Source organism: Labrus mixtus, chromosome 22, assembly GCF_963584025.1.
Source record: "Labrus mixtus chromosome 22, fLabMix1.1, whole genome shotgun sequence".
Taxonomy (NCBI): Eukaryota; Metazoa; Chordata; class Actinopteri; order Labriformes; family Labridae; genus Labrus; species Labrus mixtus.
This window is the reverse complement of record NC_083633.1, coordinates 4,433,482-4,577,660: the sequence shown is the minus strand read 5'-3', so window position 1 is coordinate 4,577,660 and position 144,179 is coordinate 4,433,482. Positions and strand designations below refer to the sequence as shown.

General features: G+C 40.8%; 4 protein-coding genes, 4 long non-coding RNA genes and 2 pseudogenes across 8 annotated transcripts; 5 read left to right on the top strand and 5 right to left on the bottom strand.

Annotated features, from left to right (window-relative positions):
* Nucleotides 1–1,826: 1,826 nt before the first annotated feature.
* LOC132956428 (NXPE family member 3-like) lies at nucleotides 1,827–10,935 on the top strand. Its single transcript, XM_061029893.1, has 8 exons — nucleotides 1,827–1,871; nucleotides 3,164–3,299; nucleotides 4,683–5,162; nucleotides 5,716–5,890; nucleotides 8,409–8,704; nucleotides 9,053–9,123; nucleotides 9,855–10,061; nucleotides 10,145–10,935. The coding sequence occupies exons 3-8, from the start codon at nucleotides 5,035–5,037 to the stop codon at nucleotides 10,687–10,689; spliced, it is 1,422 nt and encodes a 473-aa protein (XP_060885876.1). The 5' UTR covers nucleotides 1,827–1,871; nucleotides 3,164–3,299; nucleotides 4,683–5,034; the 3' UTR covers nucleotides 10,690–10,935.
* A 37,405-nt stretch (nucleotides 10,936–48,340) lies between these two features.
* On the top strand, nucleotides 48,341–67,121 carry LOC132956425 (NXPE family member 3-like). Its single transcript, XM_061029887.1, has 8 exons — nucleotides 48,341–48,379; nucleotides 49,591–49,726; nucleotides 51,101–51,592; nucleotides 54,785–55,080; nucleotides 55,430–55,500; nucleotides 56,231–56,437; nucleotides 56,521–56,856; nucleotides 66,954–67,121. Exons 2-8 carry the CDS (start codon nucleotides 49,610–49,612, stop codon nucleotides 66,974–66,976), a joined length of 1,542 nt encoding a protein of 513 aa, XP_060885870.1. The 5' UTR covers nucleotides 48,341–48,379; nucleotides 49,591–49,609; the 3' UTR covers nucleotides 66,977–67,121.
* LOC132956440 (uncharacterized) lies at nucleotides 59,974–62,625 on the bottom strand. Its single transcript, XR_009666028.1, has 3 exons — nucleotides 62,290–62,625; nucleotides 60,806–60,895; nucleotides 59,974–60,468 (listed from the first exon to the last, which is right to left on the bottom strand). It is a non-coding gene; the product is annotated as an uncharacterized LOC132956440 (long non-coding RNA).
* A 1,034-nt stretch (nucleotides 67,122–68,155) lies between the features above and the next one.
* Nucleotides 68,156–69,908, bottom strand: LOC132956780 (uncharacterized; annotated as a pseudogene).
* On the top strand, nucleotides 69,788–71,759 carry LOC132956433 (NXPE family member 3-like). Its single transcript, XM_061029898.1, has 2 exons — nucleotides 69,788–70,056; nucleotides 70,140–71,759. The coding sequence occupies exons 1-2, from the start codon at nucleotides 69,999–70,001 to the stop codon at nucleotides 70,682–70,684; spliced, it is 603 nt and encodes a 200-aa protein (XP_060885881.1). The 5' UTR covers nucleotides 69,788–69,998; the 3' UTR covers nucleotides 70,685–71,759.
* Nucleotides 71,760–72,432: 673 nt separating this feature from the next.
* On the bottom strand, nucleotides 72,433–107,725 carry LOC132956441 (uncharacterized). Its single transcript, XR_009666029.1, has 2 exons — nucleotides 107,681–107,725; nucleotides 72,433–74,043 (listed from the first exon to the last, which is right to left on the bottom strand). It is a non-coding gene; the product is annotated as an uncharacterized LOC132956441 (long non-coding RNA).
* Nucleotides 77,093–78,062, bottom strand: LOC132956658 (uncharacterized). The gene is made up of 2 exons (XR_009666059.1): nucleotides 78,032–78,062; nucleotides 77,093–78,000 (listed from the first exon to the last, which is right to left on the bottom strand). It is a non-coding gene; the product is annotated as an uncharacterized LOC132956658 (long non-coding RNA).
* On the bottom strand, nucleotides 81,230–84,546 carry LOC132956570 (NXPE family member 3-like). Its single transcript, XM_061030091.1, has 5 exons — nucleotides 84,082–84,546; nucleotides 82,929–83,224; nucleotides 82,594–82,664; nucleotides 82,134–82,340; nucleotides 81,230–82,052 (listed from the first exon to the last, which is right to left on the bottom strand). Exons 1-5 carry the CDS (start codon nucleotides 84,466–84,468, stop codon nucleotides 81,499–81,501), a joined length of 1,515 nt encoding a protein of 504 aa, XP_060886074.1. The 5' UTR covers nucleotides 84,469–84,546; the 3' UTR covers nucleotides 81,230–81,498.
* On the top strand, nucleotides 90,181–97,361 carry LOC132956443 (uncharacterized). Its single transcript, XR_009666030.1, has 5 exons — nucleotides 90,181–90,397; nucleotides 92,459–92,561; nucleotides 95,951–96,058; nucleotides 96,238–96,287; nucleotides 96,637–97,361. It is a non-coding gene; the product is annotated as an uncharacterized LOC132956443 (long non-coding RNA).
* Nucleotides 107,726–125,110: 17,385 nt separating the features above from the next.
* The window catches only part of LOC132956421 (NXPE family member 3-like), a 21,581-nt pseudogene continuing 2,512 nt past the window's right edge, over nucleotides 125,111–144,179 (top strand).

The window sequence follows — 144,179 nt, the reverse complement described above, 5'->3', positions numbered from 1 at the left end:
CTGAGCAGCCCAGGGGGGGAGGGGTGATGATCTGTATGCATCCTTGGTGTTTGCATACAGTAAGTCCAAAGTTTTATTGTCCCTGGTATGGCAGTCAACATACTGAGTGAAAGTAGGGAGAGTGGCAGACAGGGAAGCGTGGTTAAAGTCTCCTGAGATGAGAATAAGAGACTGGGGGTGTGATGTCTGTAGCTGAGACACTACACTGTGGATGAGTTCACAGGCTGCAGCAGCGTCTGCCGAGGGGGGGATGTAAACAGTCACCGCGATCACGTGTGAAAACTCCCTCGGCAGGTAATATGGCCGAATGCTTACAGCCAGCAGCTCCACATCCTTAGTGCAGCGCTGTTCTTTAACGGTGATGTGCCCAGAGTTACACCACCTCTCATTCACATACATCGCTATTCCCCCGCCTTTCTTCTTACCACTCTCCCTCACGCTCCGGTCTGCTCTGACGAGGTGAAAGCCGTCCAGAGTTACGAGCGCGTCCGGAGTGAGTTCATTCAGCCATGTCTCCGTGAACTGCATGATGCTACACTCTCGGTACTCCCTCTGAAGCCGGGTGAGCGCCGTCAGCTCCTCCATCTTATTAGGGAGAGATCTTACATTCCCCATAATTAAAGACGGCACAGATGGTTTGTACCATCTTTTCTTTTCCTGACACTTCACTCCGGCTCTGCATTCTCTACTCTTCCTCCGTAGTTCTGCAGGGATGTCCGGTCTTTCGGCTGGATGTATCTGAGGTTGGCACAGCGCAATCAGCTCTTCACGGGTGTAAACAATGGAGCCGTGACTGAATGGGTCTCCCGAGGAAGTTTTAAAGAGTCCACAGAGAAAGAAAAACAGCACCAATACTCCAAAAAGAAGAATATCCATGTTTGTTGTTTGGAGTTGGAGTTACTCGCGAAGTTACAGCAACAAAAAGTCAATATTAACAAAATAAACTAAAAAACAATAACGAGGGGGGTCAGAGCAGCCGTAACAAGCGCCCACCCAGAGCGGTGCCGGATACAGATGCACATTTAATTTCTCACAACACTTCCATTTACATGTACTGTGAACCTATTGCCTTTTTGTGTGCAAAACTTCATGAAACAAAGCTGCAGTGCAGTAACTGGGCAACAACATTGTCTATTTGCAGCAGTTCCTGCTAAACCGGTTTAGGATAGGATAGGATAGGATAGTACTTTATTGATCTCCAGAGGGGAAATTCGGGCAACTCGTTTCTGCTCTGCAACCGGGACTGCCCCGGGAATCTTTGATGCACTTGTGACTGATGTTACTTTCGTAGCTGATTACCCCTTTTGCAAAACAACTCTTACTATATGCAATAAAATACACAAAGACAAAAGACTTTGACTTGAGATCTTTTATTACCAACAGAAAAATCCACAACAAGGGAAGGGATGAGGAAGGAGGGTGAATGGATGAGAAGTAGGGAAGGGAGGGTGGGTAGAAGGATCTGAGACAAACGGGATGTGATGAGGTGACCAGGTGTAAATAGGCTGTCAGGTAATTACAGGTGTGGTTTTAGGCGTGATCCTGCTCCCGAACCTAAGTAAATACATTAACTCCAGTGAACACCTCTTAGTGAGCAAAGTTCCTTTTTGTTATCTGTTGTTTGAGCTGGCGTTTATATTCATTGACTTGACACATCACTGCATATCTAAACAATGGTTGAATGTAGGGAGGAAAGTCTTATGAAGGGTAGCCGTCATCTTCATAATTGCACCTTGATCACTTTATGAAGCTTCTTTATCACTTTTTTTAAGCTTCTTGTTATGACAGGTTGTCTTGTTTTCTGAGTAAAACAACCCACCCTAACCCAGAGATTTCACCACTGTGTTCACTCCAAATTAATGTCTTCTGAGGTAAGCCGTAATATTCTTTATTTTGTTTGGGTGTACCTTATGTTTAATTTTATAGACGCTGGGAAAACAACATGTTTCCATTAGTATCTACTTTGAAGGTATTTTTTTTTAACGTTTTCTGTATCTCTTTTATGCTGCATGCTTTAACCTTCTTGCGTCTGATTTTTGTTTTTAATTGAACCCCTGTATCACATTTACTTGTTTTGTTACTGGATACTTTAGGGATAGGAAATACTCTTCACTGTTTGAGTTCAAACTCTGATATAAAACCCCATGTCATATATCATACTTTATCAATCTATGATCCCATCAGTTTAAAAGAATATGTTCAGTTTGATGAATCTAGTTAAAAATAGTCCTCCATTTAGAGGTAGTACAGTGCCATCAAAATATATTTAAATGCCCAAAAATAAGTGTCGTCATTCGATAAGCATGAGCTATTTGAACAGTTTCAATTAAATTACTGCAGACATGGTATCATATATGCTGAAGCTGTGAGACACAGAGTTGATGAGCTTAATTTAATGTTGTCTAAAATTATACATCATGATTTTTAGAATCATTGATTTTTTAATCTACAAAGTAACAAGTGAAACTGAAGAAAAAACATTGAGGAATAAATGGAATAGAATTATAATCTGAAATGTAAATGTGTTAAAGTATAAAGTAACAAAATAGTACCAATTAAAATGTCTACTTAAAAACAATCTTTAGTTAGGTATTAAGGTCTTTTACCTGCTTTTTGTAAAGTGTGTCAAGATAACACTTGTTATGAGTTGTGGTTATACAAATAAGAATTGATTGATTGATTGATCGATTGATTGATTGATTGATTGATTGATTGATTGATTGATTGATTGATTGATTGATTGATTGATTGATTGATTAGGCTAAATGTACATGTTTCCTTCGTGCCTCCATTACTGTGTGCCTGCAGGGAAACTAACCCTACCTTAAGTCAACCTTTTGTCCTCAAGTGACGTCAGTACATTTCATAAGACCATGTAACCTTGGCACACCTGATAGTGAGAATTTGACCATCAGTATGAACATTGTAATTATGTTCCTGTCAACCCTCAAGCACCAAAAAGTTGTTTTGTTGTAAACGCCCTGTTTGGTAACATATAATTATCACATTCTCGATTGACTAGATTAGTTTGATGTTGGTAGTGAGACATGATGACACTATAAATATTCAGAGGTTTTTATGACTGAGTTAAGTGTCTTCAAGAAGAATTCACATTATAAACTTAACACAGAGTCTGTTTCCCCTTTTGGTTGTTTTAATCCAGTACCAGAGGAGGACTCACCATGTGGCTAAAAGGTTTTATAAGTAACCATGTCAACATGAAACTTCTGAAGACCTGTGTCATCCTTCTCCTTCTGACTGTGTTGTTCTTTGTACTAAGAAACATGGACCTGCTCGAGGTGAGAACTGGGATTATTGGTAACACTTTAAAGGTGGTCATTGAGTGTCTTTCAATGTACTAAAGTGGGGATTGGGCCCCCCTGGGGGCTCCTGAGACACTGAAAGGGGGGTCGCGAGATGCTTTCCATAAACAAATAAAAGTTTTAGGATTTGCAAAATGCATATTTCACCCATTATTGTGAAAATACATACAAAAAGTAGTTGAATTTAAAATACAACGATAGTTGTTAAGTAAGATTTATGCTGAAATGAAAGTGATATGTAAAAAAATCCATTAAATGTAAGTTTGTACAGAAGTGCAACAATGAAGGTGTTCATCTGCTCTCTACAAATAAAAACACACAGATATCAGCTGTCTACTTCATTATTACATTTTGTATGTCCACTCAGTCCTTAAGTTTATACATGGAGATTACTTGGGTTCTGCTTCTAGCCTTTCTTACAATGAATTACTAAAATATGGACAGTGGGGCGCCCCAGTCAGTGGGTGTTGTTAGATTGTTAGATTGTTGATAGATGTGACAAATATATAACATAGGCTTAGTCCATAACTATAGAAATAAAGTTATTACAACACAAGCTTAGTCAATTTTTAATTCATTTAGATATTTTAGTGTAAAGAACGTAATAAAATGTGACATATTGTACATTTCCTGTACACTCCTGGTTTGATAGAAAGATTTGCAGAATCACATAATTCACAGAGTGACATCTTGGTGGCACTCTGTTGTCTCAAGTGACTCACACATCTTCCTAGTTGTTGTCTCACTTAGAATGACAGTTACGTAGCAGTGCAATTGCTCATATAATGGAAAATGGAGTTGATGAAGGGGCAGAAGAAAGGATCCTTTGTTTTCTTGTTCCCTGACATCATCATATTAGATCCCGAGCAATTCTGTCCCAAAACACTTTTTTTTCCATGTTGAGATCATTGCAGTGGATATTACTTCAGTATTTTATAGAGTGGCCCTCAGTGTATCGGCCTGGTCTTATAAAATGTCTATAATCCGCCATTAAATTAATAATGCGCCAGATACAGAAACACCTAACTTTGAGAGGGAAAAGTAGACAATATATAATTGGAAAAAATTAAAACACAACTTTGATCATTGAAAAGAGTAAATAAGAGAACATTTGTAAATGAAATGTTCATAAGGGGAGAGCATGCTGTAAGATCAAGAAATGTAAACGACTATTGTCCTTAGGTCAAGTTAAGAATAATTCCAAAGTGACTTCCGGCAGATTAAAGTTTTAAAAATAAACAGTTATTAATAATACAAATGTATTTGGATAAATATTCCATCTTTTTTTTGTTTATTTTATTTTAGTAAATTTGTTCAATGCATCTTTGTCACCATCCTTCTTTTTCAACTCCTTGCCAGCTGAATTATAAAGAAAACTCTGCCATCATCAACAAGAAAGTGACCTCTACTCAGCCCACTGTTCCTCCCACTGCTCCTCCCACTGCTCCTCCAGTGCCTGACAACTTCTGCACCTTCAAGCCACTGTCTTCTGCAGATGCTGAGGAGGAACGTCTCATATTGCAGTCCATTGCTTGGCCTGAAACTCCTCCTCTGCCAGCTCCTTTTTCATTGAATCAGACAAGTAACGCCGCCCACAGCACCTTCACCATTCTCCCAGGGGGGGTTGGAGACGAGCGGCATGTAGGAGACCAGCTGGAAGTTATGATAAAAATGTACGACTTCCAAGGTAACCCCAAGAAGTCTGGAGGAGATGCAATTGTTACCCGATTGCACAACAGGGCACTTGAAGCAGGTGTGGCTGGACGAGTGGTGGATCTCCTTAATGGCTCCTACTCTGCTGTATTCTCTTTACTCTGGGAAGGAAGTGCACAGGTTGAGGTAAAGTTCAAGGCTATATCTTTAAATTGTTAATGTACAATAAGTGATGACTAAATAATTACCTAATGCAATGTCCTGTAGGTCATTTAATTCATGAAATCTAAACCATTCCCCCTGACTTACTTTTGCAAACAAACAACAACATAAAAAGTAAGAAAAAAGAAAAGACATTGTGGAAGTTTTAAAAACTGCTGTTCCTCCAATTGCCTCTTCTGGCGGTCTCTTATGAGTCATTCACCTTTGATCCTGTTGCCCAACTTTACAACACAAATAAACATGTTTTTTTTATTTTTATTGAACCTTTATTTAACCAGATAAATAACTCATTGAGATCAGGATCTCTTTCACAAGGGTGACCTGGCCAAGAGGGCAGCAGCACACGTCATAAAAAGCATTACATGATAAAGAGACAGTTTACAAACAATAAGTTAGGAGAGAACAACAATTTACAATGTGAAAATTGATTTACAGATAAAGTGCAGAATCTTGATCACAGAGTACAATTCAGAAACACAGGCACTGTCCAATTGTCTCGCGTTTTTTATCTTTTAAGATCGAGCCAAAGGCTTCAAGAGCTCCGCCATTTTCAAGTCATTTTGGAGAAAGTTCCATGCGGTGGGAGCAGCAAAACTAAACGCTCTTTTCCCGAGCTCAGTGCAGACACGAGGCACAGACAGTTTAAAGACATCACAGGAACACAAGGCATAGTGGCTTCTGGTTCTTTGAAGGTATGAACATAGATAAGAAGGCACCAAACCAAGAAGAGTATGAAGGTAAATATGTTGCAAAATAGGAGAGCTTGTAGAATGTGATGTGAGAGCTTGTAGAATGAGATGTGAGAGCTTGTAGAATGTGATGTGAGCTTGTAGAATGTGATGTGAGAGCTTGTAGAATGTGATGTGAGAGCTTGTAGAATGTGATGTGAGCTTGTAGAATGAGATGTGAGAGCTTGTAGAATGTGATGTGAGAGCTTGTAGAATGAGATGTGAGAGCTTGTAGAATGTGATGTAAGAGCTTGTAGAATGAGATGTGAGAGCTTGTAGAATGTGATGTGAGAGCTTGTAGAATGTGATGTGAGCTTGTAGAATGAGATGTGAGAGCTTGTAGAATGTGATGTGAGCTTGTAGAATGTGATGTGAGAGCTTGTAGAATGTGATGTGAGAGCTTGTAGAATGTGATGTGAGCTTGTAGAATGAGATGTGAGAGCTTGTAGAATGTGATGTGAGAGCTTGTAGAATGAGATGTGAGAGCTTGAAAGAAATGTGAATCATCGGCCAATTCCTCCCACACGCAGACACACAGCGAGGGGAGGAGGGAGGGGGAGGGGGGCATTTCTAAAAGTAGAAATTTGTTTTGCTACAGACGTCTCGCAAAATGTTTTGAAACTCAAGCAGCGCAGATTCACGCGAGAAAAGTAGTTTGTGCAGTTGTAGTGGCAGATTTGAGAAGTTGTAACCGCAGAGTTGAGGTTGTGAAGGATAATAGGCACGAGTAATAAAAAAACATGTGAGTAAATGTTGGATTACAAGTTTGCAGCTGTCATTTTACTTGTGTAAATATCAGTCTACTAATTTGTGAATATTTTTTCTGTGACTTCACATTCAGATCACGGATGTGTGAATATTTTCTTTGGGTTCAAATTTTAACTCTACAGGTTCACATTTCTTTCAAGCTCTCACATCACATTCTACAAGCTCACATCACATTCTACAAGCTCTCACATCACATTCTACAAGCTCTCACATCACATTCTACAAGCTCTCACATCACATTCTACAAGCTCACATCACATTCTACAAGCTCTCCTATTTTGCAACATATCTACCTTCATAGAAGAGATTTATAAATAAGCTTCAGCTAGTGTATATGCCTGCGCACCTTCAAAGATGGCCAATCTGAGTTAGTGTACAGGTCACAGTGATGAGTGAAGCGTCTACAACCAGTCTTACAAAATGTTATTTTCTTCTGCTATTCTGGAAAACTTAACATTGAGGAAATGTATTTATCACAACGGTTAAACGTTATCAAGCCAGTAGCTTTTACCTGAAAAATAAAATATAGACTTTAGACAAAAGTAATGTTACTCAATCATCACGTGAGTGGGCCTCCATACATCTGTAGTGGTGACTGTGTCTCCAGACACCCTATCCTTTGCCTGCATTTTAATGTTTTGGTTTTCTGGGTGTGGAGTGGCTGTGCTTCCCCCTGCCAATGTCAGTGTGCAGGTGTGTTTAGGAGTGGATACAATTCAGTTATTGGTTGTGATTCAACCCCCGGCTAATAAGATTGATGTGGAAGTAGCGGCAATAACTTAAAATATAATCATAGTGAGGTGAGACAAAACGCTACACGGATAAACCTTGTTCAAAAACGAGGGTTGGCTCTCACTCATGGTTGCAGAATTGGCCTGCATTCTGTTGGACATGCAGATGTCTTACATCGGTGGTTAGCTTGTGCTACCATGCGATATTGCAGTGTATGTACAAGCAGGAAACTTACACACTACTCACCTGCAGTGAGTGTGCACTTCTGGGGACGGTGAGCCCAGGAGGAGGGGCCCAATTTGGATGTTGTGTTCACAAGCTGCAACAAACAATGCCACTGACTCTACCTTTACATAAGACATCAGTAGAACACTTTAATGAACCTTTTTGTTGAGTTGAATTACTGAACTAAAGAGGTTGGTGTTGTTGGATCCTTTTGGAGATATTTTCATGCAAATGTTAGTCATTTGATGTGACTGTATGTAAAAATGTTTCCTGTGGGCCAGAGAATGGTGTGAGGATTGTTGAATGCTTTACTCCACAGACAAGTGGAGGGTCTATAATTATAAGAAAACTAATTCTATGGAGGTTCCAATAGCCTAGTGGGTATGATGTGCACCCAATTTACATAGGGTATAGTCCCGTTTGCTGCGGTATGGGGTTCAAATCTGACCTTTGCCCTTTGCTTAATGTCATCCCCAACTCTCTTCTCCCAACATTTCCTGGTGTTGTCAGCTGTCCTATCCAATTAAGATGAGACAGGTCCAAAAATATACATGTTGAAGAAAACAAGTTCTACTGGCCAGCTAGTGGGGAGTTGACCATTTGCATCAATGTCTCTTAAGCTTTTAATTTAAAATAAATGAACAACTTCAGTCAGCTGACACCAAAAATACAACTTTGTTTTCTAATTATTCAATTAATAATTAGTAGGCATGACTTGTATGATATAACTTTAAACTCTTGTTCTTTGTTTTATCAGGTGACGCTTGTCCACTCAAGCAAGGCTATCACAGTCCTCCGTAGGCTAAACAGAGAACAGCCTGATAGGACTATCTTAAAGAGCCTCTTCCGCTCAGGTTCAATCTCTGAAACTACCATCTGTAATATTTGTCTACGTCAAACCAACCAGCCACAGTGCAACTACACTGACCTCCGTACTGGTGACCCGTGGTTCTGCTATAAGCCAAAGAAACTGAGCTGTGATACCAGGATGAACCACATGAATGGAGGAATGGGTATAAAACTCAAGGCTAATGAGGCGAAACTTTTCAAAAGGTGAGGGAGCATAGCAATAGAAATGATGCATCTACTTTTACATGTAATGACTATAAACAAAGTGTAAAGTATGTATCTCCTGGGGGGAAATGTTGTGTTTGTAACTACAGGAGGCAAAGATAAAATCTTAAGATGTTTATAGTGTAAGATGATACCTATCAAAACACTTAGTCTGAACAATTAAAGTCTCTCTCATCAACAAAACTATAAAGTGTATCTTTAGAGTCCAAATATGGAGGCAAAGTAATTTATGGTGACTAAAGTGCTACCTTTTGGTAAATCACATTTGACATTTACATATTGTAGTGTGTTAAGAGATTCTTAATCATGGGAGCTTTTCCCCCCCAGCAATGTCAACATGCAAGTCTTCATTCAGGCTTCAGGACCGGCCAATGTTACTGTGCTGCCTCAAAGGAAAGGTAAAGCACAACTTTTCTACTTTCAACTAAAAAATATCTCCATGTGACCTTGAAAATAAAAATGGTTTGGTAAAAATGTATAAAACCTAACTCTCTGTATTCAAACAGATATACATATAAGTCAAAAAAAAAAAAAAAAAACCCAGCTTCTATCTACAAAACTGAGGAAGAGCTGCAAGTGCTTATCTCATTAACTCAGTACCAGTGTACTAATAAAAAACTCAAACCACTTAACATCTGTAAATATTTTACTTTAAATAATTAACATTGTCAAATAAAAGGCATTTGGTAACATTTTCCTTAACCACAATAAACATGTGCATTCGAGACATACACTCACTATATTGTAGTAAAGCATAAACTTAATCTTTTGAAAAACATCAAAGAACTCTGTAGAAGCCATTTTAATCATGATCCATTTAATTTAAGAATTTTGATTTCAGTTCATGTTAGTAAAACACAACATTTAGATCATAAGAAATAAGAATATCATTTACAGTAAATATTTCAGAATTAAGAAACAGATTGGCTCCTACTAAGTGATAAAAACTGTTTATGAAAGTTGCCACTACAAATGCTTTTGTGACATGTGTATAATGTCCTCATTAGTGTAAAGTAAAATGAGTAAGGTAAAGCAGAGACCTTGTTTTGGCCTTTTTAGGGGATCGGTGGACAAATGATACAACAATGAGTTTAATAACCAAATGCTTATTTTGATAAACAATTCTCAGAGCAACCCATGGATAGTCAAGGCAGTGGGAAGTCTGGACTCTCTGGGTATTACTACCAGGGTGTGTGGCGATCACTAGGTGGCACCAAAGTCCACCAATTCAACAACTCCTCTGCCATCAGTCAGTGTCTGAAAGGAAAGGTGGTCCACCTGTATGGAGACTCCACCGTCAGGCAGTGGTTTGAGTACCTTGATGCTTCACTTCCAGGTAGTTGATTCACAGTGATTTCAGGCAACAGTTTAATTGTATTTATATCACAGCTTAATCTGCTCCTTTTTTCATACTTTCAGATGCTAAGGAGATAAACCGGAATAATCCGAAGAGATTAGGACCTTTCATGATATGGGACAATGCAAAAAACATCTTGGTGAAGTTCCGCTTCCACGGTCCTCCTCTTAGTATTTCCGTCCTTATCCCAACCAGTGAGCTGCGTTACATTGCCAATGAAATAGATGATGTAGTTGGTGGCACCAACACAGTTGTAATTTTTGGTATCTGGGCCCACCTCACTCCTTTCCCAATGCAATTCTACATCAGAAGGCTTTACGGCATCCGCAGGGCGGTGATTCGTCTGTTAAACAGGGCTCCAGACACGCTGGTGGTCATCAGGACTCCAAACCTCAGAGGTACAAACCCCTATATATTTGCCTTTAATGACTGGTATGCTATTCAACAGGACAAGGTGGTCAGAGCTGTGTTCAAAGGACTTAATGTTCAGCTGGTGGATGCCTGGGAGATGGTTCTGGCCCACCACCTGCCTCACTACGTTCACCCACCTCCTCCCATCATTAAGAATATGATTAACATTATATTGTCCCACATGTGCCCCCAATAGTGCATTTAATAATAATAATAACTTTATTTATATAGCACGTATCTAAACAAGGTTACAAAGTGCTTTACAGAACGCATTCAATCAAACATAATAAAACATACATGAAAAGTGCTTCACAAAAGAATCAGGATAAAACATTGGTGAGTTATAAAAATGTATTCAATTAATTAAAGCAGGCCATTAATTACTGATCAATCGTTAAAAAGGCCTTCTTATAAAAATGTGTTTGGAGCAAGGATTTCAAAATAGGAACAGTTTGCCAGCCTAATTTCTACGGGTAGGGTAACCCTTGGTAACCAGCCTAGATCTAGGAACGACTAATAATGGTGCTCTTGATGATCTAAGATTTGGCTCGGAGCATAAGGGGTTAAAAGTTCTTTAATGTAAGAGGGGGGGTTAAATCAACCCTGTAAGTAACGGGCAGCAAATGGAGGGAGGAAAGGATTGGGGTAATGTTTGACCTACAGTTTGCATTTGTTAAAGGGGTCATATGCTTTTTTTGGTTTTATATGCCCTTTAGTGTGTTTTCCATGTGTCCTGTACATGTTTAGGCACATCTATGTGCAAAAATTCAAAGTCCGCGGAAACGTAGCTTCTCCTACGTCCTCCTGTTAGCTTCAGCATCAGCTGCATGTAACGCTCGGTTCTAGCCCCCCTCGAAAAAAAACTTGCCAGTGTGACGTCTTGTCAGTGTGATATCACTGATCTAAGCCCATTGGCTCGTTGTGGCAAGCCCGGCAGCTCATGTTGCACGCCCATTAACTTCTGTAGCACGCCCACGATATGCCGCAGCCTGCGGTAGCACAGTAGTGCTAAGGTGCTAATGTTTTTGCTCCCTTCAGAGCCAAAGTGGCTGCATTCCCAATAAGGTAAAAGAGGCGGGACATTTCCGAGAACCGTGCAGAGCGACTGACCAATTACGCAAGAGCCAACAGGCCGACCAATCACATCAGACTTGGCACACATGGGGACTCTGAACGTGGGCACTTCAGAGCCTTAGAGAGAGAGTCAGAAGAGAGCCGGTGCATGGAGCGGCAGTACATGAAAACAGATACTTTTTTCAAACTTTAGCTATTGTGAACATACTTTAGTAGGTACATAGATTAAATATAAGAACCCCAAAAAGGGCATAATATGACCTCTTTAAAATCCGAGCAGCAGCATTCTGCACTTGCTGGAGGCTGGCCATTGAGGACTGACTAAGGCAAGTGAAAAGTGAGTTGCAGTCGCCCAAACGTGAAAAGACAAAGGCATGAATAAGCTTCTCTAGATCAGGGAAAGACAGAGTTGATTTAATTTACTAATGTTTGTTAGCTGGATTTAATTATTATTATTGATGTGCGGAAAGAAGTTAAGCTGTGAATCAAATGTAATACCGACATTTCTACCTGTAGATTTTATATTGGGTGTTAGAGGACCAAAGAGCGGCTTGAATTTGCTTGCTATATGATCGGGCCAAAGAAAATGACCTCTTGTCTTCCCTGTATTTAGCTGCAGACAATGACAGCTCATCCATTTCTCGATGGGGGCCATGCTCTCCACTAAATTGTTTAAGCGGCTGATATTGTCTGACTTGAAGGACAGGTATATTCACACATTATCAGCATAACAGTGATGGGAGACCCCCTCAAAGTGATTCATAATATTTCCTAGTGGGAGCATATGAAGGGAAAACAAGACTGGACCAAGAATTGAGCCCTGTGGCAGACCGTATGTCATGGGGGCCGAGGAAGAAACAAAATTACCAATTGAGACAGAAAATCCTCTATTTGACAGGTATGACCCAAACCATTTGAGTGCAGTTCCGGTGATGCCCACACACTGATTAAGTCTATTGGCTAGAATTTTATGATCAATAGTATCAAATGCTGCGCTTAGGTCCAACAGCAATATAACCAAACATTCCCCATTATAAGCGCTCATCAGCAAATCGTTTGTAGCCCTGATAAGAGCAGTTTTGGTACTGTGTCGTTGGAAGAACCCTGATTGAAACTTGTCACAGATGTCATTATTGTTTAAAACAGATGTGAGCTGGCAAAAAAAAAACACCTTTTCAACCTTTTCAAGAACCTTAGATATGAACGGGAGTTTGGAAATGGGTCTATAATTCTCTGAAAGTGATAGATCAAGGTTAGGCTTTTTGAGTAAGGGCTGGATGCTTGCTTGTTTAAAATGATTGGGAAAAGTTAATGATGTTAAGTAAGCTGGGGCCAATTGTACCAATAACCTCTTTCAGGAGTGAAGTGGGTAAGATATCAATAGGGCTTGAGGTGGTACGCATGTGAGACACAGTATCGATAAGCTCAGTAAGAGAAATTAATTGAAAATGGCTGAGCAGTTCAGAGCGGACAGGATAATCATAAATATGTGCAGTTGTTGTTGGTACAATATTAGACCTAACATTCATGATTTTTTTCAGGAAAAAAAATAAGAACTAGTGTTTGAGGAAGCTGACAGAGCTGGGGGGCAGGGTTAATAAAACCCTTTTCACACATACGGAAATCTCCTGAAAAAATCTGGGGATTAGGCTCCCCGAAGGGGCTTTAGGGTATATGTGAACACACACAGCCAAATTTTTTGTGCTGACTTTACCCGGAGTATCTCCAGCCAGACCCTTAGTATTTTTTAAGCAGAAAGTCCGATTGAGCTAATGTGAGAACTCTGCAGCAGAATTCACCTCGAGCCAATGGGAAGAGAATGACGTTTATACAGTGACTGCCGCACGGTGCATAAAGTGTCTGCACGTGACCACTACGATCTTGGTGCACGTAATTAAAAGGTTGCATTAAGTTTTCTGTTCATCAGCATATTGTTCTCTGCTCTTTTGTGGATGTTGTCATTCCATTGGACTACACATAGCATTGATTTAAAGTCAAATATTCTCATTATAGCATCGTGTAGCGGACTCTGTTGCTTCGGCCGCTACTTCTAAAGCTATTAACTAAGTCACCTAAGTCACTGTGTTGAGATAGTAAAGATGGAGTTTGTTTTAGTTGGCCAAGGGAAAAAGATTAAAGATATGTGAACAAATAGTACTGATGGGGTATTTTGGGGCAGTATTAAACACAGTGCTGAAGTAGACACTCAAATGATCTGAGATAAAAACGTTTTCCAAGGCCAAACCTAGAGTGAAATCTAAATCTAATGTGTGGCCCCTGTTGTGAGTTGGCCCAGATACATGCTGTACTAGGTTAAAAGACTCAGTGATTTTTAAAAACTCAGTTGAAAGACCATTAGAGGGATCATCAATATGGATATTAAAGTCACCAGCAATAATAAGTTTGTCAAAGCCAGCAAATTCATTAAAAAAGCTACCATTGGACCCGGAGTCCCTATGGCAATATTCAACGTCCTCGACAAACTGATAACCAAGTTTATATGTATATATATATATATATATTACTACCAAAGCAAAAGGGTGGGCTTAATTTACCTAACCTCAAATACTACCACTGGGCGGCACAACTGAGGACCTTAATAACATGGTTTAACTACTGTTAATCAGCTCTTTCAAGGGGAAGTATTGAAATCTTACGAACACCTCCAGAGAGAATTTGGTTTATTAGGGATGGATGTTTTAAGATTTCTCCAGTTACGACACTATCTACAGACGCATTAAGACTGGGAGCCGGTGTGTAAGTTACCATCGAGTTTAGAAAGAATCTTTATGTTGACTATGGAGGGAGTGTTGAAAAAGAATCTTATTTCCCATCTCTACAGATGGTTTCAGGGTAAGGACACAGGAGACACTTTACAAACGAAACAGAAATGGGCATTAGAAATGAATACTATTATTACTGATGAAATGTGGGAAAAGACATGCCAAGAGAGCAAGAGAGAGAGATGAGTATGGAGTTTCCCTCTATGTTCTAGTGTTTCTTAATTTTTCATTCTACAGTGTTTTCAGTGTTTCATGTATTTATTTTGTAGTTGTCCTCAGTGTTTCTTGTGTTCATTCCTTCCTCTGTGTGTTTCCCTCCAGTGTGATTGCCCTCATTCTCTTCACCTGTGTCATTAGTCTCACCTGTGTTTGATTACCACTGTGTCTATTTAGTCTCTGTGTTTCTTCCCTCCTGTGTCAGTTCATTGTTGTATGTCAGTTGTCAGTCTACTAGTGTCTCCTTGTTTTTTTGTTTTGGATTTTGATAGTAAGTTTTTGTTTGCCTTTTTTGATTGTTAAATACTTTTAGTTTATTCTGCACTTGGGTCCACCTCTCCTTGTTTTCCAACCATTCATGACAATTTGTATCTTGTTGTCAGAGCATCTAGGAGGGATGTTACAGCAACTACAACAACTACCAATCTAGTTGAAGGCTCTTTCCTCTTAACTGTGGATGGAGTTTGTTCTTTTTTCACATTCAGTGTGTCCAGTTTGGAAAATTCAGTTGAAACTCAACGTAGCAACCTGGGCGAGAACAACTTTAACCTTTTAGAGAACAAAAAATCCTGTAAAACTGTTTTGATTCAGGATACTGCCTGCAGGGTTTGAGAATGTATAGCTGGTGTATGTTCCTATCAGTAACTGTATCTTCCTGTTTTCTCTTTTAAAAAAAAAGGCAGTCACCAAAGACAATCATATAGAGGTTAGAATAAAGGGAGGCAACATTCTTGGCAGTGAAACCCTCCCTCTGAAAACCCAATGACTTTTTGTGTTGTCTTGATGCTTCTTGTTACGACAGGTTGTCTGTTATCTGTAAGTGAAGGATTCTATCATAGTACTAAAACTCAGAGAAATAAACTTCTTTTTATTATTTGATCACCATCACATTAAGAAGATTTCACCACTGTGTTCTCTCCATATTAATCTCTACTGAGGTAAGACATAATGTTCTTTATTTTGATTAAGGGTATAATTTTTATTTTTATTTTTTATTCATGTTGTGTAAACAACATGTTTCCATTTGGGTATTTTGTAGTTTTTCTAAACCCCTTTTATGCTGCTGAATAATTCTTTGCTTAAACCTTTTGGAGGATGTACTCCTGTGTCACATTTACTCTGTTACAGCATACTTTATCAATCTGTTAAATGATTACAAAAAAATCACATGACAAATTAAAAAACATGTTGTATAAAATAGTCCTCCATTTACAGTTTTTTATATCAAAGAAGTTCAACTTGTATTTAAATACCTCAATATGTTGAGTCATTTGGGAAGAATGAGCTATTTGACCAGTTTAAATTAAATTACTGTAGACATGGTATCACATGTTGAAGCTGGGAGACACAGAGTTGATGAGGTTGATTGAATGTTTAATATCTAAAATTGTACACCATGGTTATTAGAGTCACTGATTTTTGAATCTACAAAGTAACAAGTGAAACTGAAGAAAAAACTTTGAGGAATAAATGGAACAGAATTAGAATGTGAAATGTAATTGTGTTAAAGTATAAAGTAACAAAATGGTACCAATTAAAAAGTTAATTAAAAAATAATCTTTAGTTAGGCTAAATGTATGTTTCCTTCATGCAGGCATTACTGTGTGCCTGCAGGGAAACTAACCCGACCTTACTTACAACCTATTTTCCACAAATTACTTCACTACTTCATGAGATCAGATTTCCTCATCATGTAACATTAGCACACCTGACTGTGAAAATCTGACACTTAGTGTGAACTAAGTAAAACAATCGACAAATATTTTTGATGTAATATACAGTCAAGGACTCTGTGAATGGGGAACTAAACACAGATTTTTAGATGTACAATGCATCAAAGATGCACCTGCAGAGCAAACCGTGAAAAGGCTACATTTGTTTTGAAAACAACCTCTACACGTTGATGCAGATTCAGTTGCAGCCACATCTATAAATACATGCACCTTGTGGTACTGGTCATTTCACCCCTGAAACCATGAAAACATATACAACACAGGAAGCTTTGGAGCGAATGATGCTGGTCGTTGGCCTTTGCCAGGGTTGCCCCTTGTCACTGCTTCTGTTTGCAGTTTTCATGGACAGGATCTCAAGGTGCAGCCAAGGGGAAGAGGGTTTCCGAATGTGACCGTCAGAATAAGATCGCAGATTTATTTGATTCTGATTAAAAGACTGAAGTCACTTTGATTAGAAATTGCTAAAAGTATTTATTCATCTTTGGCAATTTTATTATTGTGTCAACTTTTTGGACATTGGGTGCTATGTGTCGCATTTTATCAAAATCTGACACTGCACAAAAAATAAAAATGCATTCAAATCAATATTTTTGGTGATCAATGACATGTCCCAGACTGTGGTATCCAGAAAATAATTGCTGGTCTAAAGTCAATAGTGCAGTGTTGTATTTTTAAAGCATACCTTGTTTGATAGAAAGATGCCCATACAGAATCACATTTGAAGAGTTGAATGTCCAACCAGGGCCTGGTTTATTTAAATGTCTTCCATCAAACTAGCAATGTGGCCAGAGGTAGACAAAAAAAAAAATTAAAACGTGTTATTTGGTTGTGCCACCATTATGCAATGGAACTTAGAAAAAGTGGAATGGAGCATGCCGTGTCAATCATGCACTTAAGATCAAGAAATGTAAACAACCATTGCCCTTAGGTATTGTTTTCCCTCAAAAATCCCTCATCTTTCTTCAGTTTATTTTATCTTAGGAAATTTGTTTGATGCCTCTCTGTCACCATCTCTCTTTTTCAACCCCTTGCCAGCTAAATTATGAAGAAAACTCTGCCATTGTCCTCAAGAAAGTGACCTCTGGTCCTCCCACTGTTCCTCGCCCTGCTCCTCACACTGACGACTTCTGCACCCTCGAGCTGCTGTCTTTGGCAGACGCTAAGGAGGAATGCATGTTATTAGACTCCATTGCTTGGCCTGAAACTCCTCCTCTGCCAGTTCCTTTTTTATTAAACCAGACAAGTGATCCTGCCAGTGGAAAGGAAGCGCACATGTTGAGGTAAAGTTCAAGGCTTTCTACTAAAATGATATTGTAAAACAAGTGATGGTAAAGGAATCACCTATTGCAATGTGATTGTCCTGTAGGTCATTTAATTTATGGAATCTAAACCATTTTCCCTGACTTACTTTTGCCAACAAACAACAACATAAAAAGTAAAAAAAAAGACATTGTGGAAGTTTTAAAAACTGCAGTTCCTCCAGTTACCTCTTGAGGCAGTCAGTTCAATTCAAATAGCTTTATTGGCATTACTGTGTAAAATATATTGCCAAAGCATAAAACAACACATAATACAATAACAATAATAATAATAATGAAAAGTAATAATAAGCAATGCAATTTTCAAATAATGAAAAAAAAGTGTAATTTATTATTTTATAGTGTTGCGTGCGTGTGTGTGTGTGCGAGTGCGTGTGCGTGCGTGCGTGCGTGCGTGCGTGCGTGCGTGTGTGCGTCTTCACACACTCTAATGACTTAATCCCCATTGATTCCAGTGTTAAAATGCCCATCTTTACAAACCAGTTTTGTACAAAATGGTATTCCCCATTTCTGGACGACTTTACATTGAGGAAATGTATTCACCATAAGAGTTACATGTATTAACTCCTCAAAGATAGTCTAGCTTTTTCCTAAAAAAATATATATATACTTGCCACCCATTCATCACTTATGGGCCGGCATACATGTGTGGTGGTGACTGTGTCTGCAGAGACCCTGTCCTTTGCCTGTATTTTAATGTTTTTTTTGGGGGGGGGTTTCTGGGCAGGGAGTGGATGTGTTTCCCAAAGTCAATGTCAGGGTGTAGGAATTAGGTGTTTAGGAATGGAAACAATTCAGTGATTGGACGCGATTTAAACAGGCAAACATGACGGACATGGACATAGTGACAAAGAAGAGAAATACTACCATAGTGAGGCGAAGCACTGAATGGATAAAGCTTGTTCCAAAATGATGGTGAACTTGGGGCTAGCTTTAACTCGCAGATCCAGAATTGGCACTTTGAAAAGGGTAAATATTCATGTCTTAGTTTGACACATACTGTCACTTTAGCATGCCTTCCTCAAACTATATATTTAATATTCATTTATTGTTTGTATCCCTGCTATCAGGTCTGTCAAAGAAATTGAATAAACTTGCACAGAACAAAGACTGCCAGGTGGTGAAGAAGTGGCTCCGTTCCATCAAGAACCACATTTACTGGAGCGCAACATCATCTACATCAGGACCAGAAAAGGTGGCCAAGTACATTTCCATGCTCAACCACATTCAGGATGTGCATGAGCATGAAAACTCTCTCTTTCCTGAGTGTACTCATCCAAAGAAGGTGACAAGGGATCCAAAGAAGTGGTTCCAACCAGGTATGCAAACAGCAATCATGTAAAATAAATGATATATTCTGAATTATGAATGGCCTATGTACAGTTTTATGGAACTTCATGTTTTTTTTTCTTCTAATTTAAATTTTGTGTTTTTACTCTAGGGTCAGTGGCTCTACATTGTGTAGAGAAACTGATGAATAACAAGAGGGTCTTGAAGGATGTGGAGAATCTGAGCCACCACTATCAAACCTCTGCACTTGAGTGCTACCACAACCTGCTGCTTCGTTTCACAACGAAGAATGTGGTCTTTCCATTCATGGGAATGTTGTGCAGGTATGCTGTAGAACTTTACAAATACATTTTTATTGTTAGGCCTGTTGAACCACCCTCTAACACAGGCATGGGCCATATACGGCCCGTTGGGCTTTTTAATCCGGCCCGCCGAACTTGTCCAAATTATATTATTATTAAATTAAATTTTATTATAATTAAACCTCGTTCGTTTTCCCCTGTAATGCCGGCGTTTCCCCAATAGATGGCGCACTTCAGAGTGTGGTGTATTATTCCCTTCTTCACTTTTTCACTTTGCCCTGTGAACCCGTATGAGCCCTTCTGTAAAAATGAGCGGATCAAAGGAAAGAAAAGTGGACAGTGAATGCCGAGTGTTTAATACAGAGTGGACAACTAAATATTTTTTCACTGAAGTCCGATCAAAGGCTGTATGCCTGATATGCCAAGAAACTGTCGCAGTTTTCAAAGAGTACAATATCAGCCGTCACTTTGCTACGAAGCATGCTAACTACGCTAGCAAGCAGTCCCCGCAAGAACGGGCGGCTGCGGCTCAGAGGTTGAAGGCTAATTTACAGACTCAGCAACATTTTTTTCACCAACAAACTGCAATTCAAGAGTCAACTACCAAGGCAAGTTTTTTGCTGGCATTCAAATTAGCAAAGGCTAGCAAGCCTTTCTCCGAAGGCGAGTTTTTAAAAGAATGCGTGGTAGAGACAGCAGGTCTCTTGTGTCCGGAGAGCCAAGGCCAGTTTGAAAAAATCAGTTTATCACACAGGACTGTGACTCACCGTGTGGAACTGATTGACGAAGATATAGCCAGCGAATTAAACAAAAAGGCTGATTCCTTTAAGTTATATTCACTAGCGCTGGATGAAAGTAATGACGTAAAAGACACTGCTCAGCTCCTCATTTTTATCCGAGGGATTAATGACAGTTTTGAGATAACGGAGGAGTTTTTGACCATGGAGTCTCTGAAAGGAAAAACGCGAGGAGAGGACTTGTATAAGCAGGTGTCTGCTGTCATCGAGAGAATGAAGCTACCTTGGAGTAAACTTGCCAATGTCACAACGGATGGATCGCCAAATTTAACTGGAAAACATGTTGGGCTGCTGAAAAGAATCCAGGATAAAGTGAAAGAGGAAAACCCTGACCAGGATGTTATTTTCCTTCACTGCATCATCCATCAGGAATCTCTGTGTAAGTCTGTATTGCAGCTTAATCATGTCGTGAATCCAGTTGTAAAACTTGTTAACTTTATACGAGCAAGGGGACTTCAGCATCGTCAGTTTATTATGTTCCTGGAGGAAACTGATGCGGATCATCAGGACTTACTGTACCACTCTCGTGTCCGCTGGTTAAGTTTGGGTAAAGTGTTTCAACGAGTGTGAGAGCTGAAAGAGGAGATCAGCGCATTTTTGGAGTTAATGGGGAAATCCGACAAATTTCCTGAGCAAAGCGACAAGAACTGGCTTTCTCCAGACTTTAATGCACTGGCAAAAAAGGGAGATCAACAACACTGTTCCCACTGAAACTGAACGTGAGTTTCTCTACTGTGTTTATTAAAATTTAAATTAATTAAATGAATGCATTTGGAAATCAATTTGTACAATGAGCCTTGCATATTCATGCTTTGCTACCTGTTAAAGGCCAAATCCTTTCATGTAATGGCTTTTACATGTCATTTATATTAGTTCACACAAACACTCCATCCATCTGTTCCTGGCCCGGCCCCTCTGTCAAATTTTAGAACCCATTGTGGCCCGCGAGTCAAAAAGTTTGCCCACCCCTGGCATAGACATACACGGGGGGAGAGAGAGGAGGGAGGGACGCACAGGTCTGAGGTGGGCAAAACCAAATCTCAGAGTGGGAGGGGGCGCAGACAAACGTCACTATTTTTTTACTGCTAAATTGAGAATTTATGCGGCTGTGGTGGTGGTAACGAATAAACAAAGTGGAATTAAAGACGTGTGGTTCTTACCGATCACCTGCAGCGAGTTCTACACAATAAGATTCAGCATAGTTAAGCAGGAAAGCTGCAGCTTTCTCACAGATATATATTTCTGGTAGCTCATCCTACGACAAAAAAGAAAAGTGAGAAAAAGGGTAAAGAAAAATAAATAATTAAAAGGTGATGAAAAGCAACAGAGCAGACTGATTTAACAAAAAAGAATAGTAGACATATCACATTTAAATAAATAGTGGGCCTTAGTTTGTTCTACTCTAAAAGTGTTCATTTATTTTTGTCTGTATTCTTCACCATCTTTTTTTACCACCATTTTTAATACATATTTTCATTGAATTTTGAAAAACCTTTGTTTCATTAGCAAGGTAAAAAGGTAATATGATGACAAAATTAATTAAACGAAACACTTAGAACTATTTTCTCAGCAGGGAGTAACATAAAAAAACGAGTTGCCAAGCGCACAAGCTGCTCCTGCATTACGTTTCAGCAATCAGGCTGAACAAAAAGAGAAAGGTGACCGTGACACAGAATTGGTTTTTAAGAGAGAATGAAGGAAGGTATTTCTTTAGTTTTATTCACTCAGAGTTTTGTTGCCAGAATTTAATCAGAGCTGCGGTTCTTAACTCCGAGGGAACTGCTGCACTGCGCACGCATCCTATTCAGTTTTGTCCACACGTCTTATCAGCTTCTCCTGTTTTCACTGATGTAAAACAACAGTTCGGCTGATAAACACAACGCTTCCTTCCTGGAGTGAGCCACAAAGAGCAGCTCGTCCAGATTTAAATAACTCCTCTCCGTCATGCATAACGGCCCAGACCGTCTCCACATAATCCAGACTGGGTGTAAATTGCGGACACAGGCGTATAGTCTAATGTATCTCCTGACTTACTGTATTTAAACTCTGATTATGGTAAAATCAGTCATTTAAGATTTAAATCTGATTTTATTTACAGATGGTTCATTTTTAGGAAAGTGTTGTGCTGATCACTTTTCAGTTGCATCCCTTCTAAATACAGTAGCCTGCTGTTGCGCATTTATCACCAGCTCTCATCAGACTGTAAATATGTAATTAATAATGAAAATGTCCTTCTTCTCCAAAAACAATATAACACAGGCTGTCCAGTCATATAGAGGTCCGCTGGTTTAGCCGCGGAGCAGCGCTAAAATGCTTCCTTGAATAATACACGGAGATGGCACAGATTCATGGCGTGTAAAAAGTCAGTAACAGAGTTGGATCACAATAGTATGAACCATAGACTGTAAAAAATAATGGACGGGACAAGGTCCCCGGTCTAGTGTAGCTTTTATTTTTAGAGCTCCCCCTGCTGACTGGCTGCAGTATAGGTCATAAACCCCGCCTCCTCAGTGATAACAGATGGGATGTGGGTCAAACTGTAAAGCTAAAATACTCGTCACATAATTTTTTTCCAAACCTAAACTCTGCTGTGATCATTAGTTATTATCACCCTACATTGTGTTCAAGTGCTCATTTTTCTGTGAAGTTTGTTTTAAATAAGTTATTTGAGGTTGAAAAACGGGATTTTACGTCATATTTGACGATGATTGACAGCCGCCGATCTTGCGTAGCTCTCTTTGGGAATAGCAAAAGTTACGTAGTGAAGGAAAGCTGAGACGACATTGAATTCTTCCGTTCAGTTTTTTCGTCTTTTTTGAGCTGGCAAAATGAGTTGTTCTGCAGTAAACTGTTCTAACCGACCTGTGGGAGCTAAGGGATCTTTGCAGTTTATTCGGAAAGTAAAAAAGTGTGATTTATGTGTCATTGGTTAAAGTCGTTATCTAGCTAGCTAACACATAAGCAGTCTAAGGTTAGCTGAAATGTTGTAAAGCTAGGTTACTTATCCGGCATGATTTATCTTTTTATTTTATTTTTTAAAATAATAATTTTTAAATAATATAAAATCCGCTCATAGATGAGGTTCATTGACTGTACAGTTATTTTACAGCAAAAATAAATAGTCTGGTAAAGTCTCAAAAAAGTATCTAGGGCAAAAACAAAGTCAAATAATTGTAATCTGGCCTGCATCATTACTAATGTGTACATGTTTACAGTCTGAGTGATAAGTGGGTTATACTGAGAGTAACAGGTTTTACTTTCACCGTGCGGGCTGAAATTCATAGAACTATATACGAGGGTAGAATATTTCTCTATGTATCCAGATAAAACTAAAGGTAAGATCTGATTTAATATAATTGTTACTGATTTAAGATCCAGATAAAACTAAAGGTAAGATCTGATTTAATATAATTGTTACTGATTTAAGAGACTAACCGAAACGTGAACGCAAACATCAACAACCTGCGGTGGTGTAATGTAATATTAACCAAGCATCATGCTGCTTAAACGTGATAAATATTCTGCATTGTCTTCCACACACACTAATTCAACAGTCACAAGTTGATCATATTGTAAATTTAATGACGCTCATTGAGAATTTGTACTAAAAATTGACAAAACCTGACAAACATTGCAGTGACTGTGTCTGTATTTAACACCTTTGAAAGGAAGGTGTTAATGCAGGAGATCAGTGTTACACACAAAATGCTGCTGTTATTGTAGATAGGAGGAGACATAGGTACAATAAAAGAAGGCATAAAGATCGCGTTTTTCCCCACACATGTTAATATGTTTTAAATGTCATGCATTGATTTTTTATTTCGCTTCAATAATCGTTAACAAAGAGAAACACCATGATTAAACTACAGGCTCTTGTTGCCTTTTTATAGCCAAAGAAAACTGAACATCCACAGCCTCTGCATTCAAAATAATTTCAACATTGATATTTATGTCTTCCTATTTCCCTCTTTTCGTAAACATTATATTTTAAACTGAGGATTTCCTTTTTCTCGGGTCTCTCGTCTCTCCCAGCTCGCCCCCTCCGGTGCGCTCCTCTCCATAATGCGCTCGTCTCCTCCCTCTAAAGCCCACTGCTGCTACTCTGTAGGACGCTTTGATTGGGGCACCTCACCAATAAAATACTATTTTATATTTTATAAGCAGTTTGCCACCACACTGTACTTTTACTCTCCAAAGGCATATGAGTATGTGCGTGACAACTTTAACAAAGCTTTACCACACAGTCACACCATCCGTACAGCTGATCCAGGATTTACTGTAGCATCTTTTACAGCGCTAAAAGGTCATGTACAGGCAAACAGAGAGAAGGGAAAAGAAACAATCTGTGCTCTCAAATAACAAAGCAGTCTCAAATCTTTTTGAGGAATTACAGCTAAAAAAAAATTCTACTTTGCATACAGTACATCCTCTGATAAATAAAGTGAAGTACTTTGATTGTATTTCTGTGGTGTTCCTGTAGGTGACCATGATGCAGCAAGACTGAAGCACCACGTTGTGAAGATGGACGCCATCATCTTGTCTTTGCAGCGCTGATTCTGAAGAGAACTCCTTCATATAGGACTCAAAGGTAAAATTATCTCTCATATGATTGGACTGTGTTATTGTAAACACTATCAGCATCAAAGTAATTTTAGTAACAATTTATAATCCTTCTTAAAATGTAAGGAAGACTAGCAGAAGATTTTAACAGCCTCTGTGATTCTGCAAGAAGTTCATGTTTAAATTGTTCTTCTTTCTGTCTTCAAGGAAATCAGTCCTTAAAGGAAACAGCAGTACAGACTCTGATTCCAGCTCCGGTGAGGTTCTGCACACAAATTGGCTGTCTGATTATGAAAATATTTAACATTAGTTTAATTTATCAGGCTGGCCCATGTGATGACAGTTTAAAATAATCTTCAATAGAAAGTGGCAGGAACACTTTTGTCTTAAAACATAAATTCATAAAGCTGATCATATTATTGGATTCATCATGTCTTATGATATATTTTATTTTTCCTCTTAAATAGTTCTCCTGTCTTTAAAACAAACTTTAGAAGCTGAAGTTTAGCAGAACCTGAGGACAGATCTGATTTCAGGTCTGAGGCATAAACATCACAGTAAAATTCATTATACTTTACATTTAACTCCATGATTGTTTTTCTTTATTACAGAAGATGCCCTCAGATTCAGATCCATCAGCAACCCCTGACAACATGGAGGACTCGTCCCTGAGCGTTTCCTGTCCTCTCTCCATGGAGTTCTTCTCTTCAGTCATTAACTCTTGAAAACAGAAGCACAACATGTCAGACTGTTTGACAAGTCTGTGATTGAATAAATGGAAATGGAATCTCATGCATATCTTGTTATGCTTATTGGCTTTAAATGTTAAGTATTAAATAAGTTTGAAGGCCATTTATCTCAGACGAGACCGGCTGTGACAAGCTGAGCTCGTCTGTTAGCTTTGCTGTTGTTGGTCAAGAAGAAATTAATGTCAGTTCAAGGCCTTTTCAAATGTGAGCTATAAACTTAACTGCTAAATTATTTTACTGTGACCAAGACGTTGTAGTGCTCCAGTTAATCAGAGACAGTCAATTCAGATTTTAAAAAAGTTTATTTAAACATTTTATGAAAAACAAAAAACTTCAGTAAACAACCCCTGGCTTCATTAACCATGTGGAAAATAAGTAAGGGAGACCATCAGGTTGAATTGCTGGGACATAGGAGAAAGTATAAAAAATAATTTAACAAAGAAAAATCAAATGAAGTATGAAGATCCTGGCTGATTGTTTGACTGTTAAAATATGATGGAAAAGCAAATCCAACACAACCCTCCAGCATCTGGCCTTTCAAACACAGGGCAACATCATGTAAAAAAAAAATATCACCATTGAATATTGACCAGGATCTCTGTGTTTTCTCTGAGGATGACTATGGTAGCCTTCTCACTGTCACAAAGCACCAGACTCTGTCCACCTTCTTCAGTTGTCGATCAGCTCCTCTGGGTGATGGCAGAGAGGACTCTTCATCTGGGAGAGCTGCTGGTGTCAGGTCATTTCTACCACAGTGGATGAGCAGGGCATCTGGCACAGCTCTTAGTCCAAGCACAGGTGAAAAAAGAGAGGAGGTTCCTTCAAACTATGCGACCCCAGCCTGACCACTGTAACAGGTGTGCAAACAAAGGTTGAAATTAGTTATTTTTAGTTTCTCTTGATTGTAAAATGGAAAAGAAAACATCACCTTTCTATTTAACATTTAGCTGGTGTATGACTCAGTGTGATTTTTATTTAATTTTAGAAGACTGTATTGTTAACAATAGCTTGTTTTTACAATCCTTTTATGAAACTTCAAAACAAATCACAGGATATAAACTTTTAACAGATGATTTTAACTTACACTTCACCTCTGTGGAAGATGTCAGACCAGCTGCTTTTATCTCTTCTTTGCCTGAATGTAGATACAAAAAACAATTGATTTACTGTTCACTTAAATATATTAGAAAAGCAGACATGAATCACATTACAGACTATCAGTTTCTAACAAAATACAACATATCTTACCACCTGTAGTCTACGGTCTGTGGTGCTAACCTAGCTTAAATATAGAACAATTTCATTAAAAACAGAGGACCCAGCAGCCCATGTATTTTCAATAATGATCAAAATAGCGGGATTTTTTAAAACACAGTGTGTTTAAATATTAGACTTTGAATACGGTGGTTTGTTGTACTTACACATTTCTTCATAAGACTCGTAGACCGGCAGAGTGCTTTCAGCGTAGCTGGGCTGTGTAAGTCATCAGGGCAGTACGCTAAATGGGCGGGGCGTCTTACCAGGGCTCCTGCCCCCGGACCCTACTGCGCAGACTCTGGCTCCAAATGACGTCAAAATCGCAAGATGGAAGCGCCCCTAAGCGGCATATTTTGGCTTCAAGAACGTTGAGTGGGAACAGCTACAGTGCGCGCCCACTGGTATGGACACGTAGAAGAACTGACTGCCACGCTCATATTAAAAGTCGTTTAACTGATTTTACTCCGTTGAAAAAGTGGAACTCAACACTGAGTTGATCAGACTGCAGAGCGCACGTCTGGAAACATTTTGTCATTTTATAATGCCTGGCACTAAAATACCTGAAGATGTCAGTGTTTCCATCACAGACACATATATTCATGTGAGCAGGTTTTGTCTGTGATGAACCTTAACGAGTGAAAACTGTGCTGTGGCCTGACACAAAGAACGAGAGAGAGAGCATGAGGAGAGAGAACGAGAGAGAGTGTGAGCGACAAAAATGAGAACGAGAGGAGAAAAAACGAGAGAAACAAAGAGAGAATGAAAGAGAGAGAGAGCTTGAAAAAAATAAAACTTGAAGTCGAGAGAGCTAAACTTGCTTTGGATCGTAGATGTCAGGAGCAGCGAGAGGTCTTTAATGTTAATAAGTGTGTGTCTTTGATGCTGAAGTTTGATCCTGAGAAGGTGGAATCTTTTTTTGAGATGTTCGAGAAGATCGCTTTGCAGCGTAACTGGCCTAAAAAGGATTGAGTCACACTCATACAGGGCTCCCTAACAGGGAAGGCCCAGGAAGCATATGTTGCGCCAGATAAGAGTCAGATTGATGATTATGATGTGGTTCAACAGGCTGTCCTAAAATGTTATGAGTTGGTTCCAGAGGCCTATAGACAGCGGTTCAGGCCGCGTCCAGGACAGACTTATCTAGATTTCGCAAGACAACAGGAAGCAGCGTTTGATAAGTGGCTGAGAGCCAGCGAGGTGTATGATTTTAAGAACTTACGCAAAGTAATGGTGCTGGAGCAGTTCAAGCAGAGCCGTGCAGACCTACTTGAATGATCTTGAGGTGAAAACAGGGTTAAAGGCTGCTGAGGCTGCGGATAATTATGTCCTTATTCATAAAGAATCATGGCGTGATAAATCTAGCAATCACTCTAACAGGACAGAAGACTTCACGACATGTCCCAGTAATGAGAACAGTGGCAGTTGGCGTCCGCCTGAGAATAGTGGGCGACCACACAAGCTGCCTACTTACTCAGGGGATAGATCTTCTCCTTTCTCTAGGTAGATTATTTGTCATTATTGTCGAAAACCTGGTCACATAAAGTCTCGTTGTCCGGCCCTACAAAGAAAGGGGCCGTCCAGAGCAGAAGCCGATCGTTCTGTTGCGTGCAACTTAATGACTTTAAACTCAGTTGGAGATCAGGATGAAAATGTTTGATGGTTTCCTCTCTGATGGGACGGTCGCTGTAGAAGAGGGCGTAGCTGAGGCTTCTGTTATGGTCCTCAGGGACACTGCCTCAGGGCAGTCTCTAGTGGTAGAGAGTGCTGTAGATCTTCCTGAAACAGCTGCTTTAGGGGTTTATGTGCCTGTGACAGGTTTTGGAGGTGGTTACAGTGCTCTTCCCCTGTACAGGATGTTTGTTCGGACGAACATTTTTGTTGGATATGCTAAGTTGGGAGTGACACCTGAGCTACCAGTGGAAGGTGTTACTTTTCTTTTGGGAAATGACTTGGCAGGTGATAAGGTGGTATCAACCCCCATTCTGTCTCCTTGTGAAGTTGCTGAGACAAAGGTTTTAGAGGAGCAGTATCCAGAGGCTTTCCCAGTTTGTGTTGTCACCCGATCACACATGAAAGTCCATACAGACTGCTAAGGTTGAGGAGGACACGGTAGCCAAAGCATCTAACCCAGAGAAAGTTTCCCCCGTTGACTTAGCAGATACAGTCTTTACTAAATGGTGTGGCATGGACCAGTTTCCTGTGTTGAACAGAGACATGTTGGTTACAGAGCAGAAACAGGACCCCACTCTGCGCTCTCTCAGGGAGACAGCTGTATCTTTGGAGGAGAGTACAAACATGGCGGAGGGATTTTATTTACAATATGAGGTGCTGATGAGAAAGTGGAGACCACCGAACCGACCTGCCACTGAGGAGTGGAGTGTGATTAGGCAGATAGTCCTGCCTCAGGGCTATCATAGCGAGGTGCTAGGTTTGGCCCATGAGACACCATTAGCTGGCCATTCAGGTATTCAAAAGACTCAGCATTTTTACTGGCCTAAACTCCATAAGGATGTGAAAACCTTTTTGTCGTTCTTGCCACCCGTGTCAGCTGGGGGGGAAACCCAATCAGAAAGTCCCTGTAGCTCCATTGACCCCTGTGCCGGTGGTCGAAGAGCCCTTTTCTAAAGTGGTTATAGACTGTGTTGGCCCTTTGCCTAAGACTAGGAAAGGCAATGAGTTCCTTTTGACCATCATGGATGTCACTACCCGTTTCCCTGAAGCTGTCCCTTTAAGAAATATTAAAGCCAGAACCATCATAGAGGCCCTCATAGGTTTCTTTTCCCAGTTTGGTTTGCCAAAGCAGATGCAGCATGATCAGGGAACAAATTTTGTGTCTGGAGTTTTTCAGGATGTGATGGTCGAACTTGGTATTACACAAGCAGTTTCCTCAGCTTATCATCCACAGTCTTAAGGGGCCCTTGAACGGGCTCATCAGACCCTAAAAACAATGTTGAAGATTTACGGCATTCAGTTTCCCGGGGATTGGGATGTTTCCCTTCCGTTTTTGCTTTTTGCCATGAGAGATTCAGTGAGTGAGTCCACTGGATTTACGCTGTTTGAGCTAGTGTTTAGCCATGAGGTTAGAGGTCCCCTGAAGTTGTTCAAGGAGCAGTTGCTTCAACCTAAACCGGATACCACTATGCTGCAGTATGTGTCCAAATTAAAAGATCGGTTGTGGTCAGCTTGTCAGGTTGCCAAGGAGAATTTGCATCAGACGCAGATGCGTATGAAGGGTTAGTTTGACCAAAAGGCTGTTGACCGGCATTATGCCATCGGGGGCCAGGTTTTTGCGTTGGTGCCGCAGCATGCATCTGGTTTAAGTGCATCATTCTGTGGTCCCTATACTGTTGTGAAGAGGGTAGGAGACAAAAACTATGTTATCAGCACTCCCGAAGGCAGGAGAAAGACGAGTCTGTGCCAAATAAACCTGTTAAAGCTGTATCTGGGTCGGTCACGTGGTCCCGCTGTGGGCTGGTTGCTGAAGATGTCAGTGAGGAAGCGGAAACTGTTGGGTTCCGGCTGAGAAAATCTGAGGCTCTTAGGTCGCTTGATGACCAACTTGGGCATCTACCTGCAGAGTGTCAGAGTCAGATGAAAGCTCTGTTGGCCGAGTTCTCCCCCCTGTTCCAGGATGTCCCAGGGTGCACAATGTGGATGTGGGCAGTGCGGCTCCAATCAAACAACATCCGTACAGGTTTGCACCCTCTAAATTGGAGTGTTTGAGGGAAGAGTTGTCTTATATGTTGAGCATTGGGGTGGTAGAGCATGGGCAGAGTGAGTGGAGTTCTCCAGTGGTACTTTTTCCAAAATCTGATAATACGTCGAGACCTTGTATTGACTACAGGAAAGTGAACCAGCAGACTAAGGCTGATGCCTTCCAAATTCCCAGACTTGAAGACTGCATAGACAGGATCGGAGGAGCAGAGGTTGTTTCTAAGTTAGACCTACTGAAAGGCTATTGACAGGTGCCTCTGACTCCACGGGCTACGGAGATTTCAGCCTTTGTGACACCGGATGGTCTGTATATTTGCAATGTTCTTCCGTTTGGCATGTAAAATGCTCCCGTTACTTTTCAGCGGATGATTAATACCATCACTCAGGGGTTGAGCTCTGTTGTTACTTATATTGATGATGTGGTCGTGTACAGTAGCTCATGGGAAGAGCACTTCATACAGCTACGGCAGCTCTTTGAAAGGTTACAAGAGGCAGGTCTTGTAGTACATTTACCTAAATGTGAGTTTGGGAAGGGACAAGTAACCTATCTTGGGCATCAGGTGGGTCAAGGGAAGGTAATGCCCCGTCGTGCAAAAGTGGAGGCGATCCTCGACAAATTAAAGTTTCAGACAACATTACTAGTGTTTCATTGGTACACACTGCATTAAATATACATATAGAGTTATCTGAATATCTTGGTGAGAAACACAGCTTGCAATCACTGAGGTTCTGTGGTCAATTAAAAAAATAGCCTTTGACACTGGAAACTAGAGGCTTCATTTTGAACTCCATGTTATCAAGGGAGATAGAGGTTAAATCATTACTCTGCAGCAGAGGGAAAAGACTCTGTGGCAATGCAGTCGCTACTTGAAGGACACCCCTAGCAGTTTTGCATCAGACCGAGAACTGAATGCAAAGACTTCTGCTCATGCATCTATTAAGAGAACTTCTGTGGAAATGAGAGTCTGCTCAGCATAAGCACTCACATGTGCTTCTATGTTTAGAGGGAAAGCTGCAGGTATCATTTATTACCAAAGTTGTGGAAAGTGGGGAGAACCATATCAGCCTTTGAGCTGCTTTAAGTTACATCCATAATTTATCACCAGGCTCAGTCTTAAAGAGCTTACATGTAAATAATGCTTTGGTTGCAAAGGAATTCACTGAGGTCTGAAGGAGTTCTACTTATTACCTTTTTTTTGGTAAAAGCTGCATCCAGGAGTTAAACTATATTATGTAGCTGTGATAACTACTTCTACTGCTCTATAAATAAGAGGCCATAGTCTTCCATTAAGCAACTGTTTTCTAGTTTCATTATTTCACGATGATGTTTTCAACCTAAGGCAGTTGCAACTTGAAAATAAAGAGCACTCTAATAATCGTGTTTCCTTAATGCATAAGGTGAATGAGTTAGATTTTGCCATGAAAAATCAAGAGATAGTGATACCAGTCTGTTGTGGCAACCTAAAAAAAAAAGCTCCAAGCAAGAAATATGATTTGTTTTGTAACACTGCATCCATTTGGAAGACAATGAAAACTAGCATGACAGTCCAAGGGAACTCCTGCTGAAAATGAATAATTCATATTTCTTATGTGGTCAACTGACAGCACCATCGAAGAAAACTCACAACCAAGTTTATTCATCCTCTTTTTCTTTTCCCCTTTTTTTTAACTAACGGTGGGATAGCCTGCACTTGTGCTTTATCTGCTCTGTATGAATAAAAGTTGTCCCAAGCAGTGATTGAGATCACATGGGATCGCCGAAATTAGCAACACATGATGACATATCATAGTTAAAAGTATCCTCTGGCAGATGTTTTTTTTTTCTTTTTTAGTATCATACACTGCAGAATGCCTTTACCTGTGGATCTGGAGGAGAGACGCGTCACGATAGCGTGGCGAGGACTGTGCGTACTTCCTGGACAGACCCTCACACCCTCGTCCTGACATTGGAGACAGATGACCTGGCTCTCCTGACCTTCTCCGACTCCGCCGCACCCCATGTGCTCGCTCCCCGCCTGGATCTTCATACCTGTGTTGATCCGATGGACCAGCCGCATGTCTGCCGCTGCTTCATGCTCGAACATTCTCTTCACAAGCGGAGGTCACAGTTATCATAATGCATGGCTTGGAGTAGTGTGACGGAAACTATCTTTCCTCTACCTACGGCAATCTTAACTCCACCCACTTTTGTTGTATTCAAGCGCTTATTTTCCAGACTTGTCCCCCAATATCAACTCACCTCCGCTCCATCATGCCAGCCTATCTCTGCGGCTTGGGGGTTGGTTGATGTTGCGGCTCCTTACGCACAGCTGAAGGCGTGGCTGCTTCACGTGGTTGGTTAGGTCGCAGTGTCAAGTTGCCGTGGGAGTTTTAATTATCAAAAATTAAGCATACATAAAGGAAGGTCTCTACTAAGTACAGAAGAGACTCCTCACTTTAAAATAAGTCATTCTGCAGATTTTTTTGAATAGCAACTAATAAATTGACCTGATGATGTACCAGACCGGTAACTAGGAATTTCAGACTTCCAAGTAGTGCTGGGCGATATGGCCTAAATTTGATATCACAATATTTTTTTGCCTAATGTCGATATTCGATATGACTCGATATTTATCGTAATCAAGTTTATAAATGTAGCCTTTAAAATTGAAACTCCACTGTATAAAAATAAAAAATATCACTGGCCCGACCACTGTAGCCGCTGGCCCAGGAATATTACTTTTGATTTGAAGAATAACAGTCACCAATTTACTCTTGAACCATTCTGATGCAAAAGTAAATAACAACTTTTATTTAATTAATTGAGTTCTAATTATAAAAATATTGTGTATTTTTCTTATATTTATGTGCTCATGTTTATTCATCATGATGGTAATTGCAAGAGTCTACTTAATCTGATATTAATATGAGGCTGTGATAGAGCTGGAATCTCTCCTTCTTTCTTCTCTGTGAGAAACTCTTCATCCTTAGATCTTTACTTTAGGTGCTCTCTTAAGGGCTAAGATGCTTAGTGAATAACTTTTATCTTTACCAGGATCTAGTCTTTAACTTGAACTTGTTCCAGCTCCTCCAGCTATCTGTCACTGTGGCTGAACCTTTCTCCCTTCTGTTTTCGTCATGCCCTGCTGTCATTCTCAACTTTTCCGGTGATTTTTTCTCTCTGAATGCTGATTTAAGATCGGCTTTTGTCGGGATCTGATGGTTTTATAACCGTTTTACCAAAAGTGTGTTTTAGTAGAGAAAACCTGCGCTAAAATCTGTGTGTGAGTGCACTCGCGGAAGTTACGGCAGTGAAGCTGCCAGCTGAACGTGCAATCAGCTGGACTCTGTCAATCATTCATCCGGGCCAGGGCCAGTTATAATGTCGAGCCCTGTGTTATGAGCCCTTTTTTTGGAAGTAATTCGGCCTCGCTCTCATCTTTCTCTTTCTCCTCCGTGTTGGTCGCAGACAAAGATGAATCGTCTAGAAGTGAACGGACTGTGCGGGAATGACACCACATTACCACTAACTCACTCATAGTGGACAAGAGCAAGCTAACACACGGCTATGGTGACAAAGGTGGGCTCTGTTTTGTCTAATAAGTCTACGAATGGTAGTCCTCCTTGGAACTGTCTTGGTGCTAAGCCAAAGAAGAAATCATTTCTCTGGGAAAAGGGAGGACGGATAACAGGCAGAGCACAGCGAGCTGAGATATATGATGTGACCGGCTGGCCTGCACTACCTCCCCTGCAAAGTGCCTCTTAAACCTCTGTATCAAGAGGGACACAGCCATGGACAGCTGTGAAAGGGAAGGTTAGGAACAAACCTCCCCCACAAATGAATGTGGAACTACAGAACAGATATTCCACTCTGTTACAGAGCCCTGGATCTTCATCTGGTTCTCCATCCTCAGACACCAGGGTAAGGACTGAAAACATATCAAAAAGTAAAAGGCTACAGGGAAAGCTATAGCCTGGGCTTCAAACTCTGATTGTGGGTGACTTTGCTGTTAAAGATGTACAAAGGATGTGCAGTAAAAACACAGAAGTACTGTGTTTTCCCAGAGATATGGTCTCTGATTTAGCAGAAAGGATCCTGCATATTGTGGCTGAACACCCGACTGTGAAGAATGTCATACTGCACATTGGGTCAAATGATGTCACAAAACAACAATCTGAAGTCTTGAAGCAGGACTTCACTGGTCTGCTGAAGATGGTCAGCCCCTTGGATGTGGATGTGTTTATCAGCGGCCCCATACCACCAGTCAGAAGAGCAGAGGAGAGATTCAACAGGTTGTTGGCACTGAATAACTGGCTTACAACTGCATGTAATGCCCATTCAGTGAATTTTATTAACAATTTTAACATTTTCTGGGAATGCAGACATCTTTTTAAGGCAGATGGATTTTGCCTGAACATGTCAGGGGTGAAACTGTTCAGCTCTAATCTATTTTACTCCCTGCCTCAACCATCAGTTCTCTCTGCCAAGGACAAGAGACAAAAGAAAACAGCTTTCAAGAAAGACAAAACACAGCGGGATGACAACCTTCATCAAGAATCACGTCTGCCAGTATCTGAGAAGAGACCTAAAGAGGAGAGACATCGGAACCAAGAGGAGGGGTCTCCATCCACCTTCGACCCCCTCACCAACACCTGTGAAGTCTCACCACCCTTGACCCCTCGAACCCCGATCAGATCATCATCTTCCTCCCTAATCACCCTATCTCCCTCCTCCCCCCACCTGGAGTTCACTGACCAGATGAAGGAGCTGGTCAATGCTGGATTAAAAAGTACCCCCCGCCCTTCTCCCTTTTTCTCTTCCATAAACACCCGACGGGGCCCACCATCGCCCATTCCGAGACGACACGACCCACAGGCCCTGAAAACAGCAGTCATCAAGCCACTATTAAAAAAGAACAATCTAGACAAGTCAATAATGAACAATTACAGGCCATTATCAAATCTTCCTTTTTTAAGTAAAAATAATCGAAAAAGCTGTTTTTCAACAGTTAAATAACTTTTGACATTGAGCGACTGTTTCGATGTCTTCCAGTCAGGTTTTAGACAAAATCACAGCACTGAGACAGCTCTGGTTAAAGTGTTTAATGACATCCGTTTAAACACAGACAGTGGCAGAACCTCAGTCTTAGTTTTACTTGATCTCAGTGCTGCGTTTGACACAGTTGACCACAATATATTACTCGACAGACTGGAAAACTTGGTGTGAGTTTCTGGCACAGTACTAAACTGGTTTGAATCCTACTTAAAGGACAGGGACTTCTTCGTGTCTATAGGTAACTTCAAATCTGAGCAAACAAAAATTACTTGTGGAGTTCCCCAAGGTTCCATCCTATGGCCTCTTCTGTTTAACCTCTACATGCTCCCACTAGCTCAGATGATAAAAAACAATAAAATAAGTTATTATAACTACGCAGACGACATACAAATATATATTACAATGTCGCCAGGCACCCATGGTCCCATAAAAGCACTGGGTAAATGCATAGAACAAATCAATGAGTGGATGTGCAAAAATGTTCTCCAGCTAAACAAAGACAAAACTGAGGTTGTTGTTTTTGAAGCAAAGGAGGAGCGACTAAGAGTCAGCAATCAGCTTCAGTCAGTAAGATTTAAAACCACAGGCCAGGCAAGAAATCTGGGCGTAGTGATGGACTCAGACTTCAATTTTAAAAGCCACATTAAGACAATTACAGTCAGCCTACTATCACCTACAATTCTACAATTCTACAATTCACTTAGCAGACGCTTTTAACCAAAGTGACATACATCAGAGAGTAAGTACAATACAAGCAAGGATCTAGAAAAAGGGAACAATGTCAGTAAGAGCAAACGATCAGCTTTGAGTCCGATTGGACACACAGGTGCTGACAGGCATTAAACAGAGGCAAAGCACAACATTGACGGCAGTTCTTGAGAGCTTTAATCAGTATAGAAACCATCTTATAAGTCATCGTTATCAAACAAAAACAATCGTGACAGCCATCATCATTAAGTTAGTAGGTATTCATGAAAGAGCTGGGTCTTTAGCTTTTTCTTAAAGGTGCAGAGGGACTCTGCAGATCGAATGGAGTTTGGAAGTTCATTCCACCTCCAGGGGGCAACAGAGGAGAAGAGTCTAGTCAGAGACTTAGGACCCTGTTGTGAATGTTGGATCAGACGCCTTTCATTGGCAGAGCGTAGTGGGTGGGAGGGAGTGTAGACCTGGATGAGAGAGTTAAAGTAAGGAGGAGCCGTTTTTGTCGCTGTTTTGTAAGCGAACAGCAGAGTTTTAAATTTGATGCGAGCAGTAACTGGGAGCCAGTGTAAGGAGATGAACAGCGGAGTGACATGTGCTCTTTTAGGAAGGTTGAAGACCAGTTGTGCTGCTGCATTTTGTATCATTTGCAGAGGTTTGATAGTGCATGTAGGGAGACCTGCCAGTAGAGAGTTGCAATAATCGATGTGTGATATCACAAGAAATTGTACCTGGAGCTGTGTAGCGTGTTCTGACAGGTAAGGTCTGATCTTCCTGATGTTGTACAGGGCAAATCGACATGACCGGGCAATCGAGGCTACTTGAACCTTAAAAGTTAGCTGGTCATCAATCATGACACCCAGGTTCCGGTGCAGACTTTGTGGGCATGAGTTTGGTTGTTCCAAGCTGGATATTGATCTGTGGTTGCATAGAGGGACTGGCTGGGATGACAAGGAGCTCCGTCTTTGAAAGATTGAGTTGAAGGTGGCGTTCATTCATCCATTTAGAGATATCAGCAAGGCATGACGAGATTCTTGCAGAGACTGTAACATCGTCTGGCGGGAATGACAGGAAGAGCTGGGTATCGTCAGCATAGCAGTGGTATGAGAAGCCATGAGAGCGGATTATTGAACCAAGTGAACTTGTGTATATGGAGAAGAGAAGGGGACCAAGCACTGACCCTTGAGGTACCCCTGTGGATAAGCTGTGCGCTTTGGACACTTCTCCCTTCCATGACACTAAAGGATCGCCTAGAGAGGTAAGACACGAACCAGCAGAGAGCAGATCCTGAGATGCCAAGTTCAGAGAGTGTGGATAGGAGGATTTGATGGTTGACTGTGTCAAAGGCAGCAGACAGGTCTAGCAGTAATAGAACTGAGGACTGACCTGCAGCTCTGGCAGCTCGTAGTGATTATGTTACTGACAGTAGTGCAGTTTCAGTAGAGTGGCCCCGCTTAAAGCCTGACTGATTTGGGTCAAACAGATCATTTATGGACAGGAACTCAGAGACTTGCTTGAAGACTGTGCGCTGAAATATTTTTGACAGAAAGGGCAGAAGAGAAACCGGTCTGTAGTTTTCAAGCTGGGCTGGGTTTGGTGCAGGTTTTTTGAGCAGAGGGGTGACCCGAGCTTGCTTGAATGCGGTGGGGAACACACCCGTTGACAGAGAGGAGTTGATGATATGCTTAAGTGCAGCATTAAGCGGAGAGGAAATGGTCTGCAGGAGGCTTGATGGTATTGGGTCCAGAGGACAGGTGGTGGGCCGAGAGTCTAGCACAAGCTTAGAGACTTCATCCTCAGTCAGAGAGGAGAATGAGTCGAGTGAGGCACTTTTGGTTGGTGCCTTTGGGCTGAGTTGGTCAGGCTCAGAAAACTGGTTACTGATGGTTGCAACCTTTTCAGTAAAATACTAGGCAAACATGTCTGGTGTGAAAAGATCGGAGGGTGGAGGAGGAGGTGGTTGAAGCAGTGAGTTAAAAGCAGACATTTTTTTTCTTGTATCTGTGGCATTGCATATCTTGTTCTGATAATATGATGTTTTGGCCGTTTTCAGGCTGGAGGAGAATGAGACAAGTATTTGCTTATAGTCATTGAGGTCAGCGGACTGTTTGGATTTTTGCCATTTTCTCTCTGCTGACCTCAGCCCTGCTCTTTGCTCTCTTATGACTTCTGTGAGCCATGGGCTAGGGTGGGTTTTGCGAGCAGGTTTGGACACCAGAGGGCAGAGCTTGTTCAGAGATGAGGCTAGTGTGGAGCAGAGTGTGTCTGTAGCCTCGTCTGTAGAGAGTGCGGTAAAGACCTTTTGGGCAGGCATGGCAGCCATTACCTCGTTAGACAGCTGAGCTGGCTTGAGCATTCGCATGTTTTGGTGGTATGACACCATTTGTGGGTGTGCCTGAGGGAGTTCCGGCAAGGAGATTGTGACTTGAATAAAGAAGTGGTCTGATAGATGTAGAGGGGTGACAGTCAGGTTTGCTGTCGAGCAGTTCCGAGTCAGGATTAAATCAAGAGTGTTGCCAGCTTTGTGGGTATAGAATAGAATAGATGTTTATTGCCATTTGCACAGGTACAGGACAGTAAAAGATAAAGATAAACTTTATTGATCCCCCGTGGGGGAAATTTGTGCATTACAGCAGCTCCAGAAAACAGGGGACGGGAATACAATTATTAAAAATAGAAGTTAAAATCAAATCAAACATATTTACATTCAGTTAAATAAAAAAATACAATAATGTAAAGTTACACAGTAACTACAAAAAAACTACAAAAAAGGTTTTGTTCTTAAAAAAACACACATGGTGTGTAGCATGAGGTGGTGATGCTGTTAAAGAGTCTGATTGAACAGTCTGATGGCAGATGGGATGAACGACCTGCGGTAGCGCTCTGTCTTGCAGGGTGGGTGTCTCAGTCTGCTGCTGAAGGAGCTGCTCAGGGCCCCCACAGTGTCATGCAGGGGGTGAGAGGGGTTGTCCAGGTACATTGGAATTCTTGTGCGTTTCTCCCTGAGTCAGCTTCTACAAAAAAGTTAAAATTATATATAAAATAGAATAACATTGTAAGAAAAAAAAGAAAGAGTACAAAAAAGTAAAAATAAATAAGTTGTATTAACAGCTAAGTAAATTAAAATAAACTGTACAGAAGTTATACACTGTATAATACAAAAAAAATAAAAATAACAAGGGGAACACTGTACAATGAAATGAAAATATAAATAAGTTTTCTTATTGCACTTATTATCTCTTATTGCACCTGAGGTTATTGCACACATATTTTTCACATTATATAATTGCACTGTTTTTTGTTTTTAAGGTTAATATTGCACACTTGTATTGCACTGTGAGGTGGTCAACTGTCCATTTAGTCTGTGAGGTGTGGGGTAAAGTACTTCCTTCCCATCTTAATGTCCTGTGCTACAAGTCTCACGGCAGCAGGGAAAAAGCTGTTGTGGTAGCGGGCCTTGTGGGTGGAGATGCTCTCTGGCCTGTGATGTCGCAGGTTATAGCCCGAGTTCTTCCACCTGAACAGAGCATGAGCTGGGTGCTGTTTGTCCTTGAGGATGCTCTGTGCTTGTCCTCTGCAGCGCTGTGTGTACAGTGTGTCCATGGAGGGGAGGTTGGAGCCAGTGATTCTCTCTGCAGTCTTTATGACCCGTTGAAGCGATTTCCTCTCAGACAGTGTGGTGTTTCCGAACCACACAGTGATTCCACTGGTGAGGATGCTTTCAACGAGTCCTCTGTAGGCCTGGGTGAGGGGCTGACATTTAAGTCCAGTCTTCTTCAGCAGCCCTGCGTTGTTCCGGCATGAAGGTGTAGCTCCAGGAAGGAGTCGAGCAGTTTGGCGTTAAAATGTCCTTTGTGACTCATCTCACCAAGCTGTATCAGTGTCGCCCGATCATACTTGACACTGGCCCTAACGTACCGCACATTAGCATTAGCAATGTACATTTTAATAGGAGCAGTAACCAAGATTGTGTGATATTCAAATGAGGAGTTGTTGCTCAGTGGGAAGAGTTTATTGAATTTCCAGGTATTAGAAATGAGGATACCTGTACCACCTCCACGTCCAACAGAGCGGGGTGTGTGAGAACACTGTGTCAACAGAAAGAGCAGCTGGTGTGACTGTATTTTCTGGGCGGATCCAGGTTTCAGAAAGGGCAAGTGCCTGAATGTCTGACATTTGTGCAAGTGCTTGGATGAATTCAGTTTTATTCACAGCAGATTGACAGTTCCAGAGGCCAAAAGTAAATGAACGGTGGATAAGTAAAGCAGAGACAAGTTTTTAAGATTTCGTTGTGTATGACAGAAGTGTCTTTTCCTGTTCCCATGAATGACAGAGATTTCTTTGAAGCACATGTTGCGTTTAGCAGATGACCAGAGGAAATAGGCAAAGCAGTAGTCGTTGATGCCCGGGCTCTGTGGCCACGCTGAAGTGTCAGACACTGACAAGACCTTCCTAGTTTTCAGATCAGAGCTTGTTCTGCTGGCAGTTTTGGATTCAGACTCTTTCAAGCTTGGAAATTTCGTGACAATCCCGCCCCAGATTTTCAGCTTGCAATCAACAGAGGGTGTGACACGCGTCAACTGCCTCTCCTATTGATGCTCAGAGAATGAAACTTAAGTGCTCAGCCCAAACAAATCCTGACAATGACCCACTATCAACATCTACTCAAAGCAAGTTTCGATTCACCCACCTAGCTGACAAGACCTTCCTAGTTTTCAGATCAGAGCTTGTTCTTGTTATTTTTAAATCTCTCTTCTTTTTTCTTTTTTAAGTCTTTTCCTCAATGGCCCTGATGATCTTTGTGTAGCTGCATTCTCTCTTTCTCCACATGGAGGCGTTCTGAAGAACATATCAAGAATTAGAGGACTTGTGTCCCAGCAGGACCAGGAAAAACTTGTCTTTTATCTTCAGTCGTCTTGATTACTGTAACAGTGTCTTTACAGGTCTGCCTAAAAAAGCAGTCAGACAACTACAGCTGATCCAGAACGCTGCTGCTAGAGTCCTCACCAAGACCAAGAAAATGGATCACATCAGTCCAGTTCTGAGGTCCTTACACTGGCTCCCAGTCTGTCAGAGAATAGACTTTAAAATCCTGTTGCTGGTTTATAAAGCGCTTAAAGGTTTAGGGCCAAAATACATTAGTGACCTCCTGATTAATTACGAACCATCCAGACCTCTCAGGTCGTCTGGGACAGGTCTGCTCTCTGTCCCCAGAGTCAGAACCAAACATGGAGAAGCAGCGTTCAGTTTCTAGGCTCCTTATATCTGGAACAAACTCCCAGAAAACTGCAGGTCTGCTGAAACTCTCAGCTCTTTTAAATCCAGGTTGAAGACTCACCTGTTTACAGCTGCCTTTCATTAAACAATTTTAATAAGATTTTACATTTTAACTCTGCACTGTAACTTTTAACTCTTTTTATATTTTTACTTTATTTATTTCAATTAATTTCATTTGAATTATTTTTATTGAACATATGTTCAGATTTAATAATTCCAGTTATTTGTTTTTTTTTAAATCTTCTATTTTAATGTTTCTTTTCTTTCCTCTGTCATGATGCTTTTGATGTCTTGTGTGAAGCACTTTGAATTGCCTTGTTGTTGAAATGTGCTATATAAATAAACTTGCCTTGCCTTGCCTTCCATATCAAGCATTAATTAAATATCGATCGAATCGAGCTTCACGATATATCGCCCAGCACTACTTCCAAGTTCAAATTGAATGCTCCATAACTTATGAAGGGGGACCTGAAGTGTTAAGTGAATGCACACACATGCACATGCTCACTCACTCTCTGCTGCGGTATTGCACATCATATTCTTTATAGTGTTTGGCTGTGATTTAAGTTTGGGTTAGAACCCTAACCCTAACCCTAATGTGTTAGCCGATGTGAATACAATATGTTGGCATTTGAGTTTACTTTGTAGGTATTTGTAAAGTTTTCCTTTACCCTTTTTCCTTCTGCTTTGTACTTTTGCATGACATTTACTCGGTTTCTTACTGGTTACTTTTTTAACTATGGTTACATCTGTTTCAGACATTTGACCAGTTTGATAAATCTTGTTAAAAATAGTCCTCTATTTATATTTTTATATATGAAAGAAGTAGTGCCATCAAAACATATTTTAATGCCCAAACTTAAGTGTAGTCATTTGGGAAGAATGACCTATTTCAACAGTTTAAATTAAACACATTTTAAATTAAATCTAATTTTCAGAGGTGGGACATATAATAAACTTAATATAAAGCCTGTATAAATATCAACTTGATGGGTTGTGAAGCAACAAGCTGTGAGGAGCTTTTTCTATATTTTAATGTAGCTAAATTTAGTCCTTAAAGATTCAAGCTGAAAAGATGATATTTCAACTCATTTGTGTTAGTCTCGTGAAATATTACACATTAAATAACATCTATATGATACTATATTGTAAGTAGTAATTAAAGAAAATGTGTACTGGAGACAGACAGGGTAAATGCATAAATGACATACACACATACTTGATGCCATCCCTGCATACGTTGTTGCACCAATTGGGCCAAACCAGTCACAAAAAGTCTGAACACACCCCTGCTTACAAAAGACATCAACGTAAAAAAAAATAAAAGGTCACACATTTTTACATTATTGAGCAGTTAAAAGGTCAAATGTAAATTCAGTTGGACATTAAAATACTCTTAAAATGTGACATTTGACTCTGCATTTAAAGAATTATTGGTACAGTCAATATGAAGTGCCTTGTTGTGTTTGATACTTGAAATACCTCTTGAACCATCTGCCTCACTCTACCTCCATATCCCCAAGATGTTATCCTTTAAGAATTATCTGAGCCCAGTTGTTTCAAATGAATCCAGATAAGAATGATCTGGATTAGGTAGTCCAATTTTTTTTCATATCCAGGAGTCCAGTTCACTCTTTTTCACTTTTACCTACCCAGGATCACTAGCCCAACTCACTTTCATCCTTGTTTGAAAAAATAAAATAAAATAAAAATTAGCTCAATCTGATCCAAGCAGTGACTTTTATGGATGAACCAAAGTATTCTATTGTTTGACCTAAAAGGTTCAGCAGTGCTCTAAAGAGGACCTCACACTGCATACTTCGTCCACAGGGGGGCGCCACACTCCACACAAGTTGAGAGAACCTCTCAGCTGCAACACATTTGATATGTAATGTCATAGTTGACATTTTCTTGTAATCCAGCCTGAATCCAGCACTCTGCTGGTATCACCATAATCCTGAGTTTTTTTTTTTTAGTCAAAAGTTTAGACAACAAAAACTGAAGGTTTTACCAGTGAACAAAACAGGATTGGATTGGTTTTATCTGATTATGTTTTCCTTTTCTTTTTTAAACAAAAAAGATTTGATTTGATCCTATCCATATCTTTAATCCTGTTGGATTACTTTAATACTGGGACCTGATGATATCAGGGAAGTATGATGACTTTTTTTAACGTTCATCTGATCTTCAGAAAATACTTTCTGGGTGCATAGTGCCTCATAATGGTTCATAATGCAGAACAAATGGCATTGCAAGGTTGTGAATCATGCAGATAACTTCTCAAGTCGAGTATTCATGCTGTTAATTATTACAACCCTGATTCCTAAAAGTTGGGATGCTGTGTAAAATGAAAATGAAAATAGAAGGTGATGATTATTTTTTTTAAAGGTTGAAACACCATGCCTGGAGCTAGTGCTAGCTCTGGGGCTACGTGCTCCAACTCATCCCTCTGCACCCGCTTTCTCAGCCTGACACTTCGTACTATTGCCGTCCCCACTTAGAGAGTCCGGGTCGAACTTGCTGCTCATCTCTTTGCTACAGTTTAACATAACTCCCTGTCTTCAAACAATGACACTTCACCCGCGGAGAGCCCTCTGCCCCGGGCCTGACAAGTTCAAAATCCTGGCGGACGGAAGTCCTGTAGTCAAGCCGAGCAACAGTGCCGGTAGCCGGGCAGCCAATTTAACAAAGCTACCGGTCAACCAGACCTCATTTCTCAAAGTTGTGTGTTTTTTCTCCCATACATGTTATAAAGTCTTGTTTGTGCACAATAGAAACCAAGCAAACTAAACTGAACATAAGCCTTTTCTCTCTTTTGTATAAAAAAAACATATATATTATATATGTATATATATATATATATATATATATATATATATATATATTAACAGCAGACTTCAGTTGTATCCGCTGATTCTCAAAACATATATGATGGCAGCCTTAAAGAGAGACGTTTAAAGATAAAGATAAAGATAAACTTTATTGATCCCCGTGGGGGAAATTTGTGCATTAGAGCAGTTCCAGAAAACAGGGGACGGGAATACAATTATTAAAAATAAAAATAGAAGTTAAAAATCAAATCAAACATATTTACATCAGTTAAATAAAAAAAAATATACAATAATGGAAAATTACACAGTAACTACAAAAAAACTACAAAAAAGGTTTTGTTCTTAAAAAAACACACATAGTGTGTAGCATGAGGTGATGCTGTTAAAGAGTCTGATTGAACAGTCTGATGGCAGATGGGATGAACGACCTGCGGTAGCCCTCTGTCTTGCAGGGTGGGTGTCTGAGTCTGCTGCTGAAGGAGCTGCTCAGGGCCCCCACAGTGTCATGCAGGGGGTGAGAGGGGTTGTCCATGATTGATGTCAGCTTCACTAACATCCTCCTCTCACCCACCTCCTCTACAGAGTCCAGAGGACAGTCCAAGACAGAACTGGCCCTCCTGACCAGTCTGTTCAGTCTCTTTCTGTCTCTCTCTGTGCTCCCTCCTCCCCAGCAGACCACTGCATAGAAAAGTGCAGACGCCACCACAGTGTCATAAAAAGTCCGTAGCAGAGTCCTGCACACTCCAAAGGACCTCAGTCGCCCTTCTTGTACAGGACGTCGGTGTTGTGTGACCAGTCCAGTTTGTTGTTGAGGTGAACACCCAGGTGTTTGTAAGTCTCCACCCTCTCGATGTCCAAGCCCCGGATGTTCACCGGTGCAGTCTGGGGTGACTTCCTGTGAAAGTCAATCAACATCTCCTTTGTCTTGCTGGCATTGAGCTGAAGGTGGTTGAGCTCACTCCAGTCGACAAAGTCCATGATGACCTGCCTGTACTCCTGTTCGCTCCCCTTAGACACACACCCCACGATGGCTGTGTCATCGGAGAACTTCTGCAGGTGGCAGCTCCCAGAGTTGTAACAGAAGTCCGAGGTGTACAGGGTGAAGAGAAAAGGGGAGAGAACTGTCCCCTGAGGGGCCCCGTTGTCCACTCCCGCCCTCTTTAGCTTCCCCTTGAGGAGTGCAGGCTGGATTGTGTTGAAGGCACTGGAGAAGTCAAAGAACATGACCCTCACAGTGCTGCCGGTGTTCTCCAAGTGAGTCCAGGATCTCTGCAGGAGGTAGATGACGGCGTCATCCACCCCGATGTTTGGCTGGTAGGCGAACTGCAGAGGATCCAGATTTGAAGTCACCAGGGGGCGGAGGTTGTTGAGTACGATCCTCTCCATGGTCTTCATCAGGTGAGAGGTGAAGGCCACCGGTCTGAAGTGGTTAGGCTCCTTGGGGTGAGATGTCTTTGGGACTGGCACCACACAGAACGTCTTCCACAGAGTCGGTACCCTCTCCAGTCTCAGGCTCAGGTTGAAGATGTGCAGAAGGACCTCACAGAGCTGGTCTGCACAATCCTTCAGGAGTCTAGATCTGATGCCGTTGGGACCTGTGGCCTTCCTCGCCTTGATCTTCCTCAGCTGACTTCTCACCTGATCAGCTGTTATGGAGAGGCCGTCGGAGGAGGAGGAGGGGGTTGTTGGGGGGTCGTCTGAGGAGGAGGGGGAGAGGGCTGTTGAGGGGGGTGGCAGGGTACTCAGGGTACTCAGGGTACTCAGATGGAGTGTCTGAGAAGCGGGCTGGTCTGCACTCTGGTGGGTGGGGGTGGGGTTGGGAGCAGAATCAAATCTATTGAAGAACAGATTCAGTTCATTTGCCCACTCCCTGTCTCCTGCTTCAGGGCCCTTCCCTTGACTTCTGCTGTGACCTGAGATGTTATTCAGGTCCCTCCAGACTTCTCTTGCATTTTTCTGTTGTAAATGCTCCTCCATCTTTGCCAGGTAGCTGGCTTTCCCTTTCTTTGTTTTTTTCTTGAGCTCCTTCTGCACCCTCTTCAGCTCCTCTCTATCTCCAGATCTAAAAACCCTCCTCTTTTCATTGAGCGGGGTTTTCAGCTCAGGGGTCACCCAGGGTTTGTTGTTGGAGAAACACCGTATTTTTTTGGTGGGTACAGTGTTCTCAACAGAGAAGTTTATGTAGTCTGTGATGCAGTGGGTTAAGCCGTTGATGTCCTCCCCATGTGGGCTGCACAGCACCTCCCAGTCAGTGGTGTCGAAGCAGTCCTGCAGCGCCTCAGTGGCCTCCTTAGACCACTTCTTCACATACCTGGTTGTGGGGGGTTGTTTTTTCACCAGAGGTATGTAAATGAGCTGCACTCTCACCACGTTGTGGTCTGAGCAGCCCAGGGGGGGAGGGGTGATGATCTGTATGCATCCTTGGTGTTTGCATACAGTAAGTCCAAAGTTTTATTGTCCCTGGTATGGCAGTCAACATACTGAGTGAAAGTAGGGAGAGTGGCAGACAGGGAAGCGTGGTTAAAGTCTCCTGAGATGAGAATAAGAGACTGGGGGTGTGATGTCTGTAGCTGAGACACTACACTGTGGATGAGTTCACAGGCTGCAGCAGCGTCTGCCGAGGGGGGGGATGTAAACAGTCACCGCGATCACGTGTGAAAACTCCCTCGGCAGGTAATATGGCCGAATGCTTACAGCCAGCAGCTCCACATCCTTAGTGCAGCGCTGTTCTTTAACGGTGATGTGCCCAGAGTTACACCACCTCTCATTCACATACATCGCTATTCCCCCGCCTTTCTTCTTACCACTCTCCCTCACGCTCCGGTCTGCTCTGACGAGGTGAAAGCCGTCCAGAGTTACGAGCGCGTCCGGAGTGAGTTCATTCAGCCATGTCTCCGTGAACTGCATGATGCTACACTCTCGGTACTCCCTCTGAAGCCGGGTGAGCGCCGTCAGCTCCTCCATCTTATTAGGGAGAGATCTTACATTCCCCATAATTAAAGACGGCACAGATGGTTTGTACCATCTTTTCTTTTCCTGACACTTCACTCCGGCTCTGCATTCTCTACTCTTCCTCCGTAGTTCTGCAGGGATGTCCGGTCTTTCGGCTGGATGTATCTGAGGTTGGCACAGCGCAATCAGCTCTTCACGGGTGTAAACAATGGAGCCGTGACTGAATGGGTCTCCCGAGGAAGTTTTAAAGAGTCCACAGAGAAAGAAAAACAGCACCAATACTCCAAAAAGAAGAATATCCATGTTTGTTGTTTGGAGTTGGAGTTACTCGCGAAGTTACAGCAACAAAAAGTCAATATTAACAAAATAAACTAAAAAACAATAACGAGGGGGGTCAGAGCAGCCGTAACAAGCGCCCACCCAGAGCGGCGCCGGATACAGATGCACATTTAATTTCTCACAACACTTCCATTTACATGTACTGTGAACCTATTGCCTTTTTGTGTGCAAAACTTCATGAAACAAAGCTGCAGTGCAGTAACTGGGCAACAACATTGTCTATTTGCAGCAGTTCCTGCTAAACCGGTTTAGGATAGGATAGGATAGGATAGTACTTTATTGATCTCCAGAGGGGAAATTCGGGCAACTCGTTTCTGCTCTGCAACCGGGACTGCCCCGGGAATCTTTGATGCACTTGTGACTGATGTTACTTTCGTAGCTGATTACCCCTTTTGCAAAACAACTCTTACTATATGCAATAAAATACACAAAGACAAAAGACTTTGACTTGAGATCTTTTATTACCAACAGAAAAATCCACAACAAGGGAAGGGATGAGGAAGGAGGGTGAATGGATGAGAAGTAGGGAAGGGAGGGTGGGTAGAAGGATCTGAGACAAACGGGATGTGATGAGGTGACCAGGTGTAAATAGGCTGTCAGGTAATTACAGGTGTGGTTTTAGGCGTGATCCTGCTCCCGAACCTAAGTAAATACATTAACTCCAGTGAACACCTCTTAGTGAGCAAAGTTCCTTTTTGTTATCTGTTGTTTGAGCTGGTGTTTATATTCATTGACTTGACACATCACTGCATATCTAAACAATGGTTGAATGTAGGGAGGAAAGTCTTATGAAGGGTAGCCATCATCTTCATAATTGCACCTTGATCACTTTATGAAGCTTCTTTATCACTTTTTTTAAGCTTCTTGTTATGACAGGTTGTCTTGTTTTCTGAGTAAAACAACCCACCCTAACCCAGAGATTTCACCACTGTGTTCACTCCAAATGAATGTCTTCTGAGGTAAGCCGTAATATTCTTTATTTTGTTTGGGTGTACCTTATGTTTAATTTTATAGACGCTGGGAAAACAACATGTTTCCATTAGTATCTACTTTGAAGGTATTTTTTTTTAACGTTTTCTGTATCTCTTTTATGCTGCATGCTTTAACCTTCTTGCGTCTGATTTTTGTTTTTAATTGAACCCCTGTATCACATTTACTTGTTTTGTTACTGGATACTTCAGGGATAGGAAATACTCTTCACTGTTGGAGTTCAAACTCTGATATAAAACCCCATGTCATATATCATACTTTATCAATCTATGATCCCATCAGTTTAAAAGAATATGTTCAGTTTGATAAATCTAGTTAAAAATAGTCCTCCATTTAGAGGTAGTACAGTGCCATCAAAATATATTTAAATGCCCAAAAATAAGTGTCGTCATTCGATAAGCATGAGCTATTTGAACAGTTTCAATTAAATTACTGCAGACATGGTATCATATATGCTGAAGCTGTGAGACACAGAGTTGATGAGCTTAATTTAATGTTGTCTAAAATTATACATCATGATTTTTAGAATCATTGATTTTTTAATCTACAAAGTAACAAGTGAAACTGAAGAAAAAACATTGAGGAATAAATGGAATAGAATTATAATCTGAAATGTAAATGTGTTAAAGTATAAAGTAACAAAATAAATGTCTACTTAAAACAATCTTTAGTTAGGTATTAAGGTCTTTTACCTGCTTTTTGTAAAGTGTGTCAAGATAACACTTGTTATGAGTTGAGGTTATACAAATTAAATTGATTGATTGATTGATTGATTAGGCTAAATGTACATGTTTCCTTTGTGCCTCCATTACTGTGTGCCTGCAGGTAAACTAACCCTACCTTAAGTCAACCTTTTGTCCTCAAGTGACGTCAGTACATTTCATAAGACCATGTAACCTTGGCACACCTGATTGTGAGAATTTGACCATCAGTATGAACATTGTAATTATGTTCCTGTCAAACCTCAAGCACCAAAAAGTTGTTTTGTTGTAAACTCCCTGTTTGGTAACATATAATTATCACATTCTCGATTGACTAGATTAGTTTGATGTTGGTAGTGAGACATGATGACACTATAAATATTCAGAGGTTTTTATGACTGAGTTAAGTGACTTCCAGAAGAATTCATATTATAAACTTAACACAGAGTCTGTTTCCCCTTTTGGTTGTTTTAATCCAGTACCAGAGGAGGACTCACCATGTGGCTAAAAGGTTTTATAAGTAACCATGTCAACATGAAACTTCTGAAGACCTGTGTCATCCTTCTCCTTCTGACTGTGTTGTTCTTTACACTAAGAAACATGGACCTGCTGCAGGTGAGAACTGGGATTATTGGTAACACTTTAAAGGTGGTCATTGAGTGTCTTTCAATGTACTAAAGTGGGGATTGGGCCCCCCTGGGGGCTCCTGAGACACTGAAAGGGGGGTTGCGAGATGCTTTCCATAAACAAATAAAAGTTTTAGGATTTGCAAAATGCATATTTTACCCATTATTGTGAAAATACATACAAAAAGTAGTTGAATTTAAAATACAACGATAGTTGTTAAGTAAGATTTATGCTGAAATGAAAGTGATATGTAAAAAAATCCATTAAATGTAAGTTTGTACAGAAGTGCAACAATGAAGGTGTTCATCTGCTCTCGACAAATAAAAACACACAGATATCAGCTGTCTACTTCATTATTACATTTTGTATGTCCACTCAGTCCTTAAGTTTATACATGGAGATTACTTGGGTTCTGCTTCTAGCCTTTCTTACAATGAATTACTAAAATATGGACAGTGGGGCGCCCCAGTCAGTGGATGTTGTTAGATTGTTGATAGATGTGACAAATATATAACATAGGCTTAGTCCATAACTATAGAAATAAAGTTATTACAACACAAGCTTAGTCAATTTTTAATTCATTTAGATATTTTAGTGTAAAGAACGTAATAAAATGTGACATATTGTACATTTCCTGTACACTCCTGGTTTGATAGAAAGATGTGCAGAATCACATAATTCACAGAGTGACATCTTGGTGGCACTCTGTTGTCTCAAGTGACTCACACATCTTCCTAGTTGTTGTCTCACTTAGAATGACAGTTACGTAGCAGTGCAATTGCTCATACAATGGAAAATGGAGTTGATGAAGGGGCAGAAGAAAGGATCCTTTATTTTCTTGTTCCCTGACATCATCATATTAGATCCCGAGCAATTCTGTCGCGAAACACTTTTTTTCCATGTTGAGATCATTGCAGTGGATATTACTTCAGTATTTTATAGAGTGGCCCTCAGTGTATCGGCCTGGTCTTATAAAATGTCTATAATCCGCCATTAAATTAATAATGCGCCAGATACAGAAACACCTAACTTTGAGAGGGAAAAGTAGACAATATATAATTGGAAAAAATTAAAACACAACTTTGATCATTGAAAAGAGTAAATAAGAGAACATTTGTAAATGAAATGTTCATAAGGGGAGAGCATGCTGTAAGATCAAGAAATGTAAACGACTATTGTCCTTAGGTCAAGTTAAGAATAATTCCAAAGTGACTTCCGGCAGATTAAAGTTTTAAAAATAAACAGTTATTAATAATACAAATGTATTTGGATAAATATTCCATCTTTTTTTTGTTTATTTTATTTTAGTAAATTTGTTCAGTGCATCTTTGTCACCATCCTTCTTTTTCAACTCCTTGCCAGCTGAATTATAAAGAAAACTCTGCCATCATCAACAAGAAAGTGACCTCTACTCAGCCCACTGTTCCTCCCACTGCTCCTCCCACTGCTCCTCCCACTGCTCCTCCAGTGCCTGACAACTTCTGCACCTTCAAGCCACTGTCTTCTGCAGATGCTGAGGAGGAACGTCTCATATTGGAGTCCATTGCTTGGCCTGAAACTCCTCCTCTGCCAGCTCCTTTTTCATTGAATCAGACAAGTAACGCCGCCCACAGCACCTTCACCATTCTCCCAGGGGGGGTTGGAGATGAGCGGCATGTAGGAGACCAGCTGGAAGTTATGATAAAAATGTACGACTTCCAAGGTAACCCCAAGAAGTCTGGAGGAGATGCAATTGTTACCCGATTGCACAACAGGGCACTTGAAGCAGGTGTGGCTGGACGAGTGGTGGATCACCTTAATGGCTCCTACTCTGCTGTATTCTCTTTACTCTGGGAAGGAAGTGCACAGGTTGAGGTAAAGTTCAAGGCTATATCTTTAAATTGTTAATGTACAATAAGTGATGACTAAATAATTACCTAATGCAATGTCCTGTAGGTCATTTAATTCATGAAATCTAAACCATTCCCCCAGACTTACTTTTGCAAACAAACAACAAAATAAAAAGTAAGAAAGAAGAAAAGACATTGTGGAAGTTTTAAAAACTGCTGTTCCTCCAATTGCCTCTTCTGGCGGTCTCTAATGAGTCATTCACCTTTGATCCTGTTGCCCAACTTTACAACACAAATAAACATGTTTTTTTATTTTTATTGAACCTTTATTTAACCAGATAAATAACTCATTGAGATCAGGATCTCTTTCACAAGGGTGACCTGGCCAAGAGGGCAGCAGCACACGTCATAAAAAGCATTACATGATAAAGAGACAGTTTACAAACAATAAGTTAAGAGAGAACAACAATTTACAATGTGCAAATTGATTTACAGATAAAGTGCAGAATCTTGATCACAGAGTACAATTCAGAAACACAGGCACTGTCCAATTGTCTCGCGTTTTTTATCTTTTAAGATCGAGCCAAAGGCTTCAAGAGCTCCGCCATTTTCAAGTCATTTTGGAGAAAGTTCCATGCGGTGGGAGCAGCAAAACTAAACGCTCTTTTCCCGAGCTCAGTGCAGACACGAGGCACAGACAGTTTAAAGACATCACAGGAACACAAGGCATAGTGGCTTCTGGTTCTTTGAAGGTATGAACATAGATAAGAAGGCACCAAACCAAGAAGAGTATGAAGGTAAATATGTTGCAAAATAGGAGAGCTTGTAGAATGTGATGTGAGAGCTTGTAGAATGTGATGTGAGAGCTTGTAGAATGAGATGTGAGAGCTTGTAGAATGAGATGTGAGCTTGTAGAATGTGATGTGAGCTTGTAGAATGTGATGTGAGAGCTTGTAGAATGAGATGTGAGAGCTTGTAGAATGTGATGTGAGAGCTTGTAGAATGTGATGTGAGCTTGTAGAATGTGATGTGAGAGCTTGTAGAATGTGATGTGAGAGCTTGTAGAATGAGATGTGAGAGCTTGAAAGAAATGTGAATCATCGGCCAATTCCTCCCACACACAGACACTCAGCGAGGGGAGGAGGGAGGGGGAGGGGGGCATTTCTAAAAGTAGAAATTTGTTTTGCTACAGACGTCTCGCAAAATGTGTTGCAAAACTCAAGCAGCGCAGATTCACGCGAGAAAAGTAGTTTGTGCAGTTGTAGTGGCAGATTTGAGAAGTTGTAACCGCAGAGTTGAGGTTGTGAAGGATAATAGGCACGAATAATAAAAAAACATGTGAGTAAATGTTGGATTACAAGTTTGCAGCTGTCATTTTACTTGTGTAAATATCAGTCTACTAATTTGTGAATATTTTTTCTGTGACTTCACATTCAGATCACGGATGTGTGAATATTTTCTTTGGGTTCAAATTTTAACTCTACAGGTTCACATTTCTTTCAAGCTCTCACATCACATTCTACAAGCTCACATCACATTCTACAAGCTCTCACATCACATTCTACAAGCTCACATCACATTCTACAAGCTCGCATCACATTCTACAAGCTCACATCACATTCTACAAGCTCACATCACATTCTACAAGCTCGCATCACATTCTACAAGCTCACATCACATTCTACAAGCTCTCACATCACATTCTACAAGCTCATATCACATTCTACAAGCTCTCACATCACATTCTACAAGCTCTCGCATCACATTCTACAAGCTCTCCTATTTTGCAACATATCTACCTTCATAGAAGAGCTTTATAAATAAGCTTCAGCTAGTGTATATGCCTGCGCACCTTCAAAGATGGCCAATCTGAGTTAGTGTACAGGTCACAGTGATGAGTGAAGCGTCTACAACCAGTCTTACAAAATGTTATTTTCTTCTGCTATTCTGGAAAACTTAACATTGAGGAAATGTATTTATCACAACGGTTAAACGTTATCAAGCCAGTAGCTTTTACCTGAAAAATAAAATATAGACTTTAGACAAAAGTAATGCTCAATCATGACTTGAGTGGGCCTCCATACATCTGTAGTGGTGACTGTGTCTCCAGACACCCTGTCCTTTGCCTGCATTTTAATGTTTTGGTTTTCTGGGTGTGGAGTGGATGTGCTTCCCCCTGCCAATGTCAGTGTGAAGGTGTGTTTAGGAGTGGATACAATTCAGTTATTGGTTGTGATTCAACCCCCGGCTAATATGATTGATGTGGAAGTAGCGGCAATAACTTAAAATATAATCATAGTGAGGTGAGACGAAACGCTACACGGATAAACCTTGTTCAAAAACGAGGGTTGTCTCTCACTCATGGTTGCAGAATTGGCCTGCATTCTGTTGGACATGCAGATGTCATACATCGGTGGTTAGCTTGTGCTAGAATGCGGTATTGCAGTGTATGTACAAGCAGGAAACTTACACACTACTCACCTGCAGTGAGTGTGCACTTCTGGGGACGGTGAGCCCAGGAGGAGGGGCCCAATTTGGATGTTGTGTTCACAAGCTGCAACAAACAATGCCACTGACTCTACCTTTACATAAGACATCAGTAGAACACTTTAATGAACCTTTTTGTTGAGTTGAATTACTGAACTAAAGAGGTTGGTGTTGTTGGATCCTTTTGGAGATATTTTCATGCAAATGTTAGTCAGTTGATGTGACTGTATGTAAAAATGTTTCCTGTGGGCCAGAGAATGGTGTGAGGATTGTTGAATGCTTTACTCCACAGACAAGTGGAGGGTCTATAATTATAAGAAAACTAATTCTATGGAGGTTCCAATAGCCTAGTGTGTATGATGTGCACCCAATTTACATAGGGTAAAGTCCCGTTTGCTGCGGCATGGGGTTCAAATCTGACCTTTGCCCTTTGCTTAATGTCATCCCCAACTCTCTTCTCCCAACATTTCCTGTTGTTGTCAGCTGTCCTATCCAATTAAGATGAGACAGGTCCAAAAATATACATGTTGAAGAAAACAAGTTCTACTGGCCAGCTAGTGGGGAGTTGAACATTTGCATCAATGTCTCTTAAGCTTTTAATTTAAAATAAATGAACAACTTCAGTCAGCTGACACCAAAAATACAACTTTGTTTTCTAATTATTCAATTAATAATTAGTAGGCATGACTTGTATGATATAACTTTAAACTCTTGTTCTTTGTTTTATCAGGTGACGCTTGTCCACTCAAGCGAGGCTATCACAGTCCTCCGTAGGCTAAACAGAGAACATCCTGATAGGACTATCTTAAAGAGCCTCTTCCGCTCAGGTTCAATCTCTGAAACTACCATCTGTAATATTTGTCTACGTCAAACCAACCAGCCACAGTGCAACTACACTGACCTCCGTACTGGTGACCCGTGGTTCTGCTATAAGCCAAAGGAACTGAGCTGTGATACCAGGATGTACCACATAAACGGAGGAATGGGTATAAAACTCAAGGCTAATGAGGCGAAACTTTTCAAAAGGTGAGGGAGCACAGCAATAGAAACGATGCATCTACTTTTACATGTAATGACTATAAACAAAGTGTAAAGTATGTATCTCCTGGGGGGAAATGTTGTGTTTGTAACTACAGGAGGCAAAGATAAAATCTTAAGATGTTTATAGTGTAAGATGATACCTATCAAAACACTTAGTCTGAACAATTAAAGTCTCTCTCATCAACAAAACTATAAAGTGTATCTTTAGAGTCCAAATATGGAGGCAAAGTAATTTATGGTGACTAAAGTGCTACCTTTTGGTAAATCACATTTGACATTTACATATTGTAGTGTGTTTAAGAGATTCTTAATCATGGGAGCTTTTCCCCCCCAGCAATGTCAACATGCAAGTCTTCATTCAGGCTTCAGGACCGGCCAATGTTACTGTGCTGCCTCAAAGGAAAGGTAAAGCACAACTTTTCTATTTTCAACTAAAAAATATCTCCATGTGACCTTGAAAATAAAAATGGTTTGGTAAAAATGTATACAACCTAACTCTCTGTATTCAAACAGATATACATATAAGTCAAAAATATATAAAAATAAACCAGCTTCTATCTACAAAACTGAGGAAGAGCTGCAAGTGCTTATCTCATTAACTCAGTACCAGTGTACTAATAAAAAACTCAAACCACTTAACATCTGTAAATATTTTACTTTAAATAATTAACATTGTCAAATAAAAGGCATTTGGTAACATTTTCCTTAACCACAATAAACATGTGCATTCGAGACATACACTCACTATATCGTAGTAAAGCATAAACTTAATCTTTAAAAAACATCAAAGAACTCTGTAGAAGCCATTTTAATCATGATCCATTTAATTTAAGAATTTTGATTTCAGTTCATGTTAGTAAAACACAACATTTAGATCATAAGAAATAAGAATATCATTTAGAGTAAATATTTCAGAATTAAGTAACAGATTGTCTCCTACTAAGTGATAAAAACTGTTTATGAAAGTTGCCACTACAAATGCTTTTGTGACATGTGTATAATGTCCTCATCAGTGTAAAGTAAAATGAGTAAGGTAAAGCAGAGACCTTGTTTTGGCCTTTTTAGGGGATCTGTGGACAAATGATACAACAATGAGTTTAATAACCAAATGCTTATTTTGATCAACAATTCTCAGAGCAACCCATGGATAGTCAAGGCAGTGGGAAGTCTGGACTCTCTGGGTATTACTACCAGGGTGTGTGGCGATCACTAGGTGGCACCAAAGTCCACCAATTCAACAACTCCTCTGCCATCAGTCAGTGTCTGAAAGGAAAGGTGGTCCACCTGTATGGAGACTCCACCGTCAGGCAGTGGTTTGAGTACCTTGATGCTTCACTTCCAGGTAGTTGATTCACAGTGATTTCAGGCAACAGTTTAATTGTATTTATATCACAGCTTAATCTGCTCCTTTTTTCATACTTTCAGATGCTAAGGAGATAAACCGCAATAATCCGAAGAAATCAGGACCTTTCATGATATGGGATAATGCAAAAAACATCTTGGTGAAGTTCCACTTACATGGTCCTCCTCTTAGTGCTTCCATCCATATCCCAACCAGTGAGATGCGTTACATTGCCAATGAAATAGATGATGTAGTTGGTGGCCCCAACACAGTTATAATTTTTGGTATCTGGGCCCACCTCACTCCTTTCCCAATGCAATTCTACATCAGAAGGCTTTACGGCATCCGCAGGGCGGTGATTCGTCTGTTAAACAGGGCTCCAGACACGCTGGTGGTCATCAGGACTCCAAACCTCAGAGGTACAAACCCCTATATATTTGCCTTTAATGACTGGTATGCTATTCAACAGGACAAGGTGGTCAGAGCTGTGTTCAAAGGACTTAATGTTCAGCTGGTGGATGCCTGGGAGATGGTTCTGGCCCACCACCTGCCTCACTACATTCACCCACCTCCTCCCATCATTAAGAATATGATTAACATTATATTGTCCCTCATGTGTCCCCAATAGTGCATTTAATAATAAAAATAACTTTATCTATATAGCACTTATCTAAACAAGGTTACAAAGTGCTTTACAGAATGCATTCAATCAAACATAATAAAACATACATGAAAAGTGCTTCACAAAAGAATCAGGATAAAACATTGGTGAGTTATAAAAATGTATTCAATGAATTAAAGCAGGACATTAATTACTAATCAATCGTTAAAAAGGCCTTCTTATAAAAATGTGTTTGGAGCAAGGATTTCAAAATAGGAACAGTTTTCCAGCCCAATTTCTACGGGTAGGGTAACCCTTAGTAACCAGCCTAGATCTAGGAACGACTAATAATGGTGCTCTTGATGATCTAAGATTTGGCTCGGAGCATAAAGGGTTAAAAGTTCTTTAATGTAAGGGGGGCAGGGGCTAGACCGTGTTGTGTTTTAAAAGTTTTTTAAATAATTTTTAAATCGACCCTGTAAGTACAGGGCAGCAAATGGAGGGAGGAAAGGATTGGGGTAATGTTTGACTTGCAGTTTGCATTTGTTAAAATCCGAGCAGCAGCATTCTGCACTTGCTGGAGGCTGGCCATTGAGGACTGACTAAAGTGAAAAGTGAGTTGCAGTAGCCCAAACGTGAAAAGACGGGGCGATTCCAAAAGAGGTTTAAAATTATCAATGAAAGCAGGACTATTATGGACTGCCCAGGTAGACTGCAGCCATGTGTGGAGACTGAGGATGCGGCAAAAATGACCGGCACCTCGGCCTAGTGGAGGAATGGGGCCGGAGACAAAAACACACCTGCCACATGAATCCAGCGAGCGAAGGAGTCTGTTAAAGTCATATTTTAATATTTCTGAAGATCGCTTTGAAACATCATTGCAGCCGATATGTAAGATGATGTTCGTAACGCGTGGGTGTTTTGCCAAGAGACTGGGGATCCTATCCAGTATGTCCAACACCATTGCGCCTTGAAAACAGTATGTCACCGCTGATCTTCTCCTGACATGGCCCACTATGGAATCACCAATAACCAAGGTGTTCGACTCCATCGCTAGCGATGCAGGATCCGCTCGCTGCAAGGAAGCAGGTGAGGGAGGATGATTTGCTGCAGATCGCCGTGAAGCCAGAGTGTAGTTCAGCTTCGAACGGTGGGTAGTGGGACGGGAAAAGGCCCCCTGCAGGGTTCGGTGGAGAAGCCCAGGTAGGTGGAAATCCAGCAGGGTTGCATAGTACCATGTAGACTGAACATTTCATATGGATTTTCCAACTGGATTTCCGTGTTTGAGGGGGTGTGATAAAAGATGCATATTGAATAGAGAAGTCAGGACAAGAAATGACACTGTTGATGGAATGTGTGAGCTTTGTGGGCCTCTATTTTCCATAGTATTTCCTGGTGGCTATGGCTGACTCTGAATACTGGAAATGGGGGATCGTCAAATGGACTGATCATGAATCCTTCTTTGACCTCTTTTTCCAATAGGGAGTCGACAATTTCAGTTTGATGAGGTCATCGCTGATATCAATGGGGCAGACCAACTGAAGGGGTTTTAATTCTGAGAAATGTTTTCTTTCTAATCATTTCTTTTATATTTAAGTTACTGGTACAATATCACTTAATTATTGAAAGTTAATTTGGTTTAGTAAATGATCTGAGGTTACTTTAGGGGTTTATTTTGATTTATTTTCTTCAAGAGAAAAGTGTAAACCCACTATTTGAGTTGTGCTGCACCCAGCATCAGTGGCTACAAGCCTACAACCAATCATCATTATTTCGTGCGCTCTGAATCAACAAATAAACATCAAGTTCCTGGTTGAGAGCACACCAAAACAACAAAAGCCTAAACATGCAATTCTAAAAAACAAATGTAACGGGAAATGTATGTGCCTCCTGGAAATGTACTAGACTGTTAGTGATGCACACGAAGATTATAATTACAGATCCTCCCTGGATCCACACCGAGAACTGTCCTTATCAGGTTTCTTTTTTATCTTAGCATTGCCACAGTGGGTGCGTCATAACTTTGTAACTGAATGTCTATATAGTGTGGAGTTGGACTGCCCTTCTCTGGGCATTGCTGCAGACTTATCTTTCAATCTGTACATTTGTAAAAGGAATAATAAAATGCCAACAAATACAACTGAATGACTCAAAGATCTTTTATTAAACAATCTCTCATTACAGAAATTTCCAGCACACATATCAATTCATAGTCTCCAGTTCAGGGGACACTTAAGGGCCCAAAAAATAAATTATGATCCAAACGCAAAATCAGAAACATTCCAGTAGATGTGAAGTCATTTAATTGAGATAAAAGGAAGGCTAGATATAAGTCTATAGTTAGCTAATGTTATTGAATCAAGAGTAGGCTTTTTAAGAAGAGGTTTAATTACAGCTGTTTCAAATGACTGTGGTACAGTCATCTCCCCAGTATAACTTTAAACCCTCATACAAGAACACGCATACCTTCACCTGAACAATGAACGAGCACCACCCTAAACAGTCTCACCTTTCAATACATTCAAACGAACCATGTTGAGAGACCACATTCCTGTAGTTCAGGATGTTCTTAACATGTCATTCTCAACCTTTCACCATATAGTAGTAGTAAGTAGTAATGATCAGTCTGAAATAAAGGCTACTGTTTGTTTTGTGCTGATGTGATTAATATATTGTAACTAAAATTCAACAATGACATATGATCTGATTTAATAGTGCTCTGGCCAGAGTTTTCAGATTGTGAAATATAAAGCACATGTTGTAGGTATGCAAGTTATGTAACAAGATCATTCTCTGATGTTGATGATCACAGAAGGATTCAAAAAGGTTTTTTCAAAGAGTTATATACAGTTCATATTACAAAAATGGATTCTGGATCTTTTACTTGGTTTGACTGTCATGCACAGGGGTGGGCAACTGGTGGCCCCATCAACCCTCAATGAGGCCCTCAGGTCAATTTTTACATATCAAGTAATTGGAAACATGAAGAAAAAATCACAAAATCTGCTATGAAATCATGAAAACCAGAAATAGTGCCCATCCCTGTCATGCGTGTATTAAGTTTCAGATAAAAGATATAAACATTTAGTAAAACATTTTTATTTATTTTCCATATGGGTGCCTCCGCCACCTTGACATATTTCAGTACTCAATGGAGATGCTTTGTTTATGCAAAGTTTATGCTTCATGCCCATACTTGAGTTACTGTCAAACTGGTTTTCATCTGTTCAGTTGTTGTTCAGCTGGCGTTTTTAATATATGGATGGATACGTAACCAAAGGTTAAATGTAAGGAGGCAACATTCTTATGAAGGGCATCATTCATCTTGATAATAGAACTTCTAACCTTGATGACTTTATGAAGCTTCTTTATCACTTTTTTGACGCTTCTTGTTATGACAGGTTGTCTTGTTTTCTGAGTAAAAGGTTTACTTTTTTTAAATTTGGATTTCCGTCACATCATCGCTGACATCACTGGGGCAGACCAACTGAAGGGGTTTTAATTCTGAGAATTTTTTTATTTCTAATAATTTCTTTTATATTTAAGTTACTGGTGCAATATCACTTAATTATTGAAAGTTAATTTGATTTAGTAAATGATCTGAGGTTACTTTAGGGGTTTATTTTGATTTCTTTGCTTCAAGAGAAAAGTGTAAACCCACTATTTGAGTTGTGCTGCACCCAGCATCAGTGGCTACAAGCTTCTTTATCAGTTTTTGACGCTTCTTGTTATGACAAGTTGTCTTGTTTTCTGAGTAAAAGGTTTACTTTTTTTTAATTTGGATTTCCGTCACATCACAGAGATTTCACCACTGTGTTCACTCCAAATTAATGTCTTCTGAGGTAAGCCGTAATATTCTTTATTTTGTTTGGGTGTACCTTATGTTTAATTTTATAGACGCTGGGAAACCAACATGTTTCCATTAGTATCTACTTTGAAGGTATTTTTTTTAACGTTTTCTGTACCTCTTTTCTGCTGCATGCTTTAAGCTTCTTGCGTCTGATTTTTGTTTTTAATTGAACCCCTGTATCACATTTACTTGTTTTGTTACTGGATACTTTAGGGATAGGAAATACTCTTCACTGTTGGAGTTCAAACTCTGATATAAAACCCCATGTCATATATCATACTTTATCAATCTATGATCCCATCAGTTTAAAAGAATATGTTCAGTTTGATAAATCTAGTTAAAAATAGTCCTCCATTTAGAGGTAGTACAGTGCCATCAAAATATATTTAAATGCCCAAAAATAAGTGTCGTCATTCGGGAAGCATGAGCTATTTGAACAGTTTCAATTAAATTACTGTAGACATGGTATCATATATGCTGAAGCTGTGAGACACAGAGTTGATGAGCTTAATTTAATGTTGTCTAAAATTATACATCATGATTTTTAGAATCATTGATTTTTTTATCTACAAAGTAACAAGTGAAACTGAAGAAAAAACATTGAGGAATAAATGGAATAGAATTATAATCTGAAATGTAAATGTGCTAAAGTATAAAGTAACAAAATAGTACCAATTAAAATGTCTACTTAAAAACAATCTTTAGTTAGGTATTAAGGTCTTTTACCTGCTTTTTGTAAAGTGTGTCAAGATAACACTTGTTATGAGTTGAGGTTATACAAATTAAATTGATTGATTGATTGATTGATTGATTGATTGATTGATTGATTGATTGATTGATTGATTGATTGATTGATTGATTGATTGATTGATTGATTGATTAGGCTAAATGTACATGTTTCCTTTGTGCCTCCATTACTGTGTGCCTGCAGGTAAACTAACCCTACCTTAAGTCAACCTTTTGTCCTCAAGTGACGTCAGTACATTTCATAAGACCATGTAACCTTGGCACACCTGATTGTGAGAATTTGACCATCAGTATGAACATTGTAATTATGTTCCTGTCAAACCTCAAGCACCAAAAAGTTGTTTTGTTGTACACTCCCTGTTTGGTAACATATAATTACCTTAATTTATGACCTTACTTGTCTGTGCTGCTGCAACCCCCGAATTTCCCCTCTGGGGATCAATAAAGTACTATCCTATCCTATTCTATCCTATTATCACATTCTCGATTGACTAGATTAGTTTGATGTTGGTAGTGAGACATGATGACACTATAAATATTCAGAGGTTTTTATGACTGTGTTAAGTGACTTCCAGAAGAATTCACATTATAAACTTAACACTGAGTCTGTTTCCCCTTTTTGTTGTTTTAATCCAGTACCAGAGGAGGACTCACCATGTGGCTAAAAGGTTTTATAAGTAACCATGTCAACATGAAACTTCTGAAGACCTGTGTCATCCTTCTCCTTCTGACTGTGTTGTTCTTTACACTAAGAAACATGGACCTGCTGCAGGTGAGAACTGGGATAAGTGGCAACAATGTTTTTTTGTGAATCAGATTAAAGGGTACTATTTTCAACAGTGTCTTTTAATGTACTAAAAGGCCTCATTCACCAAGATCTGTGCGACAATTTACACATAAATAAAGTAGAAATCAAGTATGTCCTCTGTAATTGTCTCTCTGAGTCATGACTGTCTATTAGTGAGAAGCAAAGTCCTGCTGGCTGTGTTGTTGTTGTTGTTGGAGCCGTGTTTACATCGTGTTTACAATGGATAAGATGGCCTTGAGTATAAAGCTGTTTTAGTCAGGACTGAACAACACACTGTTTATTTAAATGTCAGATAAGTGTCTTTAGGTCACGACCTTTCTGTGTCAATTTATATGCAATATGAAGATAAGAGTTAACCAGTGTGCTAGTAGTCATATATAAGCTCAAGTCCATTTACAATTTCTGTTTAATTACTACAGCAGCACAAAATTGTTAAATGGACTTATATAGCGCTTTTCTAGTCTTCTGACTACTCAAAGCGCTTTCACACTGCATGTCACACCTAGCCACACCCTGACGGCAAAGGTTGCTATGTAGTGACATTATCAGAAGTAACTAATCCCATTCATACGGCGCTGATGAAGGGGTTAAGTGTCTTGACCAAAGACACATCAGACATGTTGCTGCAGGAGCTAGGGACAAACAATCAACCTTGCGCTTGAGAGATGACGACTCTACCAACTGAGCCACAGCCGCATCTAAAATAGAACTTACCCCCGGAACCCCCTAGGCCAGGGGTGGGCAAACTTTTTGACTCGCGGGCCACAATGGGTTCTAAAATTTGACAGAGGGGCCGGGCCAGGAACAGATGGATGGAGTGTTTGTGTGAACTAATATAAATGACATGTAAAAGCCATGACATGAACAGATTTGGCCTTTAACAGGTAGCAAAGCATGAATATGCAAGGCTCATTGTACAAATTGATTTCCAAATGCATTCATTTAATTAATTTAAATTTTAATAAACACAGTAGAGAAACTCACGTTCAGTTTCAGTGGGAACAGTGTTGCTGATCTCCCTTTTTTGCCAGTGCATTAAAGTCTGGAGTTAGTTTTGTAGTGGTAATTCTCAGGATAGATCCGAGGTGTTGGTCAGTTAACTTGGATCTGTGAGGGGCTTTGTTGATGTTCATGACGCTGAATAAACTGATTTTTTCAAACTGGCCTTGGCTCTCCAGACACAAGAGACCTGCTGTCTCTACCACGCATTCTTTTAAAAACTTGCCTTCGGAGAAAGGCTTGCTAGCCTTTGCTAATTTGAATGCCAGCAAAAAACTTGCCTTGGTAGTTGACTCTTGAATTGCAGTTTTTTGGTGAAAAAAATGTTGCTGAGTCTGTAAATTATCCTTCAACCTCTGAGCCGCAGCCGCCCGTTCTTGCGGGGACTGCTTGCTAGCGTAGTTAGCATGCTTCGTAGCAAAGTGACGGCTGATATTGTACTCTTTGAAAACTGTGACAGTTTCTTGGCATATCAGGCATACAGCCTTTGATCGGACTTCAGTGAAAAAATATTTAGTTGTCCACTCCGTATTAAACACTCGGCATTCACTGTCCACTTTTCTTTTCTTTGGTCCGCTCATTTTTACAGAAGGGCTCATACGGGTTCACAGGGCAAAGTGAAAAAGTTAAGAAGGGAGTAATACACCACACTCTGAAGTGCGCCATCTATTGGGGAAACGTGGGCATTACAGGGGAAAACGAACTAGGTTTAATTATGATAAAATTTAATTTAATAATAATATAATTTGGACAGCCCAACGGGCCGTATATGGCCGGCAGGCCGTAGTTTGCCCATGCCTGCCCTAGGCGGTTCTGTGTCCTCCTGCCATAGTCTCATAAAATCCTGTGAGAAACACTCTAGACTAATGCTTTGAATTGGAAATTACAATAAAAAAAAAAAATCAAAGACACGATTTAGCTACAAGGTTGTAGATAATAATGCACTTTTTCAGACTTATGTACTAAAGCTAGAATCATAGCCTATATCTCCAGTGAAAGGATATGAACAATAGGCCGGTCTGAGCAATGAAACTCCCGGGCTTCTTGCCTTCTTCCCCTAGTAAAAGACTATTGCCCTTAGGCATCATTTTAGAGACATTTCAGTGACTTCCAGCAGCTTACAGTTCACAAATCAACAGTTATGATTAATCCTTATTCTTTTAGAAAAATCACTTATCTTTTATCTTATCTTATCTTGGGGCGGCAGTAGCTCAGTCTGTAGGGACTTGGGTTGGGAATCGGAGGTGAAAACTGAATGTCTATCATGAACCCTGGATGGGGAAATTCTGGTTTTACACTCTCACACATGCACAAACAGGACCTGTGGACATGCATCAGTGAAGAGATGTCAGAGTGGGGCTATAACACAGAGAGCGGCCCAGACTGAGCTACTGCTGCCCTCTTACTATGACATCAATTGTTGTTGAATTGTTCAAAGAGTTAGATTCTGGCTTCAGGTGAATGATACAACTTCCTTCATAGGCTGTTTATAAAAAGTGTAAATGGCCACATTGAAGTCACTTATTATTGTTTTGGGCGTCCTGTGCTGAAGCTTCAGTCTCTCTGACCATCACCAGCTGATTCTCTTAAAGGGACTCTGGCTTTCTGTAATTAAATATTAAGACCCTGATGCCAGCCCATCACCCTACACAAACGTTAAGACCTCAGGGGATGGCTGGTGCAGTGCTTCTCATCTCCAGCTCCTCAGCTGGTCCCATTCTTACCCTGGATGTGTCTGTCTCAGGCTCACTAACAGCAGCCTCAGTGCAACAACTGGCTGAGAGCTGAATGTTAAACAGTCTGCTGTGTGTGTCATCAAATCTGAAACCTTTTGTTTCCTAGCTTTACTCATCATATCCTGAAACACTGTGTCACTGACCGAGCTTGAAACAAGTTTGGAGTGATAGTGGGGCGGCAGTAGCTCAGTCTGTAAGGACTTGGGTTGGGAATCAGAGGGTCGCCGGCTCAAGTCTCAGCACGGACCGAGCCTGGAAATTGGCCTGGTAGCTGGAGAAGTACCACAGCAGACCTCTTCCTGAGCACTGCCAAGGTGCCCTTGAGCAAGGCACCCAACCCAGCTCAGGAGCGCCCACTGTGGGCAGCCCACTCACTCTGACACCTCTCCATTAGTGCATGTCCATAGGATCTTGTTTGTGCATGTGTGTGTCTTTCAGCCTATGTTTGTGTAGCATGTTTACTAGACAGAGTGTAAAAAACAAATTTCCCCTCACAGGATCAATAGAGTCTAAATTATTCTTTCAGTTTATTTTATTTTAGTAAATTTGTTCAATGCATCTTTGTCACCATCTGTCTTTTTCAACCCCTTTCCAGCTATATTATGAAGAAAACTCTACCATCATCAACAAGAAAGTGACCTCTGATCCTTCCACTGCTCCTTCCACTGCTCCTCCCACTGCTCCTTCCACTGCTCCTCCCAGGCCTGATGATTTCTGCACCTTTAAGCCACTGTCTTTGGCAGATGCTGAGGAGGAACGCATGTTATTAGATTCCATTGCTTGGCCTGAATCTCCACGTCCGCCACCTTTTTTTTTATTAAACCAGACAAGTGATCCCGCCCACAGCACCTTCACCATTCTCCCAGGGAGGGGTGGAGTAGAGCGGCATGTAGGAGACCAGCTGGAAGTTATGATACAAATGTACGACTTCCAAGGTAACCCCAAGAAGTCTGGAGGAGATCTCTTACTTGCCCGGTTGCACAACAGGGCACTTGAAGCAGGTGTGGCCGGGCGAGTGGTGGATCACCTTAATGGCTCCTACTCTGCTGTATTCTCTTTACTCTGGGAAGGAAGTGCACAGGTTGAGGTAAAGTTCAAGGCTTAATTATTATTATTAGTATTGTAAAACAAGTGATGGTAAAGGAATCACCTAATGTTATTGTCCTGTAGGTCATTTAATTCATGGAATCTAAACCATTTCCCCTGACCCTCTTTTGCCAACAAGCAACAACATAAAAAGTTTAAAAAAAAAGACTAATGAGTCATTCCCCATTGATTCCCAAAATGCCCGACTTACAAACCAGCTTTGTACAAAATATAGTGTTTCCCACACATAGATGATACATGAGTGGGACGCCCAAGTACATTTCTGTCCCCCAAGTACATTTCCGACCTGTTTGTAATTTTCATTTTTTCAGATATAATACAGATTATACAGATGAATTATCTTGAAAACATTGATTTAACAATCAAGTGATACAGTAGTATCAGTACAGCTCAGTCTGTAGGGACTTGGGTTGGGAACCGGAGGGTTGCCGGTTCAGGTCACGGTGCTGACGAAATATGGAAGTTGGTCTGGTAGCTGGAGAGGTGCCAGATCACTTCCTGAGCACTGCCTAGGTGCCCTTGAGCAAGCCACTAAATCCCCTCCCCACCACATGTTGCATGATTAACAGAGTGTGAAAACAGAATTTCCCTTTCATCTTAATCTTAAATAAAAAATAGCAGGCAAAGGGTGTATGCTATAACTTGAAAACTCTCTTTTGTTTTATCAGGTGACGCTTGTCCACTCAAGTGAGGCTGTCACAGTTCTGCACAGGCTGAATAGAGAACATCCTGAAAGGGTTCTCTTTAAAAGCCTCTTCCGCTCAGGTTCAATCTCTGAAACTGCCTCCTGTAACGTTTGCCTACGTCAAACCAACCAGCCACAGTGCAACTACACTGATCTCCGTACAGGCGAACCTTGGTTCTGCTACAAGCCAAAGAAACTGAGCTGTGATGACAGGATTAACCACATGAGAGCTGGATTCAATGTAAGACTCAAGGACAAAGAGGAGAAGCTTTTCCAAAGGTGAGGGAGCACAGCAGTAGAAAAGCTGCATCTAGTTTTACATGTAATGACTTTAAGTATGTAGTATGTGTCACCTGGTGGAAAATGTTGTGTTTGTAACTACAGGTGGAGGAAATCTCAAGATGTTTATAGTGTAAGATAATACCTATCAAAACACTTAATCTGAACAATTAAAGTTGACTCTCATCAACAAAACTATGAAGTGTATATTTTCATTCCAAATATGGAGTGATTTATTATGACTAAAGTGTTACCATTTGGTAAATGACTTCTGACATTTACATAATGTAGTGTGTTTAAGAGATTCTTAATCATGGGAGCTTTTTCCACCCAGCAAAATCAACCTGAAAGTCTTCATTCACTCTTCAGGGCCAGCCAATGTTACTGTGCTGCCTCCAAGGAAAGGTAAAGCATAACTTTTCTACTTCCACCTTTAAAAGATATCCATGTGACCTTGAAAATAAAAAATACTACACAATAAAAATAAAAGGTGACAATAGCTGTTTATCTCTGTGCCTTGTAGAAAGCATATCCCATATAAGGCAAAAATAAATAAATGAACCAGATTCCATCTACAAAACTGAGATAGAGCTGCAAGCGTTTACTTCATTCATGCTCAAAACAAGATTTATTTTATGCAAAATACGATAGGGGTTATCACAACCGGCTCACCTTTACAGGTACTCTCCCCTGCACCATCTGTGAGCCAGTGGAATCACTCTCTCCTTTTCCCTCCCTCAAGGCACCCCCTCCAAACTGGAAATGAGTTGAGTGGCTTATGCAGGTTTTCAAATTGGCACTCCCCTTCCTCGATGTTTCGTTGATTTAAGCCCATGACATCTCGGGGGGGGGGGGGGGGTTCGACGGTAGAACCAGCGTCCTGGTACTACCCTCGCAGTCCGCCACTCAACTCTGATGTTTTCCCTCCCCAGGTTTGCTCTGCCAGCGCTCATTCCGCTTTATCCAAATCCACCGGGATGTTGCCTCCGCCTGCTTGGTGATGTTGGCTATCAGCCGCTTCCTAGCCTGGCCTTCAATTCCAAGCAGTCCCAGAGCTCTCCAGAGCGACTGCCCTGCGAAGCCCCTGCAGCCGACCTCCACTGGCAGGTCCATGCCTTCCACCCATTACGCTGGCTGTCGAGGATGAGAGTCTGATATTTCTTGAGCTTGCGCTCATGTGCTTCCTCAATCCTCTCTTCCCAGGGTACTGTAAGTTCCATTAGGATCACTTGCTTGGTACCTTTAGACCAGAGGACAATATCGGGTCTGGGGTTGGTAAGGGTTATCTCCTCTGGAAATTTGAGCTACTGCTTAAGGTCAGCCCGCATCTCCCAGTCACTTGCCGTGCCCAGGACTCCTTTAGTCCTCAACTCTGCTGTTGTTGTTGCACTTTCCCCTGACCTGAGAAAGTGGATGAAACGAGGACCATCAGTAGGTTGTTTTGGCCTCTTTCTGGCCTGTTCCACACCAGCAGCCAGTTGTGTCAGGATCTGGTCGTGTCGCCACCTGAATTTGCCATCCGCCAGACTTGACCCACACGATGAGAGGACATGCTCCAGGTTAGCTGGCCTTCCACAGAGCGTTCGTTTCGGACAATCCCCATGTGTGGAGGTTTGATGGAGTCGGCAGGACATCATACACGGAACACAACAGAAACTTGATCCGGTGTTCTTCCATGCTCCAGATGTCCTTCCAAGTCAGTGCCCTTTCTCGCACACTCTCCCACCTCCTCCAGCTGCCCTGTTTGTTCATGGCTACCGCCTTGACATGTCTGCCTTCCTCCTCTGCCCTGCGTACCTCCCTTTGAACCATGCCACGGCGTTCCTTTGGATTAGTCTTTTTCCAGTTTGCCCTAGTGGAGCAACCCAGGCCTAGCCTGCCCTGGGCTACTGCCCCAATGATGTCAGCATGGTGAAGGCGATCCTCCGCCTCCCTCAGCGCTCTGCTGGCTGACCACTTGCGACCTGTTCTGACCTCAATGTCTGCCTGGCGAACTCTTGCATCTTTGCTGTCTCGCAGCATCATGGCCTGGCAGGTTTTTATTGCCTTGTACTCCTCCACTACTGATGTTACTGGCAGCTGCAGCTTGTTGCCTGTGCTGTACAGGCCAATGGAACAGAAGCTTCTTGGGACCCCCAGCCATCTCCTCAGATAAGTGTCAGGAGTGTGAAGAGATAGTTCTATTGTACTATTAAAAATGTTAACTATTTAACAACTGCAAAGTTTTGCTTTTAATAATTAATATTTTCTTATAAAAGGTATTCGGTAACTTTTCCTTAAAGAGCATATTGCAGGTTAAATCTTTTTGTAAATTAACACTTAATATTGTCTGATAAAGGTTGTAGAAAAAGTCAATGTTTGATTTGATATTTTATACAACACAAAAGGGCAAAAGATTAGAGGAGAAAGTGGCCGTTTTCTGTATTGCTGTTTAGAACGCTCTTTTTTTCAACATTGCGTCATATATGATGTCATCGTAAGTCTCAAGTGTAATAAGCAAGGTCAAGGAGAGACCTTGTTTTGGTTTTTTTTATGGGATCTGTTGACAATAAAACAATGACTTTAATAACATAAAGGTTATTTTGATCAATATTTCTCAGGGCAACCTGAGGTCAATCAAGGCAGTGGGAAGTCTGGACTCTCTGGGTATTACTTCCATGGTGTGTGGCGATCACTTGGTGGCACCAAAGTCCACCAATTCAACAACTCCTCTGCCATCAGTCAGTGTCTGAAAGGAAAGGTGGTCCACATGTATGGAGACTCCACCCTTAGGCAGTGGTTTGAGTACCTTGATGCTTCACTTCCAGGTAGTTAATACACATTAATTTCAGGTGACAGTTTAATATTACTTATATCACAGCTAAACTTGTTCCTTCTGTCATACTTTCAGATGCTAAGGAGATTAACCGGAATAGTCCCAAGAAAACTGGACCTTACATGATATGGGACAATGCAAAAAACATCTTGGTAACATACCGTGTCCATGGTCCTCCTCTTAGTTTTATCTACGTCCCAACCAGTGAGCTGCGTTACATTTCCAATGAAATTGATGGGTTGGTAGGTGGCACCAACACAGTTATAGTTTTTAGCATCTGGGCCCACTTCAGCCCTTTCCCAATTGAGCTCTACATCAGACGGCTTCAGAGCATCCGCAGGGCGGTGATTCGTCTGTTGAACAGGGCTCCAGACACACTGGTGGTCATCAGGACTGCAAACCTCAGAGGTTTAACACCTTCTGTATCGTTAAACTACAGTGACTGGTACACACTACAGGAGGACAAGGTGCTCAGAGCTGTGTTCAAAGGACTTAATGTTCGACTAGTGGACGCTTGGGAGATGACTCTGGCCCACCACCTGCCTCACAACATTCACCCAGGCCATCCTATTGTTAAGAATATGGTTAACATTCTCTTGTCCTACATATGCACCAAATAGGGCTAATAGATATGCATTTGTTATGAGCAGGTTAAAGAACTCACTCTTTTTTACATTATATTACAGTATAGCAGGTAAACTCTGTGTTATCTGCAAAGACCCAATAGTAATCCATCACAGCACTTCGCAACATTTAGCAAAGTTACAGTGGCAAGGAAAAACTGCCTTTTTACAAACAGAAACCTTGAGCAAAAGCAGATTCATGTTTAACAGCCAACTGCTGAAACAGTGTTGGGCTTGAAAGTATGTGTTTTATTAGCAGTAACAGTTAAGTATGATAATAGACTGATCAGTCTAATATTAACATTAATAACAGTATGATGAAACAGTTAGGACTGCTTATGTTTGATCATGTGTATGTTTTTATCAGACCTCTGAAGGACTTTATATTTTTATTTTTATAAATCATGATTAAAATGATCATTTTGGTCATATAAAAAAACATGTTTGTTGTGTTGAACTTTCGTGCACAGCCTGAATACACCCTCTTTTTTTGAGAAATAGAAATATTGCATGCTGGTCCATCCATGCTCAAACTGCCTGCAATCCCTAAGTACAATGAGAAGAGATTACCATAATAGGGAAATGGGGAGCATCATTTAAAATGCCTATGAAGAGTAATAATGGTTTGAATATGAACTTATTGTTAATCACATTGTGTATTAATTTAGAGGGAATTAAAAGTAGTTGAAAAGTCAGTACCTTAGAAATTACCTCATGAAAAATGAAACAGAACCAATTGTTTACAGATTTTTCAAACAAAAAAAACGTGTTTTATTAATAAAGAATGATCTCTGTCTAAATGCATAAAAGACCTAGATGGTCTAATTAACATGCTACACAAACATAGGCCGAAATACACACACATGCACAAACAGGATCCTCTGGACATGCATTAATAATGAGGTCTCAGAGTGAGTGGGCTGCCCACAGCGATCGCTCCAGAGCAGTTTCGGGTTCGGTGCCTTGCTCAAGGGCACCTCGGCGGTGCTCAGGAAGTGGACTGATGCCTCTCCAGCTACCAGACCAATTTCCGGACTTGGTCCGGGGACTTGAACTGGCAACCCCTCCGATTCCCAACGGAATCCGACGTGAATCACTGAACGAACTAAACGAGAGCTCCGACATGAATCACTGACTGACTGAGAGGAAGAGCAGAGCTCTCGTTCAGTGAACGAACTGAACGTGTACTGAACGTACTGAACAGAACGGTCGGGGAAAATAAATGTGATTGTTTTAGCAGCTTTCAGTTTGCAAACTGTAACTTTATCCAACTAAATTCTCAGCTCATTGGTTTATTATTCACCACTGGCTGTTCTCAGTACGATCGCGAGCAGAACTAAACGTTCGGCCGTGTTTCAGTTTATTAAATTCTGATTCACAGACAGAGCTGCGGAGAAGTACTGAACGATTCAGTGAACGAATCTTTTGAACGAATCACTTTACTGAACTGATTCTACTGATTCAGTACACTGAAAAGAACTGCTTTTCCCATCACTAGCATACAGCAAGTGACTGTCCTCTGCTCTTAAAGCAAATTTTTCGAACCACTGTGCCGAGGCGTGGTTTGGTCACTTGACTAGTGACATTCGAAACAGTTGAGGGCTTCGAATGTCATACGAATCACCTGATTGGTTCGGTTTGTCATTTGAATCACTTGGCGGGATCAAGTATGTTCCGGGGTAGGCTATCCCTATTTAGTGTGGTTCATTTGAATTTTTTTCGAGAGTAGGTTGGTTTTTTCTCTGTTGTTGTTGTTGGTTGCTTAAAGAGTTAGTAGTGTTGTATCGGATTACGTATTTTGTAGAGAATCAGTGTAGATAGATAGACCCGGATAATAAGGTAATTACCAGTGTTATTTTGATTTCACCTGTAGCCTATTTACACTGGAAACCCCCTTAAGGGCAAGCCCTCAAGTACAATGATGTCGCTATAGAAAACATAATTACACAAATGTCCTTGATGTACATGCCTGTAGTAGCCAATGCCAAATTTCAATGGGGTGGACAATTACATATGAATGCATTCAAATTATGATTGACTTTGCTAACTGATTGTTTCACAGGTCCAGTGTATGCTGTTTGATTCGAGGCTGTCATACAGCAACAACACCTCGTCCATGCTGAGGCACTTGTAGCATATACAATTATAATACGGGGCACCAGCTTTAAGAATAAGCAAGAGACTATTAACCTTAATTATAGTAATGAATTAATAAATGAATCTGTCTCATATCATCAGAGTAAGTTCTCAAGCAGTTTAAAACCAGAAAAATACACAGACAAATTACTGAATTTTTATGTGTAAAGTTTAAAGGTCCCATATTATGCTTTTTCTGGTTTTATATGCCCTTTAGTGTGTTTTCCAAGTGTCCTGTGCATGTTTAGGCACATCTATGTGCAAAAATTCAAAGTCCGCAGAAACGCGGCTTCTCCTACCTCCTCCTGTTAGCTGTAGTATTAGCCGCATGTAACGCTCGGTTCTAGCCCCCCTCGATAAAAATTTGTCAGTCCAACGTCATTGTCAGTGTGAGATCACTGGTCCAAGTCCATTGGCTCGTTGTGGCAAGCCCAGCAGCTCATGTTGAAATTTCCGAGACGTGTGCTGAGCAACTGACCAATAATGACAGAGCGGATCGGCAGACCAATCAGAGCAGACTTGGCCCACGTGAGGTCTAACAGTGGGGGCTCAGCAGAGTGCATCTGACGGACTCAGAGCGCAGAGGGAGCAAGGAGGAGCAGTACATGAAAACAGACACTTTTTTCGGACTTTAGCTATTGTGAACGTACAAAAGTAGATACATAGATTAAATATACGAACCCCAAAGAGGGTATAATATGGGCTCTTTAATATAGAAAATGGTGAACAAGATATGTGAATAAAGTAAATATGCAAAGAATATAATTACGACAGTGATACTGACGTGACAACGTAAATAAGAGAATGTTAATTCTTGGTTTCTTAGTTTGATATGGTGATTTTCTTATGTTAGAGTACCGGGGTAAAACGCGGTATCGTTTGAGTGATTTAACTAGGTAAGGATTTATAAAAAAGGGGGCTTAATTAATTTGTTATAAAAGTTGATTTAGAGGCTTTGATTCGGATACGACAAGCTTTGCTTCCACACACCCAATGCTTAATCAGAACGCTCCTTACTCTGAGTCACGTTCGGTAAAACTCCGCCGAATGGTACCACTCGTCAAGTTCTTGCGGATCGAGGATGCCGGCGGTCCACGGTGACAGCCGTAGCTAATGTGGTCGGAGTTGATGAGTGAAGTGGGGTGATGGATGGCACAGCGGTCCGGTCGTCGTCCGTTGGGTCCGTCTTTCAGCTGCTCAAAGCAGGTCCAAACAACGTCCTTTAAAGATGAACGGTCGTTAACTGTCACTGACTTAAATGGTCAATTCTAGTCAGTTTGAGAATAACAAAAATAAGGTTCTGAAAGATGTGTGGTCAATACTTCAAAAGGGAAAAGCTAAGCGCGTAACTTGGGTCAAAAGGCACCTGAGTTAACGTGCGATGAGAAAAAACCAAGAGTTAAAATGCAGAAGTTGAAAATGTCTAAAGAAAAAGGGGGACTCGCTGTCCCTAACCTAAAGCACTATTTCTATGCAGCTCAAATACAATCAATAAGCACCTGGCTAAATGATAACTCTGAAGCAAGGTGGAGATCTATAGAAAAACACATGTGCCATGTTTCAATAAAAACAATACCCTTCTGTACAAAGACTAAAAGTAGGACACAAGTAATCAACAATGCATTAATAAGAAACACCTTAAAGACTTGGGGCACAAAAGGGACTGACCATATTTGGACAATGTTTAGATGAAAACGGAATTATACCATTTGAATCTCTAAGGACATATTATGATTTACCACACTCCCACTTCTTCCGATATTTACAACTGAGAAGTTACATTCAGAACAGTGAAATAGGGAGGAAGACAAGCAGTGATCTCCATCCACTTGTGCAATTTTTTACCGTAAATGCCCAATGTGACGTATATGTCACTTTTCAGATCTCCAACACTAGTGGGTGGTATTTAAAAAAAAATTTCAGAAATGTCTTATATGGGGTCCATTTCGTCTATTCTATGTTCCCCATAATTTTCCTATCAGTATAATGTGCTTATGGGCTAAACACAGACCTGACTCCTCTGACCAACCAGCAACATGAAAACACAGGGGAATGCATCACGGTATGTAATAGAAAACCAGAGAAAAAATTACGTCAAGTTCACCACATAGTTTATGCATTCAGACAATATGTATTTTCCTGTCATTTCAGCTGCTGGCTGCATTCCAGGTGGCAACTGTTCAGCTGTCGGAGGAGAAGATAGTTTCGGAATCAAAGGTCATCCCCCTCTACCGTGTGTTGAATCATACAACAGAGCAACTATATTCACAGACCATCACCCCCATGGGACAATATCTGGCATACAACCTGATCAGGTGCTTGGTGGACAGATTACAAGATAAAGAAAAAGAGAGTTCACTGGCAGTCGCTACACCTGGTGGATCCACACTTCAAAACCTTTGGATTCACCAGTCAGAGAGTGGCTGCTGGTGTCAAAGAGCGTCTCATTTCAGAATGTACATAAATCATCAGTAGAAACAATGCCCAGCAGCAGCAGCAGCAGCCATCCACTTCTCAAGCACCACCTCAACCTCGTCCTCCAGCACCAGCAGCAGTCTATTTATTTTTTATTATATTATGAATAAGGAATGACTAATGACATTTCTGGTGATGATTAATTTTTTATTTAACCTTTATTTAACCAGGTAATAACCCATTGAGATCAAGACCTCTTTCACAAGGGTGACCCTATTTTATTTTGTCAGCTTTAAACCAATCGAACAGGAATGTGCATGGCAAATCAAATTCCAAACAATCTATGGACCAATAAGTAAAATGTCTTGATTGCAATTAATTTTATTGACCACTAGATGTCTTCCTCGAGCACTGTGTCATTGAAGCCTCGAGTAATGAACCAATCAAGTCTCGAAGCTTCAACAAAGCCTCGATCAGCCATCACTAGTGTACACTGTGTTAAATGAGGCCTCGAGTAATTAATCTATTTGTGATACAATTGGCTGGAAAGCTAGTGATGTTACGTTTGACACCGAGGCTTTGAAGCGTGTCAAGTAGGAGGGGCTTTTCTAGCCGAGGCCCCATATCGAGGCTCGTGTCATTTTCAGAGAAGCGCGTCATCAATGACAAACGAGGCCTCACTTCGAGTAGAACTACGTCATTGATTTGTTTGTGTTTCGGGTTGTGGATAAAAGGAAGCGAAACCCACTTGTCATGTCTCCTTGTGAGTTTGTGTTAGTTGGTTGGTTGTTTAGTGAGAGTTTGTGGTTGAGAGTTGGAGTGCTTTAAGGAGCTTGCCTATAGCAACAACACCTCATCAATGCTAAGGCATTATCAAGCTGTCCATGAGTATGTACAGCCTGATAATAGGCCAGGAACCAGGCAAGGTTTGTATTTTTCCCCCTGTAATTTGCTTTGCTTCATCACAATCATACCGAAATACATGTTGACTAAAATACATTAACATTTTCGTTTTGTCCTAGGTTCCAGAAATGCGCCCAAAACTCCTAAAGATATGCCGTGGAAGTAGTCAGCTGAATCCTCTGATGCTTGAATTCAGCATGTGAAGAGCTACCAAGACTGAGCAACCTCAGCTCTGAAGTTTAACCTATGTAAGTCAAGAACAGCAAGATTGCCTCCTCAAATGTTGGAGTCCATCATGTGCAAAAAGGGTATCCTCTTGTGTCTGTTGGCAGACCACACTTGAAGAGAAAGAAGCAATGCCTGACAATTGCTTTTAAAGACTGGAACTGCTGGGGGTTTACCTCAGTTCTCCTCCAATGAGGATAGAGAATTCAGACACCCCCACCCCCCATTTTCACACCTATTTGTTAGTTGCTGTTGGGGGGTGCTGGACTAAGACTCCTTTGTTTAGTTCCCTCCAAAATAACTCTAGTCAGGTTTGAGAACTGCGATACAGGCCTGAGTCCTTTGTCCAGCACACATGGCTGAGGCCAAACAATACAGAGCAAAGGAAAAACTCTTTAATAAATAGACTCAGAGAGAAGATGAAACTTCCATCCACCACCTCAGCCACAGCAACCAGAAGCTTTAACTCTAAGCCTACACTTTGTGGAAATAAGAATGCTGAATAGAAGACAATGAAAATAGAACTTGGCTGGTTGAACTACCAAGATTATGTACAAACAAGTAAGAAGGCCTACTGGGGGTGGACAAGAGAGATAGTTGTAAGCAAAGATGATACTGTATCCACCATACTTGAAAAAGGGAAAACACTTTTTTCCCCCAACGGTACATTGACTTTCCCCAACGGTACATCGACGAAAGGCAAATTAGAGGACTTTGAGTGCATACTTTATGTCATTGGTTCTGAGGAGCCCCTTGAGGGTAGTGTCACAGTTTGAAGTTTGTTAGAGCAAACTAATTACAAGATCCACAGACTATACCTCTGTACAAAGCCAAAAGATTGTAGTGATTCTGAGCTTAGTGATGCAACAACAGACATGCCATTTTCACCTGACACATCCAACACACTTGGGCCAGCTACACATGCATCTCCATCCTCATCCAGCCCATCACTGCTCTCCCCCACTCCTGTCAAAAGACCTCGGTACAGGAGTAGGCCTTTCTCTTGGAGCAGTCCCAATACTACCTCAACATTCCAAGCTACTCCTTCTTCTCAAACATCAGGCCAGCCTCTTATAGATCTCTCCAGTGATGATGAAGTTATTGTACTTGGATATGACACCAACATGCCTTGTGAACTTGTCGATGGTCTTGCTGACACTCTGATATACTCACCTCTACACGTCAAGACCACAGTAAGTCTAGATTCCTGGCTAGTTAACAGCCAACAAGAAAGCGGCGCAAACACAGTCTTTGAAAATTAAATAGAAGAAGTTGTGGCAGCTGAGATGGAAGAAGATATTATTCACATTGTGGATTCTGAGCAGGCTTCAAGTTCCACCAGCACGATTGCCATTGATTTCTTTGAAAATCCAGAGAATATAGTGGAGAAGCAAGTCATTGTGAGCCGCAACGCACACTGTCTTGTGGACATGATTTAAGCATTTACAGACAACTGCATACTGGATGCTAATATTTCAATCAGGCGTGTGCTTGAATGTGGCGAGGCTGAGGCTGGAGTTGGGAGTGGGGTCACCAGAGACTACCTCACTGATTTCTGGGATATGTTTTATGCATCAAAGACCTGTGGAACCAACTACAACAGTGGTTCTCAAACTTTTTAGACTGCGTACCACCTCCGAAAAGATTTGGTTCTCCAAGTACCACCATTATGGTAGATGTTAAAATATACTGTAGGTCATAGCAAAAAAAATCCTTCTTGACTCCTGCGCATAGTTAAGACAGCAAAATAGAGCAGAATCACATCAGCTTCAGAGCAAGAGAGAGAGGTGCCTTGCTCAAGGGCACCTTGGCAGTGCTCAGGAAGTGGTCTGGCACCTCTCCAGCTACCAGACCAATTTCTGGACTTGGTCCGTGCCGGGACCTGAACCGGTGACCCTCCGATTCCCAACCCAAATCCCTACAGTCTGAGCTACTGCCGCCCATAAGAGTATGACAACAAAGAAAATGGCGTTTTATGCTGAACGTTTTTTTTTTTATATTGTGGAGATTCCTGAACTACAAGATCCCAATTTTGCACCACAAATTCCAAGAGAAAGAGTGGACTGCTGTTGCTTGCATCATGGCCTTTGGATGGCAGAAATTTCAGTTCTTTCCAGTCCAACTTGCCCCTCCATTCCTTACAGAGGCTCTATCTCTCTCCTGTTCAGACAATCTACTAGAGGCTTTCTTCAACTATATCAGCGCAACTGAGAAGAATGTGCTAACTGAGGCAATTAGCAACTTCAAAGGGGCAGATATGGATGAACTCCTCAGCATACTCAGCAGTCACAACTGCTGTGTACTCCCAACTGAAGAAAATCTGCCAAGTCTGGTGGAGGAAATAGCCCACAAAGAGATGGTACAAGAACCAGCATTTATCATAACGTGTTGGAAGCCAATTCTCAGGTCTACTGGACAATCCATGAGTTGGGAATGACTGAAGAACATTCTGGATGATCTCAAACCCAAGGCAAGAAACATTACCAAAACCATCAAGTTACCAGGATCTATGTCACTGGAAGAACAAACTACCTCAAATCATCTCTTGAGATTTGTAAGAGAAAGAGATCAGAAGGAGCTTGGCCTATTCCTCAGGTACTGCACAGGGTCTGACTTGTTCTTATCTAAGACCATTAAAGTCACATTCACAGCAGAACAGCCACAGTTCGCAAGGGCGCCTTTGGCTCACACCTGCAGTTGTTCTTAGGAACTGGCATCTAACTACAAAGACTATGCAGATTTTAGAACAGAATTCATCTCTGTGTTGAAGAGTGGAGTGTGGGTAATGGATTTGGCCTAAAACGGCTTTGTTGGCTTAGACAGCAAATGAAAACTGCACACACACACACACACACAAGTTTAGCAGCGTCATCTTTTATATAATCCACAAGTTCTACATGTGGAGGGCAGATGCATCGTTGTAGTAGAAGGTAGAATTTTTCTTTTAAATGTATGATCTCTTTAAAATTCAAATATGACAGCTGAAGGCACTGTGGAAAAAAAGTCACACTTGAGTTAATATTTCAATAAAGACAATTTATTTACAAAAAATAGAAATGTGACACTGTATTCTTGGAAAAGTTGTATGTAAAAACTGGCCAACTGTTTGTGGTTGATGTTTTTCCATTGTTGTTAAAATTAAACCTAAACATAGTTCATAAATTACAGTGTTTGTAATGCTATACAGATCTTCAAACCTGGAAGAGTTTATATTGCCAGTACGGTTCTATGTTGTCAGTGTCAAATTTAAAGTGCTATATATACATTTTTCTAACCACAGTTAAAGGAATATTTGACTTAAGTAGAACACGTTTCACCACCATCACAATGAGCACTAGAATCCAGAGAAGCCAAGAGAGTACAATACCACGCGAGCAGGTGAAACAATCTGGCGCCGAGGTGAAGCAGTAGGAAGTCTTTGTAGTCGAGATCCTGATGACCAACTAGCTGCACCTGGCGCCGCCTGAGCACATGAGCCCCGCCCACCAAACTGACACAGACAGGGGAGAGACACATGAGGATTAAACAGACAGGGAATGACAAACAACACGACAAAAGGGGAAGGAAGGGCTGCCATGATGTGAATCATGACACTTGATTTCCACATGTTTTACTTGTTTCAAGCAAATTTTCACTTGAAATAAGAATCTCCATGGAGTTAGTTTTTTTTGCTTGTAATAAGAAAAAACACTTACTCCATGGACAAATTGCTCTACTCATTTAAAGTGAAAATTTGCTTGAAACAATAACCATGTGTTTTATTTATGACACATTGAAATGAAGAAAATATTGATCATGCCAAGCCACAAAGTCATCCACAACTGCCTCATAACCCTGCTCCCCCCCATCAAGAAGGCTGACAATCAAAGTATCATCAACACATTTCCCAATGTGTCTGTTTTTGATAGATCGATTGATCTTTATTGTCATTGTAAATGTATACAACAAAACTCTATAGGAGCAATCCAGCTGCAGCATATAAAAAAAAGATCAGGACAGAAAGAACACCATTTACTGTCACGCACTGCCACCTATTGGTAAAAAGTCCATTATCCAACCATTCAGGATAGGATCAAGTTTAAAGGTCCCATATGTAGGATATTTACTGAATTAAATCATAAAAATGACCTAACTATATCATCAGACATCAAAGAAACATGCTATGCTTCTCTGTCAACAGAAATTTTACCTCAGAGAGGACATGATTAATAATCAAAGCAACAACACATTTACTCATAATAAATTAAGCTCATGAATAATTTAACTACAGTGGATCCATACTTTAGCTGATTAACACATCAAATAAAAAAAATAAATTGTCAACTTAATGGTTAATAAGATAGTTACATGATTGTTAAGGTGAATAGGAGATGCTCCCTCACAAGCTAAGGTATTCTCCTGACTTTTTTCTTTTTCAATTGAGCAGCCAAAGGTTGGATGGCATAATGGATTTTTTTATTTTTTATTTTTATTTTTCATGTAAATTGGCTGAACAAATTCATGTCATGGGTATTTAGTAATGGGTAGATAGTGAGTACTTCTTCATTACATGTTCTAGAGTAGCTAATTATAATTTAACAGATAATGTAACTACACAAATTGTTGCATAGCTAACTACTAGTTAGCCATTAGTTAATGGGTAGATAGTAACTTCTCATACAATTCTAGAGTAAATGGACTAAATGGTAAATTTAGCTTATTGTGGTATGGTAAATTTAGACTTGAGCTCAGATGTATTTAAATTTCCATTTAATACATCTGACATTGGCCACTAAACAAATATCTAAATTATCCCTAGTATTTTCCTACAACTCCAGGAATGTTTTCATCAAACTAAGTACCTAGCTCAATGAGCAGTGTGGGTTAATGTGAATCTTCACACGCCTGTTTTTATTAGAGCTATTTGACTTCAAACTGATTGCAATCCGGTTTGCTCTCGTTTTTTTTACTCACAATTCTCTGTTAAAAAGATGGATCAAAGTAGTACTTGCTTTGTCTGTATAGTCTGCTTTAGGAAAAAGAAATCATTTGATAGAAACACACAAGAAGCAGAAAAACTGCTTCAGTTTCAGTTTTACCAACAAGAGCTGCATTTTTCCTGAATTGATAAAATTCCTTCATTAAATGAACAGCTATCTCTTCTTTTGTGGGCATATGTAGGACAATAGAACATCAACCATATTCTTAATGATGGGACGTTTTGGATGAATGTTGTGTGGTAAGTGGTGAGCAAGAACCATATCCCATGCATCCACTAGTTGGACATTAAGTCCTTTGAACATGGCTCTGAGCACCTTGTCCACCTGAAACGAGAACCAGTCACCGTTGCTTATCACATTACCAACGTGCATAGCTTGGAGGGTCCCAGTTCTGATGACCACCAGTGTGCCAGGAGCCCTATTCAACAGACGGACCACTGCCCTGCGGATGCTCTGAAGCCGTCTGATGTAAAGTTCAATTGGAAAAGTGCTGAAATGGGCCCAGATTCCTAAAACTACAACTGTGTTGGTACCACCAACCAGCGTATCAAGTTCTTTGGAAACGTAACACTCCTTACTGGTTGGTATTATTGAAATCCGAAGAGGAAGACCATGAATGCGGTATGTTACCATGATTTTGTTTGTATTTTCCCATATCATGTAAGGTCCTGCTGGCTTCGGACTGTTCAGGTTTACTGCCTTAGCCTCTGCAAGTGTGACAGAAGGAACAGATTAAGCTGCAATATTAATAAACCAAATTTTGCCTACAATAACTGTGGAACAGATACCTGGAAGCGAAGCGTTGAGATACTCAAACCACTGCCTGATGGTTGAGTCTCCATACATGTAGACCACCTTGCCTTTCAAACACTGGCTGATTGCAGAGTCGTTGTTGAATTGGTGAACGTTAAAGCCACCTAGTGATCGCCACACACCCTGGTAGTAATACCCAGAGAGTCCAGACTTCCCACTGTCTTGATTGACCGCAGGTTGCCCTGAGAATAATTGAAAAAAAAAAAGGATTGGGTTATTTCAGGTATCACTTATCATCAACAGACCCTCCCCCCCCCCCCCCCATATGGGATATCCTTACTACCTAGCAATTACCAAAACAACTTCATTCTGCCAATGCCTTAGTATAAGAGAGATAGGTTGTATGTACTTTTTCACAAGTCATTTTAACTGTCAAGGTCTCAAGCTCATTCAGTTTTGATTTTTATTGGTGAGAGTAGGAAAGATCATGCTTACCTTTCCTTCGTGGCAACACAATGACACTGGCAGGTCCTGAAGCCGGAATGAAGACTTTCAGGTTGACATTCCTGTATAAAACTTCACATTATATATTGTACTTTACACACACTAATATAATCACTGTCAAAACATGATTTACCAAAAGGTAAAGATTTAATTGCAAAGTTACTCTGCCTCCATATTTGGGCTTTAAAGATATATAAATACCTTTAGACTTACTCATAAATGTCCGTTGTTATTAACTAGACATATTTAAACCAGGAGATACATAGTAAGCTCTAATATTTGTATGTATTCATCAAGTGAAAAAAGTAGCTTTTTAAGCTCATCACCTTTGAAAGAGGTTCAACTCTTCGGTCTTGAGTAGACTATTATATCCTGTTTTCATGTGGTTAAACCTGGCATCACAGCTCAGTTTCTTTGGCTTGTAGCAGAACCACGGGTCACCAGTATGGAGGTCAGTGTAGTTGCACTGTGGCTGGCTGGTTTGGCGTAGGCAAACATTACAGATGGTAGATTCAGAGATTGAGCCTGAGCGGAAGACGCTTTGGAAGCGAACCCTATCAGGATGATCTCTGTTTAGCCTACGTAGAACTGTGACAGCCTCACTTGAGTGGACAAGGGTCACCTGATAAAACAAAGAACAAGAGATTAAATTTATAGCATACAAGAAATACCTCATGTACAGTACCTGTATAAATAGATAGTTCATAACTATTTTTTTTTTGCTTCAGTGCACTGAAGTTGCTAATTTATTTAATTTAACAATCTCTCTTAAACATAAGAGATTGGTTGATATGGTAAACTCTCCACTAGCTGGCCAGTAGAACTTGTTTTCTTCTCTCTGTTATATCAGCTGAAGACAAACAAAAAATGTTGGGAGTAGAAAGTGGGGGGTGACATTCAGCAAAAGGCCAAGAGTGGATTCTAATCCCAGGCCACTGCAACAAGTACTCTGTAAATTGGCTCGTAACATAATATCCGGACCCTTAGTTTTGCAACTATCTAACCCAACAATTCTGACACAATCTCTGGCCCATAGACAATTTTAGAGTAGCTGAAGTGTTCTGTAGAGCATCAGACCATTAAAAAGTGTAAACATAAAGTGTTATGAGTGTTGTGACCAGCCGTGTGTTGGACAGACTGAGGCCTGTGGCCCAGGTGTGAAGTGTAGGGGGAAGTCAGACTCAATTCCCTCATTGGAGTAGATCTGGGGGATAACAGCAGGGAATCAAAGACTGTAGTCTCCCATTGCTCTTCATCTCTCAAGTGCTGGCCTTCCTCCGAAGACAGGTCTGTATCACTTTCCCTGCTTCCACAGCACGTTTTTAAGAGTCTTGGTGCGTAGTCGGCAACTAGTTGGTCGAGCACAGTGAGTTTTCTTTCCTTATATAACTACCTACAGGACAATACCATTGCAATAGGTAATTCTTTTGGCATTACTTATCGTACATTAATATTTAAGGATATAGCCTTGAACTTTACCTCAACCTGTGCACTTCCTTCCCAGAGTAAAGAGAATACAGCAGAGTAGGAGCCATTAAGGAGATCCACCACTCGTCCAGCCACACCTGCTTCAAGTGCCCTGTTGTGCAACCGGGCAACAATTGCATCTCCTCCAGACTTCTTGGGGTTACCTTGGAAGTTGTACATTTGTATAATAACTTCCAGCTGGTCTCCTACATGCCGCTCGCCTCCAACCCCCCCTGGGAGAATGATGAAGGTGCTGTGGGCGGCATTACTTGTCTGATTCAATGAAAAATGAGCTGGCAGAGGAGGAGTTTCAGGCCAAGCAATGGAGTCCAATATGAGACGTTCCTCCTCAGCATCTGCAGAAGACAGTGGCTTGATGGTGCAGAAGTTGTCAGGCATGTAAGGAGCCAACACAGGACCAGTGGAAGGAGCGGAGGTCACTTTCTTCAGGAAGATGATAGAGTTTTTTTCAAAATGAATCTGGCAAGGGGTCGAAAAAGAAGGATGGTTACAACGATGTATCAAACAAATGGACTAAATTAAACTAAAAGAGGATGGAAGATCTTTCAAATATACTGCCATGATCTCTACACAAGAAAAAAAAAGTTACAGGATTGAAAGGATTTAATATGTGGATGTCAGTGGACAAGAAAACATCCACCGCATCTTGACTTCACAAAGACAAGCCACTCTGCGATGCTCTTTTTATACCTAGAAATGTTACTCGCCTGTTTCCTGTTAACCTTATTAACTGTAAGATGTTCCATCAGCTGTTATTTAAAGCATTTTACAACTTTTATACTATTTTGTTGCCACTGTCCCAACTGTTTTAAACATGTCTTCACCATCAAATTTAAGTACAATTTATTTTTAAATGGAAAATGACTTCCCCTCCCAGACTTTCCTGTGGTAAATTGATGCACCGTGCTCCGGCATCTGGTAAAAATAGAAGCCTTGTGTAACTGGCCGAGCTGAGACAGTGGAAGCTGGTGGAATTTGGCCGTCAGACACACTCTGGCTCAGCATTGAAAAAAGTTTTTGTTACTCCCCTACAGGCCTTAGCTTTCATAGACGTCCCATTAGGGGACATTCAAATGGTTAAATGGACCAGAGTCACACCAAAGATGTGAACGAAAGTAAAAGCATCTTTTGGTTTGCAATCTCGGGACTAACTTACATTGAATTTATAAAGGGTTTTATTCCCTTCCATACAGATGCAGGATTTAGGAAATGGTCAGAATATAAACTCACTAAGCTACAGCAACTCCACAGGGATAGAAGTCTAAAATTTGAACAGTTAAATAGGAATTCACACTTCCTAACACTGATTTCTTTATATATTTACAGTTCAGGACATTTTCCACTAAGCATAAAGAATGGAATAAAGTCTTGGAGCCCACTTGAATTGAGGAGTTTCTGTTTATAGCACAAACTGGAAATGGGGGTAAGAAAATTACAAGTCACTTTTATCATGTATTTTCAGGTATGACTTTGAAAATTGCAAAGCAGATAAAAGGAAGATGGGAAACTGAAATTAATGTAGACATACCAGAGGGAAAATGGTAGAAATATGAACTGAAGCACATCTTGTAGCCAGTTCTAATACATGGAGGGAATTGAAGTAGAAGATAATGAGATACTTACGGACACCAGTAATAGTGGTTAAAATGGTCTCAGCATACTGTGATACATGTTGGATAAATAGTGGTAGAGAAATCAGTCCATATTTTGGACATTAAAAACATTTTGGGAGGAGGTTTCTGAGGCTCTGGAAACAATATTTCATCAAAAGATCGAATGAGGAAATACTGGGCCTAAAACCGATAGGTTGATGGTAGAGCTATAAAATACCTTTTAGAAATAGTGATAACAGCAGCTCTCAAATGTATCACAATTAAATGGTTAAAACCTGACCCTCCAACATATAGTACATGAGGAAGGGTAATACAAGCAATTTTTTAATATTATGGTATAATTTATTAAATTGAGTTAAAAGGGGTAGATTAAATCATTCTTCCTTCTTCTTTTCGGGCATGAAAGAACAAATGAACGATGATTTGTCTTTCTTATGTTGTGTATTTACTTTATTTTTTTACATATTTTTAATTACAGCTATTTTATTATTTTGTTTTTTTACATTTTTACCTTCCAAAAAAATAAATCAAAATCAAATCAACAAGGCAGCTCATATTGACCGTACCAATAATTATCCCTTTCACGCATACTGGTCACTACAATGGACAGCTATTCAAAAGCTGTTTTCCACTCCAGTGGACTTTAAGCAAGTCAGCCCATACACTGTCATCCATTGGCCAGCTGTTGTAAGTGTACCAAAATGTAGATGGCCCATATAACTTGCAGGTGATGTTTTTTTCTTAACATCAAGTAAAAACTAAGGAGCAATGTTATTGTGAAAGGATCAAATATTGATATTAGTTTTGGAGAAAATCATGATTTATCAGCTGTCCACTAGTTGGACATCGTGCATTGCTGGCTACATTTCAATGACAATACTGAGACTTTGCTAATCATGAAAATAACTGATGTTGGGATGGTTTTGGTTACTCTTCATAAATTGATTTTCTCCCAATAAATGCTGTTCAGGCAGCCTTCAGGCAAAAATTGAGCAGGTAATTTTAGCTCATCAAACATGTTTTTCCTTTTTTAAACAGGAACACTCAAAAACTCAAAGACGTTCATCCTTCAAAAGTTAAATTTAAATGGATTTCTCCACCCCAATTGACATGTGAAAACTGCAAATGTGATTTTGAAAGGGGAAGAATTCTGATCTTTGTTTATGCACTACAAGATAAATAAATAAACATTTTTTGCATTATAGAGTTGCATGATGTCCACTCTAGTGGACACTCCTGTAACTTCAGAATTACTAATTTTAACAAAATTAAAAAAATAAATTCAACATTTCATGTCTTAAGAAGTCACAGTGCAAAATCAAATGTCACATTTTAAGAGTATTTAAAGTCCAACTAAATCACATCTTACCTTTTAACTGCTTCATCATGTAAACACCTGTGATTCTTTTTTTTCATTGCATGCAGGGATGGCATCAAGTTTGTGTGCATGTCATGTATGCATTTTACCTGCTGTCTCCAATAAGCATTTATTTAATTTAGGGCTGGGCAACGATTAAAAGTTTTGATTGGGTTAATCGCATGAGTTCCTGTGATTAATCGCGATTAATCGCATTGTTATACGCAAAATCCAATAATGAATTAAAAAGTAGTGTATAGTGCACTTTTATTGTAAATGTACTTCTCAACTTAAACAATGTAGCCAAAGCAAATAAATACAAAACTAAAGCTTATTGCATTCGTTGCAGTCTGGACGCAGAGTGGTGTGGGTCTCCTCTCTGCTCTCTGACTGCAGCTGGGTCTGCTGCGCGAGGCTACACTGACAGCCTGTGAGAGCTTTTGGAAGGGGGAGGGGCTCACGGCAGCACCCGCTGCTTGTTGGGGACAGTGACTGCAGAGCAATACGTGCTTTCACGTCAGTTTCTTACACCAAAAAAGTCTCCAATAACACCAGAAAAAGTCGCTAGATTTGTCGCTAGTAGCTGTTGACAAAAAAAGTCGCCAAGGGGGTTTGGAAAGTCGCCAGATTTAGCGAGAAAGTCGCCAAGTTGGCAACATTGTTTCTCCTCTTTCCTGTGAGCGCCGCAGCAGACATGCGCAGCAGTAAGCAACATACTCGGCTCGCTCACGATGGAATTTTACAAAATAAAAGCCAGTGAGCAACAGACTTTTACAATAAGAAAATAAATAATAAAAACTGCGTTAATGCGAGATAAAATAATTGTCGGCGATAATTAATTAATGAGTTAACGCGAAAATAACGTGTTAACGTGCCCAGCCCTAATTTAATTACTACTAACAATAAAGTATCATTAAGATGTTATTTTCTGTGAAAATGTCATAACATTAAACACTTACATGGAATAATTGAAAACACAAGTTTTCTAAGTTTGTCTCTTTAAGGAATAAAGCAGTGAAATATTTGAATTAAAAATGCTCCCCTCATAAATGTTATATTATCATCTGTCCCACCTTTGACAAGGTGAATAGCTGGTTAGGATTTTGGGGGTGCAGCAGGTGGGCATCATTTTCAAGTAGGGCCCATGCTAGTGCCCTCACCCCCCAGCCCCTGTAGTGTTTATTTGCAACCAAAACGATTAATGTTATCTGAGAGTACATCGAAAGAGACTGTTGTAAATAGTCTCCTGTAATCAGACTCATAGAAAAACATACAAATGCTTTCTTTAAAGTGTTACCAATAATCCCAGTTCTCACCTGCAGCAGGTCCATATTTCTTAGTGTAAACAACAACATATACACAAGGAGGAGGATGACACAGGTCTTCAGAAGTTTCATTTTGACAAGGTTACTTATAAAACCTTTTAGCCACATGGTGAGTCCTCCTCTGGTTCTGGACTAAAACAACAAAAAGGGGAAACAGACTCTGTGTTAAGTTTATAATGTGAATTCTTCTGGAAGTCACTTAACTCAGTCATAAAAACCTCTGAATATTTATAGTGTCATCATGTCTAGCTTTCAACATCAAACTAAATCTAGTCAATCGAGAATGTGATAATAGGATAGGATAGTTACACCCAAACAAAATAAAGAATATTACGGCTTACCTCAGAAGACATTAATTTGGAGTGAACACAGTGGTGAAATCTCTGTGATGTGATGGAAATCCAAATTTAAAAAAAGTAAACCTTTTACTCAGAAATCAAAACAACCTGTCATAACAAGAAGCGTCAAAAAAGTGATAAAGAAGCTTCATAAAGTCATCAAGGTTAGAAGTTCTATTATCAAGATGAATGATGCCCTTCATAAGAATGTTGCCTCCTTACATTTAACCTTTGGTTACGTATCCATCCATATATTAAAAACGCCAGCTGAACAACAACTGAACAGATGAAAACCAGTTTGACAGTAACTCAAGTATGGGCATGAAGCATAAACTTTGCATAAACAACGCATCTCCATTGAGTACTGAAATATGTCAAGGTGGCGGAGACACCCATATGGAAAAGAAATAAAAATGTTTTACTAAATGTTTATAACTTTTATCTGAAACTTAATACACGCATGACAGGGATGGGCAATATTTCTGGTTTTCATGATTTTATGGCAGATTTTGTCATGTTTTCTTCATGTTTCCAATTAACTGATATGTAAAAATTGACCTGAGGGCCTCATTGAGGGTTGATGGGGCCACCAGTTGCCCACCCCTGTGCATGACAGTCAAACCAAGTAAAAGATCCAGAATCCATTTTTGTAATATGAAATGTATATAACTCTTTGAAAAAACCTTTTTGAATCCTTCTGTGATCATCAACATCAGAAAATGATCTTGTTCCGTAACTTGCATACCTCCAACATATGCTTTATATTTCACAATCTGAAAACTCTGGCCAGAGCACTATTAAATCAGATCATATGTCATTGTTGAATTTTAGTTACAATATATTAATCACATCAGCACAAAACAAACAGTAGCCTTTATTTCAGACTGATCATTACTACTTACTACATACATGATGCTCTATAATCCCTCAGCTACAAACAGACACCTCCTTACACAACATGATGAGAGCAGATGGTGAAAGGTTGAGAATGACATGTTAAGAACATCCTGAACTACAGGAATGTGGTCTCTCAACATGGTTCGTTTGAATGTATTGAAAGGTGAGACTGTTTAGGATGGTGCTCGTTCATTGTTCAGGTGAAGGTATGCGTGTTCTTGTATGAGGGGTTAAAGTTATACTGGGGAGATGACTGTACCACAGTCATTTGAAACAGCTGTAATTAAACCTCTTCTTAAAAAGCCTACTCTTGATTCAATAACATTAGCTAACTATAGACTTATAGCTAGCCTTCCTTGTTGTTTTGGTGTGCTCTCAACCAGGAACTTGATGTTTATTTGTTGATTCAGAGCTCACGTCATAATGATGATTGGTAGTAGGCTTGTAGCCACTGATGCTGGGTGCAGCACAACTCAAATAGTGGGTTTACACTTTTCTCTTGAAGAAAATAAATCAAAATAAACCCCTAAAGTAGCCTCAGATCATTTACTAAACCAAATTAACTTTCAATAATTAAGTGATATTGCACCAGTAACTTAAATGTGAAAGAAATGATTAGAAAGAAAACATTTCTCAGAATTAAAACCCCTTCAGTTGGTCTGCCCCAGTGATGTCAGCGATGACATCATCAATCTTATAAATACCCAGGAAGTGCTGAGTCAGACCCTTTTAGCTGCATGGGACCACATGGGGAACTGAACCAAATAACAAACAAAGGTAAGTATGGATGAGAGACAATTATATTTTAAGTAAATAAAAATGACTAAACTTAACCAAGACTGTGTGTTCGCTAATAAATATTAACTGTCTATAATTAATAAATACTTTGATGTGAACTTTAACTTAATGCTAACACAAACAAACACAGGATTGTAATTGCTGCAATGTTACCAAAGCTAAAATAAATTATAGTAAAATACACAACTGTAAAGAATAATATAAATTGATAAATGAAGACTTAAGTGATTTAAATGGTGAATAAGAGAAGAGCGTGTCACCCACTTTGTCACGAAATCAATTTGACTAGTAAAGTTTTTTTTGATTAATATACATTTTTGTAAAAAGTGTTCTGAGTTCAACACTCAAAGTTCAAACATTTTTTTTACAGTGTAAGCACATTATAAAAAAGGAGTTTGTCTTACATTAATGACTGAACATCTCCTTTCTCAACAAGATGAGAGCAGAGGGCTGGGGGGTAGTATTGAAGAAGTATGAAAAGATCATATGAGTTCAGAACATGTGGCAGCTGTAGCTCAGTCGTCTCTCAACCGGAAGGTCAAGGGTTCAATCCCCAGCTGAGCAACATGTCCGATGTGTCCTTGGGCAAGACACTTAACCCTGCATTGCTCCTGCTGCTTCAGTGACGGTGTATGAATGGATTAGTACTTACTCTCTGATATATGTCGCTTTGGATAAAAGCGTCTGCTAAGTGAATTGTAACATTGTAACAACATAGTGCTTTGCACAAGTGACAGTCCTGCCAGTTTTACATTTTCCATCTAACTCCTCCCAGTCATAAAGAACTATAACATTTTTAAAACAGCAACAGCAATAGATCTCTCAACAGACAGCAGATCAAACCAGATGTGAAGGAACTGGCAGTGCTCACTCAAAAGTAATGTTTCCCTGTTACTGCACTGTGTTCTGAAATAATTTTCTCCTCAACAAACATGTTACATTTGGAGCGGGTTGTTAAATTCATATGGAGAGTATGTATATTACGTTTAATCACCAGACAAGACTTTTTCTTCAAGCCATCCCATTTCTCCCTGCTTGTCTCAGTTCAGTAAAATCAAAATGTTCATCATGGATTCCAAACTCCAGTACCACAACTCGAACATTTTCTGCAACAGGTTATTATTATGCACCCATGGTCAAGCAGTCAGACCCCAGTCCAGCACCCAAGCAGAGCCGTTTGTGGTCCATGGTCAGCATACAGCAGCCCTGCCATCTCCATTCAAACTACCCAAATTAAATCTCCCCAACTCCCATTGGATCCCAGGCCTCATCTCAACCATCAGCAAGACACCAAGATCAAACACACCACAGGCATAGCCTCAAGAATCGGAACCAAGCCTCTCCTCGCCACTCTCACTGTGCAGTAGCCTTCTACACATCACTGCTTGCGATGTCTTCCTCTTCCTCCACTAGATCAAGTTCACATTCACAAACTGAGCTCCACATCAGGAACTGGACCGCTGCTCGCCTCTGACAATCCCTGAATCCCCCTTCAACTGCCACTATGTCCAGAGGCAGCTACCCTTGTAGGGGACAGAGCTTATCACCCCCTGTGCCTGCTCCTTCTGTATCTGACATCTCATATCTCTCTCAAGCTATCACAGCTTTCTTTATATCCTGGAGTTTGCATGCTTCACAAAATTCCTGTGCACATACATCCTTCCATCCCATTATAGTTTCCTCTACTCTTGCTTCAGTCTTTCAGACAAAACTTCAGCAGAGTTCATTCTAGCTTTTTCAATGTAGATGCACTATTTATTCAGCCTTTCCTTTAAGAATGTCTGAGCTGGATGACTGTCTGTCCATCATAGTCGACATAGCTTTACTTTTTGGAGGAACTGGTTTCTATAGCTACCATGTTTACTCTGCAGCATACAGCAGTTGAATCAAGGTACTGGGGAGGTCATGACTCCAAACTGTAATGTTGAATCTTTGCAGCCCAAACCTCCCTCTCATACCCCAGAATGTCCTGTCAGCGCTCTTCTACAAAGCTCACACTCATCTTTCTCACACCCCAATCTTAAACCGTCTATCACACAGGTATCAAAATCAAGGCCCGCAGGCCGAATCCGGCCTGACAGCAGGTTCCATCCGGCCAGCGAGACGTTTCTGGGAAGAAGGGGGACATCTTTGAAAAACAAATGTGAGATTTTTTTTTATAAATTAAATGTATTTAATTATTTTTAATACTTTTTATTTGATTGTTTTAAGAAAGACAAAGAGGAAGAAAAAAAACATGTCAGAACAAGCATAAATAGATTTGCATAAGTTTGTAGTTTGTGTTGAAGTACTTTCTACACAGACATGGATATATATTTCTGGTAGCTCATTCTACGACAAAAGAGTGAGTAAAAGGGTAAAGAAAAATAAATAATTAAAAGGTGATGAAAAGCAACAGAGCAGACTGATTTAACAAAAAAGAATAGTAGACATAACATTTTAAATATATAGTGGGCCTTAGTTTGTTCTACTCTAAAAGTGTTCATTTATTTTTGTCTGTTCTTCACCATCTTTTTTACCACCATTTTTAATACATATTTTCATTGAATTTTGAAAAACCTTTGTTTCATTAGCAAGGTAATATGATGATACAAAATTAATTAAACAAGACACTTAGAACTATTTTCTTAGCAGGGAGTAACATAAAAAAACGAGTTGCCGAGCGCACAAGCTGCTCCTGCATTACGTTTCAGCAATCAGGCTGAACAAAAAGAGAAAGGTGACCGTGACACAGAATTGGTTTTTAAGAGAGACTGAAGGAAGGTATTTCTTTAGTTTTATTCACTCAGAGTTTTGTTGCCAGAATTTAATCAGAGCTGCGGTTCTTAACTCCGGGGGAACTGCTGCACTGCGCACGCATCCTGGCGGTATTCAGTTTTGTCCACACGTCTTATCAGTTTCTCCTGTTTTCACTGATGTAAAACAACAGTTCGGCTGATAAACACAACGCTTCCTTCCTGGAGTGAGCCACAAAGAGCAGCTCGTCCAGATTTAAATAACTCGTCTCCGTCATGCATAACAGCCCAGACCGTCTCCACATAATCCAGACTGGGTGTAAATTGCGGACACAGGCGTATAGTCTAATGCATCTCCTGACTTACTGTATTTAAACTCTGATTATGGTAAAATCAGTCATTTAAGATTTAAACCTGATTTTATTTACAGATGGTTCATTTTTAAGAAAATGTTGTGCTGATCACTTTTCAGTTTCATCCCTTCTAAATACAGTAGCCTGCTGTTGCGCATTTATCACCAGCTCTCATCAGACTGTAAATATGTAATTAATAATGAAAATGTCCTTCTCCAAAAACAATATAACACAGGCTGTCCAGTCATATAGAGGTCCGCTGGTTTAGCCGCGGAGCAGCGCTAAAATGCTTCCTTGAATAATACACGGAGATGGCACAGATTCATGGCGTGTAAAAAGTCAGTAACAGAGTTGGATCACAATAGTATGAACCATAGACTGTAAAAAATAATGGACGGGACAAGGTCCCCGGTCTAGTGTAGCTTTTATTTTTAGAGCTCCCCCTGCTGACTGGCTGCAGTATAGGTCATAAACCCCGCCTCCTCAGTGATAACAGATGGGATGTGGGTCAAACTGTAAAGCTAAAATACTCGTCACATAATTTTTTTCCAAACCTAAACTCTGCTGTGATCATTAGTTATTATCACCCTACATTGTGTTCAAGTGCTCATTTTTCTGTGAAGTTTATTTTAAATAAGTTATTTGAGGTCGAAAAATGGGATTTTACGTCATATTTGACGATGATTGACAGCCGCCGATCTTGCGTAGCTCTCTTTGGGAATAGCAAAAGTTACGTAGTGAAGGAAAGCCGAGACGCCATTGAATTTTTCCGTTCAGTTTTTTCGTCTTTTTTGAGCTGGCAAAATGAGTTGTTCTGCAGTAAACTGTTCTAACCGACCTGTGGGAGCTAAGGGATCTTTGCAGTTTATTCGGAAAGTAAAAAAGTGTGATTTATGTGTCATTGGTTAAAGTCGTTATCTAGCTAGCTAACACATAAGCAGTTTAATGTTAGCTGAAATGTTGCAAAGCTAGGTTACTTATCCGGCATGATTTATCTTTTTATTTTATTTTTTAAAATAATAATTTTTAAATAATATAAAATCCGCTCATAGATGAGGTTCATTGACTGTACAGTTATTTTACAGCAAAAATAAATAGTCTGGTAAAGTATCTAGGGCAAAAACAAAGTCAAATAATTGTAATCTGGCCTGCATCATTAATAATGTGTACATGTTTACAGTCTGAGTGATAAGTGGGTTATACTGAGAGTAACAGGTTTTACTTTCACCGTGCGGGCTGAAATTCATAGAACTATATACGAGGGTAGAATATTTCTCTATGTATCCAGATAAAACTAAAGGTAAGATCTGATTTAATATAATTGTTACTGATTTAAGATCCAGATAAAACTAAAGGTAAGATCTGATTTAATATAATTGTTACTGATTTAAGAGACTAACCGAAACGTGAACGCAAACATCAACAACCTGTGGTGGTGTAATGTAATATTAACCGAGCATCATGCTGCTTAAACGTGATAAATATTCTGCATTGTCTTCCACACACACTAATTCAACAGTCACAAGTTGATCATATTGTAAATTTAATGACGCTCATTGAGAATTTGTACTGAAAATTGACAAAACCTGACAAAAATTGCCGTGACTGTGTCTGTATTTAACACCTTTGAAAGGAAGGTGTTAATGCAGGAGATCAGTGTTACACACAACATGCTGCTGTTATTGTAGATAGGAGGAGACATAGGTACAATAAAAGAAGGCATAAAGATCGCGGTTTTCCCCACACATGTTAATGTTTTAAATGTCATGCATTTATTTTTTATTTCGCTTCAATAATCGTTAACAAAGAGAAACACCATGATTAAACTACAGGCTCTTGTTGCCTTTTTATAGCCAAAGAAAACTGAACATCCACAGCCTCTGCATTCAAAAGAATTTCAACATTGATATTTATGTTGTCCTATTTCCCTCTTTTCACCAACATTATATTTTAAACTGGGATTTCCTTTTTCTCGGGTCTCACGTCTCTCTCCCAGCTCGCCCCCTCCGGTGCGCTCCTCTCCATAATGCGCTCGTCTCCTCCCTCTAAAGCCCACTGCTGCTACTCTGTAGGACGCTTTGATTGGGGGACCTCACCAATAAAATACTATTTTATATTTTACAAGCAGTTTGCCACCACACTGCACTTTTACTCTCCAAAGGCATATGAGTATGTGCGTGACAACTTTAACAAAGCTTTACCACACAGTCACACCATCCGTACAGCTGATCAAGGATTTACTGTAGCATCTTTTACAGCGCTAAAAGGTCATGTACAGGCAAACAGAGAGAAGGGAAAAGAAACAATCTGTGCTCTCAAATAACAAAGCAGTCTCAAATCTTTTTGAGGAATTACAGCTAAAAAAAAATTGTACTTTGCATACAGTACATCCTCTGATAAATAAAGTGAAGTACTTTGATTGTATTTCTGTGATGTTCCTGTAGGTGACCATGATGCAGCCAGACTGAAGCAGCATGTTGTGAAGGTGGACGCCATCATCTTGTCTTTGCAGTGCTGATTCTGAAGAGAACGCCTTCATATAGGACTCAAAGGTAAAATTATCTCTCATATGATTGGACTGTGTTATTGTAACCGCTATCAGCATCAAAGTAACTTTAGTAACAATTTATAATCCTTCTTAAAATGTAAGGAAGACTAGCAGAAGATTTTAACAGCCTCTGTGATTCTGCAAGAAGTTCATGTTTAAATTGTTCTTCTTTCTGTCTTCAAGGAAATCAGTGCTTAAAGGAAACAGCAGTACAGACTCTGATTCCAGCTCCGGTGAGGTTCTGCACACAAATCTGATTATATGAGAATATTTAACATTAGTTTAATTCATCAGGCTGGCCCATGTGATGACAGTTTAAAATAATCTTCAAGAGAAAGTGGCAGGAACACTTTTGTCTTAAAACATAAATTCATGAAGCTGATCATATTATTGGATTCATCATGTCTTATGATATATTTTATTTTTCCTCTTAAATAGTTCTCCTGTCTTTAAAACAAACTTTAGAAGCTGAAGTTTAGCAGAACCTGAGGACAGATCTGATTTCAGGTCTGAGGCATAAACATCACAGTAAAATTCATTATACTTTACATTTAACTCCATGATTGTTTTTCTTTACTACAGTAAATGCCCTCAGATTCAGATCCATCAGCAACCCCTGACAACATGGAGGACTCGTCCCTGAGCGTTTCCTGTCCTCTCTCCATGGAGTTCTTCTCTTCAGTCATTAACTCTTGAAAACAGAAGCACAACATGCCAGACTGTTTGACAAGTCTGTGATTGAATAAATGGAAATGGAATCTCATGCATATCTTGTTATGCTTATTGGCTTTAAATGTTTAGTATTAAATAAGTTTGAAGGCCATTTATCTCAGACGAGACCGGCTGTGACAAGCTGAGCTCGTCTGTTAGCTTTGCTGTTGTCTTAGCTGTTGTTGGTCTAGAAGAAATTAATGTCAGTTCAAGGCCTTTTCAAATGTGAGCTATAAACTTAACTGCTAAATTATTTTACTGTGACCAACACTTTGTAGTGCTCCAGTTAATCAGAGACAGTCAATTCAGATTTTAAAAAAGTTTATTTAAACATTTTATGAAAAACAAAAAACTTCAATAAACAACCCCTGGCTTCATTAACCATGTGGAAAATAAGTAAGGGAGACCAACAGGTTGAACTGCTGGGACATAGGAGAAAGTATAAAAAATAATTTAACAAAGATCTCAAGAAAAATCAAATGAAGTATAAAGATCCTGGCTGATTGTTTGACTGTTAAAATATGATGGAAAAGCAAATCCAACACAACCCTCCAGCATCTGGCCTTTCAAACACAGGGCAACATCATGTAAAAAAAAATATCACCATTGAATATTGACCAGGATCTCTGTGTTTTCTCTGAGGATGACTATGGTAGCCTTCTCACTGTTCACTGTCACAAAGCACTAGACTCTGTCCACCTTCTTCAGTTGTGCAGACGTCGATCAGCTCCTCTGGGTGATGGCAGAGAGGACTCTTCATCTGGGAGAGCTGCTGGTGTAAGGTCATTTCTACCACAGTGGATGAGCAGGGCGTCTGGCACAGGTGAAAAAAGAGAGGAGGTTCCTTCAAACTATGCGACCCCAGCCTGACCACTGTAACAGGTGTGCAGACGAAGGTTGAAATTAGTCATTTTTAGTTTCTCTTGATTGTAAAATGGAAAAGAAAACATCACCTTTCTATTTAACATTTAGCTGGTGTATGACTCAGTGTGATTTTTATTTAATTTTAGAAGACTGTATTGTTAACAATAGCTTGTTTTTACAATCCTTTTATGAAACTTCAAAACAAATCACAGGATATAAACTTTTAACAGATGATTTTAACTTACACTTCACCTCTGTGGAAGATGTCAGACCAGCTGCTTTTATCTCTTCTTTGCCTAAATGAAGATACAAAAAACAATTGATTTACTGTTCACTTAAATATACTAGAAAAGCAGACATGAATCACATTACAGACTATCAGTTTCTAACAAAATACAACATATCTTACCACCTGTAGTCTACGGTCTGTGGTGCTAACCTAGCTTAAATATAGAACAATTTCGTTAAAAACAGAGGACCCAGCAGCCCACGTATTTTCAATAGTGATCAAAATAGCGGGATTTTTTAAAACACAGTGTGTTTAAATATTAGACTTTGAATACGATGGTTTGTTGTACTTACACATTTCTTCATAAGACTCGTAGACCGGCAGAGCGCTTTCAGCGTAGCTGGGCTGTGTAAGTCATCAGGGCAGTACGCTAAATGGGCGGGGCGTCTTACCAGGGCTCCTGCCCCCGGACCCTACTGCGCAGACTCTGGCTCCAAATGACGTCAAAATCGCAAGATGGAAGCGCCCCTAAGCGGCATATTTTGGCTTCAAGAACATTGAGTGGGAACAGCTACAGTGCGCGCCCACTGGTATGGACACGTAGAAGAACTGACTGCCACGCTCATATTAAAAGTCGTTTAACTGATTTTACTCCGTTGAAAAAGTGGAACTCAACACTGAGTTGATCAGACTGCAGAGCGCAACGCTGAAGCGCACGTCTGGAAACATTTTGTCATTTTATAATGCCTGGCACTAAAATACCTGAAGATGTCAGTGTTTCCATCACAGACACATATATTCATGTGAGCAGGTTTTGTCTGTGATGAACCTTAACGAGTGAAAACTGTGCAGTGGCCTGACACAAAGAACGAGAGAGAGAGCATGAGGAGAGAGAACGAGAGAGAGTGTGAGCGACAAAAATGAGAACGAGAGGAGAAAAAACGAGAGAAACAAAGAGAGAATGAAAGAGAGAGAGAGCTTGAAAAAAATAAAACTTGAAGTCGAGAGAGCTAAACGTGCTTTGGATCGTAGATGTCAGGAGCAGCGAGAGGTCTTTAATGTTAATAAGTGTGTGTCTTTGATGCTGAAGTTTGATCCTGAGAAGGTGGAATCTTTTTTTGAGATGTTCGAGAAGATCGCTTTGCAGCGTAACTGGCCTAAAAAGGAGTGAGTCACACTCATACAGGGCTCCCTAACAGGGAAGGCCCAGGAAGCATATGTTGCGCTAGATAAAAGTCAGATTGATGATTATGATGTGGTTCAACAGGCTGTCCCAAAATGTTATGAGTTGGTTCCAGAGGCCTATAGACAGCGGTTCAGGCCGCGTCCAGGACAGACTTATCTAGATTTCGCAAGACAACAGAAAGCAGCGTTTGATAAGTGGCTGAGAGCCAGCGAGGTGTATGATTTTAAGAACTTACGCGAAGTAATGGTGCTGGAGCAGTTCAAGCAGAGCCGTGCAGACCTACTTGAATGATCTTGAGGTGAAAACAGGGTTAAAGGCTGCTGAGGCTGCGGATAATTATGTCCTTATTCATAAAGAATCATGGCGTGATAAATCTAGCAATCACTCTAACAGGACAGAAGACTTCACGACATGTCCCAGTAATGAGAACAGTGGCAGTTGGCGTCCGCCTGAGAATAGTGGGCGACCACACAAGCTGCCTACTTACTCAGGGGATAGATCTTCTCCTTTCTCTAGGTAGATTATTTGTCATTATTGTCGAAAACCTGGTCACATAAAGTCTCGTTGTCCGGCCCTACAAAGAAAGGGGCCGTCCAGAGCAGAAGCCGATCGTTCTGTTGCGTGCAACTTAATGACTTTAAACTCAGTTGGAGATCAGGATGAAAATGTTTGATGGTTTCCTCTCTGATGAGACGGTCGCTGTAGAAGAGGGCGTAGCTGAGGCTTCTGTTATGGTCCTCAGGGACACTGCCTCAGGGCAGTCTCTAGTGGTAGAGAGTGCTGTAGATCTTCCTGAAACAGCTGCTTTAGGGGTTTATGTGCCTGTGACAGGTTTTGGAGGTGGTTACAGTGCTCTTCCCCTGTACAGGATGTTTGTTCGGACGAACATTTTTGTTGGATATGCTAAGTTGGGAGTGACACCTGAGCTACCAGTGGAAGGTGTTACTTTTCTTTTGGGAAATGACTTGGCAGGTGATAAGGTGGTATCAACCCCCATTCTGTCTCCTTGTGAAGTTGCTGAGACAAAGGTTTTAGAGGAGCAGTATCCAGAGGCTTTCCCAGTTTGTGTTGTCACCCGATCACACATGAAAGTCCTTACAGATATGACTGCTAAGGTTGAGGAGGACACGGTAGCCAAAGCATCTAACCCAGAGAAAGTTTCCCCCGTTGACTTAGCAGATACAGTCTTTACTAAATGGTGTGGCATGGACCAGTTTCCTGTGTTGAACAGAGACATGTTGGTTACAGAGCAGAAAAAGGACCCCACTCTGCGCTCTCTCAGGGAGACAGCTGCATCTTTGGAGGAGAGTACAAACATGGCGGAGGGATTTTATTTACAATATGAGGTGCTGATGAGAAAGTGGAGACCACCGAACCGACCTGCCACTGAGGAGTGGAGTGTGATTAGGCAGATAGTCCTGCCTCAGGGCTATCATAGCGAGGTGCTAGGTTTGGCCCATGAGACACCATTAGCTGGCCATTCAGGTATTCAAAAGACTCAGCATTTTTACTGGCCTAAACTCCATAAGGATGTGAAAACCTTTTTGTCGTTCTTGCCACCCGTGTCAGCTGGGGGGGAAACCCAATCAGAAAGTCCCTGTAGCTCCATTGACCCCTGTGCCGGTGGTCGAAGAGCCCTTTTCTAAAGTGGTTATAGACTGTGTTGGCCCTTTGCCTAAGACTAGGAAAGGCAATGAGTTCCTTTTGACCATCATGGATGTCACTACCCGTTTCCCTGAAGCTGTCCCTTTAAGAAATATTAAAGCCAGAACCATCATAGAGGCCCTCATAGGTTTCTTTTCCCAGTTTGGTTTGCCAAAGCAGATGCAGCATGATCAGGGAACAAATTTTGTGTCTGGAGTTTTTCAGGATGTGATGGTCGAACTTGGTATTACACAAGCAGTTTCCTCAGCTTATCATCCACAGTCTTAAGGGGCCCTTGAACGGGCTCATCAGACCCTAAAAACAATGTTGAAGATTTACGGCATTCAGTTTCCCGGGGATTGGGATGTTTCCCTTCCGTTTTTGCTTTTTGCCATGAGAGATTCAGTGAGTGAGTCCACTGGATTTACGCCGTTTGAGCTAGTGTTTAGCCATGAGGTTAGAGGTCCCCTGAAGTTGTTCAAGGAGCAGTTGCTTCAACCTAAACCGGATACCACTATGCTGCAGTATGTGTCCAAATTAAAAGATCGGTTGTGGTCAGCTTGTCAGGTTGCCAGGGAGAATTTGCATCAGACGCAGATGCGTATGAAGGGTCAGTTTGACCAAAAGGCTGTTGACCGGCATTATGCCATCGGGGACCAGGTTCTTGCGTTGGTGCCGCAGCATGCATCTGGTTTAAGTGCGTCATTCTGTGGTCCCTATACTGTTGTGAAGAGGGTAGGAGACAAAAACTATGTTATCAGCACTCCCGAAGGCAGGAGAAAGACGAGTCTGTGCCAAATAAACCTGTTAAAGCTGTATCTGGGTCGGTCACGTGGTCCCGCTGTGGGCTGGTTGCTGAAGATGTCAGTGAGGAAGCGGAAACTGTTGGGTTCCGGCTGAGAAAATCTGAGGCTCTTAGGTCGCTTGATGACCAACTTGGGCATCTACCTGCAGAGTGTCAGAGTCAGATGAAAGCTCTGTTGGCCGAGTTCTCCCCCTGTTCCAGGATGTCCCAGGGTGCACAATGTGGATGTGGGCAGTGCGGCTCCAATCAAACAACATCCGTACAGGTTAGCACCCTCTAAATTGGAGTGTTTGAGGGAAGAGTTGTCTTATATGTTGAGCATTCTGGTGGTAGAGCATGGGCAGAGTGAGTGGAGTTCTCCAGTGGTACTTTTTCCAAAATCTGATAATACGTCGAGACCTTGTATTGACTACAGGAAAGTGAACCAGCAGACTAAGGCTGATGCCTTCCAAATTCCCAGACTTGAAGACTGCATAGACAGGATCGGAGGAGCAGAGGTTGTTTCTAAGTTAGACCTACTGAAAGGCTATTGACAGGTGCCTCTGACTCCACGGGCTACGGAGATTTCAGCCTTTGTGACACCGGATGGTCTGTATATTTGCAATGTTCTTCCGTTTGGCATGTAAAATGCTCCCGTTACTTTTCAGCAGATGATTAATACCATCACTCAGGGGTTGAGCTCTGTGGTTACTTATATTGATGATGTGGTCGTGTACAGTAGCTCATGGGAAGAGCACTTCATACAGCTACGGCAGCTCTTTGAAAGGTTACAAGAGGCAGGTCTTGTAGTAAATTTACCTAAATGTGAGTTTGGGAAGGGACCAGTAACCTATCTTGGGCATCAGGTGGGTCAAGGGAAGGTAATGCCCCGTCGTGCAAAAGTGGAGGCAATCCTCGATATTCCGGTACCGAGAAACCGACAAGATGTCATGAGAGTGCTAGGCATGTATGGGTTTTACAGAAGATTTGTTCCCAACTTTGCTGTGGTTACTGAGCCATTGACTAACCTTTTTGAAGAAAGATGTGAAGTTTGTGTGGACAGATGCCTGTGAGCGTTCTTTCGGAGGGTTGAAAGCCGTCTTGGCATGTAAACTCGTGCTGCTTGCACCGAACTTTGATGCACCTTTTCAACTTGCCATAGATTTGTAATTTGTAATTTATTTCAAGGATAGCCCCTTGAGATGCATCATCTCATTTTCAAGGGGGTCCTTACAAAACATAAATGAATCATCATAATACAAAATCAAAATAAAAGGTAAATCCAAAACATAATACCAAACATTTAAACACAGACACCCACACCACAAACACACACACACTCACAATCACTCAAGAAAAAAAATACCAATAATAATAATAAAAAAAGAAAGAAAGAAAGGAAAACCTCTGCATATATATATATGCATACACACTATACAGTACATACACACATAGTGTACGCAACATTAAGGCACAAGGTACAGAACAGTACATACATGTAGATATGAGGTACACGAGCAAGAGGAGAGCAAGTCCAGACAGACTAAGTCGAACAGAGAAAGAAAATCAAAAGCAAGAGCAGGATGTTTGACAATGAGTAAGTAGAGATGATTTAAAAATATGAAAAGAGGTGATAGATCTAAGTGAGCGAGGTAGGTTATTCCAATCTGATGGAGCTTTAAATTTAAATGCACGGCGACCAATTTCTTTCTTGATTCTTGGTGTGAAGAAAAATAGATGATCAGTATGCCTTAGGCTATACTGTGAACTGAAAGGGATTAGGGAAATTGTTTCAAGTACGGAGGAAAATTAAAATAGATACATTTAAAAGTAAATAGCGACCAATGAAATTTCCTTCTCGACTTGGGAGCCAGCCAATTCAAGGACTCATACATTAGGCAATGATGGGTCCTATATGGACACCTCAGAACAAATCTACAGAGACTGTTATATAAGATAGTGAGGGGTCGAAGATTTGTCTCTGAGGTGTTCCCATAGATAACATCAGCATAATCAAGGATTGGCAGCACCAATTGTGTCACGATTCTTCTCTGGACTTGCAGTGAAAAACATTCAACAGAACGATAAAGTGATTTTAGACGACCATATATTTTCTTAGAAATTGAGTTGATATGAGGTTTGAAAGATAACTGGGAATCTAGCCAAAGGCCCACATATTTAAATTCATCTACTTTTTCTAATGCTGTTCCATCCAGGAAATTAATATGCCAGTTTTTTGTTAAGGGCAAAGAATCTGGTCGAGTGCAGAACAACATAAAATATGATTTTTTCTTATTCAGAAGAAGCTTATTGACAGAGAACCATTTTTGGACTAGATTAAAATGAGATTGTACTGAGTATTGAATTTGTGAAATGTCTGAACTGGAGGAGTATATTACAGTGTCATCTGCAGATAAATGAATTTGACAGTCAGAACAGACTTGTGAGAGGTCATTGATGAAGATGGAGAATAATAGAGGACCTAAAGATGAACCTTGTGGCACACCTTTATCAATAATCTTGAATTCTGACTGGCTGCCCTGAAAAAAACACATTGACTTCTATAATGAAGAAAAGAGTTGAAAAACAACAAAGAGTCAGTAGAGAGACCAATAGCATGTAGTTTATCTAAAAGGAGATAGTGATCAACCATGTCAAATGCTTTATCAAGGTCAATGAATATAGCACCTGTAGACATATTGCTGTCAGATGCTGACTGTATGTCATTGGTGAATTTTAGGAGAGAAGTGGTGGTCGAGTGGTTTGGTCTAAAACCAGATTGGTGTGTTGATAATAAGCTGTGATCATTAAGATATTTAGATAATTGATTAAAGATGAGTTTTTCAAATATTTTTGCTATGCTATTAATAATTGAGATAGGTCTATAATTATTGATGTCCGTGGGGTCACCCCCTATATGGAGAGGGGTTACTTCCAGGATGAGGGAGTTTTACCAGTTGCAAGAGATAAATTAATAAATCAAATGATAAAACATGAGAGGCAAGTTTAAAGAACTTAATCTCCAGACCATCTGGACCAGCACTGCATCCAGAGCTTAGACCATCAGTGACCTGTTGGACATCAGTTGGTGTGATAGTTCTAAAGGAAAAGGAACTGCCACATCTGTTCTGAGTCGGGGTAAAGTCAGAGTGAGAATAACCAGACAGGGAGCTACCAATTGTAGAGAAGTGTTGGCTAAATGCCTCTGCAATTAATGATGGTTCACTGACAGTTTCATTGTTTATTCTGATACGAGTAGTAGGATTTTTTGTGGGTTTATTTGTTATACTATTGATTCTCTTCCAAAATTGCTTTGGGTTCTTAAAATCAGTTGACAGACAGTCTTTGTAATAATTTGCCTTAGCATTTCTAGTATTGGTTTTACATTTATTCCTCAGCTCTTTATAAGCATTCAAGTCAGAAGAATCATTTGTTGCACGGTATTTTTTCCAAGCCTTGTCTCTTTGTTTGAATAAGTTTATAAGATCGCCTTTTATCCAAGGTAAATGTCGACCCTTGACTTTAATTGTTGTACAGGGAGCATGTTTATTAATTATCTCAACAAGCTCAGTATAAAAGTAATTCCAGGCATCTTCAATGGATGGTATTAGTTGAAATCTTGAGATGCTTGTGATATTGGGGTCGGAGCTGTGCTCCTACAAACAGATGAGGCTGGACGAGACCGACCAGTAGCTTATTTCTCTCGAAAGCTAAACAAACATCAGAAAGCTTATTCAACCATTGAGAAGGAAGCTTTAGGTCTGGTTTTGGCAGTCAAGCATTTTGAAATGTATGTGTCTCATTCAGGCCGAGAGGTTGTGGTGTTTACGGACCACAATCCCCTCTCTTTTCTAGCAAAGTTCAAAACATTGAATCAGAGAGTGTTCAGGTGGGCGCTAGTTTTGCAGCCTTACAGTTTGGTTGGTTCTTCTTCATTCAGCAGTGTTTTGCAAAACATTCCAGCGGTCAGCATTCCCACGAATTTCCGCAATGCATTCACTAAGTTCTCAGAGGTGTTGCTGTTATGAAGGTTGGATTTTGTTAAATATCATGAGTAACACCCATACTGTACAGATACCCCAAACATCTTTGTCAATACCATCCGTCCATTAGCAACAACACTTATCATCCTCCGGCAGTGAAGTCATATCTTCTTTTTCTCACTAGAGCTTTGCATAACACCGCCCTTCAGTGCTATGATAAGCCAAATATATTTTGTGAAGTGACTGACAAGTACTCACTTTCCCAAAGCTTGCCTGAAGGGCCTGCTGTTAGGAGGCTTCTTCATAACCATGTTATGTAAGCATGAGTCTCCCCTGAGTACAGGAGCCCTCTGTTTGGGGCCCATGTGTTTCAGGCAAAAGCTGTATGAATCAGTGATCGTAAACCTCAATGCAATCTGTGAGAAAAACTTTTTTATTTTTTGCATTTTTAATGTTGTTGATTTTTTACTTTGGGAATATATCGGGATCCTGTCTTCTCACCACAAAGGCACAACCGCACAGAAATCTGCTCTTCCTTTTTCACAGAAGTCAAGAGCTTCCATTAAGAAATGTAGGTAATGTTTTTTTTCTATCTCAAATACGTTGAAACACATCAAAGGAATTTTAAAAAAAAAAATCAGAAAAGGCTCTGAGATAAAAGCGACAATATTTACCATTTTCAACCATAAAATAGTCTTTTCAAAGTCGATCTAATAGTTCAATAACGTTTGACATGGAGAATAGCATTCCCATTTCCACAAAGAAGCAGAGGATTTTATGGCACACCTTCACCAACTACCAAGGTGCATGAAGAGTGAAAGGCTTGAGGCAAAAAGCTCCAGCAACACTTGCAGCACGAAGATCAACTTTATTAAAGGGATACTTCACCCGTTGAAACATGAATCTGTATTGACATTGGGTCATATATGTAGTAGAAATGTGAAAAACATTTTGAAGTTGGTGCCTTCTTGGCCGAGAAAAGGCAGAAAATGTCTTTTTGGCTCATGTGGATGAAAGACACCAAATCCCAGAATGCACAGCACCACAGGCCACTCCCACTAAGGTCAGGTTTACAGACATATTTACTTTAACACATAAGGCCGTTTCCTCAACTGATTCCAAGATTTCTTCCAGAAGGAATTGGTATCTTGGAAATTCCTGGCAGAAAACAGACTCTATGTCTGTGTCCACAGGCAAACAGTGAGAGCACCGACACTACCAGTCCGCCCCAGCTCGAGCCGGCCCCGGCTCCTCGTCCTCACCGCCGCCGACAGGCAGGCCTTATGTCTTGGCTGCTGAGCTGGCAGCGGCGGCCAGCAATATAGCCGGGAGACGGTTGCTGCTGACAGGCTGGTTTTGTTTCTCAGCTGCTGCGGCCAGTGGCGGTCCCGGCGGCCAGCCGCCAGCGGCCAGATTTCCAAAAGGAGCCTGGGTGCCCTGTTTTCAGCACTATGTAACTTTGGCAGCGGTCCAAGATTCTGGTGAAAAGTGCAAACAGCTTTACAGCACTAGTTCACAGAGCAGCTTTCAGCCATAAAGTAACAAAAGTTCTCTACAGTGCAGTTGCACTCAGCGACCTTGGATGGGAGCCAAAGCGCACCAAACTGAATTCCCCCTTAGAGTTGCTTTAAAAAGGAACTTAAAAAGAGATCACTGACTTTGCTGACCTGATTTGACCGCTTACAATTTTTGATAAAAAACAAAATGTGTTACACATAGGGGTGGCTGTGGCTCAGTTGGTAGAGTCGTCGTCTCTCAACCGGAAGGTCAAGGGTTTAATCCCTAGCTCCTGCAGCAACATGTCCGATTTGTCCTTGGGCAAGACACTTAACTCTGAATTGCTCCTGCTGCTTCATCGGTGGCGTATGAATGGGATTAGTTACTTTTGATGGTTTCACTAAATAGCAACCACTGCCATCAGTGTGTGAATGGATGTGAATGTGTAGGTGTGACATGCGGTGTAAAAGCGCTTAGTCAGAAGACTAGAAAAGCGCTATATAAGCTCAAGTCCATTAACCATATTGAGCTAGAAAAAAGTAGCTTACTTATTTATTTTCTATGACAATTATAAAACAAACTCAACTGCATCAATAGATTCAAAATAACATCACTCTACATATGCTTTAACTTTCAGATACAGATTACAGTTTAAATATAAGTCAATAGCAAAATGTACAAAGATTTTCCTTTCATGTTAACTTTTTTCCTCCCCAAAGTGCACTGACCGATGGTGATCTGACTGACGCAGCTGTAGAAGGTTCCTGAAGAGAACATCTTTCTCTTTCTCCTCCGTGTTGGTCGCAGACAAAGATGAATCGTCTAGAAGTGAACGGACTGTGCGGGAATGACACCACATTACCACTAACTCACTCATAGTGGACAAGAGCAAGCTAACACACGGCTATGGTGACAAAGGTGGGCTCTGTTTTGTCTAATAAGTCTACGAATGGTAGTCCTCCTTGGAACTGTCTTGGTGCTAAGCCAAAGAAGAAATCATTTCTCTGGGAAAAGGGAGGACGGATAACAGGCAGAGCACAGCGAGCTGAGATATATGATGTGACCGGCTGGCCTGCACTACCTCCCCTGCAAAGTGCCTCTTAAACCTCTGTATCAAGAGGGACACAGCCGTGGACAGCTGTGAAAGGGAAGGTTAGGAACAAACCTCCCCCACAAATGAATGTGGAACTACAGAACAGATATTCCACTCTGTTACAGAGCCCTGGATCTTCATCTGGTTCTCCATCCTCAGACACCAGGGTAAGGACTGAAAACATATCAAAAAGTAAAAGGCTACAGGGAAAGCTAAAGCCTGGGCTTCAAACTCTGATTGTGGGTGACTTTGCTGTTAAAGATGTACAAAGGATGTGCAGTAAAAACACAGAAGTACTGTGTTTTCCCAGAGATATGGTCTCTGATTTAGCAGAAAGGATCCTGCATATTGTGGCTGAACACCCGACTGTGAAGAATGTCATACTGCACATTGGGTCAAATGATGTCACAAAACAACAATCTGAAGTCTTGAAGCAGGACTTCACTGGTCTGCTGAAGATGGTCAGCCCCTTGGATGTGGATGTGTTTATCAGCGGCCCCATACCACCAGTCAGAAGAGCAGAGGAGAGATTCAACAGGTTGTTGGCACTGAATAACTGGCTTACAACTGCATGTAATGCCCATTCAGTGAATTTCATTAACAATTTTAACATTTTCTGGGAACGCAGACATCTTTTTAAGGCAGATGGATTTTGCCTGAACATGTCAGGGGTGAAACTGTTCACCTCTAACCTATTTTACTCCCTGCCTCAACCATCAGTTCTCTCTGCCAAGGACAAGAGACAAAAGAAAACAGCTTTCAAGAAAGACAAAACACAGCGGGATGACAACCTTCATCAAGAATCACGTCTGCCAGTATCTGAGAAGAGACCTAAAGAGGAGAGACATCGGAACCAAGAGGAGGGGTCTCCATCCACCTTCGACCCCCTCACCAACACCTGTGAAGTCTCACCACCCTTGACCCCTCGAACCCCGATCAGATCATCATCTTCCTCCCTAATCACCCTATCTACCTCCTCCCCCCACCTGGAGTTCACTGACCAGATGAAGGAGCTGGTCAATGCTGGATTAAAAAGTACCCCCCGCCCTTCTCCCTTTTTCTCTTCCATAAACACCCGACGGCGCCCACCATCGCCCATTCCGAGACGGCTGTCACACCCCAACTTGGTTAGATCAAAATAACAGTGCAGCTGTTCTTATCGAGTCAACCCCTCCCAACTTCAGTTTTGTAAGTGAGGCTAGAGTGCACAAGAGAGGAGGAGGAGTTGCAGTTTTGTTTAATGATTCCTTCCAATGTAAGCAATTATCTTTTGGAAATTTTGCTTCTTTTGAATATGTGGCCCTTCAGTCCACCCCCAGAGCTAAATGTTCCTAAATATTTACAGGCCACCTGAATACTATGCAAACTTTTTCGATTATTTCACTGAACTGCTGTCTGTGCTCTGTATTGACTTTGACTGTGTTATTATTGTTGGTGATTTTAACATTCATGTTGATAACCCCCAGGACAGAGGGACTAAAGAACTGTTTCACACTCTTGATAGCTTTGGGCTGACTCAGCACGTGACAGAGCCCACACACAACAGAGGGCACACTCTGGACTTAATCATCTCCAAGGGCTTGGACATCTCCAAGGTTGTTGTTTCAGATGTTGCCCTCTCTGATCACTCCTGTGTTTTATTTGAGAGTACTATGTCAGTGTACAAAAGTATTCAAACAAAAGTAATCACAAAACGGTGTATCACTGAAAACACCAGTGAAATCTTTAACCAGGTTTTCTCTTCCACAGCTGCCCTGTCCTGGGGCTCAGTCAGTGAGTTGGTAGATAACTTCAATTCTAAAATCACAAATGTTATTGATTCCATTGCTCCCACTAAGGTGAAGGTTGTCTCTGGTAAGAAAAAATCTCCATGGAGAAATTCGACACTGGTATGAAACGGAAAAAGAGATTGTCGAAAAGCTGAACGCAGGTGGCGTAAAACTAATCTCCAGATTCATTATGACATCTACAAAGAGAGACTTCACACTTATAATTCACAACTGAGGAATGCAAGGCAATCTTTCTTCTCTGACATCATCACCAGAAACAATAATAATGCTCGTGCCCTGTTTGCTACTGTCGACAGGCTAACAAACCCTCCTGTGTCAATAGCATCAGAATTTAATTCTACCAGGGCCTGTAATACATTTTCCACCTTCTTTACTGAAAATATCCAGAAAATTAGACAAACTGTCAGTAACTCATCATCAGGATCAGGATATGTGCTGTGTCCATTTAAAACCAACTTAAGCACCATGACACAATTTAATCAAATCAACCTTAAAAACCTGAAGGACATTATACAACAATTAAATTCCTCCCCCTGCTGTCTTGCTGTTTCCCAAGTCATGGCTCCAGATCTGTTACAAATTGTAAACCTGTCTCTTCCCACAGGCCCTGAAAACAGCAGTCATCAAGCCACTATTAAAAAAGAACAATCTAGACAAGTCAATAATGAACAATTACAGGCCATTATCAAATCTTCCTTTTTTATGTAAAAATAATCGAAAAAGCTGTTTTTCAACAGTTAAATAACTTTTGACATTGAGCGACTGTTTCGATGTCTTCCAGTCAGGTTTTAGACAAAATCACAGCACTGAGACAGCTCTGGTTAATAAGTGTTTAATGACATCCGTTTAAACACAGACAGTGGCAGAACCTCAGTCTTAGTTTTACTTGATCTCAGTGCTGCGTTTGACACAGTTGACCACAATATATTACTCGACGGACTGGAAAACTTGGTGTGAGTTTCTGGCACAGTACTAAACTGGTTTGAATCCTACTTAAAGGACAGGGACTTCTTCGTGTCTATAGGTAACTTCAAATCTGAGCAAACAAAAACTACTTGTGGAGTTCCCCAAGGTTCCATCCTAGGGCCTCTTCTGTTTAACCTCTACATGCTCCCACTAGCTCAGATTATAAAAAACAATAAAATAAGTTATTATAACTACGCAGACGACACACAAATATATATTACAATGTCGCCAGGCAACCATGGTCCCATAAAAGCACTGGGTAAATGCATAGAACAAATCAATGAGTGGATGTGCAAAAATGTTCTCCAGCTAAACAAAGACAAAACTGAGGTTGTTGTTTTTGAAGCAAAGGAGGAGCGACTAAGAGTCAGCAATCAGCTTCAGTCAGTAAGATTTAAAACCACAGGCCAGGCAAGAAATCTGGGCGTAGTGATGGACTCAGACTTCAATTTTAAAAGCCACATTAAGACAATTACAGTCAGCCTACTATCACCTACAATTCTACAATTCTACAATTCACTTAGCAGACGCTTTTATCCAAAGCGACATACATCAGAGAGTAAGTACAATACAAGCAAGGATCTAGAAAAAGGGAACAATGTCAGTAAGAGCAAACGATCAGCTTTGAGTCCGATTGGACACACAGGTGCTGACAGGCATTAAACAGAGGCAAAGCACAACATTGACGGCAGTTCTTGAGAGCTTTAATCAGTATAGAAACCATCTTATAAGTCATCGTTATCAAACAAAAACAATCGTGAAAACATCATCATTAAGTTAGTAGGTATTCATGAAAGAGCTGGGTCTTTAGCTTTTTCTTAAAGGTGCAGAGGGACTCTGCAGATCGAATGGAGTTTGGAAGTTCATTTCACCACCGGGGGGCAACAGAGGAGAAGAGTCTAGTCAGAGACTTAGGACCCTGTTGTGAAGGTTGGATCAGACGCCTTTCATTGGTAGAGCGTAGTGGGTGGGAGGGAGTGTAGACCTGGATGAGAGAGTTAAAGTAAGGAGGAGCCGTTTTTGTCACTGTTTTGTAAGCGAACAGCAGAGTTTTAAATTTGATGCGAGCAGTAACTGGGAGCCAGTGTAAGGAGATGAACAGCGGAGTGACATGTGCTCTTTTAGGAAGGTTGAAGACCAGTTGTGCTGCTGCATTTTGTATCATCTGCAGGGGTTTGATAGTGCATGTAGGAAGACCTGCCAGTAGAGAGTTGCAATAATCGATGCGTGATATCACAAGAGCCTGTACCAGGAGCTGTGTAGCGTGTTCTGACAGGTAAGGTCTGATCTTCCTGATGTTGTACAGGGCAAATCGACATGACCGGGCAATCGAGGCTACTTGAACCTTAAAAGTTAGCTGGTCATCAATCATGACACCCAGGTTCCGGTGCAGACTTTGTGGGCATGAGTTTGGTTGTTCCAAGCTGGATATTGATCTGTGGTTGCATAGAGGGACTGGCTGGGATGATAAGGAGCTCCGTCTTTGAAAGATTGAGTTGAAGGTGGCGTTCATTCATCCATTTAGAGATATCAGCAAGGCATGACGAGATTCTTGCAGAGACTGTAACATCGTCTGGCGGGAATGACAGGAAGAGCTGGGTATCGTCAGCATAGCAGTGGTATGAGAAGCCATGAGAGCGGATTATTGAACCAAGTGAGCTTGTGTATATGGAGAAGAGAAGGGGACCAAGCACTGACCCTTGAGGTACCCCTGTGGATAAGCTGTGCGCTTTGGACACTTCTCCCTTCCATGACACTAAAGGATCGCCTAGAGAGGTAAGACACGAACCAGCAGAGAGCAGATCCTGAGATGCCAAGTTCAGAGAGTGTGGATAGGAGGATTTGATGGTTGACTGTGTCAAAGGCAGCAGACAGGTCTAGCAGTAATAGAACTGAGGACTGACCTGCAGCTCTGGCAGCTTGTAGCGATTATGTTACTGACAGTAGTGCAGTTTCAGTAGAGTGGCCCCGCTTAAAGCCTGACTGATTTGGGTCAAACAGATCGTTTATGGACAGGAACTCAGAGACTTGCTTGAAGACTGTGCGCTGAAATATTTTTGACAGAAAGGGCAGAAGAGAAACCGGTCTGTAGTTTTCCAGCTGGGCTGGGTTTAGTGTGTGTTTTTTGAGCAGAGGGGTGACCCGAGCTTGCTTGAATGCGGTGGGGAACACACCCGTTGACAGAGAGGAGTTGATGATATGCTTAAGTGCAGCATTAAGCGGAGAGGAAATGGTCTGCAGGAGGCTTGATGGTATTGGGTCCAGAGGACAGGTGGTGGGCCGAGAGTCTAGCACAAGCTTAGAGACTTCATCCTCAGTCAGAGAGGAGAATGAGTCGAGTGAGGCACTTTTGGTTGGTGCCTTTGGGCTGAGTTGGTCAGGCTCAGAAAACTGGTTACTGATGGTTGCAACCTTTTCAGTAAAATACGAGGCAAACATGTCTGGTGTGAACAGATCGGAGGGTGGAGGAGGAGGTGGTTGAAGCAGTGAGTTAAAAGCAGACATTTTTTTTCTTGTATCTGTGGCATTGCATATCTTGTTCTGATAATATGATGTCTTGGCCGTTTTCAGGCTGGAGGAGAATGAGACAAGTCTTTGCTTATAGTCATTGAGGTCAGCGGACTGTTTGGATTTTTGCCATTTTCTCTCTGCTGACCTCAGCCCTGCTCTTTGCTCTCTTATGACTTCTGTGAGCCATGGGCTAGGGTGGGTTTTGCGAGCAGGTTTGGAAACCAGAGGGCAGAGCTTGTTCAGAGATGAGGCTAGTGTGGAGCAGAGTCTGTCTGTAGCCTCGTCTGTAGAGAGTGCGGTAAAGACCTTTTGGGCAGGCATGGCAGCCATTACCTCGTTAGACAGCTGAGCTGGCTTGAGCATTCGCATGTTTTGGTGGTATGACACCATTTGTGGGTGTGCCTGAGGGAGTTCCGGCAAGGAGATTGTGACTTGAATAAAGAAGTGGTCTGATAGATGTAGAGGGGTGACAGTCAGGTTTGCTGTCGAGCAGTTCCGAGTCAGGATTAAATCAAGAGTGTTGCCAGCTTTGTGGGTATAGAATAGAATAGATGTTTATTGCCATTTGCACAGGTACAGGACAGTAAAAGATAAAGATAAACTTTATTGATCCCCCGTGGGGGAAATTTGTGCATTACAGCAGCTCCAGAAAACAGGGGACGGGAATACAATTATTAAAAATAAAAATAGAAGTTAAAATCAAATCAAACATATTTACATTCAGTTAAATAAAAATAATACAATAATGTAAAGTTACACAGTAACTACAAAAAAGCTACAAAAAAGGTTTTGTTCTTAAAAAACACACATAGTGTGTAGCATGAGGTGGTGATGCTGTTAAAGAGTCTGATTGAACAGTCTGATGGCAGATGGGATGAACGACCTGCAGTAGCGCTCTGTCTTGCAGGGTGGGTGTCTGAGTCTGCTGCTGAAGGAGCTGCTCAGGGCCCCCACAGTGTCATGCAGGGGGTGAGAGGGGTTGTCCAGGTACATTGGAATTCTTGTGCGTTTCTCCCTGAGTCAGCTTCTACAAAAAAGTTAAAATTATATATAAAATAGAATAACATTGTAAGAAAAAAAAGAAAGAGTACAAAAAAGTAAAAATAAATAAGTTGTATTAACAGCTAAGTAAATTAAAATAAACTGTACAGAAGTTATACACTGTATAATACAAAAAAATAAAAAATAACAAGGGGAACACTGTACAATGAAATGAAAATATAAGTTTTCTTATTACACTTATTATCTCTTATTGCACCTGAGGTTATTGCACACATATTTTTCACATTATATAATTGCACTGTTTTTTGTTTTTAAGGTTAATATTGCACACTTGTATTGCACTGTGAGGTGGTCAACTGTCCATTTAGTCTGTGAGGTGTGGGGTGAAGTTCCTTCCCATCTTAATGTCCTGTGCTACAAGTCTCACGGCAGCAGGGAAAAAACTGTTGTGGTAGCGGGCCTTGTGGGTGGAGATGCTCTCTGGCCTGTGATGTCGCAGGTTATAGCCCGAGTTCTTCCACCTGAACAGAGCATGAGCTGGGTGCTGTTTGTCCTTGAGGATGCTCTGTGCTTGTCCTCTGCAGCGCTGTGTGTACAGTGTGTCCATGGAGGGGAGGTTGGAGCCAGTGATTCTCTCTGCAGTCTTTATGACCCGTTGAAGCGATTTCCTCTCAGACAGTGTGGTGTTTCCGAACCACACAGTGATTCCACTGGTGAGGATGCTTTCAACGAGTCCTCTGTAGGCCTGGGTGAGGGGCTGACATTTAAGTCCAGTCTTCTTCAGCAGCCCTGCGTTGTTCCGGCATGAAGGTGTAGCTCCGGGAAGGAGTCGAGCAGTTTGGCGTTAAAATGTCCTTTGTGACTCATCTCACCAAGCTGTATCAGTGTCGCCCGATCATACTTGACACTGGCCCTAACGTACCGCACATTAAACGAAAGAAGATAAAACAATAACACGAAAACTACGAAAAACTTGACTCGGAGAGCTACGCTATGTCGCCCACAGGGGAGCGCCATCTTGATAGGGTAGGAGGAGTTGGGACCTGCGTGAGGTCAAATGAGGATAGGAGAGCAAGGAAGTCTGTTGCCTGGGCTTTATCAGTGTGTACATTCATGTCTCCCATTACAATCAGTGGTGTTCCATGATCAGGGATTTCTGAGAGTAGCATGTCCAGTTCCACAACAAAATCATTCAGATTACACCCTGGTGGGCGGTAAATGATAGCAATGTACATTTTAATACGAGCAGTAACCAAGATTGTGTGATATTTAAATGAGGAGTTGTTGCTCAGTGAGAAGAGTTTATTGAATTTCCAGGTATTAGAAATGAGGATACCTGTACCACCTCCACGTCCAACAGAGCGGGGTGTGTGAGAACACTGTGTCAACAGAAAGAGCAGCTGGTGTGACTGTATTTTCTGGGCGGATCCAGGTTTCAGAAATGGCAAGTGCCTGAATGTCTGACATTTGTGCAAGTGCTTGGATGAATTCAGTTTTATTCACAGCAGATTGACAGTTCCAGAGGCCAAAAGTAAATGAACGGTGGATAAGTTAAGCAGAGACAAGTTTTTAAGATTTGACAGAGATTTCTTTGTAGCACATGTTGCGTTTAGCAGATGACCAGAGGAAATAGGCAAAGCAGTAGTCGTTGATGCCCGGGCTCTGTGGCCACGCTGAAGTGTCAGACACTGACAAGACCTTCCTAGTTTTCAGATCAGAGCTTGTTCTGCTGGCAGTTTTGGATTCAGACTCTTTCAAGCTTGGAAATTTCGTGACAATCCCGCCCCAGATTTTCAGCTTGCAATCAACAGAGGGTGTGACACGCGTCAACTGCCTCTCCTATTGATGCTCAGAGAATGAAACTTAAGTTCTCAGTCCAAACAAATCCTGACAACGACCCACTATCAACATCTACTCAAAGCAAGTTTCGATTCACCCACCTAGCTGACAAGACCTTCCTAGTTTTCAGATCAGAGCTTGTTCTTGTTATTTTTAAATCTCTCTTCTTTTTTCTTTTTTAAGTCTTTTCCTCAATGGCCCTGATGATCTTTGTGCAGCTGCATTCTCTCTTTCTCCACATGGAGGCGTTCTGAAGAACATATCAAGAATTAGAGGACTCATGTCCCAGCAGGACCAGGAAAAACTTGTCTTTTATCTTCAGTCGTCTTGATTACTGTAACAGTGTCTTTACAGGTCTGCCTAAAAAAGCAGTCAGACAACTACAGCTGATCCAGAACGCTGCTGCTAGAGTCCTCACCAAGACCAAGAAAATGGATCACATCAGTCCAGTTCTGAGGTCCTTACACTGGCTCCCAGTCTGTCAGAGAATAGACTTTAAAATCCTGTTGCTGGTTTATAAAGCGCTTAAAGGTTTAGGGCCAAAATACATTAGTGACCTCCTGATTAATTACGAACCATCCAGACCTCTCAGGTCGTCTGGGACAGGTCTGCTCTCTGTCCCCAGAGTCAGAACCAAACATGGAGAAGCAGCGTTCAGTTTCTAGGCTCCTTATATCTGGAACAAACTCCCAGAAAACTGCAGGTCTGCTGAAACTCTCAGCTCTTTTAAATCCAGGTTGAAGACTCACCTGTTTACAGCTGCCTTTCATTAAACAATTTTAATAAGATTTTACATTTTAACTCTGCACTGTAACTTTTAACTCTTTTTATATTTTTACTTTATTTATTTCAATTAATTTCATTTGAATTATTTTTATTGAACATATGTTCAGATTTAATAATTCCAGTTATTTGTTTTTTTTTAAATCTTCTATTTTAATGTTTCTTTTCTTTCCTCTGTCATGATGCTTTTGATGTCTTGTGTGAAGCACTTTGAATTGCCTTGTTGTTGAAATGTGCTATATAAATAAACTTGCCTTGCCTTGCCTTCCATATCAAGCATTAATTAAATATCGATCGAATCGAGCTTCACGATATATCGCCCAGCACTACTTCCAAGTTCAAATTGAATGCTCCATAACTTATGAAGGGGGACCTGAAGTGTTAAGTGAATGCACACACATGCACATGCTCACTCACTCTCTGCTGCGGTATTGCACATCATATTCTTTATAGTGTTTGGCTGTAATTTAAGTTTGGGTTAGAACCCTAACCCTAACCCTAATGTGTTAGCCGATGTGAATACAATATGTTGGCATTTGAGTTTACTTTGTAGGTATTTGTAAAGTTTTCCTTTACCCTTTTTCCTTCTGCTTTGTACTTCTGCATGACATTTACTCGGTTTCTTACTGGTTACTTTTTTAACTATGGTTACATCCGTTACAGACATTTGACCAGTTTGATAAATCTTGTTAAAAATAGTCCTCTATTTATATTTTTATATATGAAAGAAGTAGTGCCATCAAAACATATTTTAATGCCCAAACTTAAGTGTAGTCGTTTGGGAAGAATGTCCTATTTCAACAGTTTAAATTAAACACATTTTAAATTAAATCTATTTTTCAGAGGTGGGGCATATAATAAACTTAATATAAAGCCTGTATAAATATCAACTTGATGGGTTGTGAAGCAACAAGCTGTGAGGAGCTTTTTCTATATTTTAATGTAGCTAAATTTAGTTCTTAAAGATTCAAGGTTCAAGATAATATTTCAACTCATTTGTGTTAGTCTCGTGAAATATTACACATTAAATAACATCTGTATATACTATATTGTAAGTAGTAATTAAAGAAAATGTGTACTGGAGACAGACAGGGTAAATGCATAAATGACATACACACATACTTGATGCCATCCCTGCATACGTTGTTGCACCAATTGGGCCAAACCAGTCACAAAAAGTCTGAACACGCCCCTGCTTACAAAAGACATCAACGTAAAAAAAAATAAAAGGTCACACATTTTTACATTATTGAGCAGTTAAAAGGTCAAATGTAAATTCAGTTGGACATTAAAATACTCTTAAAATGTGACATTTGACTCTGCATTTAAAGAATTATTGGTACAGTCAATATGAAGTGCCTTGTTGTGTTTGATACTTGAAATACCTCCTGAACCATCTGCCTCACTCTACCTCCATATCCCCAAGATGTTATCCTTTAAGAATTATCTGAGCCCAGTTGTTTCAAATGAATCCAGATAAGAATGATCTGGATTAGGTAGTCCACTTTTTTTTCATATCCAGGAGTCCAGTTCACTCTTTTTCACTTTTACCTACCCAGGATCACTAGCCCAACTCACTTTCATCCTTGTTTGAAAAAATAAAATAAAATAAAAATTAGCTCAATCTGATCTAAGCAGTGACTTTTATGGATGAACCAAAGTATTCTATTGTTTGGCCTAAAAGGTTCAGCAGTGCTCTAAAGAGGACCTCAAACTGCATACTTCGTCCACAGGGGGGCGCCACACTCCACACAAGTTGAGAGAACCTCTCAGCTGCAACACATTTGATATGTAATGTCATAGTTGACATTTTCTTGTAACCCAGCCTGAATCCAGCACTCTGCTGGTATCACCATAATCCTGAGTTTTTGGATTAAAGAAATCCTAGTCAAAAGTTTAGACAACAAAAACTGAAGGTTTTACCAGTGAACAAAACAGGATTGGATTGGTTTTATCTGATTATGTTTTCCTTTTCTTTTTTAAACAACCTGATTTCAAGATTTGATCATATCCATAGCTTTAATCCTGTTGGATTACTTTACTACTGGGACCTGATGATATCAGGGAAGTATGATGACTTTTTTTAACGTTCATCTGATCTTCAGAAAATACTTTCTGGGTGCATAGTGCCTCATAATGGTTCATAATGCAGAACAAATGGCATTGCAAGGTTGTGAATCATGCAGATAACTTCTCAAGTCGAGTATTCATGCTGTTAATTATTACAACCCTGATTCCTAAAAGTTGGGATGCTGTGTAAAATGAAAATGAAAATAGAAGGTGATAATTATTTTTTTTAAAGGTTGAAACACCATGCCTGGAGCTAGTGCTAGCTCTGGGGCTACGTGCTCCAACTCATCCCTCTGCACCCGCTTTCTCAGCCTGACACTTCGTACTATTGCCGTCCCCGCTTAGAGAGTCCGGGTCGAACTTGCTGCTCATCTCTTTGCTACAGTTTAACATAACTCCCTGTCTTCAAACAATGACACTTCACCCGCGGAGAGCCCTCTGCCCCGGGCCTGACAAGTTCAAAATCCTGGCGGACGGAAGTCCTGTAGTCAAGCCGAGCAACAGTGCCGGTAGCCAGGCAGCCAATTTAACAAAGCTACCGGTCAACCAGACCTCATTTCTCAAAGTTGTGTGTTTTTTCTCCCCTACATGTTATAAAGTCTTGTTTGTGCACAATAGAAACCAAGCAAACTAAACTGAACATAAGCCTTTTCTCTCTTTTGTATAAAAAAAACATATATATTATATATGTATATATATATATATATATATATATATATATATATATATTAACAGCGGACTTCAGTTGTATCCGCTGATTCTCAAAACATATATGATGGCAGCCTTAAAGAGAGACGTTTAAAGATAAAGATAAAGATAAACTTTATTGATCCCCGTGGGGGAAATTTGTGCATTAGAGCAGTTCCAGAAAACAGGGGACGGGAATACAATTATTAAAAATAAAAATAGAAGTTAAAAATCAAATCAAACATATTTACATCAGTTAAATAAAAAAAAATATACAATAATGGAAAATTACACAGTAACTACAAAAAAACTACAAAAAAGGTTTTGTTCTTAAAAAAACACACATAGTGTGTAGCATGAGGTGATGCTGTTAAAGAGTCTGATTGAACAGTCTGATGGCAGATGGGATGAACGACCTGTGGTAGCGCTCTGTCTTGCAGGGTGGGTGTCTCAGTCTGCTGCTGAAGGAGCTGCTCAGGGCCCCCACAGTGTCATGCAGGGGGTGAGAGGGGTTGTCCATGATTGATGTCAGCTTCACTAACATCCTCCTCTCACCCACCTCCTCTACAGAGTCCAGAGGACAGTCCAAGACAGAACTGGCCCTCCTGACCAGTCTGTTCAGTCTCTTTCTGTCTCTCTCTGTGCTCCCTCCTCCCCAGCAGACCACTGCATAGAAAAGTGCAGACGCCACCACAGTGTCATAAAAAGTCCGTAGCAGAGTCCTGCACACTCCAAAGGACCTCAGTCGCCCTTCTTGTACAGGACGTCGGTGTTGTGTGACCAGTCCAGTTTGTTGTTGAGGTGAACACCCAGGTGTTTGTAAGTCTCCACCCTCTCGATGTCCAAGCCCCGGATGTTCACCGGTGCAGTCTGGGGTGACTTCCTGTGAAAGTCAATCAACATCTCCTTTGTCTTGCTGGCATTGAGCTGAAGGTGGTTGAGCTCACTCCAGTCGACAAAGTCCATGATGACCTGCCTGTACTCCTGTTCGCTCCCCTTAGACACACACCCCACGATGGCTGTGTCATCGGAGAACTTCTGCAGGTGGCAGCTCCCAGAGTTGTAACAGAAGTCCGAGGTGTACAGGGTGAAGAGAAAAGGGGAGAGAACTGTCCCCTGAGGGGCCCCGTTGTCCACTCCCGCCCTCTTTAGCTTCCCCTTGAGCAGTGCAGGCTGGATTGTGTTGAAGGCACTGGAGAAGTCAAAGAACATGACCCTCACAGTGCTGCCGGTGTTCTCCAAGTGAGTCCAGGATCTCTGCAGGAGGTAGATGACGGCATTATCCACCCCGATGTTTGGCTGGTAGGCGAACTGCAGAGGATCCAGATTTGAAGTCACCAGGGGGCGGAGGTTGTTGAGGACGATCCTCTCCATGGTCTTCATCAGGTGAGAGGTGAAGGCCACAGGTCTGAAGTGGTTAGGCTCCTTGGGGTGAGATGTCTTTGGGACTGGCACCACACAGAACGTCTTCCACAGAGTCGGTACCCTCTCCAGTCTCAGGCTCAGGTTGAAGATGTGCAGAAGGACCTCACAGAGCTGGTCTGCACAATCCTTCAGGAGTCTAGTCTGATGCCGTTGGGACCTGTGGCCTTCCTCGCCTTGATCTTCCTCAGCTGACTTCTCACCTGATCAGCTGTTATGGAGAGGCCGTCGGAGGAGGAGGAGGGGGTTGTTGGGGGGTCGTCTGAGGAGGAGGGGGAGAGGGCTGTTGAGGGGGGTGGCAGGGTACTCAGGGTACTCAGATGGAGTGTCTGAGAAGCGGGCTGGTCTGCGCTCTGGTGGGTGGGGGTGGGGTTGGGAGCAGAATCAAATCTATTGAAGAACAGATTCAGTTCATTTGCCCACTCCCTGTCTCCTGCTTCAGGGCCCTTCCCTTGACTTCTGCTGTGACCTGAGATGTTATTCAGGTCCCTCCAGACTTCTCTTGCATTTTTCTGTTGTAAATGCTCCTCCATCTTTGCCAGGTAGCTGGCTTTCCCTTTCTTTGTTTTTTTCTTGAGCTCCTTCTGCACCCTCTTCAGCTCCTCTCTATCTCCAGATCTAAAAACCCTCCTCTTTTCATTGAGCGGGGTTTTCAGCTCAGGGGTCACCCAGGGTTTGTTGTTGGAGAAACACCGTATTTTTTTGGTGGGTACAGTGTTCTCAACAGAGAAGTTTATGTAGTCTGTGATGCAGTGGGTTAAGCCGTTGATGTCCTCCCCATGTGGGCTGCACAGCACCTCCCAGTCAGTGGTGTCGAAGCAGTCCTGCAGCGCCTCAGTGGCCTCCTTAGACCACTTCTTCACATACCTGGTTGTGGGGGGTTGTTTTTTCACCAGAGGTATGTAAATGAGCTGCACTCTCACCACGTTGTGGTCTGAGCAGCCCAGGGGGGGAGGGGTGATGATCTGTATGCATCCTTGGTGTTTGCATACAGTAAGTCCAAAGTTTTATTGTCCCTGGTATGGCAGTCAACATACTGAGTGAAAGTAGGGAGAGTGGCAGACAGGGAAGCGTGGTTAAAGTCTCCTGAGATGAGAATAAGAGACTGGGGGTGTGATGTCTGTAGCTGAGACACTACACTGTGGATGAGTTCACAGGCTGCAGCAGCGTCTGCCGAGGGGGGGATGTAAACAGTCACCGCGATCACGTGTGAAAACTCCCTCGGCAGGTAATATGGCCGAATGCTTACAGCCAGCAGCTCCACATCCTTAGTGCAGCGCTGTTCTTTAACGGTGATGTGCCCAGAGTTACACCACCTCTCATTCACATACATCGCTATTCCCCCGCCTTTCTTCTTACCACTCTCCCTCACGCTCCGGTCTGCTCTGACGAGGTGAAAGCCGTCCAGAGTTACGAGCGCGTCCGGAGTGAGTTCATTCAGCCATGTCTCCGTGAACTGCATGATGCTACACTCTCGGTACTCCCTCTGAAGCCGGGTGAGCGCCGTCAGCTCCTCCATCTTATTAGGGAGAGATCTTACATTCCCCATAATTAAAGACGGCACAGATGGTTTGTACCATCTTTTCTTTTCCTGACACTTCACTCCGGCTCTGCATTCTCTACTCTTCCTCCGTAGTTCTGCAGGGATGTCCGGTCTTTCGGCTGGATGTATCTGAGGTTGGCACAGCGCAATCAGCTCTTCACGGGTGTAAACAATGGAGCCGTGACTGAATGGGTCTCCCGAGGAAGTTTTAAAGAGTCCACAGAGAAAGAAAAACAGCACCAATACTCCAAAAAGAAGAATATCCATGTTTGTTGTTTGGAGTTGGAGTTACTCGCGAAGTTACAGCAACAAAAAGTCAATATTAACAAAATAAACTAAAAAACAATAACGAGGGGGGTCGGAGCTGCCGTAACAAGCGCCCACCCAGAGCGGCGCCGGATACAGATGCACATTTAATTTCTCACAACACTTCCATTTACATGTACTGTGAACCTATTGCCTTTTTGTGTGCAAAACTTCATGAAACAAAGCTGCAGTGCAGTAACTGGGCAACAACATTGTCTATTTGCAGCAGTTCCTGCTAAACCGGTTTAGGATAGGATAGGATAGGATAGTACTTTATTGATCTCCAGAGGGGAAATTCGGGCAACTCGTTTCTGCTCTGCAACCGGGACTGCCCCGGGAATCTTTGATGCACTTGTGACTGATGTTACTTTCGTAGCTGATTACCCCTTTTGCAAAACAACTCTTACTATATGCAATAAAATACACAAAGACAAAAGACTTTGACTTGAGATATTTTATTACCAACAGAAAAATCCACAACAAGGGAAGGGATGAGGAAGGAGGGTGAATGGATGAGAAGTAGGGAAGGGAGGGTGGGTAGAAGGATCTGAGACAAACGGGATGTGATGAGGTGACCAGGTGTAAATAGGCTGTCAGGTAATTACAGGTGTGGTTTTAGGCGTGATCCTGCTCCCGAACCTAAGTAAATACATTAACTCCAGTGAACACCTGTTAGTGAGCAAAGTTCCTTTTTGTTATCTGCTGTTTGAGCTGGCGTTTATATTCATTGACTTGACACATCACTGCATATCTACAACAATGGTTGAATGTAGGGAGGAAAGTCTTATGAAGGGTAGCCGTCATCTTCATAATTGCACCTTGATCACTTTATGAAGCTTCTTTATCACTTTTTTTAAGCTTCTTGTTATGACAGGTTGTCTTGTTTTCTGAGTAAAACAACCCACCCTAACCCAGAGATTTCACCACTGTGTTCACTCCAAATGAATGTCTTCTGAGGTAAGCCGTAATATTCTTTATTTTGTTTGGGTGTACCTTATGTTTAATTTTATAGACGCTGGGAAAACAACATGTTTCCATTAGTGTCTACTTTGAAGGTATTTTTTTAACGTTTTCTGTATCTCTTTTATGCTGCATGCTTTAACCTTCTTGCGTCTGATTTTTGTTTTTAATTGAACCCCTGTATCACATTTACTTGTTTTGTTACTGGATACTTTAGGGATAGGAAATACTCTTCACTGTTGGAGTTCAAACTCTGATATAAAACCCCATGTCATATATCATACTTTATCAATCTATGATCCCATCAGTTTAAAAGAATATGTTCAGTTTGATAAATCTAGTTAAAAATAGTCCTCCATTTAGAGGTAGTACAGTGCCATCAAAATATATTTAAATGCCCAAAAATAAGTGTCGTCATTCGGGAAGCATGAGCTATTTGAACAGTTTCAATTAAATTACTGTAGACATGGTATCATATATGCTGAAGCTGTGAGACACAGAGTTGATGAGCTTAATTTAATGTTGTCTAAAATTATACATCATGATTTTTAGAATCATTGATTTTTTAATCTACAAAGTAACAAGTGAAACTGAAGAAAAAACATTGAGGAATAAATGGAATAGAATTATAATCTGAAATGTAAATGTGTTAAAGTATAAAGTAACAAAATAAATGTCTACTTAAAAACAATCTTTAGTTAGGTATTAAGGTCTTTTACCTGCTTTTTGTAAAGTGTGTCAAGATAACACTTGTTATGAGTTGTGGTTATACAAATAAGAATTGATTGATTGATTGATTGATTGATTGATTGATTGATTGATTGATTGATTAGGCTAAATGTACATGTTTCCTTCGTGCCTCCATTACTGTGTGCCTGCAGGTAAACTAACCCTACCTTAAGTCAACCTTTTGTCCTCAAGTGACGTCAGTACATTTCATAAGACCATGTAACCTTGGCACACCTGATAGTGAGAATTTGACCATCAGTATGAACATTATAATTATGTTCCTGTCAACCCTCAAGCACCAAAAAGTTGTTTTGTTGTAAACGCCCTGTTTGGTAACATATAATTATCACATTCTCGATTGACTAGATTAGTTTGATGTTGGTAGTGAGACATGATGACACTATAAATATTCAGAGGTTTTTATGTCTGAGTTAAGTGTCTTCAAGAAGAATTCACATTATAAACTTAACACAGAGTCTGTTTCCCCTTTTTGTTGTTTTAATCCAGTACCAGAGGAGGACTCACCATGTGGCTAAAAGGTTTTATAAGTAACCATGTCAACATGAAACTTCTGAAGACCTGTGTCATCCTTCTCCTTCTGACTGTGTTGTTCTTTGTACTAAGAAACATGGACCTGCTCGAGGTGAGAACTGGGATTATTGGTAACACTTTAAAGGTGGTCATTGAGTGTCTTTCAATGTACTAAAGTGGGGATTGGGCCCCCCTGGGGGCTCCTGAGACACTGAAAGGGGGGTCGCGAGATGCTTTCCATAAACAAATAAAAGTTTTAGGATTTGCAAAATGCATATTTTACCCATTATTGTGAAAATACATACAAAAAGTAGTTGAATTTAAAATACAACGATAGTTGTTAAGTAAGATTTATGCTGAAATGAAAGTGATATGTAAAAAAATCCATTAAATGTAAGTTTGTACAGAAGTGCAACAATGAAGGTGTTCATCTGCTCTCTACAAATAAAAACACACAGATATCAGCTGTCTACTTCATTATTACATTTTGTATGTCCACTCAGTCCTTAAGTTTATACATGGAGATTACTTGGGTTCTGCTTCTAGCCTTTCTTACAATGAATTACTAAAATATGGACAGTGGGGCGCCCCAGTCAGTGGGTGTTGTTAGATTGTTAGATTGTTGATAGATGTGACAAATATATAACATAGGCTTAGTCCATAACTATAGAAATAAAGTTATTACAACACAAGCTTAGTCAATTTTTAATTCATTTAGATATTTTAGTGTAAAGAACGTAATAAAATGTGACATATTGTACATTTCCTGTACACTCCTGGTTTGATAGAAAGATTTGCAGAATCACATAATTCACAGAGTGACATCTTGGTGGCACTCTGTTGTCTCAAGTGACTCACACATCTTCCTAGTTGTTGTCTCACTTAGACTGACAGTTACATAGCAGTGCAATTGCTCATACAATGGAAAATGGAGTTGATGAAGGGGCAGAAGAAAGGATCCTTTGTTTTCTTGTTCCCTGACATCATCATATTAGATCCCGAGCAATTCTGTCCCAAAACACTTTTTTTTCCATGTTGAGATCATTGCAGTGGATATTACTTCAGTATTTTATAGAGTGGCCCTCAGTGTATCGGCCTGGTCTTCTAAAATGTCTATAATCCGCCATTAAATTAATAATGCGCCAGATACAGAAACACCTAACTTTGAGAGGGAAAAGTAGACAATATATAATTGGAAAAAATTAAAACACAACTTTGATCATTGAAAAGAGTAAATAAGAGAACATTTGTAAATGAAATGTTCATAAGGGGAGAGCATGCTGTAAGATCAAGAAATGTAAACGACTATTGTCCTTAGGTCAAGTTAAGAATAATTCCAAAGTGACTTCTGGCAGATTAAAGTTTTAAAAATAAACAGTTATTAATAATACAAATGTATTTGGACAAATATTCCATCTTTTTTTTGTTTATTTTATTTTAGTAAATTTGTTCAATGCATCTTTGTCACCATCCTTCTTTTTCAACTCCTTGCCAGCTGAATTATAAAGAAAACTCTGCCATCATCAACAAGAAAGTGACCTCTACTCAGCCCACTGTTCCCCACACTGTTCCTCCCACTGCTCCTCCCACTGCTCCTCCAGTGCCTAACAACTTCTGCACCTTCAAGCCACTGTCTTCTGCAGATGCTGAGGAGGAACGTCTCATATTGCAGTCCATTGCTTGGCCTGAAACTCCTCCTCTGCCAGCTCCTTTTTCATTGAGTCAGACAAGTAATGCCGCCCACAGCACCTTCACCATTCTCCCAGGGGGGGTTGGAGACGAGCGGCATGTAGGAGACCAGCTGGAAGTTATGATAAAAATGTACGACTTCCAAGGTAACCCCAAGAAGTCTGGAGGAGATGCAATTGTTACCCGATTGCACAACAGGGCACTTGAAGCAGGTGTGGCTGGACGAGTGGTGGATCTCCTTAATGGCTCCTACTCTGCTGTATTCTCTTTACTCTGGGAAGGAAGTGCACAGGTTGAGGTAAAGTTCAAGGCTATATCTTTAAATTGTTAATGTACAATAAGTGATGACTAAATAATTACCTAATGCAATGTCCTGTAGGTCATTTAATTCATGAAATCTAAACCATTCCCCCTGACTTACTTTTGCCAACAAACAACAAAATAAAAAGTAAAAAAAAAGACATTGTGGAAGTTTTAAAAACTGCAGTTCCTCCAGTTACCTCTTGAGGCAGTCAGTTCAATTCAAATAGCTTTATTGGCATTAATGTGTAAAATATATTGCCAAAGCATAAAACAACACATAATACAATAACAATAATAATAATAATGAAAAGTAATAATAAGCAATGCAATTTTCAAATAATGAAAAAAAAGTGTAATTTATTATTTTATAGTGTTGCGTGCGTGTGTGTGTGTGCGAGTGCGAGTGCGTGTGCGTGCGTGCGTGCGTGCGTGCGTGCGTGTGTGCGTGTGTGCGTGTTCACACACTCTAATGACTTAATCCCCATTGATTCCAGTGTTAAAATGCCCATCTTTACAAACCAGTTTTGTACAAAATGGTATTCCCCATTTCTGGATGACTTTACATTGAGGAAATGTATTCACCATAAGAGTTACATGTATTAACTCCTCAAAGATTGTCTAGCTTTTTCCTAAAAAAATATATATATACTTGCCACCCATTCATCACTTATGGGCCGGCATACATGTGTGGTGGTGACTGTGTCTGCAGAGACCCTGTCCTTTGCCTGTATTTTAATGTTTTTTTGGGGGGGGGGTTTCTGGGCAGGGAGTGGATGTGTTTCCCAAAGTCAATGTCAGGGTGTAGGAATTAGGTGTTTAGGAATGGAAACAATTCAGTGATTGGACGCGATTTAAACAGGCAAACATGACGGACATGGACATAGTGACAAAGAAGAGAAATACTACCATAGTGAGGCGAAGCACTGAATGGATAAAGCTTGTTCCAAAATGATGGTGAACTTGGGGCTAGCTTTAACTCGCAGATCCAGAATTGGCACTTTGAAAAGGGTAAATATTCATGTCTTAGTTTGACACATACTGTCACTTTAGCATGCCTTCCTCAAACTATATATTTAATATTCATTTATTGTTTGTATCCCTGCTATCAGGTCTGTCAAAGAAATTGAATAAACTTGCACAGAACAAAGACTGCCAGGTGGTGAAGAAGTGGCTCCGTTCCATCAAGAACCACATTTACTGGAGCGCAACATCATCTACATCAGGACCAGAAAAGGTGGCCAAGTACATTTCCATGCTCAACCACATTCAGGATGTGCATGAGCATGAAAACTCTCTCTTTCCTGAGTGTACTCATCCAAAGAAGGTGACAAGGGATCCAAAGAAGTGGTTCCAACCAGGTATGCAAACAGCAATCATGTAAAATAAATGATATATTCTGAATTATGAATGGCCTATGTACAGTTTTATGGAACTTCATGTTTTTCTTTTCTTCTAATTTAAATTTTGTGTTTTTACTCTAGGGTCAGTGGCTCTACATTGTGTAGAGAAACTGATGAATAACAAGAGGGTCTTGAAGGATGTGGAGAATCTGAGCCACCACTATCAAACCTCTGCACTTGAGTGCTACCACAACCTGCTGCTTCGTTTCACAACGAAGAATGTGGTCTTTCCATTCATGGGAATGTTGTGCAGGTATGCTGTAGAACTTTATAAATACATTTTTATTGTTAGGCCTGTTGAACCACCCTCTAACACAGGCATGGGCAAACTACGGCCCGCGGGCCATATACGGCCCGTTGGGCTTTTTAATCCGGCCCGCCGAACTTGTCCAAATTATATTATTATTAAATAAAATTTTATTATAATTAAACCTCGTTCGTTTTCCCCTGTAATGCCCGCGTTTCCCCAATAGATGGCGCACTTCAGAGTGTGGTGTATTATTCCTCTCTTCACTTCTTCACTTTGCCCTGTGAACCCGTATGAGCCCTTCTGTAAAAATGAGCGGATCAAAGAAAAGAAAAGTGGACAGTGAATGCCGAGTGTTTAATACAGAGTGGACAACTAAATATGTTTTCACTGAAGTCCGATCAAAGGCTGTATGCCTGATATGCCAAGAAACTGTCGCAGTTTTCAAAGAGTACAATATCAGCCGTCACTTTGCTACGAAGCATGCTAACTACGCTAGCAAGCAGTCCCCGCAAGAACGGGCGGCTACAACTCAGAGGTTGAAGGCTAATTTACAGACTCAGCAACATTTTTTTCACCAACAAACTGCGATTCAAGAGTCAACTACCAAGGCAAGTTTTTTGTTGGCATTCAAATTAGCAAAGGCTAGCAAGCCTTTCTCCGAAGGCGAGTTTTTAAAAGAATGCATGGTAGAGACAGCAGGTCTCTTGTGTCCGGAGAGCCAAGGCCAGTTTGAAAAACTCAGTTTATCACACAGGACTGTGACTCGCCGAGTGGAACTGATTGACGAAGATATAGCCAGCGAATTAAACAAAAAGGCTGAGTCCTTTAAGTTATATTCACTAGCGCTGGATGAAAGTAATGACGTAAAAGACACTGCTCAGTTCCTCATTTTTATCCGAGGGATTAATGACAGTTTTGAGATAACGGAGGAGTTTTTGACCATGGAGTCCCTGAAAGGAAAAACGCGAGGAGAGGACTTGTATAACCAGGTGTCTGCTGTCATCGAGAGAATGAAGCTACCTTGGAGTAAACTTGCCAATGTCACAACGGATGGATCGCCAAATTTAACTGGAAAACATGTTGGGCTGCTGAAAAGAATCCAGGATAAAGTGAAAGAGGAAAACCCTGACCAGGATGTTATTTTCCTTCACTGCATCATCCATCAGGAATCTCTGTGTAAGTCTGTATTGCAGCTTAATCATGTCGTGAATCCAGTTGTAAAACTTGTTAACTTTATACGAGCAAGGGGACTTCAGCATCGTCAGTTTATTATGTTCCTGGAGGAAACTGATGCGGATCATCAGGACTTACTGTACCACTCTCGTGTCCGCTGGTTAAGTTTGGGTAAAGTGTTTCAACGAGTGTGGGAGCTGAAAGAGGAGATCAGCGCATTTTTGGAGTTAATGGGGAAATCCGACAAATTTCCTGAGCAAAGCGACAAGAACTGGCTTTCTCCAGACTTTAATGCACTGGCAAAAAAGGGAGATCAACAACACTGTTCCCACTGAAACTGAACGTGAGTTTCTCTACTGTGTTTATTAAAATTTAAATTAATTAAATGAATGCATTTGGAAATCAATTTGTACAATGAGCCTTGCATATTCATGCTTTGCTACCTGTTAAAGGCCAAATCCTTTCATGTAATGGCTTTTACATGTCATTTATATTAGTTCACACAAACACTCCATCCATCTGTTCCTGGCCCGGCCCCTCTGTCAAATTTTAGAACCCATTGTGGCCCGCGAGTCAAAAAGTTTGCCCACCCCTGGCATAGACATACACGGGGGGAGAGAGAGGAGGGAGGGACGCACAGGTCTGAGGTGGGCAAAACCAAATCTCAGAGTGGGAGGGGGCGCAGACAAACGTCACTATTTTTTTACTGCTAAATTGAGAAAATCTACCACAATGTAGTGTTTATAATACTTAACATTCATTATCAATAATTATGATATCATATTGGATGGGTTGTGGTGGCTGGTTTGGATTATTGGGTAGGTTGCAACCCACCCATCCCCCCATAAATTAGGCCTATGTAAGGAGATACGCTGAATGGCGGCATTGTAGCCATATCTGTTCGTTTATTAGCAGGACATGGCATTAAGATAGGAAGTCACTGTGAATTATGTCCAGTAGAGGGCAGTGCTGCCTTACTGATGTAAATGAATAAGCTATTTTGATATGCTCAGAAGCTTGTCATACAATGTCTCTGCTGTGAACTGTATCTGTTAGTGAAGAAGTCTGTTTATACTTACCTGTTTTGTGTATACTTTATGCAGAACCACTGAGTCATCAGAGAACAGGATTTATGCGGCTGTGGTGGTGGTAACGAATAAACAAAGTGGAATTAAAGACGTGTGGTTCTTACCGATCACCTGCAGCGAGTTCTACACAATAAGATTCAGCATAGTTAAGCAGGAAAGCTGCAGCTTTCTCACAGATATATATTTCTGGTAGCTCATCCTACGACAAAAAAGAAAAGTGAGAAAAAGGGTAAAGAAAAATAAATAATTAAAAGGTGATGAAAAGCAACAGAGCAGACTGATTTAACAAAAAAGAATAGTAGACATATCACATTTAAATAAATAGTGGGCCTTAGTTTGTTCTACTCTAAAAGTGTTCATTTATTTTTGTCTGTATTCTTCACCATCTTTTTTTACCACCATTTTTAATACATATTTTCATTGAATTTTGAAAAACCTTTGTTTCATTAGCAAGGTAATATGATGATACAAAATTAATTAAACGAAACACTTAGAACTATTTTCTCAGCAGGGAGTAACATAAAAAAACGAGTTGCCGAGCGCACAAGCTGCTCCTGCATTACGTTTCAGCAATCAGGCTGAACAAAAAGAGAAAGGTGACCGTGACACAGAATTGGTTTTTAAGAGAGACTGAAGGAAGGTATTTCTTTAGTTTTATTCACTCAGAGTTTTGTTGCCAGAATTTAATCAGAGCTGCGGTTCTTAACTCCGGGGGAACTGCTGCACTGCGCACGCATCCTGGCGGTATTCAGTTTTGTCCACACGTCTTATCAGTTTCTCCTGTTTTCACTGATGTAAAACAACAGTTCGGCTGATAATCACAACGCTTCCTTCCTGGAGTGAGCCACAAAGAGCAGCTCGTCCAGATTTAAATAACTCCTCTCCGTCATGCATAACGGCCCAGACCGTCTCCACATAATCCAGACTGGGTGTAAATTGCGGACACAGGCGTATAGTCTAATGCATCTCCTGACTTACTGTATTTAAACTCTGATTATGGTAAAATCAGTCATTTAAGATTTAAATCTGATTTTATTTACAGATGGTTCATTTTTAGGAAAGTGTTGTGCTGATCACTTTTCAGTTTCATCCCTTCTAAATACAGTAGCCTGCTGTTGCGCATTTATCACCAGCTCTCATCAGACTGTAAATATGTAATTAATAATGAAAATGTCCTTCTTCTCCGAAAACAATATAACACAGGCTGTCCGGTCATATAGAGGTCCGCTGGTTTAGCACTGATGGTAATGGAGTGTATTTGTGTGTCAGGTATTTTGGAAATAATTGAGTTGCTAGAAATGAAGAAGTCAATGCGAGAGTAGGAGTGGTGAACCGGAGGATAGAATGTACATTTTTTGGTGTTTGGGTGTTGTAGCCGCCAACCATCGCCAAGACCAAAGTCACTCATGAACTGTTTTATTGTTTCTGTGGATTGGGAGTTGCGTGTATTATTTGAGTTGTTAGATCTGTCAAGTGATGGGTTTAAGACTGTATTGAAGTCTCCTCCAATAATTACCGGGGAGTCAGACATATTGTAGAGAGAGGTAAAAAATGTGTTACAAAAAGAAGGATCAATATTATTTGGACCATAGACAGATGCAGTAGTAATGGGGGTGTTATTTATGGAGATGTTTATGATGATAAATCTTCCTTCAGGATCTGTTACTGTGCTGTTATGGATAAATGAGATTTTCTTGTGTATTAATGTGGCTACTCCTCTCTGTCTGGAGTTAAAATGGGCAGAGAATACTTGAACTGTGGTGTTATTCATTTATGATGATCAGATTCAGCGAGTGGAGTGATATTCAAAATAGCCAGGGGGTTATTGTTATGTCATGGTACAGTTGTCCATGTAAAGGTTGTCGACTGAGAGTATTGCTTTTTTTCCCTCCTGTATGTTCTTTTTGCGGATGGGGGGTCGTGTTTTGCGCCTGTCCATTATTTCTCGGGGGAATTGATCGTTGATGCCAAAGTCTGTTTTGTGTCGTTGTACCTGTTGTTTTTGTTGGTAGTGCTCGAATTTGGCAATTATGGGTCGCGGGCGTTATGTCCTTCGCAGCGTCCGGGGGTATCTTCAGATGGGTGGTCATGAAATCCTGTATTAACTGTTCGGGGTTGTCCTTGTGTTGTTCAGGTATACCGGAGAAGACTAGATTGTCTCTCATGCTGCGGGATTGAAGGTCGAGGATAGATTCTTTCATTCTTTCATTTGTTTATTTTCTTTCGTAACTGATTCCAGCTGTGTTGTGAGTGAGGTTACAGAGTGTTGGAGGGATTTGTTATCTTTGGTGAGTGTGGTGAGTTGCGCCTGTGTGAATTTGAGGCTGTCGCGGATGTGTTGGAATTCTTTGTGCAGAACTTCAACAAGAGCGATTCTTGCGTCAAGACCAGACAGACTGTTATTGATTGACACTGAGAAAGGAGTCGTACTGGCGGCTTCGTTTTTTGTCGGATTCAGTGGGATTGTTGTTGTCCATTTTGGGATTTGTATCGGTGTCGTTCATGCAGAGTCGGGTGAAGCATTCATCAATGTACTCCTCTAGATCCTCCAGGTCGTTCAACTGTGTAAATCCGGGTTTGAGGTGCAGAAAAAATAAGTTTTAAGACAGAAAAGTAGTAAGAGCTGTGTTTTGGATCTAGCAGCGGGCTGCCATCTTGAGTCTCGCACCGGTCGTCAGATCGCACGATCACAGACGCATCTCTCCTCACAGACCCAGTCAGTCCAGCCTTGATGATGTTTTTTTTTTCTCAAGCCAGTACCACAGAAGGACCAATCATGAAGCGGAATGTTTGTACAAGACAGAAGGTCGGCAAAAACCCTCTACAGGGCTGCATCGTCCTTTTTCTGGCTGTGCTTGTCTTAATCTTTAGACAACGTAAAATGGACCTACTTGAGGTGAGATTCACATTCAAATTCAAGCTCAAACTCTATCCGAAGTGGGTGACTTGAGCAGGCCACTATAGCCTTAGCTCTCCTCAGGACCTCCTTGTTATAAATGGTCAGAAGCCCATTCTGACACCTCCCTGATATTTTGTTACTTGTTTTTAGAAGCCTCCCAACTCTATTCTTAATGGTCAAGTTCAGGCTGTGAACAGGCAAGTATGGACTTGGTCTGTTTATGTTTATTGTTTGTTAAGTCAATGTTTATTAGTCAGATTGAAGGATAATGTTTTCAACTGTGTCTTCACGTCTTTTTCTTAGCAAGCCAATGATGTCACTATGCAGCCCACCTCAGAAGCGAAGCAAACTCTTTCCTTATGCATTCCAGTCTACAATTCACCTGCAACTTGTCCCTACACATCCAGCTACACAATGCATGATTGCAGCCCGCTACTCCGCCCCACCAGTTCACACCGCTCCAGTTTTATTTCAGGACTTCATCCTGTAGTGTTGTGAAGCAAGAGCTCTTAAACAATCAGACAGAGACTTATGGCTTGTGAATCGAGGATCTGTTTATTTCACTTATAGCAGTTTTTCTATATAATTCCCACCATCCTTTTTGGGCAATCAACCCACCAAGCAAATACAATTTTTGTGTTAAAAGTTATGAAACATTCACAGAAAATAACATCTGTATTAAACAATATTGTTAGTAGTAATTACAGAAATACTTCCTGGAGACATTACAGGATAAATGCATAATTGACACACACACATACTTGATGCCATCCCTGCATAAGTCGTTGTACATGCTTGGCCACCCCAGTCTAAAAAGTCTGAACACGCCCCTGCTTACAAACTTTAAAAAATGATTCACAAATATTTATATAATTAAGCAGATGGAAGGCCAAATGTGTACATATGTACATATGTCAGCTCTGTGATTGACTGGCGAACAGTCCAAGGTGTAGCCCGCCTCTCACCTACTGATAGCTGGGATTGGCTCCAGCCCCACGGACCCCAAACAGGAAAAAGCAGTATAGATAATGGATGGATGGACTTTCTTTCTACACTCACACTGCATACTTTGTCCACAGAGGGGCACCACAATCCACAAAGACTTCTTAGGAATTGGAGTTGTACTTGGTGTCATGATTTGGTCTTGTTTGTTTTGTATTTTGTATATTTTCAGAGTTTAGATTTCCTTGTCCCCTGTCATCAACGTATTATATGTTGATCAATATATTATACTGTTGTTCTACATATCATATGTTGATAACAGGGGACAAGAAAACAAAGCTAGAGATCTATAGATCTCTATCAATCATGTCCAGAAACACACTTGGTGTGTGTAGAGATCATTGCAGTGGATATTACTTCAATATTTTATAGAGTAGCCCTCGGTGTATGGGCCTGGTTTATTTCAATGTCTAAAATCTGCCATTAAATTAACAATGCGACTATGGCCCTTAGGTCAAGATTAATATAATTTCAAAGTGACTTCTGTCAGTATAAAGCTTACAAATCACCAGTTATTAAGAATTAAAAATTATCTACCATCTTTTTCAGTTTATTTGAATTTAGTATGTATGTTTGATTCTTTTTTTCACTGTTCTTATTTTTCAACCCCTTGCCAGCTAAATTATAAAGAAAACTCGACCATCGTCCTCAAGAAAGTGACTTCTGCCCCTTCATCTGCTCCTCACACTGCTCCTCCCGTGCCTGACAACTTCTGCACCTTCAAGCGACTCTCCTCTGCAGATGCTGAGGAGGAACGTCTCATATTGGAGTCCATTGCTTGGCCTGAAACTCCACCACTGCCAGCTCCTTTTTTATTGAACCAAACAAGTGATCCCACCCACAGCAAATTCACTATTCTCCCAAGGAAGGGTGGAGGAGATTGGCACACAGGAGACCAGCTGGAAGTTATGATAAAAATGTACGACTTCCAAGGTAACCCCAAGAAGTCTGGAGGAGATGCAATTGTTACCCGATTGCACAACAGGGCACTTGAAGCAGGTGTGGCTGGACGAGTGGTGGATCTCCTTAATGGCTCCTACTCTGCTGTATTCTCTTTACTCTGGAAAGGAAGTGCACAGGTTGAGGTAAAAATCAAGGCTTTCTACTAAAATGGTATTTTAAACAAGTGATGGTAAAGGAATCACACATTGTAATTGTCCTGTAGGTCATTTAATTCATAGAATCTAAACCATTCCCCTGACCCTCTTTTGCCAACAAGCAACAACATAAAAAGGTTTTTTTTTTTTTTATTTAAAAAGACAAAATCTGAAGTTCCTCCTGTTAATTCTTGATACAGTCTCTGAAGAGTCATTCCCCATTGATTCTGTGTTAAAATGCCCAACTTTTTAAACCAGCTTTTTACAAAATACAGTGTTTCCCACACATTATACGATATCTGGGCGGGACGTCCAAGTACATTTCTGTCCGCCCAAGAATATTTCCGACCTGTTTTAATTTATTTTTCATTTATTAATGAAATTGCTGCGTGCACGAGCGAGCGAGAGAGAGAGAAGGTCCACTGAACAGCTAGGGTTGACACCTTTCCAAGCAGAAAAATAAAGGACACAGCATCTGAATTGCCAAGTGCCTACTCAATCTTTCAGTAGTCAGTAGTCAGTAGACAGTAGACAGTACCTACTATCCATGCAGTATACTTTTAGTATCTACTCTTAAGTAGGCGCGTACAGTAGGCAGATATTTGTTCCTACTTCGTCTGATTCATTCAGTATGGAAGTGGAGTAATTTGCGTTACCCGAATTGGCTGCGGCTTTATTCAAGAAGTAATTCACAAATACAGTCAGGTAAACAAAAACCAATATCACAATGTAAATCAAGTAAAAACCCAGATTAAATAATAGAATAACACACAGTACATACAGGAAAGTACAAATGAAAGACAGTAATATACAGTATTTAAAGTAAAATAAACCAATAAAGACACATACATAAATATGGAAATCATTATTTAAATAGAGGTCTCAGGGGAAAAGGTTATATAATCATGCATACACTTGTTACATTTTTCGTTGTTAATTAAAAGGAGCGATTTCAGTAGGGACTTTCACAAAAATGTATTCTATTAATCCATGCTCGTTTGTTTTGATTTGGAGCACACCTGAAGTGACGTTTTTCCATTTTGCATTTAATTCTGCACAGCATTATGGGTGGTAAAATACAATTAATTTCCTGAAAGGTGCATCCGATGCATACTGCATAAAACCTGGAAGTTAGCATCCATGCTGAAATGTTCAGTATACTGAGGTGGACAGAAAAAATGCATACTGAATGACCACAAGGGTTCAGTCTACTGAAACTCCCTAATGAAGAGTACGGCCTACATACTGAACTGCGGGTATTCGGTGTTGGGTTTTTTGCTGGGGGGTAAGACTCCTTTGTCTAGTTCCCTCCAAAATTACTATAGTCAGGCTTGAAAATTGCAATACAGGCCTAGAGGTGGGTGATATGGGAAAAATTTCATATCACGATTTATTTTGGGCAAAATCCCGATCACGATTTTATCACGATTTTTTTCATACTGATCTTTAGACAAATTTGTAAGTTACTGACCAGTTCAACCAAACTTATTTCCCTGTATAATGTTTTTAAATGCACAAAAATTGTGCTGACAAGTTTAATCTATTTGAAAAACATCTTTGTAGGGGGTCTGGAGGTCTCACCCAGAACATTTTTTAGCAACAGAAATGTCTTTCCCTCGATTTGATCAATATTTATGAACAATTTGAAGGTTTTCCTCACCACTTTGAAATTATGATTTAGTTATGTGTCCTCTTTTTATGTTCATCAGGAACATTTTCACACAGTGATGCATTCATTTAAAAACATGTAGACTTCAAGTTCTTGTCTTTCTGTTCTATTTAGCCCTGCAGAGTTCCTACAGCTGTGTCTTCATACAGGCTCTGCAGCCTTTGTTGTTTTTTATGACATCATTAGACTAACTTTAGTTTGGTTTATATATAATCAAACATAATACAGGATGTGTTCATTCTGTGACACATGATCAAAGTTAGTTTTACTGACAGAAGAGTTTAATTCATAGAGGGGGCGGGACAACATTGATTGACAGACAGACAGTCACCATGGTTACTCACTCTCACCTGCCTGCTGTTTTGTAACGTCGTTTAGTGTAATCCCTATAAATTTGGTTATCACAACAGGTGAGCTTCGGGTGGAGAAGCTTGATAGAAACTTTTAAAAACTGAGAGAGAGCAGAAAACACAGACAGCAGCATTTTAAACACCGGGGTTATATCTCTCATCACTTACTGACTGTCTGTCTGAGCTCCTCTCTGTCTGTCTCTCTGCAGACTGTTAACGTCTCTCCGGCTCGTTAAAAGGTTTCTTGTGTCGCTATCCGAGATGTAAACTTAACTGTGCAAACTATGCAGATAAGTTAACTGTTGCTCGTTGCTGTTGTTTGGAAAAATATCAGAACAGTTGCATACAGCCAGGATGGAGGGGCGCTGGTGGCGCAGTGGTTAGTGTGCGCGCCCCATGTATGGAGGTTGTCGTCTCAAGCAGGTGGCCCAGGTTCACATCCCACCTGTGGCTTTTTTCCCACATGTCATTCCCCACTCTCTCTCCCTGATTTCCGACTCTATCCACTGTCATATCTCTCCATTAAAGGCACAAAAAGCTAAAAAATAAATATTTATAAAAAAAATAACCGGGATGGAATTGTTTTGCGGACTTTACTTACTTACTTTACTAAGTTTTGTTTTCACCGCTGCGGAGCAAAAGAGGGGAGACGCATCTGTGTCGGAGCATAAACTGCAGCATGATAAAATAAACACATAAGCCCGGTTCTACGATCTCCCTGCTTTGGCAGATCGTCAGCACGTTAACATCCTTCACCATTTAAGATCGTTATATCGCCCACCACTATACAGGCCTGAGTCCTATGTCCAGCACACATGGCTGAGGTCCAAAATCACCCCTTGTCATGAAGAGCGAAATGCGGGTTACGATCTTTAGGGCAGCGCATGGGCCAAACAGCCCATTTGTCTGGGATGGAGAAGGAAAGTTTTGTGCAGTTCCTTAGGGAAGCAGTCCATAGGGTTGACATTTCAGAGATATTAGAGGCATTTTGGTCTGGGCAGACACTGAGGCAAAGTCTGGGCACTATGTCTAACGCTAGGCAAAAAACATAAACAGGCATTATAACAGCTTTGCTACTCAAGGTGCATTCTTTAACAAATCAAATGAAACAACAAACAAGAGGAGGAGAGAAAGAGAAGAGTGTCAGGTGCCACCTGTGCAATTTCTTGATCTCTGGCATACTAAGCTGATACCAAGCAATGCATGGTGACATCATACCGCACACAGCCATGCAGATTGTGCAGGAAGATGGACTTGAAAGTTTGGTCCCCTTCCAAACCTGGAGCATTACGTCCCTGGACATATGCAGATTTTAGGCGCTGGTAATAATCTCTGCTTCTGGTGCCAGACACTTAAAGCTCTAAGAGGGGCAGATAAAGAGTAGGTGTAGGTGGAGAATTCCTTGCACAAAGCCTTGCAGAGTGCAGAGTGCTGACCTCAGGCCAGAGGGTAGTCATGATGTCTTGGACACTCTTGGAAGTTGTCTTCCAGATCAGCCTGAGTTTTTCTCGTGTGGATGCATCAGGTAGATCACAGAGGCGCAGGTTGATCTCTCTGAGGTAATCATCAATGCTGAAATTGGGTTACATGGGTCAAACCGGTCTACATCCTTCGCCAGGGATTCAATGAGCCTTATGCGCATTCTTTGATTTCTGGGTGAACAGGAGCCATCCGATTCAACCTGGTGTTATCTCTGCCTCTGGGGGCTGAGAAGTCATCCCCCTTCCCATGTGGTGGTTCAAACCTGTGAAGGTGTGAAAAGGTGTCACAGCTGTCAGGGGACTGGGGCGTTTCCCCAAAGGGAGAGGCTCCACAGTCATTTGTTTTCAGGAATGGCAAGGAAAACAAGACTATTTTTCTTAGTCCTGGGGTTATCCTGGCTTTACTCAGCTTTACTCAGCTTTACTCAGCTTTTTCAGCAGGGTTGTTTGATCATCCAGCACTTCCTGCCTGGCAATTTTGAAGTGCTGGCAAAGAAATTTATATTTTGCCCGCAGGGATTGGATGTGGTTCTGCAGGGATTGGATGTGGTTCTGCAGAGCTTCTTTTTCTACTTGCAGCTGGGTTTGCTGCTGAAAGGAGTTGTGTTGGGAAAGAAGGAGTTGCCCAAGAACATTCAGAATTATGCTTTGGGGTTTCTTAGCTCGGTGGTTGGCCTGATCAACGAGCTCCTTTAACTTCTTATCACACATGCTAATTAAATAGCTATTAGGTTGGCTATCTCCTCTAAGGAAAGGTGCGTCAGACCAGCAACAGTGCTGCATCGTCTGATCCAAAAGGAAGATTAAAACGGATTCACAGTGGATTACCTGTCCAGTTGTGTTCAATGACGTCTTACGAAAAATTAAAGGAAAGAAACTCTTAGTTTTACTGGAATCTGATAGCATCTGTTTGCGCCCAAAACTCTTTAAAATATGCTGTAGAAGTAGTCAGCTGAATCCTCTGATGCTTGAATTCAGCATGTGAAGAGCTACCTATACTGAGCAACCTCAGCTCTGGAGGTAAGACTCCTTTGTCTAGTTCCCTTCAAAATAACTTAAGTCAGGCTTGAAAATTGCAATACCGGCCTGAGTCCTTTGTCCAGCACACATGGCTGAGGTCCAAAATTGGAAAGGGCCACAGTTGATCCGGGATCCGTATGGACAGAGTCAGGAACATATGTGATCCGGTCAAACCGTCGGTCGCTCTAACTTGCAGCTAACTAAGGGATACTTCACCTGTTGAAACATGAATTTGTATTGACAATTGGGTCATATATGTAGTAGAAATGTGAAATAAATGTTGAAGTTGGTGCCGTCTTGGCCGAGAAAAGGCAGAAATTGTCCTTTTGGCTCATGTGGATGAAAGACAACAACTCCCAGAATGCACAGCATCACAGGCCACTCCCACTGAAGTTAGGGTGCTCTAATAACAGACATTTACGACAACACATACGGCAGTTTCCTCAACTGATTTGAGATTACTTCCAAAAGGAATTGGCATCTTCGAAATTCCTGGCATCAAACAGTCTTTATTTCTGTGTCCATTGGCAAACAGTGAGAGCACCGACACCACCAGTCTGCCCAAGCTCGAGCCGGCCCGGGCTCCTCGTCCTCACAGCCGCCAATAGGCAGGTCGTGTGCCTCGACTGCAGCAGCCGCAGCAGCAGCAGCAGAGGCACACGACTTGACTGTTGGCAGCAGCCGCCTCGTCGCTATATTGCAGTTTGTAGAGATAGCCAACGAACATCCGATTTGCGCACCAGACCTTCAAAATCCCCATCATCCATATCAGTTTGAAGTTGAAACATACTTTTATTATACTTTCGTTCCTCTCAAGTTTCTCCACAGAGCCTGTTAGCATAGCTTCTAAGCAAGATGGCGGACGTTGAGTTTCAATTCTGGGAGTGAGGTCCCACCCACTGATCTGTAATAGGTCTGTAGCTTCAGTGCTGGCTACCTACAGTTGTAAGAAAAAAAAGTTATATCGGGCTCCTGATAGCCTAGCAGGTATGACGCATGCCCCCTTTACAGAGGGTATTGTCCTCTTAGTAGCGGCCTGGGGGGGAATCTGACCTTGGATGCTGAATGTCATCCCCCTCTCCATCCTCCCAACATTTCCTGTCTGTTGTCAGTTGTCCTATCTACTAAAGGCGAGACAGGTCCAAAAATATAACTTTCGAGGATTACTAGTTCAACTTTCCAGCTAGTAGAGAGTTTACCATTTCCATCAATCTCTCTTACGTTTTTAAGTTGAATAAATTATTAACTTTAGTCAGCTGACAATAAAAATACAAATTAATTATCTTGGAAGCATTGTTTTAGCAATCTAATCATACAAATAAAAAATAGCAGGCAAAGGGTGTATGCTATAACTTGAAAACTCTCTTTTGTTTTATCAGGTGACGCTTGTCCACTCAAGTGAGGCTGTCACAGTTCTGCACAGGCTGAATAGAGAACATCCTGATAGGGTTCTCTTTAAAAGCCTCTTCCGCTCAGGTTCAATCTCTGAAACTGCCTCCTGTAACGTTTGCCTACGTCAAACCAACCAGCCACAGTGCAACTACAGTGATCTCCGTACAGGCGAGCCTTGGTTCTGCTACAAGCCAAAGAAACTGAGCTGTGATGACAGGATTAACCACATGAGAGCTGGATTCAATGTAAGACTCAAGGACAAAGAGGAGAAGCTTTTCCAAAGGTGAGGGAGCACAGCAGTAGAAAAGCTGCATCTAGTTTTACATGTAATGACTTTAAGTATGTAGTATGTGTCACCTGGTGGAAAATGACGTGTTTGTAACTACAGGTGGCAAAGATGAAATCTTAAAGAGCCCATATTATGCCCTTTTTGGGGTTCATATATTTAATCTATGTACCTACTAAAGTATGTTCACAATAGCTAAAGTTCGAAAAAAGTATCTGGCTGTATCCGAATTGCCAAGTACCTACTCAATCTTTCAGTAGGCAGTAGGCAGTACCTACTATCCGTGCTGTATACTGTTAGTACCTACTATTCAGTAGGCGCGCACAGTAGGCAGATATTTGTTCCTACTTCTTCTGATTCATTCAGTATGGAAGTGACGTCATTTACGTTTCCCGAACCGGCCGCATTCACCCGTTTTTTTGTTTTTGTTTTTTTTGTTCAGCTTTATTCAAGAAGAGTAATGCACATATACAGTCAGGTAAACAAAAAACAATATCACAACGTAAATCAAGTAAAATGCAGATTAAATAACTAAATAACATACAGTAGCCTTCATAAAGAAAAGTACAAATGAAAGACAGTAATATACAGAATCTAAAGTAAAATAAACCAATAAAGATGCATTTAAATAGTGAAATCATTATTTAAATAGAGGGAGACAGGTTTTATAATAATGCAGATATTTGTTATATTTTCTGTTGTTAATTAAAAGTAGCGATTTCAGTCGGGACTTAAAAATTTATTCAATTTCGTTCGTTTGTTTTGATTTGGAGGCGGACGTGACGTGACAATTTACGTTTAAGTTCGCACAGCATTGTGGGTGGTAAAATACAATTCATTTCCTGAAAGCACACATCCAATCCATACTGCATGAAACCCGGAAGTTAGTATCCATACTGAAATGTTCAGTATACTGAGGTGGACCCAAAATATGCATACTGAATGACCACGAAAGTTCAGTATACTGAAACTCCCTACTGAAAAGTACGTACTGCATACTGAACTGTGACAATTCGGAAAGGGCCTTTGTGTTCATGTACTGCCGCTCCATGCACCAGCTCGCTTCTGACTCTCTCTGTAAGGCTCTGAAGTGCCCACGTTAAGTCTGATCTGATTGGTCGGCCTGTCGGCTCTGCCGTAATTGGTCAGTCGCTCAGCCACTCTGGCTCCGAGGGCCGGGGAGCAAAAACATTAGCACCTTAGCACTACTGTGCTACCGCAGGCTACGGCCAATGGGCTTAGATCAGTGATATCACACTGACAAGACGTCATACTGACAAAAATTTTTCGAGGGGGGCTAGAACCGAGCGTTACATGCAGCTAATACTACAGCTAACAGGAGGACGTAGGAGAAGCTACGTTTCTGCGGACTTTGAATTTTTGCAAATAGATGTGCCTAAACATGCACAGGACACATGGAAAACACACTAAAGAGCATATAAAACCAGAAAAAGCATAATATGGGCCCTTTAAGATGTGTATAATGTAAGATAATACCTGTCAAAATACTTATTCTGAACAATTGAAGTTGTTAATTGTTAAAAGACTCATCAACAAAACTATGATGTGTATTGTTTCAAATCAAATATGGAGGCAGAGTAATGTATTGTGACTAAAGTGTTACCATTTGTTAAATCTTGTTTTACATTTACATAATGTAGTGTGTTTAAGAGACAAGAGCTTTTCCCCCCCAGCAAAGTCAACCTGAAAGTCTTCATTCAGGCTTCAGGACCGGCCAATGTTACTGTGCTGCCTCAAAGGAAAGGTAAAGCATAACTTTTCTACTTTCAACTAAAAAATATCTCCATGTGACCTTGAAAATAAAAATGGTTTGGTAAAAAATTCATGCAACCTTCCTGTGTGTATTCCAGCCACAGCATTGGCGGAATGAAGTAC

Bases quoted from the DNA above. Each gene is read 5' to 3' on its own strand.
- LOC132956428 (XM_061029893.1), top strand. From the start codon at position 5,035: ATGCAATTGTTACCCGATTGCACAACAGGGCACTTGAAGCAGGTGTGG. The intron at 5,163-5,715 runs GTAAAGTTCAAG...TTATCTTTTAAG, and splicing joins AAGGAAGTGCACAGGTTGAG to ATCGAGCCAAAGGCTTCAAG. The intron at 8,705-9,052 runs GTGAGGGAGCAT...TTTCCCCCCCAG, and splicing joins GAGGCGAAACTTTTCAAAAG to CAATGTCAACATGCAAGTCT.
- LOC132956425 (XM_061029887.1), top strand. From the start codon at position 49,610: ATGTGGCTAAAAGGTTTTATAAGTAACCATGTCAACATGAAACTTCTG. The intron at 49,727-51,100 runs GTGAGAACTGGG...ACTCCTTGCCAG, and splicing joins GAAACATGGACCTGCTGCAG to CTGAATTATAAAGAAAACTC. The intron at 51,593-54,784 runs GTAAAGTTCAAG...TTGTTTTATCAG, and splicing joins AAGGAAGTGCACAGGTTGAG to GTGACGCTTGTCCACTCAAG.
- LOC132956433 (XM_061029898.1), top strand. From the start codon at position 69,999: ATGTATGGAGACTCCACCCTTAGGCAGTGGTTTGAGTACCTTGATGCT. The intron at 70,057-70,139 runs GTAGTTAATACA...TCATACTTTCAG, and splicing joins CCTTGATGCTTCACTTCCAG to ATGCTAAGGAGATTAACCGG.
- LOC132956570 (XM_061030091.1), bottom strand. From the start codon at position 84,468: ATGCCTGACAACTTCTGCACCATCAAGCCACTGTCTTCTGCAGATGCT. The intron at 83,225-84,081 runs GTAAAGTTCAAG...TTGTTTTATCAG, and splicing joins AAGGAAGTGCACAGGTTGAG to GTGACCCTTGTCCACTCAAG. The intron at 82,341-82,593 runs GTAAGCATGATC...AATTATTCTCAG, and splicing joins TGTGTTGCCACGAAGGAAAG to GGCAACCTGCGGTCAATCAA.